This window comes from Phodopus roborovskii, unplaced genomic scaffold (assembly GCF_943737965.1).
Source record: "Phodopus roborovskii unplaced genomic scaffold, PHOROB, whole genome shotgun sequence".
NCBI lineage: Eukaryota > Metazoa > Chordata > Mammalia > Rodentia > Cricetidae > Phodopus > Phodopus roborovskii.
In genome coordinates, this window is record NW_026126540.1 from 17,299,042 (window position 1) to 17,443,220 (window position 144,179).

The window sequence follows — 144,179 nt, forward strand, 5'->3', positions numbered from 1 at the left end:
AATTTAAACATAAGGCATACTGCCACCTCACACCTAAGAAATAATGAGAGAGACGCACATTAATAAATGTTGGAGTGGTTTGAGGAAACTGGGATTCTCATATAGAGCTTGTGCAATGTAAGGAGTTTCTGGCTATGTGGGAGCTCTCTGTACATCCCTTGGAATATTCTATAGCGTTAACTTGTTTTTAAGGATTTATACTCTAGACATATATTCATGAGAGATAAAAGTTAGCTTCACACAAAGCTTAACTATGAATATTTGGGGCAAGATACTTCACAATAACTAAGCGTAGAAAAAAATAACAATTAACTGATAACTAAGTGAGTCAAATTCAGTATATTAATAAAACAAATATTATTTAAAAAGTCAAATGATGACACACAGATAATCCTGACAGCCTTATGTCAGGTAAAAGGATTCATTGACATTGTATGACTTGGTACATAACATCCACCATGAGCAAATACAAGGTACAAACAGTACATTAGAGAGACATGGGGCTGAAAGAATGAGGAGTTGGGAAAGTGATTGGTAATCAGTGTATAATTTCTGTTGGGTGGTAAAAATTTCCTGACATGTCTTGAGATCACAGTTATGCAACTCTGTGAATATAGTAACCATTGAATTGCATACCTCAAGTGGATGGCTTGTGTGGTGTGCTACTTACATCTCAATAAGGCCACTGAAATAAAATATGTGAATTCAACAACTCTAAAAATATGTTTTAAATGTAGACGAGGAGAGGACTGGTAAGTTAAAAAATATATCAGAAGGAATATATTTAGTAAGACACGGACATTGGAGCTACTGAAAAGAATGGTTAGTGTTAAAGCTCTACAGTCCCTGTGTCTGTGGAATTCAAATGCCAAAGTATAGAAACAAGAGGCCAGAAGCGATGTGTACAAAGTGATAGGAAGAATCTTCCCACACAGCCAGCCAACAGTTACATCAGTGTTACACATTTGACTAAAACTCAGACATGGGGAGTAAAACACTACAAGCAAATGAAAACAATGTCAAGAACATCCAAAGAGAAATGATATAACTTCAGGATGTTCATGGCACATGGAAACTCAACACAGGATGAAGGCAGCACATTAAATCATTCAAGAGACATCTCTCACTTTGTGGGGTTGTGAGAACTGGATAGGCATATGGGAAAAGGTTAAACTAATTCATTTTCATACTTCTCTCTAGGATGAGCTATGTAAATCAATATAACAAAACACCACAAGAAAATCTAAGTGTATGTTTTTCCTTTTGAGACAGCTTCCCTACACTTCCCAGGCTGTTAACAAACTCACAATCCTCTGGCTCAGGTCATTGAGACATTCAGAGTTAAGACTGTATGTCACATGAAAGGAAAAGTTATAACTGTGATCTTAAATAACTAATAGCTACATTTTATTGAATGCTCATTATATACCAACTATTGTCACACAGTAATGCTGGATTTCTGTTTCTTTAGTGATAAGGATGGGACCCAAGGCCCTGTTCATGGTCATTGATATACACACTTGGCTCACATACAGACAACTTATTCTACAATGGCCAATTCCATTATTAACTACATACTCCAGAAATATCTACCAAGTTATAAACTCAGAAATGAACAATAAAACTCATAGGAGTGTGCACAGCTGAAGTTTAGACTTTTTCTACTCCAGGATGAATATATGGAACTTATATAGAGTACAGTACCAGCCATTGTCTCCAATATACCCAGTTATTCCATCTCTAGGTGTTTATTCCAGAGAAATCCTTGGTATGCATATAAATGACAAGTATGATGATACTGCATTATGTTATCAGAACTAAAACCTCTATTTCATCCAGCTATCCTCTAAAAAGAAAAGTGATAAAATTGTATGGTATAGTCATAATGCAGCACTTTAATTTAACTGAATGAGCCAGAACTACTTCACAGTCATAAATTTATTTAACATACTGCAGGATATCATATACTACACAATATAATAGGTATAAGGTTTAAACTGTGCAAAACAATGACATATAAATTTTTCTAATTAGGCCCACATGTAGTGTATATTACATATACATGCACAGGCAATGCCTGGAAAGAACAGATGAATTCTAAGAGTTCTGACTTTTGGGAAGAGAGGACTGTGGGGCTTTCAAATGTGATTGTAATAAGTCACAATTCGACCAATAGGCCCAAAGAGACAAAATGCTGCCCTCAGAGAGGTGGATGCTGGAGGAACTTAAAGCCTTATGGTTATGGATGCTACAGAAAAGGATCAGCTCTACAAAGCTTGGCTGCCTCCAAGTTCACATTCATACTTCCTATTTAGGAGAAAGATTTCCTAAGAATGAACCTTCCTTATATAGACTGTGGTAATGGACATTGGAGATGGACATGGACATCATTCAAAAACTATGGAAAACACTCAGAAAGAGTGCTTCCATCAGCAGCTTCGGCTGCGGATGTTTTTCTCCACTTTCTTATTATAAAGAATACCAGGAAAACAGCAGTCCCATGGCTATGCATAACTAGAGGTGAACCACAGAACTGGAGCACAGCTAGCCTCTTAAAATATTCATTTCTATTCAAGCAAGGAGCTCTTGTTTCTGTGATGGATGTGATGTGGCATTTTCTGATTGGCTGGTGACCTAAAGAAAGTCTACAGGGACTGATCATATCCGTCACAGTCCAACTTCATATTAAGTGTAGTTGTGCTTGTGGCCTTAATTGCTGTCTTGGAAGCTATGCCTTTGATTTCCCCATTCCATCACATTTTTACCAGTCTACTTAAAAATAAAGAAGAGGGGAGGTATCACCAGGGTGACACAAATGTGGGAGCTTCATGTGATATGAGAAGTGATAGATTGTTCATTCTGTTACTTGGCTGCCATATTCCTTCCATGACAGTCAGAGCAGAGCCTCCTGTGTACCAGTGGATTTGTTCTTCTGGCTAAAGGCTGCCTCTTGTGGATTCACAAACATGACAGTTTAAGTGTCTAGATCCTTGACATATCTTTCTGATTTTAGATTGCCATCCCAGCATAATTAGGGCTGACCTTTTTTTATATATACATGCTCTGAAGATTGTAAGCTGACTGAAAAAATTAGGTTACGTGGTAAAAAAAAATAATAAAATAAACTGAGAATGTATGGTATGTGTTAGATATGGTAGCTCTTGTCCAACAATAGGTAGAATAATGAATTCATAATTTATTTCATACATATATTTGTCATTTCTCATACAATTGAAGAACTGAAGATATTTGTGAAAGGTCTTTCTAAAAGATTAATGATGTAAAATCACTTCATTTATTTCTACAATTCTGTGATCTTTTGAGGTATTAGGATTTTCTTTTTAATTTTTTATTAAATTTTATAAATTTTATTGATTTCAGTTCCCTCTCCCTCCCTCCTTCCCTCTCTTCCTCTCTCCCTCTTTCCCTTCCTCCCATCCCATCCCCTCCCCCACTCCACAGGGATGGTGATGCCTTCCAAGAGGGATCAACAAAATCTGTCAAGTCATTTGGAGTGGGGACTAGGCCCTCCCATCTGCCTCTAGGTTAAGGGAGTGTCCCTCCATGGGGAATGTGCTCCCCAAGTCCTTTTGTGCACCAGGGATACATCCTGGTTCCACTGTCAGAGGTCCCTTAGACTGCGCAGACCTTCTAACTGAGACCCATGTTCAGGGGGTCTGAGTCAGTCTAATCTGGTTTCTCAGCTATCAGTCTGGGGAGGCCTTAGCTCCTCCTTGTTCAGGTCAGCTGTCTCTGTGAGTTTCTGTAGCCTGATCTTGACCCCCATTTTCTTATCATTCCTCCCTCTCTGCATCTAAAACCTATCTACCATCATAGAGCCCTTATCTAGTAGCTGATGGAAACAGACACCCACAGCTAAACACTGAGGGCTGACTCTGTATCTCAGAGGTAAAGTGTGTAGATGGCAGTGCTATGTCTACTGGTCTACTGGCAGCTATTAGAAAGTACAATGTGATGTTCCCAGAAGTTATGAAAGGTAAACCCAGGACTAGTGTCATATTTGTGTTGCTCTCTGTCCCTTTCTTTTAAAGCCAGAAAGATTCTTAGCAGGAACTGTTTCTTCAGAACACAGTTCCTTTATGGAGAGGTGAGTGAACAGAAAAATGATGATACTCCCTATGGCCAGCAAGCCCAGTGTTTTTCATGATAAAATAATAAGTACCAGGCAGTAATCAGTGTTTGGCAAGCAGTAGGTTCCCAGTGTACCCACAAAGATTCCAAAAGTGTAATCATGTCCTGATGACTATGTTGCAATGCCCAAGGAACAGCTCACCATCCATATCATATCCACAGTACAGAATGGCATCCTATATGCAGAGGTAGCTCATTCTACTTGCTAACAAGGCCTTGCAGTGCCTCTGGGCTCCAAGGACCAACAAATTCTATTTCTATCACTAAGTTTGTCTAGGAACACAATAAATATTCCTACATATAGCTAGCTATGAACAGTAGTGATAATATTGATGGACCTGGGGACTGACAGTAATTCATGGAATGGGCATGGCTTTGCAAAAGGCAGACAGAAACAACTTCTCAGAATTGCTGCTTTGATTCAAGGTGGTCACATTTCTTTTCATGGTTTTATGAATAAAACAAGACCATGTTAAGTAGCCTTTTCTCTCTATACCTATATATGGTGTCATCTCCAGATGGTGTGAGATAGTGTCCTGTAGATGGGCTTTCAATTACCCTCAACTTCTTCTAGCCTTGTGGAATCATTTCTGTAAATCTAGAATGCACCGCAGGCTGCAAGATTCAGGACTACCACAATGAGCCAAATATTTCACCTGTAAGTTGGCAGCCATGCTTCCTCATCCAAAATTGTAGTGGCTAGTTGAGGATAGCTTTTCAGCCAGACATGTAATCATAAGCTTATAATACTGTCACTGGGAAGGCAGTGATAGGAGTGTCACAAGTTCAAGGCCAGCCTTGTCTATATATTGTGGTCCAGTCCAGCCAGGGATCCATGGATTTTGTCTATAAAATTCTTCTCAAAAGAAAGATTGTTCAATGTAAAGGGACTGGCTAATATAAGAGGGGCCAAACTGGTCTACAGAGTAAGTTCCAGGACAGCTAGGTCTACACCAGAGATATCCTGTCTCAAAATGTTCCATCCCATCCCATCCCCAAAAAAAGTGTGGTTACTAGATGGTCCATAATGGTGTCTGTGGACAATTTTAAGTCCTATGCCTTTGAAATGGGATCTGTGTAAATGTCAGTGTGCCCCACTGTTCAACCATGGCTAACAATCATGTCTTTTTGCTTTGGTTTATTTGTGTTGGAATTTGGATGAAATAATCTAAAGAGTAAAAGGCAATGAAGCCTTTAACCTTCCCTGATAGGTGTGTGGGGGTGGGTGGGGAATGGCTCAGTGGTCAAAAGTACATAGCTGCTCTTGCAGAGGACCTGCCTTTGAGTCCCAGTACACATCTGACAAGGTAAAATCATCTGTAACTCCAACTTCTGGTCTCAACAAGCACAACATGAGCACACACATGTAAGCAAACACACACATTCATAAAATGAAATAAATAAATCATGAATACTTCCCAGATTACCTTTCCTGACAGGAGAGTAAAACCAATGGCATAGACCACAGAATTGTGTTGTTTCTTCAGCCAAATACACAGGAGATCCCAACATACCCCTTGTACAAAGTTTTATGGAAAACATAATACCAATTCCCACTTTAAGATAATTAATAATCTAGCCTCTGTCATTGTTTACCCCAGTTCAGAAAACACAAGTCCACTCTGACCAGAAGAATGTCAGACAAGCTAGATTTTTACATGGTGATTTTTGCATGTCAACTTGACTTAGTTAAGGAATTCTCAAATGACTCATAAAATATTATTTTTTCTTGATATTTCAGTGGACACAGAGCCTGTAAATGAAAGAGAAACCTGAGTGGTTTTGGCTTTGTTTCAAGTAGTTAAGCTCCCTGAAGTGTGGTGGACTGAGTGGAGCAGATCTGCCCTCAATGTGCTCAGGCATCCACCAGGCTTCGGCCCAGATGGAACCAAACAGAAAGGCTGTTGAAGTCAGCAGGTATCCTCCTTCTGTCCTTGGATCTCAGAGATCTGGGTCCTGTTGGATCTTTAGAAGCAGAAGCCTTTCTCTTTGGACTTTTGAATATTCAGAATCCAACTAAGAGCTTCAGCACCAATCATCTACTTCTGATCCTGTAGACCAGCTTTTCTGTTCCTCCTATGTTCACTCAGCTTCTTTGAGCTGTTTGATCTCCACATTCAGGTGATCGTTTTCTGCAGCAAACCCTTGACATGTATCTCTCTGAATATCCCATCAGTCTCTCTGGAAAATCCCAAACCCTCAATTTCAGCCCCATGGTTGAAACTCATTTCTAAGTTCTCAGTTCAAGTGCAGAAGTCTGCAAAACATCTTCTGTTGTAAAATACCCTGCTGGCCATTAAATTATAGGTGCTACATAATTCCACATCAAATTGACTTGTTCTTTAAGCAGATCCAACAGTCCTTTTTACAAAATGTACATCAGTTTATGAGAAGATCCTCACCCCCACACAACGAGCTTACTAGTCTATCAGCTTACCAACTAAGCTCTCTTTTCCCATGTGCAATTTACTCATTTTTTGTTGTGTTTAAGGAGAAATACACAAGCTTTAATTACTTCCAACTTCACAACTTTGAAGATGAGACAATGAGTTTGTTTTTTATCAACTAAATGGGGTACTGCTTTGTGGCTGTAGTCTAAGAAGGTTATTAATTTGTATGGTCATTGTGCTGGCTAGTTTTATGTCAACTTAACACATGCTATAGTCATCTTGGAGGAGGGAATCTTGACTGAGATAATGTCTATAACACTGAGATGTAGGAGAGTCTTAGAGCATTTCCTTAATTAGTGATTGATGATGGAGGGCCCAGGCATTGTGGATGGTTTCTCTTCTGGGCTGGTATTCCTGAGTGTTATAAGAAAGCAGGCTAGCAAATCCATGGAAAATAAGCCAGTAAGCAGCACTCTTCCATGGCTTCTGCATCAACTCCTGTCTCCAGGTGATGGGAGATATCATTCTCTTATTGGTTAATAAATAAACCACTGTTGCCAATAGGAAAGCAAGATAAGTGGGACTAGGAGACAAGGAGGATTTGAGGAAGTAGTAGGGAGGAGTCAACATGTAGAGACTTGAGAGAATAGAGGTCTGGGCCCTTTCTCCAGTAAGATGAGACCACGTGGAAATACTTAGATTAATATAAATGGGTTAATATTTAAGACAGAGCTAGCCAATAATTAATGCTAGTAACAGACCAACAGAATTATGTCTAATACAGCATCTCTGTGTGCTAACTGGGGCTGGTGTGGCTGTGGGTCGAGACCAGCAGGAAACCTGCTCTTAACAAAATGGCGCTCACAATGTGGCTAATAAGAACTTTTCACTTAAAACTTGACAAAAGCTTAAGAAATGGTTTTAGAAACAAAAAAAAAAAAAAAAAAAAAACCACACACACAAGCAAGGCTTCTTGGTAGTAGCATTTTTCTTGGTTGGATTCTGTTTTGCTAGAGACAAGTAGAGATTTGCATGGCTCATTTAAGGGAGGCTTTCTGACTCAGCATAGCAGCAAAACATCACAAGGCTTTTAAAGAGCTCTGCCAACAACTTAATGTTGTCTACAAGAGGTAGCAATGGCAGTGACCACATCTCCAAGTTGGCAACATGGTGCTGGATGGCAGCGTAGACCAAGGCAGTGAGCACAGCTCTCAATTCTGGCAGTAAAAGTACCTGCTGCCATCTTGGATAGACTGCCACTAATACAGCTATGGCTTTCATTTTAGCAATGTTGTTTACCAGATAAAAGACTTGTTGCCACAAAAAGATGATTTACAGTACAGACATATTCAGATTAAGGAAAGCCTCTAAAGGTTTACGGTGTGTTTTAAAATATACGAGAGGAAAAAAAAACAGGATACAATGGTTAAAAAAGAATAAAAAAGACAGAGAGTAGTAGCTGTGTGTGGTGGCACACGCCTTTAATTCCAGCACTTGTGAGACAAAGGCAAGCAGATCTCTGTGATTTCAAAGCAGAAGTGGTATACAGAGTTAATTCCAGGACAGATAAAATTTACACAGAAAAACCCTGTCTCAAAAAATGAAAAATAAAATATAAGAAATAGAGTAATAAAAAAAAAAGCCATGTAAAGATGGGAAGCACAAAAAGAGTGTGGATACTATATGCTGTTTTGTTGTTTTTAAATAATTTGACTGCTGAGGAAATAACAATTAGTGTTAAAAAATGCTGCTGGATCAATCCAATTTATATATTTTAAAAATACTTTGACTCCAAAATTTCAGTCTATGGACAGGTTACTGGGGAAAAGGATCTCTATTTTTGTTTCCACAGAAAATAAAAAGCTATGGATTCCTTCCAGACTAACGTGGTTTGATCAAGCAAGACCCCCTGAAACAGCATCCCAGATGATCCACCATTCCAAACAACTGGGACAAGACAGCCTTGCAGACCACTATAGCTAAGATTTCTGCATTTTCTTAGAATCCCCATGACAGCGCCCCCTACCAGCAGGAAGCAGTTTGGAAAGAACGGCGCCCAAATTCCCAAATATTGTCTATAAATGTTTGTTTTTATTTAAATGGGGTGATAAATGGTTAATGACCACAACAAATCTTTTTAAAGGTAAAAAGGAGATAACAGTATAGATATGAATACTTTGCTTTGAAATGGATTTTCATTTATTGATACATTTCAGGTCCATTTTGTGAATAATACATTGCTCCTCTTGTTTAGGTATTGTGTTTCTATAGCTCATTTAGAAATGTAATGTATAATATAGTACAGATTACAGATAGTTACCTATGATAGTCAAAACTTAGAGTTAAGTTAGGTTTTCAAAATATACAGAGATTTATTTGAGATGGATAAATATTCTTCAAACCCTTCAAAGACCTACAGAATATGGCATTTAAAATGATTTAGGGTTTTTCTTGACAGTGAGACATAACTGCTCCTGGCAACACCACCTTCGTCAGAAATGAACATCAAAGAACCTCGTTATGGAGTTTGCTTTCAATATGCAAAGACTAGCCATTTGGGCAAGATACTGCTCTTGTCTGGATTGTATGACTTTATGCTGTATAAACTGGACATGCAGGACCCACAGGAAAGTGAGTGCTGATGCAAGTTGGACATTGCTATGGGGTTCCTGCTTCATGGAAGAGTCTGCCAGACATTCTGCAGGACACAGAGAAAATTGACTGACAAACTGCCAATACAGGTGGGCAGTTTAAAGTTTCTTGCTTTGCTGAGGAGTCTGCCAGACACACTATGGACTATGGGCTAAAGATGGAAGATTACAGAAGAAATTTGGATGCCTGCTCAGGCAGTGAGTTGTCTCTGTCATTTCTAGAGTTTACATACTATCCTTCTGTAGTCTTTAATGTACTTGAAGACAGACAGTTAAGGTTATAGTTTTCTTTAATTAGGATTAAAGATAAGTTACATATAGTACATTAGACTCACGAAGATGGGATATATGATGAAATATTTTCTTTAAATCTTACTAAATGTTCATGGACTAAATATTGTTAACTGTGATTCTTATTTGATAAGTGTTTTGTTATATATTTTACTATGTTAAAATTAAAACCCTTCTTTATATTTTAGACAGAAAAGAGCAGATGATGGGAGATGTCATTCTATAAATATGTTTCTCTTATTGGTAAATGAATAAAGCACTGTTGGCCAATAGTATAGGTGGGACTAGGAGACAAGGAGGATTTGAGGAAGTAGCAGGGAGGAGTCAACATATAGAGACTTGAGAGAAAAGAGGTTCAGGCCCTCTCTCTAGTAAGATGAGACCATGTGGAAATACTTAGATTAATATAAATGGGTTAATATTTAAGACAGAGCTAGCTAATAATGTTAGTAACAAAACAACAGAATGATGTCTAATCCAGCATCTCTCTGATTTATTTGGGGCAGGCTCGGCTGTGGGACAAGGCCGGCAGGGAAAACATACTCATAACATCCAGGTTCTTGCCCTATTTGAGTTCCTATTCTGACTTACTTTAATGATGAACAATGATGGAGAAATGTAAGCCAAATAAACCTTTTCCTAAAAAGGCTGCTCTTGGTCTTGTTTTTCATCACCACAATGGTACCCTAATTAAGACAGTTGAAGATCTAGAAGGTGATGATTCTGGATTATTATGCCCCTATAGAACTTTCTAAAAGTTAAAATGTTTTATATCAGGTTCAGGAGATATGACTCAGTTTGAAAAACACTTGCTGTACAAGCATAAGGAGCTGACTTTGAATTGCAACCACCTAAGAAAAGCTGGGCACTATGATATTTATCTATAACCTTGGTACTTGGAGTGGGCTGGGATGGGGCAGGCAAATCCCTGAAACTCACTGACCAGCTCAACTAGATGAATTAATGGTTTAGTGAGATACACTGTCTCAGAAAATAAGGTGGAAAGTAACTAAGGACAACATCTGATGTCAACCTCCAACCTCTAGACACAGTCACATACCCACATTAATGTGTATACACAACATATAAACACATGAAGAGACAATTATTTATCTACAATAGTCACTCATTGTTGATATTATGCACTGGAAACATAGCTAGTATAATGGAGAAACTACTTTTAAAATTGTATTGGGAAATTATTTTCCCTGGAAATAAATGATCATTAAAATGTTAAATAGCAATCATATAATAATAGTTCTCATTTTCATTATGAAATGACAAGTTAATTCAATTTTACTTGAGTTCCCATTTTCTTCATAGAACACACTATTTCATAATTTAAAAATCATTACAAAGATGATGATTCCAGCATACAGACTGTTTTTGCAGATGAAAGGCTTCATAATAAAAGAGCACAGTGCTGGACCCAAAATTACTTAGGAACCACAATTTTGGCTTCATTTCTGACCTGTCCAGAGTCCCAAGTGCCTTTATAATAAGATTGTGGCATTAATAATGCCTGCTTTGTAAGTTATTCGTCCATATACTACAATCCTTAGAATAGAGCCTTTCACAGTATAAATGCTTTCACAAATGTTAGCTCTTACCCTCTTTAAAGAGACATTTGACATTGAATTCAGAAGTACAGATAGCTGTAATTCTGTACAAATGAGACAACTTACACATCTGATTTCTTTCCTTCAAAGCACTCAGGTCACTTTAGAAGCTGATGATTTTTTTGTGGGGGGAGGGGGGTCTAAGGAAATGTGATGGTTATTAATGTCAAGTGTCCTTTTATCCAAAGGGTCTCTGTGGAGATTGTTAGTTATACTCAAGAGCCTGCCAATAGAATTTCCCCACATCTGGTTTAATTCAACCACTTCACCAAAAGCCTGCATAGAGGAAGCAAACACAGCCCATCACTCTCTTTTCCTTTAGACTGAGAATGCCCTGACTTAGCCTTAGTCACTTTCCAGAACAAGCTATAACGTGAAGAGACAGAAGGGAAATTTTCGTGGAGCTTCGAGCTCCTTAAGAAATATTGCAAAAAATACTCAGTATTTGAAATATATTTCATCCACATATGATGGGTAAATGTTAGCAAAATATAATGTTGTAAATATAATGTGTCATAGTGAAGTCCATTATTATGTATGTTTACAAATTTTAAAGCTGATTTTACCATGATTTGAGCCTCAGCAGTACTTTTCTATATTGTTCAAAATGCTCTCAAATAACAACTCTTAACATTATCCCATATATTATAAAGTAACAGAATTTGGAAATATGATTTTTTAAATAACTTTATTTCATTTTAGTTTTGTGCTCTGAGTTTATCCACCACAAAAACTATTACTGTGGAGAACTTCTCTTTTCCCTGGAGAATAAACAGAATGCCTTGGAGGTTGACATAGGCAAATACTACTAAAAGCAGAAATGCACTCACCCCCCACACACACACTTCTTCCCAGCCAGGGAGCCCCTAGAGGAAGCCTTGATGGCAAGGGGCATCGAGAAGCTCATGCCCTGTACCCGTCTCACTCTGCTCCCTTTGTCCACTTTTTGTCTAGACAAAGGCTCCTCATACCACAGCTGGTGATGGGTCATGCAGCAATTTCTATGATTCTTTCCAAGGCTGACATACTATGATTTTACTATTTTCAAAAGAACTCTTCATTGAATGCTCTGTATCAGCTAATATGGGAATCCTTTTTATTTGTTCTTGAAATGCATTTTGTTCTTGCAGTTAAATCTATATATTATATGATGGAGTCCAGCCTCTCTAACCTTTTAATTTCCTGGGTCATCTCTCCCAAATCTCCAGCCCTCTCTTAGAAAGTGGCGCAAAGTGTCCAAGAGCAATGTTTTGATTGTGTGTGGAGGCTATCATATCCATAAAATGGATATGATAGACAATACTGTAATACCAACAATGGACACTTATACAGTTGGGTCACTGTAAAAAATTCTCTACATTGTCTATTTGTTTAAGTATAATATGTGTAAGCTGGAAACAATTGAAATTGAATGATGCCTTTATAAACCTCCAAATGTGGGCCAAAGGATGCTTTGGAAATGCCCAGTCTCCTTGCATTGACTTCAGACAAGTACAGTAACCACTCAAGTCCTAGCCCCTGCTTCTCTGTAGCCTAGGAGTCTGGCAGCATCCATGTCTTGTTGGTTGTATTAATTTTCTGTGATTGGGTTCTCATCTAGCTTCTCCTGAGTTAAACCTCATGTTATACCAAGGTTTCAGTAACTCTGTGTCCAGGTGTGCTTCTAAGTTCTTTGGTGAGTGTGAGATCTCTGTCTATTCACCATAATTTTATACCTTTATTACAACTGAATTCACTTTCTAGTAGTTTGAATAATTACACTGTTGTCTTTCTATAATACCTCCATCAGTGAGGTCCTGGTCCAGAGCTGTTTCACATCTGTACCTCTGTGACTAGAAAATGAAGTTGTAATAGCTGCTGTTAGATGTCTGATCATGAGCTAGGATCCAGGGCATAATACCAAATAAAGGTGCTGAGGATTAGCTTAGAGGCAGACCCTGTGCATAGCATGCCAGAGGGCCTTGATTCAATTCACAGTGCCAGTAAAAACAGCAGTGATAGTACTGAAAACAAGAAGCTGTGTGTTAAAATCAAGGTTTCCTGTCTGTAGCCTTAGGGTCATCAGGGTCATCAAAAGACCCTGATGAACTATATACATACTGGGCATTTTAACCTAGGGTCTGTTCTAGTTTTTGAAATTTTTATGTATGTTCATCTGTCTATTTAGTCTATTTCTTGAGAGTATAGCACATACTGCTTAACAACCACAATTCAGTGACAACATCTGAGGTTGGATCATTTTTTTACTTCTTTGGAGATAATTCCCTTGCTGAAGGAGGACTATCATTTCTCTCTTTTAATATGTCACTCTGTAAAGAAAATACTCATCAAGTAGACTTAGATTACACAATTAAAATGTTGTAAGTCATTTGATATATTATTCCCAGATGGGAGATGTGGAAGAGAGCATTTGCCCACGAATCAGCTCCTAAAACTTCACAATAGAGAGGATAAAAGAGTAGTGGTGTGCCAGTTCTCTGAATGCACTTATGTAGCTCAACTGTTTGCACAGCATGTATGCATATCAATTATTTTTATATAATCCTAAGAAGGACTGGTAAATGAATTATAGTGCCTTGCTTTAGAGCCAATAGGGCCTGACAGGAAAGGTGAAGTGAGTTATTTCATGGAGGAACAGGTTAGTTAGTGACAATCATATCCAGGGACAAATGGGAGTGGGATGTGTGCGTGCATGTGTGTGTGAGAGAAAGCATCTTCCAAGTCCTTTATCGCGGTTAAATAAGGATCAGGATAAACAAATAGGCCGAATAGATGTTTATTCAGGGAGAAATAACTTACAACCTAGACAGATGAACACCAGGAAATTCAACCCGATCCTCTCCTGTCCGAGTCATGCCAGCAAGAGAGCTTTTCCCGGCTCTCCCTCCGACTTCTTTCCACAGGTCACTTCCGCCCATGGCTCCACCCCCCCAATGTGTGGTCAGTGCCACAGAAGGACTATCTCACTACAATTCCCCTTTTAGTTTAAAGAAAAGATTTAGGCTTAATACAAAACTATATACAAAACAGTGACTAACAAGTGTGCTCTAAGAAAAGGAAAATCAAGAACAAAATGACCTACATATCTAGTCCTAGGGTGAAGGCATAATGGAGTTTACAACAGAGTTGTCCTAAGCTGGAAAACGTAAGTCTAGTACCTAATATATCTAACTAGGAAGAGAGAATAATAGTTGTGATAGTTTAATCTTCAGCCTCATCAAGACCTGAGAAGGAAAATAACGATGCTAGAGTAGACAGAAAGTGCTGATGGGCAACTTCCAAAAGGTGCAGCAAAGACAGAAACAGCAAGCCACCTGAACAGTCACCCTAGGTCTCACAGCAATGTTAGTACACCCAGTTTTGGCTAAGGCCAAGAGAATTTGACAGACCACAACAACAGCAGGGAGGTAGAATGGCTGTCTTACCCTGACTTGGCAAGGTCAAGCAGTCTTGTATATTTGTCTCCTGCAAGCACATAGGACTGCATGTCCAAATCAGTGGTCAAGGTGGGGGCAATTCTTTGCCCAACAGGCCATTAGCTGAGGCGAGAATGAACTCCAGAAGGAGCAACACCAGTGTCCAACATATTTTTGGGAAAGTGCACAGTGCTGTCAGGAGCAACAGTGTCTCATGTCAATGGAGTACTAACATTAAAACATTTAAATGCCATGTTCTGCATGTCTATGAAGTGATTGAAGATTAATCATCTATATCTGACTAATCTCATAGGTACAGGAAATATGAGTGAAGATAATCTGTAATACTCAGGAACTTAGCTAAAAGACTAATTAAAACTTCCCTGAGTAAAGCAGGAACAAATACTTAAACAATATAACTATTTACATATACATACATGTAAATCCCTAAAATAGAGGTAGAGTATAAGTGTCAAGACAAGAGGTAGAACTCTAAAGGGCAGCAAGATAAATATCCCAAATTGTATCAATATACAAAATGTCTTGAATAAAAGAAAAGTATACATACATAGAATATGGTAAAAAATAATGTGCATAAAACATTGTAAGTGGAAGGATTTAACACAATATATCAAAATATAAACTTAATTTTACATAGCTTACCACATATAAGAATGTAATAATGTAAGCTGTAAAATACTATCTCATTCTTACTCAAATTCACAAGAAAATAGGCTAAATCTACTTATATCCCATCTAAACCATACCTTTCCCAACCATTCCCTATTCCTGTCTAAAAGATAAACCTTCCATACCCAACCCTAAATAACTAAAACCAATCCAAAGACGATGACTATTATCCCAAAATTCCAAGGGTAGGGAAAGGGGGTGTCGTTATCTTAAGGTTACTTCCTGCTGAAATGGGATGATGATTGCTCCAATGGATCCTGTAGGAAGAAAATTTTTAGCAACCAAATTTCTCAACAGAGCTGGCTGTGACATATGTAGCTAGTCACTGTGTAGCAGAAAATTCTTGACTGTAGTTGTATTTGAAACTCTGGCCAGGGTGTAATAAAAAGGTGCACCATTACAGCTAGCTAGTCATGAGTTGTCTAGAGCAAAACAGTCTCAAACCGGTTTTAGGGTGATGTTTGTAGTTCAGATGCATCAGGTTGAGTCAAGTGGAAATGATGATGTGGGGCCCCATCTTCTTTCCGGAGAGTTCAAAAACTGCTGTTAGGAATTGTTATTATTCCTTGTGGAAAAGTTACACATCAACATTAAAGTAAAATTTTAAAGTTTTAAGGTATGCATTATGGAAAGACAACAATAAGCATTAAAAGTATGTGAGAAAATTTGGATTTCAGAGAGAAAATTTCATATAAGAAATGAGTCCCCAGATTTTGTTTTCTTCTGCCTTACACCAATTGACTTCTTGATTTAAGGCAGAAACCATGAATTTAATCTTAACAACATGCTTGAATTTAGAGAAGGAAAGCCAAATCCAACTCCAAAGCCAGCATTGGTTTACACAAATTGGGACTTCAGGAATACTAGATAGTAGAGAGAAATAGATTTCTGTATAGAAATAGTTTACTACAATTAAATGGGTTTTTTTCTTTCTTTCTTTCTTTTTTTTTTTTTTTTTTTTTTTACCATATATCAGATTCTGCTTCAAAGTGATTGTTTCTGAAGAGCTGTCTTCTCTTCTGTAGGCACCTACATGTTCAGTGTTTTTTTGGCTGTTTGATGATAGGTTTTCTCTGTTTTCCTGTAAGAACAAGAACAGAACACTTCCCCTACCTTTGAGAGGCTTCCACATACCTCATGGGACCTATTATTTTGGACGATTTGTCATTTCTCTTCATTAAGATGTTTCTCTTGTTCAACTCGGATCTTGATTAACTTAGATGGTATCCATAGTTTTTCTTCTCCTATAGATACAAATGCAAAACCCCTGCCCCAACGTAACACATATACTGCTTTCCATTCTGAGGTCAGTACATCCTTGAAGTACACTGGCTGATTTAGTTCAGAAGTTTTTTCTATTGTCCAGTGTCTTTCTGCAGCTGTTTTTCCTTTTTCATCAGCATTAAGAAAGTTTAATGTTAATAAAGCATTATGTAATCTGTGTTTGGGTGTCTTGGTCCCTCCTGCCTGTTTATGGAGCATTTCTTTTAAAGTATGATTGGATTTCTCAACCACTGCTTGTCCTGTAGGATTGTGTGGTATACCAGTTATGTGCTTTATGTTATAATACTCAAAAAACTGTTTCAATTTGCTGGAGACATATGCTGGAGCATTGCCAGTTTTTATTTGTGCAGGTATGCCCATAATGGCCATTACCTCTAATAGGTGTGTGATAACAGAATCAGCCTTTTCAGAGCTCAGAGCAGTAGCCCATTGAAACCCTGAAAATGTATCTATAGTGTGATGTACATATTTTAATTTTCCAAATTCTGCAAAATGAAACGCATCCATTTGCCATATTTCATTCCTATTTATACCTTTAGGGTTACGGCCTGGTGGTAAAGGAGTTTGGTTATAGAATGAGCAAGTAGGACATTTCCTTACTATTTCCTTGGCTTATTCCCAAGTGATAGAAAAATCCTTTTTTAAACCTTTGCTGTTCACGTGGTGTTTCTTATGAAACTCTGAGGCTTCTAGCACACTTCCTATCAATAAATGATCAATTTCATCAATGCCTTGTGCTAGAGGACCTGGAAGACCCGTTTGGGATCTGATGTGTGTTATATATATAGGATGAGTCCTCCTTCTGATAGTATCTTGTAACTGTATAAACAATGAAGTTAATTCTGTATCGTCAGGAATAAATTCTGCAGTCTCAATGTGTAAAATGACTCTCTCTGGGTATTGAGAGTCAGTAACTATATTGACGGGTTCTTTAAAATCCATAAGTACCATGAGAATGGCATACAATTCTGCTTTTTATACAGAATTGTAAGGGCTTTGAATCACTTTGCTAATTTTTCCTGATTTATATCCTGCCTTACCTGATTTGTTTGCATCAGTGTAGAATGTATGAACTCCAGAAATAGGTGTTTTTCTTACAATGCGTGGAAGGATCCAAATCGTTTTCTTTTTGAATTTGATTCTCTCAGTTTTGGGATAGTTGTTGCTAATCGTTCCCAAAAAGTTACTGCAAGCTCTCTGACAATATTCGTTATCTTTCCATAAGGAAGAAATTTCCTCATTAGTTAAAGGTACTATAATTTCTGCTGGGTCCCTTCCTATTAGCTGATGAAGTCTTAATTTACCTTTTATAATCAAGTCAGAGATCTTTTCTATATATGTTCTTAGTTTTTTATTCTGTTTATGTGGTAGGACTATCCATTCTAATATGATATCTTCTCTCTGCATCAAAATCCCTGAAGGATATTCTCTAGATGGTAATATAACCAGAATACAGTCTAGGTTTAGATCCACACGGTCCACATGTGCCTCTAGTATCCTCTTTTCTACCGATTCTAATTCCTTCTCAGCTTCAGCTGATAGTATTTGTGGACTATTCAAGTCCTTATCTCCTTGTAGGGCCATTTTCAGGTTTTTCAAATCATGCCCTTCTACTCCAATAATGGTCTGCAGTTGACAAATCTCAACCTCCCTCTCTGTCCTTCTGGTCCTATACATTCAATCCATCTCGTGCTTTGTTTTACCTGAGACAGGGTTCCAATCCCTAAGAATTGAACATTTACCTCATGCAGGGGCCATCTTCGAGGCCAAGATTTATTAGATATGATAGTTACATCCGCACCTGTGTCCAGGAGACCGTCAAACAGTCTATTATTAATCTTAACTATCAATCTAGGCCTATGAGTATTTATAGCGGTTTGTCAAAATATAAGTTTTTTATTTCCTTCTGTCATGTTTGATTCAACTTCCATCACTAGTTTTTCATCCAGAGCAGTATGAGTTTTTATAATAGGCACAGAATTTTCTAATTGTCCTGTGGGAGATTGTCTTCTACTGTGACTGGGAATGTTCGGACCACCTGTGACGTGGGGGCCTTCGAGAGGCCCCCAAGGAGTTTCCCGATGGGAAAGGGTTTCCTTGCTTGTCTCTGGTCGATCTACACTCATTTGTCCAGTGTCTGCCTTTGCCACACCTTCTACATAACCCAGGAGGCTGAGGCCTTCTGTTTGATTCATTCCTGGGAGTGTTATTTCTAGGGAAGCTTTGCCTACAATTTCTTTTTAGATGTCATATCTTACCACAATTATAACATCTGACATGTTTATATCTCTTCAAACTTTTGGAGATGGCTTCTCCTACCCAAGCTTCGAAGTTACCATAGTAAGGAACTCTGTTATCTTGATGTCTTCTCTGACCTTTAGATATGGCTTATCCTACCCATGCTTCAGTCTTATTGTCATTATACTCAATGTTGCCTGTATATAGGACCCATTCATCCAAGGGTGCTGATCGCATTTTTAAAGGCCAAAGCAGCTGTTTGCATTGAGGATTCGCATTCTCATAAGCTAAATATTCTATGAGTATTCGCCTAGCATCTATGTCTGCTACCTCTAATTGTACTGCCCTAGATAATCTTTCTAGAAAGACACTAAAGCATTCTCTAGGTCCTTGCCTTATCTTGGTATAGGGTTCTATCCTTTCTCCTAATTCATGAACCTTATCCCAAGCATTCAAAGCTGCTGAACTGCATAGAGACAAGACATGTTCATCATAGACAGCTTGGGTTTCTGGGTCAGCATAGAGACCCTCACCAAGAATTTTATCTTGGGGAGCTTTATAACCTTTCTTTAAGCCCTGAAATTCAAGAGCTTTTGCTTCCTCTTTCCATAAAGCCCTCCATTCTAATTGAGAAGAGATTTCAAGGACAGCTGATATTAATTGATATCAATCCTTAGGAGTTACCTTTTTTATTCCTTGCCCATGATTCTACTAATTGCTTCATATAAGGTGAGTGCATGCCATAAGAGACTACCGCTTCCTTTATACCTTTTAAATCTTTCATACATATTGGTTCCCACTGATATGCAACGATACCTTTTGTTTTGTTTTGTTTTGTTTTGTTTTTTGTCTTTTGTTTTTGTTTTGTTTTGTTTTGTTTTTTTTTTTTTTTTTTGCTGGTTTTTTCATTAACAGATACAGGGAAAGCTCCCCTGACCCTAAATGGTGTGGAAAATTTTAAGTCTTTTTCATGCCCTGTTACCTATAGTTCTTCTTCTAATGTATCAGACTGAAGATCTTCTAAAGCCTGAAATCTATTCACCATTGTTTCTTTGAGTGTCTGAACTTCTTGAATCAAATAACTTTCTAGAGACTTCATTGCATCAGTCAGTTTCTTACTTTCTCCAACTGCAAATGATTCCATGTTTTTAATCTTCTCATCCTTAGATATTATCTGAATGGCATGTAAACTGCCTTCCAGAAACAATGTTCTATCTGCTAGCTTGCCATTATCCTCAGACATGGAAGAGATTCTATCATCTAGTCTTTCTATCTGATGTTCCAGTTTTTTAAACTTATTAGTAGCTTCCCCTGACCAGGAACGAGCTGTTTCTGCTAGTGTGTTAATGCATTGCATTGTTTCTGTTCTGGTTATTGAAGTATCTGACATGAAACAAATTCTACCTGTCAGCTCGCCAATGCCATCTTCAATATTCTGAACCTTTCTTTCTATACTTTCTATGCTTTGAATTCTATCATTTTCAATGTTTCGAATCCTTGTCTCTATGCTTTGAATTCTATCATTTTCAATATTTCAAATCCTTGTTACTAAGTCTCCTATGGTTTGTACATGTTCCTTATTGTTTGCTGTAATCTCAAACCATTTCTTTAAGAATATCATGTTAATGATGAAACCCATTGCTATTACAAAATAAAAGTACATATTGGTCCAGTCATAAGTTTCTTCTGCTAAAATCCATTGTATATATGAAGTAAAATAATTCCTAAAGTTCTGCATTGTAAAATTATCTGCCATAGTTATGGAACAATTGATCTCAGATTTTATATCAGCTTAAATTGCAAAGAATGTTACAATTACCTTAGGTGTAATTATGCTGTCCTGGAACTTTGATGCTTTTAGTTGTATATCTCAGCTTGTGGTAGTTACGCCTGGAGGTGTGCCACCAAATAGTGCCTAGCCGCCTAGGCCCGTCTGATCCCGGTTCTGCCTAGAATTGTACCATCAAATATTGTCCAGCAGCAGACTATCCTTCTGATTTGGGTCCCTGTAGAATAGCTCTTAACAAACTATGGCAAGCGAAATTTTGTTAAAAGGAGACTTCTAGAATTGCTGGAACACAAGACTAAGGGCAGGAAAAGGCGCAAGCAGGGCGGGTGCCGAGCGGCTCTGCGTGAATGCAAAGTGCATTGCGGAAATGGGCAAAAAATGAGAAGCGGTGAGTGCCTTCTCAGGTCCGCTTTGGCGGCAAAGATCTCCTTTGCGGTAAGGAAGAGGCAAATGTCCCAAAGCTGTGGTGAGTCCACCTGGTTAAACTCTGCCCGTTGGGGAAGGTGGGGGAGGGGAGCGGTGTCTGCCACCTGGGTGAAACCCAGGTCCCGTGAAAATTCTAATCCCGCTTCTGACACCAGATATCGCGGTTAAATAAGGATCAGGATAAACAAATAGGCTGAATAGATGTTTATTCAGGGAGAAATAACTTACAACCTAGACAGATGAACACTAGAAAATTCAACCCGATCCTCTCCTGTCCGAGTCATGCCAGCAAGAGAGCTTTTCCCGGCTCTCCCTCCGACTTCCTTCCACAGGTCACTCCTGCCCATAGTTCCACCTTCCAATGGGCGTGGTCAGTGCCACAGAAGGACTATCTCACTACAGTCCTTTCTTTGAACACTTCTCATTCTTTCCAATGTACATCCCATAACTGGGTCAGAGAGTCGCTTAATTCCTGACCCCATCACACAGACAGCCATCTGAGAAGGTGGCTAGACTCTGGGAAGGGTTCCACAAAGACTTAGACCCTATACTTGATATAACTAACATCAGTATTGAGTTCCTGGAGGAGTCAGGTACTTAGACCTCATATATCTTCCTATGGAACAAAACTCAGAAAAATACCTCTCTGCCTAGGCTGCATAGAGAAGACTCAATAAGGCCTGGTGGGGTGGCCCTAAGTGGATTACTTTCTCAGGGCTTGACACTGACATCAGCATATTGACCCATGAGGTATGGAATCTCTGTAAACTTACTTCACATAGTCTGTTTGTCTCTGGAGGGCACAGGGAGGATCAGGTGGGGTGGGGGGAAGCACATGGAAATTGATCTGGGTATGACCGTAGGATACAGCATCCAGAAAAGAAAAGTTTTGGGTTTTTCATCAGGAGTGACAAAATTAAAGAAAGATCAGTTGAATAATTAATTATGGATATAATAAAAAGAAGTTGACAAATGGTTTCTCTGCTGATTTGTCACTTGAGTTCAAAAACTCAGGAGTAAACAATAAACAAATTGCTTACTAAAAAAGGTATATCTTTTTTATTTTTAAATGGCATATCTCGGTGAAACAGCACTAGCTGTCCTGGAACTTGCTTTGTAGACCAGGCTGGCCTTGGATTCACAAAGATCTGCTTACTTCTGCCTCCTGAAGGCTGGGATTGAAGCCATATGCTACCATACCCAAGTGACTGGGTGTATCTTAGTGTGTGATGAAATGGTGTCATTTTCCACAACGCCTGATGAATGCCTGCACCTCTTCACACTGCTTTCTTCATCTTTGCTTTTTGTTATTTATCAAAATAGAAAGTAGACAACAAACACAGAACTCTGGGTAATTAATGAGAGTAGAAAGAGGAGCTATAGGCTGGTCTTGGTTGGTGTCCTTCTGTCCCTAGACCTACTTGCCAGTAACAACCGGGCACCACAAAATGATGTTTTGGTTAATAAAGGTCTCTATAATGGAAGCTCCCATAAGACAGTAATATAGCTGAAAAAGCACTGTAGCCTAGTGGTGATATAGTCACACTAGCCCTATAGCAGCTCACTACTCTCATGTTTGTGGAAGGCTGGTGTGAACAATCTATTACCATGCCATTCATATAAAGGTCACATAGAAGCTCATTAATTATATATAGTACATACTTGATAATGGTAGTAAACAACCAAATTCAATAATGTATTATTTATACTATACTTTTAATTACCATTTTAGGGTGTGTGTGTGTGTGTGTGTGTGTGTGTGTGTGTGTATACATGAATGTGCATGGGCTGATGTTTGAGGACAAAGGAAACAAAATCTCATTAATAGGTACATTCTAGAGTATTTACCAAATCTTTCATATCAACTGTGCATATGTCCTTGGTTCCTTTTAAAAGTTAGTAAAAGCCCTAAACATGTGTAGTAAATTGTATGTCTGTTAAACTTGCAACAGCCACATGGGGTGATCAGCTTAGACTATCTAGGCTTGTGGAAGTGTATTCTGTGATGTCCTGACAATGACAGGATCACAGAATGGTACATTTTTCATAAGTTGTCCCCAACATGAAGTGACATATGACAGCATTTCCTTTGCTTGCTTCCCAGGACCAAGTCAGAGACAGAATCCCATGTGGTTCTGAATCCCATGCAGTCCTGAATCTCATGTGGAAAGCAGCTGGGGGGTCCCTGACATCCTATGCGGAGAAATAAACCACAAATCAACAGCAGGAGATTTGCATTCAAGGAAAAAGATTCTTAGAATAGTTCCCAGTTCCATTGTGGAACCAAGTGCGTCAAAACCAGATGATTTCGTTCGTGCTGGTCTCTGAAGAAAAGAGAAGGAAAAAACACATGGATCAGCACATTCTGAGGACTTTACCAAACCCTCTTTATCAGCCACACATATGTCCATGGATCCCTTTAAAGGGTCTGGTACTCAATCCAAAACACAACAAAGGCAACATCAACACAGGCCAGCTTCCATACGACAATGTGCATTACAATTACAATGCTACAACTGTCATTGTAATCTAAGGAGTTTCTTAGACACCAGGAGAATATGGGGAAAAGCAAGTTGTTAGCTTTAGCAGAACTCAGGTGAATAGTATCTGGTTGTGTGAGAGCCTGGAGTGATTGTTTTTCTCCCCTCTGTTCTGAGCAATATAGATGCTATGTTAGACATACAATCCTCATAGCATCTAGCAAAACCTTTGAAGGATAGTTTTTATAGACATCTTAACTCTCATGGTAGACCTTCCAAAACCCACAAAAACCCAATGGCAAATGGCTATAGAAAGAATTGACCCTCAAGTGGCCAAAGACTTAAGAGTCACAAAAAACAAACAACAACACAAAAAAAAAAACAAAACAAACAAAAAAAAAAAAAACACTATAGGTCAATTGCTGCAAAGCTGGGTCCATGTCAGTGCCACCGAATGCAATACTGGATTCCTCTATACTTCTCTCTGCAGGGTGGATTAACACAAAAGTTCCCTGGGATAAAGCTGTTCTTTAATGGAAGGGCTACCTGAATCTGACAATAACATGCCACTTAAGGACAGTGACACAGAGGCTGAGGTATTTTAAAATATTTTAAAATGGCAGTGTGGGATTATATTTTTTTAATAGTCTCTTTTAGAGGAGTGTTTATATTTATGGATTTACCTATTTTAGTTGACAGAAACTATAAATTTATTGTGTGTATACTTTGAAATATGTGTGTGTATGAAAGTACTGACCAAGCTCAGCAGTGTGTTCTTTATCCCACACACATACTTTCTTATAGTGGAAATCCTTAAAAATCTACTTGTACCAGTGTTTAATAGGCTATGTCACTGTTAACTATATTTACCAGGGTGGTATACAGTAGGTCTCTTGAACTTATTCCTCATGATTAACTGAAATTTTCTATTCAACATCTCCCTGAAGATCCACACACCCTCAAGTCCCAGATATGCCTCATTGTAGTCTCTGTATCCATGTGTTTAACTTTTTAAAGTTCTACATGTAACCATGTAACAGTTAACATAATGTTCTTCGAGCTTACCTATGTTATCATAAATTATGAATTTCCTTTAATCTTAAAGGCTGAATAATGTCATTGGAAAAATGCCAATTCATAAAAACAGACATGTTGATCAATATAATCAAGCTAAAGACCCACACATTAATCTACACCTGAAATTTTGTAAAGTATCCATAAATACACACTGAAAAAAGAGAGTATTTTCAATAAATGGTGTTAGACCTGTGGGTCATGACCCCCCTGGGGAGTCTCATATCAAATATTCCATATAACAAATATTTATATTTAAAGTTATAACAGTAGTAAAATTACAGTTATGAAGAAGAAAAGAAAGAAAATTATGGTTGGTGGTCACCATAACATGAGGAATTGTATTAAAGTGTCACAGTATTAGGAAGGTTGAGAACCACTGTGCTAGTCAAATTGTATGAAAATAGGTCCATACCTATCACGTTGAACAAAAATTAACTCCAGATGGATCAATTTCCTCAATACTAGGCCAAGTGCACCTATTCAGGTAGAAGAGAAACTAGGGAATAGTCTTCAACTCATTGGCACAGAAAACGACACCCTTAACCAAAACTGTAGCATAGACTAATAAATGGGACCTCATAAAAGTGAAAAGTTTCTGTATGATAAACCAAATGACAACTCATGCAGGTGAGGATGTAGAGTAATGCAGAACATGCCACCATTGTTGGTAGAAGTGTAAACTTGTTCGGCCTCTATAGAAATCAGTGTAGCAGTTCCTCAGGAAGCCGGGAATAGATCTATCTCAACCTAAAAATGCTCATCTTGAGTGAGGTAACCGAGACTCAAAAAGACTAGTATGCATTTGCTTATTTGTAGCTGTTAGCTAATTAAGTCTTTGACATGCAGGCTATAATCCATATAACCACAGAGGTTATGTACAGAGTAAGAGACTGGGAGATGGACCAGATTATCCTAGGAAATAGCCACTTGCCATTGGGTTTATGTGGGTTTTGGAAGGGCTAACATGAGAGTTAAATAGTTATGTATGTATGGGAGGGAATGTAATGGGAGCATTAAATGGGGGAGGGGAAAAGAAAATAAGGTGAGTGGGATATCATGAGAAACTGCCAAAACAAAACACCATTTGAAGGATGTGTGGAAAACTAATAGAATAGAAGCTTCCTAAAATATATGCACATATAAAGGTGATCTAAGTCATCAATTAACAGGGGAAGCAGAGCCCTGACTGGATATCTCTTATCACCAAATAATTGTTGGTTAAAGGGGCCTCAATGGGAATCTAGACACCCCATTCTATTGCCGAGGCTACTAGAAGGGAAGGGCCTCATGTTGAAGATAACACCTAGATAACACATTGAACATGGAGAAGCTGAGCTTATGCCTACCTAGAGTCTTCATTCATATTGACTAGTGTTCCTGGAACTAGAAAGTATCTGCAAACTATGAAAGGAGAAAGGTAAATACTAACCCAGCTACAAATCCTTTGTTCTACAATGATGACTGACCTACGTGCAGATGCACTAGTACAACAGTGACACAAAGCTTACAAAATTAGCCAATCAATGTCTGAGTTCATTTAAGTCCCATTTCATGAGATGAAACCCAAACCTGCTATTGCTCCTTGGCCAAAAATCTAAGACTACATAGGACAGGGATCTAGGGGTAAACCAAATACTATTGTCCTGCGAGAGAACGTGGCAATAAAATGACCTCTAAGGATATGACATTTTGCCTTACTCATAGATCAGTGTATTGCTCAGCCATCATCACAATCTTTCTGCTGAAGAAACAAATACAGAGACCCAAGGCTGGACAATGTGCAGACAATGCAAGACCTTGGAACATTCAGTCCTAAATAGGCTGTCACTATCAAATCTCTCCTGTCAGAGCTCAAGGAATTTACAATCTTAAGAAAGAATCTTATAATCTTTCTGCCTCAGGCCTCAGAAAAGAAGGCAAAAAAGATCATAAGAGCCAGGGGGGATGGAAAATAACAAGGAGACCAGACCCTTATAACTAACTACAGCAGGACAAATGTGCATATAAACTCACAGAGACTGACAGCATGCACATAGCTAACAGGTCTAGGCCAGATGGTGACCCAGTGCTGAGGAGGGAAGTGGATCCAGACAACATCCATAACCCAGTGATTATCTCCAAATGATAAATGTTAGCAAATGGAAACTTACTTTTCTCCAATGAGTCTCACAGTGTATACAAATCACTCTTAAGACCAAGCCCAATGCCTAACAGTAGATTGGCCAACACAAATGAATGCAATGCTGTTTTGGAGGTTCTTTGTCTTGTAGTAGCTTATAAGGGCTTTTTAGTTTTTTTTAATCCTCAATCCCTTTGCATATAAATTGTAATTTTTGTTCCTATGCAATATATGCATGCACATGAATATGTATGTTTCTGTGTCATATATGTTTTTGAGTTTTTCTTCTCTTTGTTTTTTGTCCTATTCTGATTTGTTTTTATTTTATCTCTTATTATCATCATCATCATCATCATCATTATTTATTGCTATTAGATAACTGTTTTTATCCTAATGAGAGAGATTAAAAAAAAAGGTCTGGATATGGTGGGTAGGGAAGTGGGCGGGATCTGGGAGGAGATGGGGAGGGGAAACCGTAATCAGAATGTATTGTATTAAAAATATCTATTTTCCATAAAATAAATTGAATAAAAAGAAAAATGTCAGTTAATATCACAATGAGATGTTATCTCATAGTTGCCAGAATGACTGTAAATGAAAGGTTAAAAGGCAAAGCCAGAGGGGATGTGGAGAAAATGGGAGTTTTTCAATTGTTGTTGGGAATGTAAATTAATACGGCATTCTGGAAAACCACATGCATATTCCTAGAAAAGTCAAGATACAGCATTGTCATATATTTCACAAAGGAGTTGGAAAGATGCATTGAGATCATAGCGTACCTAAAATTAAATACCATTCAGCCTTAAACTGACTAGCTTCTTAGCTAGTTGCTGGCTGGGTTTGGAGTAGGACTCACATTTGTTTTCCCATGTGGTAGCTTTATGAAAATGAAGGGCAAATGATCCTACTATAGTTGTAGATTTCATACACAAAATGTTTTGGTAATGTGTGGACCAGAGTAGTAATGTGTGTAACTTAATGAATTTTATACTGCAAATTGATTAAAAGTGTAAACTTTGTTAAGTATATCTTGTAACAACTTTAAAAATCTCTGCATGTAGAAAGGAATCGCCTCAGACAGAACAGAGTGAAGTTTTGGAGATGAAAGCTGGAGAAACAGAGGGCTCTTCTTCAAGAGTTGCAAATAACAAGAGTGTTCACCCTGAAGCCATCAGAACAGAGAGTGTTTACACTGGTAATGACCAGAAGTCACTTCAGTATAAAAGATACTTCATCTTTCTTTACTCTATCACAATGGCTTTGGCTAGTAAAAACAGTGTCAGATACAGGGCCATCTGTAAGGAATATGGTTTTTCCTCCAGCAGCTGGTCTGGTCCCGCCACCGCGCCAGCTCCAAATAATAGACAGAGACTCTGTATTTGATATAATGCTGTTGGCCCGGTTACTTGTTTCTTATCTGCTTGCTCTGTCTTAATTATTAGCCCATTTCTATGTATTTCCATGTGATCTTACCAGGGAGAGGTGGCTGGCGGTTATGCCTTCTCCAGACTCTCCATCTTGGCTCCACCTTACTACTTCTTCTTTCCCCTCCTTGTCTCCTAGTCCCTCCTATCTTCCTTTCCTATTGGCCAACAGTGCTTTATTCATTAACCAGTATGAGAAACATATTTACAGAATGACATCTCCCATCAGCTATCCTTGGAGAAGAAATGCTCATATTTTCTGTTAAAAAATAGATTTCAAAAATAAATATGAGGTGATTCCCTCTGCACATCTATCACTATGACAACCTCACACCCCCACTTGTCTATAATTTATTCCTATTCTGTTCATAAGATACTAACAAATGTTAAAACAATATTATATTCCCCACAAATAAAACACTGCTTGAATATATTGAATTATAATTTCTGTATATGATGGCCTTAAATGTGGTCAATAGGTTTTTTTTAATCTCTCTGACTGGTTTTAGCATTATATCACTATATTATTAAATGTTTCCAACTTTTTTCCTCTATGTCATGAAGAGTTGATATAGCTCTGTAGCTGTTTATGCCTTTAGTACTTATAACATTTACCCATTTAACAATGTAGGCCTATAATTTTCTTTACATAAAGCTTAGAAACAATGGATTCAACTCCTTTAATTATATATTGATAAATATGTTGGTTTATTGAAACACTTCATTACTTTATCTCTTTCAAGAAATGTTTAATTTGGCCAAGTTTTTGGAATGAATGTATTGATAAAAATTTCTTGCTATCTTTTTCAGTGTCTGTAGGATATGTAGTGATCCCTTTCTCCAGTGAGGATAGAAACTCAGTACTGTTGAGATTTTGAATCAAATAATTCTTTGTTTTAGAAGATGTTCTCTGCATTGTAGTATATTTAATATCATCCTTAGTCTATAATCACTTTATGTCTATAAGAACATAGGCAGACATTGCCAAATATTCTCTGGAGGGGATGACTCCAGCTTTGTTTAAGAATGGTGTACATAAAATATTTTAAATTTCTTTTATTTATTTCTATATTTATCTGATTTTTACATATCTATTCTTTGTGATTTTATGTATCCTCTCCTTTTATATAGCCAAAGTTTAGTTTTCCTACCTCCATTTACTTAGGATCTTTCTTTTACTAATGGAGTACTCATTATTACATATTTCACTTTTGATACTACATGTTATATATTTTGCATGTTCTGTTTTCATTCATCATATTCAAACTATTTTATAATTTTCATTTTAACTGACTTTTTGACCCATATGTTATTTGAAAGCAAGTTCCATAGTTTCTAAATATTTATCAAATGTAGTCTTGGTAATCGCTTCTGATATAAACTTATACTGGTATACTTCTGATGTTTTAAAATTTTTGAGATTATTAATACCATTTGTGAGGGATAAAATACCAATAGCAATAGTCTGTAATGTTTTAGGAGTCTCATCAATAGCCCTAACCATAGAAAAAGTGTATCTCATGCCTGATGTTGCTGTTTTGTTAGATGTTTTTTGGCTCTGGGAAGAAACATTGTCAGCACAGATGGGAAAACTTTATTTACTCTGTATATGTATATTTTTGCACCAACATGTATGTATTTAAGGCATATAACTAATAGTACGATTCCTTATGATGTTTTAGACATCTTGTATTTATCTCCCTTTCTATTACTTAATTATCTATGCCTTTATATTTTAAGTGAGTTTCTTGTACACAGCATATAGTTGGGCTCTAGAAGTTTGTTTTGTTTGAAAGAAAATCTAGACATTTGGGCTTTGCAATTGTTGTTTTGATTGGCATTGATTCATGCAATAAATCTATACTTACTGTTATGTTGCTCAGTATGAATATATTTATTTATTTTACTCTTTGCTGGGATGTTTGTCTTCTAAGCCATGGATGTGTAGCTCAGGGCCCAGGCATATGTTTTATTAGAATTTGTGTGTGGGGAATTCTCCTTTATGGATTTCAGAGACAGTGATTTCCTCTTAAATTTTAATCTCCTATCTTCCTGTAAGTTTGACTATAAATTTGGCTTTTAGTTTTGTTTAAATTTAGTTACTGTAACACTTTAATTTTCTGTGGACAATTGCATGTTGCTGGGGCATTCTTTATTAACTGAACAATAAGGAAACAAATTTATCTCATCTTAGATAATTGAGTAAAAAGAAAACATTATAGTGATTAAACGGATAAATAAATGTATAGGTATGTATGAAAACATTCCAGAACTCTAGGTGAGTAACAACCCACTAAGGTCAGGAGGTAAAACAACAGAATGGAAACTGGGTCCTAATGCTTGGACTCTCTTACCCTAGCCGACTAACAGAAGTGATAGTCTGGTGGCTCCACTATGTACCAGGTATGGCTGAGAAGATACAGAAAGAGATCACGGTTCTAACATTGAACACAATGGAGATCAAGATCATTTCTCCCTTTGAGCTCAAGTACTCAGTCTGTATTGACAACTCCATCAGGGTATAGCTGCCCACCTTCGAGCAGATAAACATCAGCAAGCAGGAATATGGCTAATCAGGCCCCTTGTCTATCACAAAGGTTTCTAGAGCAGTGGTTTTTAACCTCCCTAATGCTGTGACCCTTTAATATACTTCCTCATGTTGTGGTGACCCGCAACCATAAAATTGTTTTCATTGATAACTGCAATTTAGCTACTGTAGTAAACTGTAATACAAATATGTGTGTTTTCTGATGGTCTAAGGTGACCCCTGTGTAAGGATTATTTGTCTTACAAAGGAGTCACTACCCACATGTTGAGAACCACTGTGCTAGGTAGACTAAATAGGTTCTAGGCATGTGTTGTCTGAGTTGAACTTCTTATTCTTTGAGGCAGTAAGACTGTGGATTTTCTAGATCAGATTTAGCTATTATCTAGCAAAAACTAGAGTCCATTTTCAGGTTTAAAAAAGGGAACAAAAAAGGAAAGAGAAAAACCTTGTGACATTTCTTCTAAATATAAGCTATAATTCACTTTCACCCTGAGTTTGTCCACTCCCAAGTGCATGCTCAGAATTTTCTGTTTCTTCCCTTTATTTGTTCATACCTTGCTTCTCTTTTTCTTCCATGACCAGACAACACTACATAGATCAAGTTGGCCTGAAACTCACAATCTTCTGGTTTCAACTCCTTGAACTGTTAGAAGTATAGTCATAATCCATAATACCTAACTTCTTTACTTGTTATTTGAAAGACATTTGCTAAAATAGAAGATTCTCTTTATTTACCCTCACCATTCGTTAGAATTCCATTTCTCTGACTTGGATTCTTAAATAGTAGCATAAAGTACTTTGCACGCATCCATCATTAATAAGCTTTTTTTGTTTACTCTTCAGGGTGAATAAGGTCTTTAGAAACCTGTTTCAGCTGACTTATGTCATGTGACTTAGTATTGTGATCAAATACAAATACTCTGTTTCAGTGTCTCTTCTCACACACCTTCTAATCTATGACATTCTTATAAAACTCTCTTACCAGTTTATTTTAGACAAGAGCTTCATTATTTGTTTCACCACCTCATTGGGATACTCTTGCTATGTCATTATCCAAATTAGAAAATAGCTCATATGGAAATTTGTCAAAGCTATTTGGTTTCATACTTCAGTTTGAGGCCCATTTGATTTGTGTGATTTATTTGACAACTAACATTTATTGTGAATACAGTAGATGCCAGAAAGAGTTCTCAGTGTATGACCTTATGTAGTTCTCCAATAATCCTATAAGTCATCTTTATTCCTGTTTACTAATTTGTTTAGGAACATCATGAGTATCAACCACCATTTTTCCAATGCTCTTAGCTTTATTTTTTCCAACTTGTAAAAACCATGCAGTGTCTTGCTCAGTAAGTCTTCAAAATGTAATATTAATGAATCTATTCCATAACCTGGCTCAGTAAGAATAAAACAAGTTCTCTTTTGGAAGCGGCATTTTAAAAGGGTAGAGGCATGGAAGATTGTCACCCAGAAAGATAGAAACATTGAAACTGCATATAAAGATAGAATAGTGTGTTGTGGTACAATAAACAATACATTATTACTCAGAGATTCTTGAGGTCTGTATTGTTTGAACAAAGTAGGCAAGTTTCATTTTTTTCTCAAGTGTTTCTTGCTCAGTTAAAGTTTCTCCATATACCTCACCTCTCTCTTTCTTTTTCCATTTTGAATTCTGTTTTTCTTGTTTCTATCATTCAGTTTGAAGTAACCCCTTGGGTTTCATTTGCTCTTAAAATATCTTTTTAACGAACAGCTTGCTTTATTCGTTCCTTCTGCTATTGTCTTTTTATAAAATGACTTTATTTTTCCATTCTTCTCTTTCCATTTGCTTAGCCAGTACTTATTTGCCCTCATTGATTCTGTTTTTAATTACAAACTTCCTCTCATGGTGCTCTTTTCTCTGTTTGCTTTCATGGTTTCCTTCTGTCTCTTCCTAAGTTATTTCTTTCTTTCTGTAATTGACTGGCAGCTGATTTAATGGCTCAGGATTTTTGATTTCTCCCGCAGGGCTTCCCCCTTTCCTCCTTCCTGAAGCTCTTTTCCCAGTTCAAATTGGCATCATGCTAATTCAAAAGCACAAGATGCCACTGACTTTTTGTGACATCATTTCCTGCTTTTATAAGCTCGTGAAATCATCAGTTTGACTTTTAGACTACAACTCCCTTTTACTTAAGATTAAAAAATGACGACCATAGCCAGAAATTGCCTGCATAAATCACAGCAATTGATTACCTGGAACAAAAATATGTCAGACTGTTAGAATTGTTGTAGTGAGAGGTTTTTACTGATGTAAGCCAGTCAACTGTGTGTTCACAGGTGCCAGAAAAAAATGGCCCTGCCATTTATTGGTGTGAGATATGAGCAAGTAAATCATTAAAAACAAACAAAAATATTTTCTAGGGTCTCACTGCCTTCCTTTGAAGACAACTTTTTCAGATTTACTTGGTTTATAGTTTCCTGGAGATTTTGAAATCATTTAGACAGATATAGTTAACAATTATAAGCAAAAAGAACTGTAGGCCAATTATACCAAATATATAGTTAATTTACTTGGGCATGTAAGTAACACTCGTCAATCCCTATGTCAGTCAGCTTCCCATAACAGTGACAAAAACATCTGAGAAACATGGTTTATAAGAATGAAAGGCTTATTTTGACTCATGGTTATAGAGATTCTAGTGTGTGCTGTTGTCCTTGTTACTACTGACTCATGGCAGCATATTTATTATGGAAGGAGAGAGAAGCAAAAAAGGCTGCTTGTGTAGTGTAGTCAGGAAAAGACAGAAGGCGGCTGTGGATTCATTATCCCTTGGAGGCATGTCCAAGTCACATGACTCCCACCATGAAGCTTCTTAAAGGTGCCACCATATCCCTAAGTACCAGGGGCAGTGACCAAGTGTTTCACACATAAACCATTAAGGGAGATTTCAGGCAAAAACTGCTGCATGGACCTAATTACAACAGCATCAAACCCAATCCTTTGCTCTGTGTCTGCTAACCAGTAAGCATTCTTAATGTTCATTTCCATGCTGCTATGCCTACTCCTCTTTTTCATCCCATTCATGGTTTCTATTTTCTCTCCTTCTATGATTCTGGATTATTTCACAGGTTTCATTAGGATGATGGTAGATGAGTGAGGAAAAAGTGGTCACCATTTGCATACATTCACATGAAGTTCACCATGCCTGAAGCTCATCTTATGATCCAGTGTCACAGAGAGTCATTGTCTTTAAAGGATTCATAAGCTCTTGGCACAAGAAAAAGACAGATTAATTAATATGATGATGATGGTAGGTGTTACCTGGTGAAACTAAGAAACCCACACAGAAAGGAAGCTGAGAAATAGGGCCTGTTTTCACTTCTGTGGCCTTGTACTAACAGTGGCAGAAATGATTCTCCTTGTGTTTTGGAGAACTTAGGAGTCAAACTGCTTCACATTGCTTTTGTGTAAAGAGAAAAATCTGGATGTCCTCCAACAGCCTCTTTTCCTATCTGAACCTCTAGCAGATCTTTCAACATGCTTTTAGGGTGTTCACTCTTTGGTCAGCGTTCTTATTAATTGAAACCTTGAAATTTCATAAAAATATTTAGAGTCTATTTTCCATTTGCTTGTGCAGCTATTCTGTTATTGCCACAGGTGCAGTAGGTATATTACTGTCACACAGCACAGCACAACACATGTCCCCCACTTGCAAAACCATGAACTAATAACTGTAGTTGTAGTCATTTTCCCTGTTGACCTTTGATAGGGTGCATGTGAGAACAAAGGAAAGTTGAATGTGGCTAGCCATGGAGAAACAAACAGCACCATAGATACTCTGTCTGGTTACTGAATCCCCTGAAAAATGGAATAGTTCTATTGTTCTGATTGACAGCAAGGACCAGATGGATGGCAGAGAGTCTGAGGTCTGTGGTCAAAATTCTTGGTCCAACCTAAGCTGATGAAAACTGCCATTGGAATATGTAGTTCTAAAGCTATCTGGAAAAACAAATCTGATGTGAGAGTAAATCTGATCCTGTTTTGCTGCCATCCATCACTTTTCAGACTTGATCCCAGAATGCAAAGATGCCAGATGATATTCATCACCTAAAGGGAAACACTAAATGTTTCTAATGGTTAATAACAATTTATCTTGAGAAATCTTCTTTCCCTGACCCAAAATACCCCCAGAAAATGGCTAAGTGAATTGTGATTTCCATAGCCAATCATTATCCTGGTAATGCTGTTTCAAAAAGTTCCACAAATGAAGAAAAATCTATTGCTATTGCAAGTAAACTGAGCTTTAAAAATGAAGACATTTTATTCATATAAATTAAAGAAGAATGGCAGTGGGCTGCTTTTAATTCACATTGTCCATGAAATCGTAGGATTGCGTTCGTCTTCGATTTTTCACGCTTATTGTCCCTATTTTAAAATGGTCAGTTTCAATTGCTTATTATTGGCTCAAGTTGTCCAGTTTGTGACCAAATATTAAACTGAAGTTAACGGAAAGAAATGCCATTATTAATCATGTGGTTTGAAATGTCATCTGGAAGAGCCAGCTGTCTTTAAAGAATATCTAGCATACTACCCCCCCAGAAGGGGCTTCTTTTGATTATTAACAATGTTGTACTTAGCATTTAAGATTATGAGAAAAACAAAGATTGAAAGAAAACAGAAGTTGCTTAAATTATGGCATATATATATATATATATATATATATATATATATATATATAATTTTCAGATTAAACTTGACAGTCAGATGAAGATAACTAACTGATTACCACATTCAGTAAGGGACTTTGGAACCTGATGTTGATTACTTCTGAAATTTCTCCTCAACTCCACACATTTGAAATGTGTGGGAAAGTGTGTGGGCAGTATCTTTTTAACCAGCAAACACCCCAGGTTAAACTGAGTTCTTAGGTCAAACCTCAGCTGTGCAAGGAGCACAATTGAAAAGTATTCTGTTCTGAAAGCCTAAGTACAGGAGACGCTGCAGGAAATTCTGTCTATCAGCAGTGACTTTTATGTCGCCCAAATCAGAATTATGTAGATACACTTTCTGACCGTCCGTTGGATTATTCATGTCAGTATCATTATTGACAGTTCCTTATGGCTGACTTCTAGCAGAATTTATTCATGATTGTCTCTTGTAAAACAAATACCACAGCCACAAGACTCTATCAGTGAGAATTTAGTTTACAGAAAATTTCCTAAAGAAAACCAATTTACTTTTCAAACAACATACATAATATTGTTGAATGTACACATAAGGAAACATAAATAAGAATGCCAGTACTTAGGAGACTTGTGCAAAGAGCTCCACCAGCATTTACATTAAGGACACTTGCCAGTCCCCAAAAGGAAAGACAACCAAAAAGAATGTCCACCCTTTCAGTCTTGTTTTCAAAATATTTAAATGGTTCTGTAAGTCAGATATTTTATTCTTAACATCCCAAGACATTTTCAACAAGGAAATGATTTTAAATTTTCTATTGAATAGAAGTCATAGGAGTGGTGTTTAAATTATGTAAAATTCTGGATTAGTAGAAGGCAAATTAAAGAGGAATTATAGTAAAATAGAAACAGACTGTACAACTTAGTTTTAGAGGTGCTTCCAAACTTCAGCTGCAAGACAGGATCTGCAACAAGTTCTCATTACTGAGTAACTGTGTGGGCACTGGCTGTCTGCTGGGTCTGGAAGGGTTCAAACAGCTAAGCAGCTGGGAGGCCATTTCTCACAGTATACAGTATTTAAATGCCTGAGCAGTTGTGCTGGTTTTTTTTTTTTTTTTTTTTTTTTTTTTTTTTTTTTTTTTGTCAACTTGGCACAAACTAGTGTCTTCCTGGAAGTGGGAACCTAGCTAGATTGAGGAAATGCCTCCCTCAGACTGGCCTGTAGGCAAGTATTTGAACACATTTTATTGACTAATGATTGATATGGGAAGGTCTAGTTCGCTGAACAGGTGGGCCTGGATCATGTGCAAAGGCAGGCTGAGTGAGTGAGTGATTGAAAGCAAGCCAGTAAGCAATGTTCTTCTATGGTCTCTGCTTAAGTTCCTGCCTTGAATTCCTGCCCCAAATTCCCTCACTGATGAAAGGTGACTTGGGTGTGTAAGTGCAATAAATCCTTTCCTCCCAGGTTGCTTTTGGTTGTGGTGTTTATCATATTAACACAATTTCAAGAAAACTAGGATATCAGTAATTTTCCACAATTCAGCTGAAGAAATAGGTGAATATCAACCACAAGGTAAAAGTGAGCAGCTGAGTTTCAATGTAGAAGAATGAGAAGCTTGGTCACTCCACACATAATCATGTGTATGAGACCCTGTATGAGATAAATGCTTAGTGTATCCTTGGTGCTTTTGAACCTAACTACATCCAGGAGTATCACAGATGTCCAAAAAGGAGGCCATTCTTCAAGAGTCAGTAGATTCAGAGAAGGGACCCATGTGATCCCTGTTCATCATCTCTTTGGTTCTTTGGACCCTTCCCATACAAACAACAGAAACTCCTATCATACATATATTTCAGAGGAAAATACACTCTTGAGAGATAGGGCAAGACTCATGAAAAGAGAAATGAAATAATCTGATTAGTAGTAATAAAACTCTCAGGCCAGTATAGTCGAGATACAGCAAAACAAACAAGCAAACAGACAAACAAACAAACACCTGGGTTTGGTAAGAATCTTCTGAAGCATCTACCCAGAAAACGTGCTCCCAAAAGATAGCAGAAACCTAGATTTTCTGTTCACTCTGCCAGAAAAGGTAGGAAACAAGGAGGACCATGGGAGATCATCAAAGTCTGTCGCAGCATTTGGGGCAGGGCCTAGGCCTTCCCCCGTGTATTTAGGCTGAGAGAATCCCTCCATGGGATAATGAGCCCCCAAAGTCCATTCAGGCACTAGGGATAAATACTGGTTCCACCAAAATAGGCCCCATAGACTGCCTAGGCTTCCTAACTGTCACCCACATTCAGGGGGCCTGCTTTGGTCCTATGCTGGTTCCCCAGCTGTCTGGCTGGGGTACATGAGCTCCCACTTGCTCAGGTCAGCTGTTTCTGTGGGTTTTCCCGGCATGATCTTGACCCCATAGAAGGGGAAAGGCACAAGAGCTCCTAAATAAATTGAGAGCATGGGGGGTGATGAGGGTGGTAGGAGAAAGAGGGGAGAAGAGGAAAGGGAGGAGAACATAAGGGATCAGGAAGATTGTGCAGGGGGATGAATACAGGAGAGCAGGGGCTTTTATGTCTTTTTCATCTTGTCTGATTTGGAGCAGTGAGCTCTTTTTAATCTTGCATACCTTTAGCATTTTTACACGGTAAGGGCCAGATATTATACAGAAGAGCCCCCAATTCAGGATGTCTGATATTTTTTAATGACTGGATTAGAACTGTCAGTTTGAATGAAGAAGCGACAACATGTGATATCAATGTCTTCTTTCTATAGTAACCTGCTGTTACTATAGATTCCCTGTGAATGACACTGGGTTTTAACAAGGACATTTTCTGGAACCTGCTGAAATGATTTTCGGACTGACTGGACCGGTTTACAATCTTACCATAATAATAATCATCCCACCTGATTTGATTTCAAGAGTAATTTATGTATGTTTTGGGTACGGTTTGTTGCCCAAGGATTCTTTTGCTGCACACTTGGCCTCAGTGTAGGATGTGGTAATGTGAAGGGATGGTTGAACTTTTGAGAAATGACCTCCCACAAGTGCTAGTCAGGTTACTGGGAGAGCTTCCCTCAAAAGGGATTAAGGTCATTCTCAGGGAAACTGAGCAGACTTTCTGAGAAGGGTGCTTAGAAAAGAGCAAGTTGGTCTGTTGCTGCTCTCTGCTTTCCCATCTTGCCATACAGTGTCTCTTTCACACATTGCCCACATGCCACCATCCAGCATTAGGGATGCAGTGGAAGGATTCTCACTAGAGTAGATTTGGTGTTCTTTGGACTATTGGCCTTCAAAGCCATGTAAACAAAGCTAGACACCATCATGTTAGAGAAGGGGCAAGCATATAGATTGTTGGAGCAGGCATATAGGTGTCCAGAAAACCCACTTATATATGACAAATGTATTTCAGACAGATGCAAAGGTAATTTAATGGATATAAGGTATTGTTTTCAATAAATTATCCTTGAAAAAGTAAATTGTCTTATATGAAATTTGTATCTCTGTATAATTTTCATGTATATATATGTATATATATAAGCATATATACATATGTCTAACATTATACATTTTAAATTCAATGCCAAAAGTAACTTTTAAAAAGTCAGAGACAGGTTTAAAAGGTGAAATATAAATTTTACTCTGTCATTCATATACTAATTTGAAAATAATGGAAATACTCAATATGATAAATACTATTGGATAGAACCACATAAACAAAGGTTGATTTTAATATTTTTAAATTACCATTTTAACTAAATTTTAATTATATCATTTCTTCCCCTTCTCTCTCCCATATCATTCCTTTATTCCCTCTCAAATTCATGTTCTGCTTTTCTTTAATTACACATACATACTTATGTAAGATACAAATGTATATCACACACACATAATATAAAAATGTTTGTTATTTATTATTTTTTCTTATTTTACATATCGATTCCAGTTCCCTCTTGCTCCCTCCCTCCCATATCCCCGAACTTGCCTCTCACCCTACTCCCCCCCCACTCCAGAGAGGGTGATGCCTTCCAGGAGGGATCATCAAAATCTGTCAAGTCATTTGGAGTAAGGTCTAGCCACAACCCCTGCCTCTAGGCGAAGGGAGTGTCCCTCCATGGGGAATGTGCTCCCAACGTCCTTTCGTGCACCAGGGATACATCCTGGTTCCACTGCAAGAGGTTCCTTAGACTGCCTAGGCCTTCTAACTGAGACCCATGTTCAGGGGGTCTGAGTTAGTACAATGCTGGTTTCCCAGCTATCAGTTTGGGGGTCCAGGAGCTCCCCCTTGTTCAGGTCAGCTGTCTTTGTGGGTTTCTGTAGCCTGGTCTTGACCCCTTTTCTTATCATTCCTCCCTTTCTGTAACTGGATTCCAGGAGTTCAGTTCAGTGTTTAGCTGTGCGTGTCTGCTTCTGTTTCCATCAGCTACTAGATGAGGGCTCTATGGTAGCATATATGTTAGTTATCAATCTCATTATCAGGGAAGGGCATTTAAGGTAGTCTTTCCACTGCTGCTCAGATTGTTAGTTGGGGCCATCCTTATATGTCTCTGTACATTTCTGTAGAGTCAGTTTTCTCTTCAAACCTATAATGGCTCCCTCAATCATGGTATCTCTCTTTTTTTTTTTCCTCTCGTCTATTCGTCCCCCAACTAAATCTTCCTGACCCACATGTTCTCCTCTCCTCCCCTTCTCATTCTCCTACCTCCCTCTCCACTCACTGCCCCCCCCCACTTCCAATATGCTCAGGAGTCTTGTTCCTTTCTCTTTTTGTGAGGGACCTAGTATGAATCTCTTAGGTTCCTCCTTGTATCCTAATTTCTCTGGCAGCGTGAATTATAGGCTGGTGATGCATTGTTCTATGTCTAAAATCCATATATGAGTGAATACATACCATGTTCCTCTTTTTGTGACTGTGTTACCTCACTCAGCATGGTTTCTTCAAGTTCCATCCATTTGCCTGCGAATTTCAAATTTCCATTGGTTCCCCCCACTGCTGAGTAGTATCCCATTGTGTAAATGTACCACATCTTCTTTATCCATTCTTCAGTTGAGGGGCATCTAGGTTGCTTCCAGGTTCTTGCTATTACAAATAATGCTGCTATGAACATAGTTGAACAGATGTCTTTGTTGGGTGGATGTGGATCATTTTCTTCACAATACATATCCACAAATCCAGCCCTACAGAATGTTCTAAAAGGAAAAATCCAACACAAGGAAGTTACCTACATTCACAAAGACATAGGCAATGGATAATCCAACTCTACCAGAACTCAAAAGAAAAAGAGGGGAAATATATACTCATAATACCATCGCCAACAACAAATCTAAAACAAACAAGTATCAACAATCAATTGTCCTTACTTTCCCTCAACATTGATGGTCTTAGCTCACCTATAAAAAGACAGAAGCTAACAAAAAGAATCCACCCTTTGCTACATACAAGAAACACATCTAAGCTTCAAATACAGACATTACCTCATTGTAAAGGGCTGGGAAAAGATCTTCCAATCAAATGGACCCAAGAAGCAAGAAGGTGTGGCTATCCTAATATCTAACAAGTTAGACTTCAAACCAAAATCAACCAGAAGAGATAAAGTAGGTGATTTCATATTCATCACAGGAGAAATCCATCAGCACAAAGTCTCAATTCTGAATATCTATGCCCCAAATACAAAGGCACCCACATTTGTAAAACAAACACTACTACGACTCAAAGCATCATATGCCCATTCCTTTTCATGGTGGGCTTCATAGAGTACCTCTCCTGAACCCCTACTTCCAAACTTCACTTCCCTGATTTAAATTATTTTCATGACCCCACATTTGCATGAATTGATCATTTCTGTGAGTGAACCTGGAATATTACCTGTGTCAAGGCTACTTAGGAAACAGAATGAATGTGTCTCCATATGATGGGTGAAAAAAATCACACATCCAAGTCTTTCTCCCCACCAGCAAACAATGTTTGTATGTTAGGAAGAAGGAACATCCTTGTGACAGATTCCCTGAGTCTAAAAGGTAAGTTTCCTTCATCTTCAGCTAGTGCCTAGGACAGTAAGTGAGGGAAGAGGTGGTTCGCTGTATAAAGAGCTTATAATGTGTGGCAGTTTGAATGAGAATGCCCTCCATAGGCCCATATATTTGAATGCTTAGTCCCCATCTAATGGAACTATTTGGGAAGGATTTTGAGGTGTGGCATTATTAGAGGAGATGTATAATCAAGGTTAGATTTTGAGGCTTCAAAGGCCCATGTCATTTCCAGTTAGCTCTTTCTGCTTCATGCTGTGGTCCAATATGGAAACTCTCAGCTATTGCTTGCCTAATGCCGTGATCCCTACCATGATATCATGGGCTCTAGCCTTTTGAAAATGTGAGTCCCAGATAAACTCTTCTTTCTACAAGCTGTCTTGGTTATGTGTCTTATCACAGCTGTAGAAAAGTAACTATGGCGCCATGCAAGTATGAGGGCCTAAGATTACCCCTTAGCACTGACATGTTATCCAGAAAGTAGCACACATCTAGAACCCCAGTTCTTGTTGGGAAAGACAGATGGATCTTATGGGCTTGCTGTTTAGCCAGTCAGTTTCAGTTTAACTCTAATCAATGAGTTCCAGGTTTAACAAGAGATCACATCTCAAAATTAAGGTGATGGGGGCTCTGCATAGTCCAAACTCCCTTATTTACCCAATATTCAGTATCTACAGGCAAAGGGCCCCTGGGTTCTGAAATCTCAGCCTAAACTTCTTCAACTGCACAGTTCCTTGTGGCCACAGGTAAGTTGTCACTGGAACCTGAGCTCTAGGACTACACCTTTTGTAGTTCCTTTACCTGCCAATGCTGACAGGTGAGAAGTCTCAGGACCATCATCCCCAGATCTACACTTCCATTCATACATCTCATCCAAGATGTAGTGAAAAAAACAAAACACACAGACATCCTAGACAACATGTCTTCTTCCAAAACTCAAACACCATAATAATGGACCCTAATAAGAAGGAACTTGAAGAAAGAAAATGATGGCATTTCTAGATGCATACAACATACCAAAATTAAACCAAGATGAAATAAATTCTTTAAATGCACTTATAACTAGCAATGAGAATAAAGTAGTAATAAAATATCTCCCAACTAGTAAAAGCCCAAGAGTAAATGACTTCTAAGCACAGCAAGGCAGCTGCATAAAAGAACTCTCAGCAGTGGGCAATCAGACTTGTTCAAGCACAAATTAGACCAGATCCCAGCATGGAAAGAGGAGTTGGGCATGCTATAATAGCAACCTGTGCCTGTTTATGCAATAGTGGGATGCCAGTTATGGGTAACTAAGTACTTTCTGATTATATTTGAGGCCTGCCCCACAGGAGGAGATTTCACACCTGGTGTTTTAATACTAATCAAAAGCCTGAGGAAGTCATAGACCACAGAGTGTAATCAGGCTTTGTTATTTTCCTAAATGGTCATGCTGCCAAATTGCCATCTAATTTTTATGTTTAAGCCTACATACCTGTATGTTTTAGATCTTAGTTGAAGGTGCTTATTTTCATATGGAACAATAGTCAGTAGAAGATATGTAACTGGTCATAGTACTGAGACTAGGAGATTAGGGTTCAGCCCCCAAAAGAGGTCATCTGTGTTAACTTCTTCACCACCAGGGGTTTGGGAATGTTGGGAGTAGCAGATAGGGAGGATATAAGATATGGAGGTTGGAGAATTGTAAAATGCTGTCTTCTGGGTATGGCATAGGCATGGCTGTGATGACCGTGAGCTCATAGCATCTGTGCTCACTGACATAAAACCTACACAACATCAACTTGACCAAAATTCTAGCCTAGACAGGTGAGATGCTTTCTAGGATCTTCCCCTTAATAAGAAGCTATTACAGGAAATAGCTGCTAGGGAAAGAGAATTATTCTTTTCTTTTTGTTTGTTTGTTTGATTGATTGAATGATTGGCCAATGGCAGATTCCCATACAGCAGAGTAGGCCTCTATAACCACACACGTTAACAGTACCATGGTACTAGACGTAAAGGCTTATCCAAAGAAAACAACAAAAACAAACCTATGATGGTGTGAAGAGGGCATTTTGTAAACAATAGGGCAGCTATGGAAAGGGAAACAGACATAGATATATTTTGTTGTACACATGCATAAAATTTTCAAAAATAAAGAAAAAATTAAAGTAAAATAAGGTAGAAAGTAATAGAGAACACTGATATTGACTTCTTGTCTTCACATACATATATGGACACCCCACACACAATACACCCACCCAAATACATATTCTCCACACACATACAAGAACCATAAAGTAAGAGATACATTTTTTTTCTATATTTAAGTCAAAGATTATAGAACAACAAGGAAATACTTCAGTGGACAGATTGAGTAGCAATCAATCTGAGTATGAAGGACATTTCTGTACAAACAGTAAATGCAGATAGATGCCAAATCCCAGTGTGTGTGGCAATGGGGGCTGGAAGAAATAAGCATGAGGAAAATTACACTGTGGATTGTTCTTACAGACCAAAGAAAACCTGGGGACAACTGGCTCTCCAAAACATTTTGGAATTTATTTTAACAGTATGATTGTACTCTCCTGAAAAGCAAAGCAATTCAGAAACAGATCTGACAAAGGTTTTACTTTGAACATTGAGTAATTAAGAGCCTCCTAGAGCCACAGAGCTTCCCAGGTGGTCTCTCAGGAAGAGATGAGCTGTTTTTTATAGGCAACTTCAAGGCAGCTGGAGGGCTTGGCCAGGGAGCCGAACACTCCTGATGGAAAATGTGAGCCTCAGTACAATGGCATGCAGCTGCTGAAACTGCTGTTCAAGGAAAGGAGAGAGATGAGTGGAGATACTTTTCTACAGCCCTGTCTGCCATCCATACAAGGCTAAGGACTGGAACCCCAAAGTGAAAAACAAACATCTTGATAAACCTGACAGCAGAGGCAATAGTAATGTAGCCACTTATATAAAATCACTTTTTTTTTGTACATTTTTTTCTCCAAAATAATTCTATGCTTTATTCCAAAAGAATTACACATGACTTGAGATTCCAGGGTATGATTTAGGATGGGAAGGCTGTCAACTGAAGCATAAAAGAGCACATTGTTACAATTATCTCCCTTTAGAATCCCTCTAGAGTTCTCCCATGAGGGGACAGAGTGCATATGCATGCTGGGCATCCATGGGAGACATTTGGTGGCTGAGTGGTACAAATATGCTCATTTTCAAAGGTAGTGGAGCACATTGACAGAGATGCCTCCCAGTCTATCACCTTATTTCTCACAATACTGTTGGTGTAGTAAACTACTTTTCAGACTGTAAGTAGTTCTTACCCAATTCCCTTTGGAGCCAGATCACATTGTATTTATGTTCTCAAAAGGTAATGTGGAGATAATGGTAAAAGTGACAGGGCTCCCACCTCATCTCCTGTGAAGAGATATTTAGTACAGACTTCGCTTTGCTCCCCCCTCCTTTTACTCTCTCCTTTCATTTCAGTACATGGAAAACCAGATGGGAATTAAGAATGCAAAATGTATTCAATCTTCTTTGCTAAGCTTGAGTAGAATTGGTTAAGTATTAAAGAATTTATCAACAAATGAAAATAGCACAGAACATGTGTTGTTTCTTAATTAAAATATCCAACAATATTAATAAACACCAAATGTGTAATAAGTCTAGATGGAGTCGGGCCCTAGAATAAATTCACAAGCCCACTTCAGTGTAAGGGCACAGGTAGAGTTCTTGTGTGTATACATGCACATGTTTCCTTCTTATGACCTCAGGCATGTGAGAGACCTATATTAGACAATGGCTATCACAGTGTTGTGTGTCTGCATGTGAAATGCCTGTCTTATCCTGGGATCGGAATGAAGTATAACAGCCATGTAATCTTGTTTCTTAAGAGACATCAACCTTTTTCATGGTTCTTTTTGGGACAGGAGTGGAATTAACAAGGATTGTACTGGTCTCAGAATCTTGGTGTTGTATACATGACACCATGGGAAGACAGAGTAAAGATGAAACTTCCTGAAATGTCATCAAACCAGGTAGTCAAAAATGAAAGCTGGAAGCTAGTCTTAAAGATGAGAGTAAAGGATGACATGTGAAAGATGTCTACTAGTTATAAATGGAGGGTCAGAAGGCAAGAAGGCAATGTGTCAAGAAAAACTAGTAAAATGTGACCCAAAAAGAATGTATGCCTGTCTAATTCTCCTACCCTTCTTAGAGCAGTGGTTCTCAACCATCCTAATTCTGTGGCTCTTTAGTATAATTCCTCATATTGTGGTGACCTCCCACCATAATATCACTTCATCACTACTTCATAACTGTAATTTGGCTACAGTTATGAATCATAATGTAAATATATGGCATGCAGGGTATCTGATATGCGATCCCTTTGAAAGGGTTGTTCAACCCCCAAAGGACTCACCACCCACAGGTTGAGAACTCTGTAGGACAATCCTTCCCTTCCTCCTCATCCTTCTTCCCCTTCACCTGCTTCTATTTCGTCATTTTTATCATCTCTTGCCACTGTCATTTCTTCTGCCTCTCCTATTGGCTATTTCTCTGGTACTACAATTTGGGCTTTTCTAACTCTCTTTACCTATTACCTATCTCTTTGGGAAAATGAACCTCCATCATCTAAACATGACAAAGTATGTCTTCTCTTTGGAAGGTAAGAGATACACATCTTACGTTGAAAGCACCATAAGGAACACAAATACCATTCTATCTTAGCAACTCAGCACACTGCATTGGACAACTTATGCCGCTTCATGATCATATGGCTGATGAGTCCTGGCTTTCTGCTGCTGCCCAGGATCAAAAATCAGCATGACACACCCATCGCCAGTCCTTTTAAAGGCCTAACCTCCATGCCAGACTTCTGGTAGATGTCCTGTTTACATCGTCAAGCCAAAAGATCATAACAAAACTTCTGTAAGTTAGATACTAAGTAGGCTAGAAACTTTTCCGAGTCATGTAAGTGGCTCAAAACATTTCTCTGAGTCCCTTGCTCAGCATGAGTGAATTTGAGTCAAGCTTTCTCAATTAAATGCTAAAGAGGACTGAAAAGAAAACTGGGTGCAGTTGGGGCCCTGTGACTTGGAGTCTGGGCTTAGTCTCTATGTTGATTGATGGGTACTTTGTGCATCATGAAGATGTGGGTCTGGAAAGCAGGTGCTTTCAGGACAGCCCACAATGGCATTCCTGATGTCCATTAGAGATTAGATAGTACTTTTTACACTTACCATGCACTTAGTTCTCACAGACACTGTGTGGTATCGGGGTACCCACTGGGCAGATGATATTATTCAAATGTGTTAGGTATTTGTCTAAGGTCCTATGCTTAAATAGTAGCCAAGGCTATATCAGAACATATGTTCAAGGGATAAAATTTTAGCATATGACATTTGATGTTACCCATCCTTAAGAGCAACTTTCTTTATCTACAGAAAAACACACTCAAATAAATCCAGTGGCCAGGAGACTTATTGGCTTAGGAATAAGTAGGCATTTCTATTGTATCTGAATTTTCTAAAACTTCATTCCAATCCATTAATTGAAACAATTTATTTAATTCAAGTTTCTTTTTAAGGTGTGTGTGTGTGTGTGTGTGTGTGTGTGTGTGTTGCCTGTAGAGGCCATAAGAGGATCCCCTTACCTGGAGATGAAATTACAGGTTTCTGTGAGCCACTCCATATGAGTGCTGAGAACCAAACTCAGGTCCTCTGCAAGAACAGTATATGCTCTTAACCACTGAGTCATCTTTCCACTCTCTCAACTTGATTTTCTTATGCTTTGTGTAAATTAAACTTATGTGAGTGGAAATATCATAAGAGACATATCATACTGACCTAGTAGTTTTCATAAGAGTCACTAAAGGAGTTAGAGGCTGGGCATGATGGTGCACATCTTTAATTCCAATGCTTAAGAGGGAGAGGCAGAAGGAGCTCTATGAGTTTGAGGCCAGTTGGTCTGCAATGGGAGCTCCTCGACAGCTAGGGCTGTTAAATAGAGAAAGCCTGTCTCAAGAAGAAAGGAAGGAAGGAAGGGAAAGTAAGGGAAAGGAAGGAAAGGGGAGGGAAGAGAAGGGAAGGGAAAAGAAAGGAAAGGAAAAGTTGTTAGAATGCAAATAACAAGAGTCCTCTCCCAGACATGCAGATGGTATGGTGTTAGGGGTCCAGGTAAGTCTGAGGTTAATGGCCCAAGGCCTACATGTTTCAAAAGTAGCCCTTACTCAAAGCCCTATAGATCTGTAACAAACATGTGTTCTTGAAATAGTCAAAAGTAGACATTTCTTTCCAGAAGTGCCTTCAGGTTTGTATTTTTGCCTGTTGTTGACCCTAATAGGATGCTGAGATTCTGTAGTTCCACTTAAAGCCTTCCCCCCACACCCCCATGGAGGCTGTAAGATGAAGTTTTCCACTTTCATATTCTGGTGATATGGTCTATATAGAGGACCAAAAGCATTCAGGATTCAGGGAAATATTTAGGTAGATTTCAGGGAGGACAGCCCAAATAACTAACAACAAAAGGAGGTACAAAAAACAAATAGTCCGATTACCTGGAACAAGGCTCACTCCAGGGTCTGCTAGCACTCACTGTCACCTGGGGAAACTTAAAATGATGACTCTTCTCCACTCCTAAAGATTTGTGATGGAATAGTCCGAGTGTCACCTAAGCAACAAAAATATTAAAAAACTTCCAGGTGATTCTAGTGTACAGTCAAAATTGAAAATGAGCAAGACAGATTTAAGTTCATATGATGAGGTGAAACTGTAGTTGTGAAAACTGAGTCTTCATTGAGCCCAAATGATGTGTGTGCCTACATTCCTCAGGACACAGGGGGCATGATCTCATCAAAAGATGTTTTAAAATGGACAGCATTTGCTTTTCATATTGTTTTCTAATGGCATTGATACAAAAACAGCCAATCCAGATACTAGTGAATTGATTACTGGCCCTCTATGGTTTGTTGTATACATCGAAGTCTGTGCTTTACTAAGATGTGAATTTGCAGGGGCCTTCTACCCTACAGCTGGAGCCATTAATGGCCTGTGGGCAGTTTGATTGCAGTGCAGCCAGCTGCCCTCTTTTGTCTTTGTGCTGAGGAATTGGCTTTGTGAATTTTCATGATTTCCATGTATGTAAAATTGCAGCCATAATGTTGCATTTCCATTAAATTAGTGGATTATGGCTGTGTGTTCTGGCAAGGTTTCCAGCCTGTGTCCCCACACTGTTGAAGTCTTGCTGTTTGACACTGACCTATAAAATGTGTTATAATGATCTAAAATAAGGCAAAGGAATGAAAACTAAAACCAGCCACAGAGGCATTTTGAAATGAGGTAAAATGTGGATTGGCTTTGGCAATTGTAGCCAAGTCAAATCCAGCATTCTGTCTCTCCTTCATTTTCTAAAGAAAGCATTTTCAAACAAAAGTATTAGTACTGATGTGAGAAAAGACCGGACTTGATAGCCCAAAGCAGAAGAAATCCCACAGAAAGAACTAGAAGCACACAAGCTTATACTTTTCTTTGTATCTTTGTAGCCTCATGTAGGCAGACACAGGCTATTTCCACCAATATGGTGCAATTATATAAAGATGTCTAGGGCATCGGTCTTTACCCATCATAATACAGTACCCAGTTGCTGGACAGCCATTGATTGTTAAAATGAATACCATAAAGATTCTCCCAAGATGCAGCAGGCCTACATACTATAAGTTCATCAATAATGTGAAACGTCATAAGCACCAAACATGACCTTGGGCCATCTGTGGAGAAGATTCCTGTTTAAAGTCCGAAAAAAAAAAAAAAAAACAAACCAAAGCAAAAAAAACAAACAAACAAACAAAAAATAAAAACAAAAAACCAAACAAACAAAAACCAACAAACCTCTGTAGACTTGCACATGCCTCAAAGTGTCCTCCTCTCAAGTGATAAGTTGTCTGAAACAGTGGTGAAGACCCAGCTTTAGAACCGGGTAAAGATGTGGTTGGGTTCCAGATATGTTTTACGCTAGTAGTGCTGAGGTGGCTACAAGAACCCATTTGTTAACTCAGAAGGGTGGAAATAATCATAGCCATTCCTTCATGGGGATAGTTCTGGTCTCCTATACTTGGAGAAGGGTCAAGGACCCCGTGATGCAGCAGTTGTCAGTCATTCTCACTGTGACATCATGAGAATCCTACCCAAATTTTTGTTTTCTTAGGTCTTAGCTTATTTCTTAAGCCTGTTTCACCAGGCTTTAATTCTGTAATCTACTTTAAATTTCTTTCTGTTAATGTAAATTTGTCTTGAATTATTTTCAACCAAGAACTCTGGACAACCACAGTGAGGGTAGATGAAATATTACATCCTGTAAATAAATAAGTTATTACACTCTCTTACTAACACTAGTCAGGGTTAGTGTTTCCCACAATTAGTGTTGCTTGAGCAGTAAGTATCAGACAATATGATTTTTTGCTCAGGTTTATATTTTACAACCTACCCACTGCCTAGCGCACTGTAGATGCTAAACAAATTTTTGTTGTTGTTGTTGAATGAATAAAGGAAAGCAATCATTAAAATTAAGAGTTCTGGAGATGATGTAATACCAGATAGAGTAAGCTGGCATAGAAGAGAGATGCATAGAAAATTTTCCAGGCTGCAGAAGTGGCAATGAAATATAAGCCTGTGGTTTATGTCCCCATGAAACATACAATCTACCAAAGAAGAGGAGAGTGACATCCAAGAAACAATTTGAGAACAATAAAAGCCAGAATTATATATAAATAAGGGGGAACTGGGAGAAAGTGATGAAAGAATGTAAGTACTGTGTATATTTGACATTCTTCTTTTGGTGTTTGTCTGTCAAATTATCCCTAACTTGCCAAGGATAAAGATGTGGGTAAGAAATAGTCCAGAACAGAATGTACACATTATCATAATATTGGTTTTGAGTGATGTCAGCTGAAGCACTCTCTACCCGGGATCTGTGTATTGATAGAGTCATAATATCATGTTTGTCCGAGAATAAATTAAGATTGAGTTCAGAAACTGTTATTGTGGTCTCACATTACAGAAGATGAGAAACAAGAAGCCATTGTGTTGGTGGCATTCCTGATAGCATTCAACCCCTGTGGGAGCCATCAGTTATAACCAAGGTCCCTCTTAGTGTTAGCTAGGCACTGTCTAGTTAGCGTAGTATTAGGAGGATAGATATAGGCTATTTGCAAAACATCAGGGTCACCAAAGGTCATGTTTTCCTGTTACCTCCTTGAAAAGACAGAAGGTGAATGAAAATCAAAACCAAAAGTATGAATATGATCTAGTCATGTAGAGATGCAGCCATTGGTACCTTGGGTAAAGAAATTGAGCATTCCTAAGAAAGCCCTGCTTGAAGGGAGTTGGGGGGGGCTGGAAAAGAAAGAACTTGACAATTCACTCCTCTCTAAGTTATTGTAGGAGCATTCTGATAAAGGTCAGAGGACATGAAAGGTGCTTTAAGGTAGCTTCTGGTGCAGAAAGTAATGGAGAATAGCATTGCACATTCATTTAGAGGAGGGAAGTTAACATTAATAGCATAGTACAGAACAGTGACTTTCATCCTAATATACCCTCAGCTTATTATGAAGTTTATTGATAACATGTATGTGGCAAGGACAGCTTTATGAAAATCAGATTATATACTCATGTGATGCATTCCAATTTTTAATTACTTGTGATCTGCCTGGGAAGGCGCTGGCTGCTCTGTGAGGCTCCTTATGGTCCTACAGAAACCAATTCCTAATAAAAAGCAATAAAAGAGAGTGATTGCTTTATCTCATACTTTTAGAGTTTTAACCCCATATCCAAATGGATGTGTGAAGTAGGGCCCTTACAAGCCAGAAAGTAAAAGACAGAAACAGAGGTGGGGCCCAGGCTCCATGGTCAGCTTCAAGGGGATGCTCCTCAACAGGATTAGGCTTCCCTCAGTCCTTCATTGCCCTCACTCCCCCCTTTTACACGGACCCTTATTTACCCTTCTGAAAAGAGAGGGATCTATTTCTGCCCATATCATTGGTTGAAATATAGAAACTCCTGAAATGACAAGATTTCAACTTGAAACTCTCACACCTGTGAGTTCTCGTCCATCAAAACTGATGATACTGGAGGGATGGCTCAGTGGTTAATCTCATGGACTCTTTTTCCAGAGGTCCCAGATTCAGTCCCCAGCACCCATATGGTCACAACCAGCTGCCACCCCAGTTCCAGGGGTTTGATACCTTCTTCTGATCACTGTAGGAAGCCTGTTGTGCACAGGCATACATGTATAAAAAACACCCACACACGAAATAAAAATGAATATATTAAAATTTTAAATCATGTATTTTATTTATTGTGAATGTGTGCTGGCAGGTTTGAAACAGTTACTCAAGTTAGGAAAAAAAAAATGAAATCACCCTACCCTTAGAAGCAATGAATTTCTGCACATTGTAACTACTTAGGGAGACCCAATGCTTTCTCAGATGGGAAACTACACCCCAGACTAGTTAAATTAGAGCCTTTAATTGTAGAATTTAGATATCAGCAGTTTTTAAATCTCCCTACACAGTTCAAATATGCAGCCAGAGTTAAGAAGTTTGAAGTTTGAATCAGAGACTTAGGAAACCAGAGATCATTGGTTATAGATAATAAGTTTTTTTTTTTAATTTTAGAGAATGTGCACATTTTATATAAGAAAATTGTTATAAGGCCATCGAGGGACTAATCACATCACATCAGGATTCTACAGAAGAGGTTAAAAATTTGGGGGGAAGCAGTTGATGAAACAAAAGAACCAATGTAAATTTTCCAACATTTAAAACTTTTTAAAAAGCACATGACTGTGTTTATTCAATCACTCCTATGTTGAGAATAGCTCTCAACATGGATCTGAGGTGACGACTAGAAATGCTAAAGAAAATATGAAGAGAAATTCTCTTGGAGATTATCAGAGATCTGCTAAAGCAACCAAGACTTCATGGGCCATGAACCAGAAAGAAGAAAGAAAACTGAGCTGACATTCTCTGAAATGAAGTTTCCCACAGGGCATTTGTGAATTCCAGGCTTGGACAAGGCTGACCTTGAGTAAAGAAATGAAGGAGAGGCAGTGAAGCCAGCAGGGCTTTAGGCAATCTTATGGGCTAGAAAGACATACATTATAGTCGTGGATGCCAAGTCATCTGGGACTACAGGGACCAAGATCTTGGAGATAGGAAATCCAAATAAATAAGCCCAGCATTTAGTGGTTTTCCACTCAGAGGAATTTACCAAATATTAATATTCTCAGACAAGGGCTTTGCAACCAACTAACTTTCTAAAAGCAGAGCAATATTTCTAGAAGTCTCTGAGGGCTACCAGACAGATTCAGAAATCTTAAAGAAGGGGTCCTGGGAAGTATCCCAGGCTCAATATAACACTGCTAAAACTGTTCAGTATGGAATGAAGTCAACCAAACCTCTCAGAACTGAACATCAGACTGGCATGGCTAATACTGATGAAATTAGTGTGACCTATTCACTGTGTTGCCCATCAAACGTGGAAAGCCCCAGTCATGGGCAGTATACAATTATCTAGAAACTGTAGTTCTCCAGCCTGCCATTTGTTTAAAAATGTGAGGGAAAGGAACACTTATACATGGATGGTAGAGATTTTAAATAGGTCCAAACACTACAGAATTCACATGGAAATTCATGAACAAAAAGAACAACCGAGAACACATTCAACATATGACCCAGCTACACCACTTAAAGGACTATGTACACATGATTAGAGGCTGTATCTACCTGGAGGACTCTTACGTCAACACACTGCAGAAATACTCATACTTCCACATTTGTTATAGCACTGTTCATAGCAGCAAAGTTATGATTTTTCAGGAGCAAGGTGAGCATCGACAGGTAAAAGGTGAAGGAAATGTGGTGTATATAAACGTTGGAGATTTACTCATCTATCAAAAAGGGTAAAATTACATTATCTTCAGGAAAATGGGGGCAACGGGAGATCACCATATTAAGCTAAATAAGACTTGGGCAACTAAAATCCATATTTTCTCTCATTTTGGAGCTTTAGATTTTATATAAACATATGAAATAATTTATAAATATGTTTCAAAAACTGAAAGGAACTGTCTGTGGGGACAAAGAGAACTAACAGGAGGAGGGGGGCAAGGAAGGGAAAATGAATAGACAAATAGATATACAACCAAGATATACCACATACTCATAAGAAAGCACCTTCATGGAACCTATTAAATGTGCACAGTAAGTATATGTTGATAAAAATACAAGGCATTCAGACAAAATAACAAAACCTAGAATTAGAGTAAAGGATAACAATCTAGAATCTGATAGAAGATATAAGTAAGTGATGCACAGAGATTGTTAACAGGGTAATGCTATTCTGTATGACACCAAATGGGCATTATACCTTTATTAAACCCACAGAATGGATAACACCAAGCTCAATTTTAAGTTAAACTATTACCTTTGGGTGAAAATGACAAATGGATGTAAAAATGTGCATACTGTTGACAGTAAGGAGGCTGCCATAATTCATAACAATAAAGGCTAATCCAATAATGAAAATGTAATAATCCTGCACCTGAGTATAACTAAGGGCAAAGGTTCAAAATACAAGAAACAAAGCTTCAAAGAAAGAAAAGTAAAAGGCTTTAAGAGCAATTTCTCACAACTGATGAGTCAGCTAACCACAAATTAGTATGGATATATATGATTTGAGCAAAATAATTAATTTAACACACACACATTTAGAATAATACACACAGATGCACACACACATACAGAGAAAGAGAGAGAGAGAGAGAGAGAGAATGGCAAAATATATATTCTTTTTAAATATAAATGGGTTGTTTACCATGTTGACTATACTTGCCTCTAAACTAAGCCTCAACACATTTAAAAGGATTAAAATAATTCCCAATTATAGGCTCTGCAATTAAGCTAGAATCAATGATATAAAGTAGAACTGTGGGTCCATTTCAGTGGAAGAGCACTCACGTAGTATGTGCGTAAGTCCCTCCACTTGATCCCAGCTCTGCAAACATGTTAAAATAACACAAAGTCAGTGTCTAATTACTAAGACTTTTGTAAATTAAGATCACATTTCTAAACTGAAGAAGTTGTAATGAGATGGGAAAAACATTTTATTTGAATGATAACAAAAATATGGTCTTACCCATTGAACCTAGGGAGAAAAGAAATGTTAACATTACATAAAAGAAGTGGTATGCTGCATTTAACGCAGTGCCGAGAGATACTTATAAACACACATTTTAAGAGAACTAAAAGCAAGTAGATCCCATGGAAATTAGAAGGAAAAAAAACACCGCAGAACCACTAATAGTGGGGGGACTGCAGAATCAATCAAAGAGAGCTGAGAGTCAAACTGGTGAACCTAACAAGAAAAATTGGGGTCACGCATTATCATTATCAGGAGACCACATGGGACGACATTTCTACCACGTTTTTTAGAGACTAAAAGATGAAAAAGGGTTTCCAATCCTTAATTCCATGGTAAGAACCTGGAAACCACCACTTTTATCCCCAGAATAAGAAATAAGTTGATTAAAGTCTTAGATCCACCAGAAAGCTGAGATCGCAGACTTTCTGTGAAGTCCGCAGCCACATGCGTACAGAGATCCAAGTAACTGATGATCTAAGTTTATCTTCTCCAAAAGCAGACGGAGCCAATGCTTGCAGGGGGACTTAAATTAAAAGTTAGGTGGTGGCTGTGAGCCGGGTACAGATCAGCTTGGGAAGGGAAAATCTCTGAAGGACCCCCCCCCCCCGCACAATTTTTTTTTTTTACTTCCACAAACTATACCAGGTTCTCAAGAACAAACAAATTTCATGTTTCAGACAAAGAGAGAGAAAACTGAATTGTTTTAAAATATATTACTAAGAGAGTCATTGCTGGTTCAAGGTCATAATATTAACAGTGTATCTTTGAATACTTTAGTACATGGATCAAATCAGTGGCAGCCCCACTGTAACAAAAAGAAAGACTGATACAAGGTATCCAGGAGGCACCCCAGAATGACTGGAGAATGCACTTAGATGAGCTATAAGGTTACAGTGTATGCTCTAGCACAACCCATACCAAGTTTTGAATGTTCTATAATTACTATTAGCAAGAGATGATGGAAACTGGAATAAACTAAAGAAAGAAAAAGCAACACAATGAACTGAAACTGGATACAATAGAGTGGATACTAAACTCACCATCAGGAATAACTTTACATTTTTAGGGGGCTTTGCTCAGCTGAAACACTCTTTGCTGAGCATGTGTAAACTCTGGGTTTGGTTCCCAGGGCTTTATAAACTGACTGCAATGGCACACACAAGCAAATGTAGCACCGGGGAAATGGAGGCACAAAGATCAGATCAAGGTTGTTCCTAGCTACATAACAAGTATGAGACAAACTTAAGAGGGACCGAGATCTCATTTCCAAATAATAATAACCTTGAATTTTCAGTGATCTCAGTATAAATTGTAGAAGGAAGAGATTGTAAAATTGGATCTTCAAATTATTGGTTTTTAAACTCAGCTTGGAATATCTACAGGAATTTCACCCTAAATATAAAAAAAGACAGGTTAGAGTAATCTACGATGCTGAAAATGGGTATGATGTAGTATTAATAATGAAAAAGCTGGAGTAGATAGAAAAATGTCAGACAAAGACAATAAGGAAAATGACCAGAGGGAGAAAATTACATAAGGCTGAAGAGGGAAATCCTCCAAGATATCATTGAAGACTTTAATGTGTGTGCGCAGAACAGAGCTGTAAAGGGGCTCAAGCAAAATCTGGACTCTAAGGAGAAGCTGACAAACCAACCCTCATGCTGAAGAACCACCCTGCCTCCATCTTAGACTTAAAATTTGTCTTAAAGGAAAGACAATCTAGGTTCATTTTTGTTTATGATTAAACCTGTTTCTCCAGGATTGGGCTATGCCCCACCTGTAATCTTAACTAAAAATTGTTCTGCACTGCCTGTTGCAGGAATGGCAATCGTGTCTTCGTTTTAAAAACTTATTAACCATCTTGCAACCCTGCCTTTGTTTCAAAGGCTTGTTATATCTACTTTGTTCTTGCTACCTGTCTTTGGCTACACTTTGCAATCATGACTTTGTTTCTGGAGGGCCTTAGGACTGGTTTATAGTGCTTACGCTCTGCTCCTATAATACCACTTATTTTGCATAGCAAATCCCCATTTGGAAACATGTCCATCTGTATGTTGTAAGTATCTTTCTCTTATTGGTTGATGAATAAAGCTGTTTTGTCCAATGGATAGGCAGGGTGTAGCTAGGCAGGAGTATAGGTGGGGTAAGAAGACTTGGAAAATGCTGGGGAGAGGAATGAAGAGAGTTTCCAGAGAGACACCATGTAGCTGCCCAAAGAGTAACATGACAGAGCATTATGGGTAAGCCACGGCCGTGTGACAATACATAGTTTAATAAAATGGGTTAATAATTAAATGTTAGCCAATAAGAAGCCCAAGCCCCCAGCCAAATAGTTTATACTTAAGCCTCTGTGTGTTCATTTGGGACTAAACAGCTGTGGGACTAGGTGGGACAGAAACTTACATCCATAGGAAACCCCTACCACTGACCTTTAAAAACCTGTATTCCTCACAACCAATGCTAACCTCTCAAACCCTACCTTAGGGGGAGGTAGGCCATGTGGAGAATAAAAAGCGCTTGTTGTAATTAATTTGCCCATATTGATATGGGTCTGTGGTCTTACTCCTCCCAAGTTTGGGATAAACAATGCCAGCCCCTTTGAGTAATGCTATCAGGACCCAGTTGTGTTTAACAGTACCATCAGTCAAACTTATTGGACACTTACAGTATCCTTCATCCAACATGAGCAGAACACACATTCTTCCACGGGCTCACACAGGAAGTTCACCAGCAGAGACCACATTCTGGGCTGTAAAGCACACCTCAGCAAACAGAAAGGAAAAAGAAAAAACATAAGGCAGAGGATGAAAAGTACTATCTCAGACCATAAGAGAATTAAATTAGATGTCTGGAAACCTCAAGCAGACTAAACAGCACTTCTGAATAACACACAGGCTGAAGAAGTTTAGAAAGCATATTTCAACTATTTTGTATTAAAAAGAAATAGAAAAAAGTCAAAATCTGTGGATGTATCCAATGTTTGGGGAAGAGGGGACTAAACTATTAAATGCATGTGCTAGAAAAGATCTAGGGTCAATTCTTTAAACTTTCACCTTACAAGAGGAAAGAGGGTGTAAGCACACTATAACCATGAGATTATAACAAATTGTTAGCAAGGAGACCAGAATATCTAACTATTATTACTAAAAATGTTTAGAATTATCATAAAGCCAGAAAAGTCTGTGGATTGTGGCAACCGAGAGAAACGTCAAGAGATATAGCAACTAAATGCAATTCCATACTCCAGACAAGATATCAGGACAGAAATAAGATGTTAAGTAAAACAAAGGACTCTAACATGGTTAATAACGTATCAGTGTTTTTTCCTTGGTTGTAAGAAGACCATGGGTTAGAAATGTAGCTGGGTTGATGGTATACCATGCTGGCTAACAGGCAAAATGTAGCACCCCAGGTTTGACCCCAACATTTAATGAGCCCTTTGTGATGGCACACCTGTAATCCTAATATTTAGGAAGTTGAGTTGAGGATGGGGAATGAAAATTCAAAGTCAAATACAGGACTGTCTACCTGTCTGATATATATATATATATATATGTGTGTGTGTGTGTGTGTGTGTGTGTGTGTGTGTGTGTGTATGTATATTTTCCTCCATTACCTTTTCATTGTTATGACTCATCTTTTCATTGTTATGACCTGGCTGTAAGAAATGGCTTATTTTGGCTTTCAGTTCTAGGTGGGGTCAATCTATCATGGCAGAGATGTTGTAGTGGTGGGAATTTGAAGCAGCTAGTCACACTGCATCCATAGTCAGGAAGTAGAGACACATGAATACTGCTGTCCAGTTCATCTTCTCCTCTTTATTCAAAATAGGACCATACTCCATGCAATAGCACTGTCCCAGACTTAGGGCAAATTTCTCCACCTAGGTGAGCCCAGTCTAGAAACTCCTGCACAGACATACTCTGAAGTTGTTGTCAAAGTGACTCTATGTCCCATTGGGTTGGCCTTCAAGATCACCCACACTAAAGTATAATGCTAATAACAGGAAAAAGTAATGTGTGGTAAATCTGTAAATCTGAAACTGTGTTAATGCATAAAATCTATTAGTAAAGATACTAAGAGAACATGGTTAATAATTTTATTCAAAGATAGTTGAAAGTTTAAGTGAATTTACAAATGCCCAAGAAAAACCCTAAGTTATCAAAATTGGCATTAGAAAATATCTGAGTATTCTTACATAAATTAAGGAGGTCAATATGTATTTAAGAATCTTTTGGCATAGATGCTGTCAACTCCTCCTTGTTTTACACATAAATCTCCAAAACACATAGAAATTACATAAATCTTTTGGGGGAATTTAGGAAGAATTTTATTATAGGTTCACAGGCACAAGTTTAAGAAGCAGCAGACCTCCTGTTTATGGAAACCAAGCTCCTAGAAATGGATTACCAGTGAGTGTTGTTATCTATGGATCCATAAGGCTTTTCTGGATGAGGCATGGAGGATATTCTGGTCAGTCCAGTAGTCTTACCCATGAGGCACTCATATGACTCTGTCCTAAGCATTGGGATAATTCTAGTCACAGCCCCATGGTCAGCTTCCAGGTAACTGAATGAAAAGAGAAGCTGAACAAATGGAATTACAACAAGAAATCAGACCAAGAGGGAACACCCCTAACACTCTGGAATTTGTGGCCTTTTGTGAGGACATAACCAAGGGAATTTCTAGTTGTGACCAAGGACAAGAAACAAAGTCCCATCTCTAAACTATCTGGCCAGGTTTCACCACCATGCTACACATACAATTACCTTTGCATGTATTGAAGACATTACAGGTGTGTGGCAGAATGAGTTTTTCATTAAAACTTTTTAAAGTTTACTCTTCTTTAATACAATGCATCCTGACCACAGCTTCCCCTCTCTCCACTCCTCCAAGTTGCCCCCCCCCACACCTCCTTCACCCCCCAGACCAATCCACATCCATCTTTTACCAGAGAAAAGCTGGCTTCCCACGGACAGCAACCAGGCACAACAAGATAAAATAAGAACAGGTACAACTCTTACAATAAGGCTGGGTGAGGCAACCAAGTAGGAGGAAAAGGGTTTTAAGAGCAGATAAAAAAACAAGTCAGAGATACCCCATTCCCACTCTCAGGAGCCTCCCCAAAACACCAAGCCAAAAACACAACATATATGCAGATGATCTAGCACAGGCCCATGCAGGCTTTGCTACTCCTGTTTCAGTCTCTGGGAGCCCCCTTGAGCCCTGCTTAGTTGATTCTGCAGGATGTTTTCTCCTGATGTTTTGACTCCCTCTGGCTACCACAATTCTTCCATGGGGTTCCCTGAGCTCCAAGAGGAAGGATACAATGGAAACCTCCAACCTGGGCTCTCTCTCTCTCTGTCTCTGTCTCTGTCTCTCTCTGTGTCTCTGTCTCTGTCTCTCTCTCTCTCTCTCTCTGCCTAATGTTTGGCTGTGGGTTCCTGCATCCACTCCTACCAGCTGCTGGAAGCAACCTCTTGAATGGCAACTGGATGAGGCACCAATCTATGAATATTACAGAGTATTATTAGGAATAATTTCTTTGATTTCTTTGTTTATTTGTTTGTTTGGGCAGTTGTGTTGATTCTACCCTAGGTCTTTGGGCAATTTAGCCTTTGGTTCCTGGTCATCCAGCCAGTGTCTGGCCTGGCTACCCCATCCTGGCTCCCCTGGCATGGGCCTCACATTGCACCAGTTGTTGGTTGGCTACTCCCACAAGTTCTGTGCCACCATTGTCCTAGCACATCTGTAAGCAATATAGATTATAGGTCAAACATTTTGTGGCTGGGTTGGTGTCCCAGTACCATCACTGGAAGTCTTGCCTGGTTAAGGAAGATGGCCAGTTCAGGCTCCATGTCCTCCATTACTAGGAGTTCTTGTTATGGTCACCCTCTTAGATTCCTAGGAATTTCTACCGCACTGAGTTTCCACATCAGCTCCCCAGTACCCTCCAATTCCAGCCGTCTCTCTGTACTCTCTCCCTCCATCCCTTCCCCTACCACCTGATCCCTCCTTTTCCCATCCCCACTTGCCCCCCAGTCCACCCACAAAACTGATTCTGTTTCCCCTTCCCAGGGAGACCCATGCTCCCCCCGCCCAGGGCTCTCCTTGTTACTTAGACTCTTTAGGTCTGTGTAATGTAGTATGGCTACCCTTTACTTTAGAGCTAATGTCAACTTATAAGTGAGTACATACCATGCTTGTCTTTCTGGGTCTGAATTATCTCACTCGGTGATTTTTTTCTAGTTCAATCCATTTGCCTGCAAATTTCATGATGCCATTTTTTTAACAGCTGAGTAATACTCCATTATGTAAATGTACCACATTCTCTTTATCAATTCTTTGTTTGAGGGACATCTAGGTTGTTTTCATTTTCTGGCTATTATGAGTAAAGCCATTAAGAACATAGTTGAGCAAGTGTCCTTGTGCTAGGATGGAGCAGAATTGACATAAAAAACTTTTTCAGAATAAAGATAAATTATTTATTTAAGATATTAATAATTTCAAAATATGAAAAAATTCATAAAAGGAAAAATTATAAGTCAGTCTGTTAAGAAAATAAAATTTAAATACCCATGAAAGTATATGAAACTATCATACACTTCTGTACACACAATGGCAATGTAATGGACCAGGAAGAAATTACATAACCATCCATCTCAGTGACTACAAAAATTTAAGAGGACACAATGCTAACTTACTATACCAAAACTTTGAGCAAGCAAGAGATATGGAGTCAGTTTACTACTCTGGTAAAGAGTGCACATGGAAAGAAATTACAGCTGCTATAATAGTTACTTGTCCTATATAGAACTCCATCTTGATGAGCCTGGGATGAGTCAAAAATTACTATCTCTTTCATTCATATTATTATTATATTTGAGATCTTATCTATTTCAACAAAGAAAAAAGAGTCTCAGCAAGTAGAAAGAAAGAAGTGGATCTGTTATTAAAATATGTCTAAGTTTGTATTCCAATAACCTGTTCCCAATCCAAAAACATTTAAGAATTTTTACAATGTAGCTGCATATAAAACTATTATTTAAATTTATTTTCCTACATTTTGACAATAAAATTTAGATACTATTTACAACTCTCAAGGATATGCTTCCATGATTTCTTCTACTCTGAACACCTGAAGATATTATAGAGGACAATTGAACAAGGGCAATGATGAACAGCTAGTTCTGGTAGGCTGGAAGATATAATATGAAGATATTACAATGCACAGCATGCATCCCAGTGTCTATAAGTCTGTAATGCAATCAAATCACCACCAAAGAGGCATATGCACTTGTCCGTGTGTGTGTGTGTGTGTGTGTGTGTGTGTGTGTGTGTGTGTGTGTGTGAGTGAGTGAGTTAATAAGCACAGTCTAAATTTCATATCGAAACAAAAGGACAGGTGTAATCAAAGACATACTGAAAACAAATGATAAATATGACAAGTTTACACTAAAAGAACCATGTTATAAATCTTCAGTGATTGAAATGCTATTGTATTCACACAATAATCAAATAGGACACTGTCCAAAACTGTACCCACACATATGAGGTCATATAGTTGACAGGAAAGCTAGACATGAAACTTTATGAAAATAAAGATCAACATACTCAACATTGCTGGGCCATTCTGATATGGTATAGAAAAGGTAAATTGTATCTTTAGCTCATATACCATATAAACTTGAACATGGTATCACAGGAGTAATTGTGGACTAAACATGAATGCTAAAACAATCAAGCTTCAGAAGAAAACTTGTGGGAATATTTCACAGTGTTTGATGGCCAAAATATCTTATCTAGGATAGAAAATGGACTACGCATAAAAATAAATGACTGCAGGTAGGTGTACTTCAAAACTGAGAATTTTATATTAGATGTTACTACTTGAAGAGTCAAATGAAAATGAATGAATGAGAAAGGTATATTTGAAATATGTATATTAGACAGACTTCTGAAAAGAATATAAAGAAAGGAACACCTGCATATCAATAAGAAAAACCAAAAACAGATGGTAAAATAAGATGTTTGAAAAATTATAGGAAAAATATCAAAATACCTAAAAACAGTTTTTGAGGTTCACAAACTTTATACTAGCTAGGACAGGCAAAGTGGAAAGGTCAGAGACTGCCATGGTGTGTCATGACTGAAATTCTAATGTGCTACTAATAGTAATATAATTTGGCTTAAAATACTTAGCATCAACTAATAAAGCTAGTATGCATGTGACTGTTTATGATCCAATAATTTTATTGCTGGATACACTAAGCACAAATGTTCACATTTCATCAAAAGGCATATACAAAACATATATTAGGACCACTCACAGTAGCCAAAAGAATTAAAATGTCCACTAAGAATGTAATTACACACAGTGTAGTTTATTTCCATTATGGAGAAAGAATGAAATATGTTCTTCCCAACAGACAATGTCACATACATAAGCTAAGCAAAGGAAACGAGTTTCATGTCAACCTACTTGGGAGAAGTTCATCTGGCAAATGGACACAACCAGTCAAGAACAGAAAATCAGACTGTGGGGTGTGCATGACTAAGTATGACATCTATTCTGCACCCTGAGATTAGTATAATCAGTCAATGTGCAGGAAATGAGACTATGGGGTGTATAGTACTAAACAGGACATCTGTCCACGCCGTCCTTTGAAGGCTCTGGGATTAGTTCAGAAGAGGTGGGTGAAAATGCTGTTAAGTGCCAGGGGTTGGAGAAGACTACTGCACTACTGCAAACCAGTGTTTTCCAGGAATAACAGGACTGTTTCACACACAAACTCGCTGTGGTGTTGATGAGATCAAAGCAGCCCAAACTGCAGCATGGATAGAAGAGGGCCTGATGAAGCTCCACCTACTCGCTGTTGGCAACTGATGGCTGCTTGGAGAGGCAAAGTTATTTTTCCTCTAGGCTGGGGGCCCTCATAGCTTGACCATGCTACAGTAGATAGCTCCACACCTGTGCACATGCTGGCAACACTCAGTGGGCTCCACGGATTAAAAATGTGGAGGAAAAAGGAAGAGAGCATCAAATCAGGAGGGGAAAGTGAGAGTAATTGGGAAGAGCAGGAGGGGAAGGAGCTAAGACTGGATTTGACCAGAACACCTTATATCCATGTATGAAATTCTCAAGCAATAAACAAAAGTTATTTTTAAACTATAAAAAGAAAGCTGCTAAAAAAAATTGCTTACTGCAAAGTTGCATGATGTAAGGTTTACAAGACCGATCCCTTGCAATGACTCTACAGTGGCAGTTTTCTTTGGGACTAGGGCAAATTTCTGAAAAACTGGATTGGAGATACAGACTGTTTGATCCGTGATCTGTAACAATCACTGTGATCCAGCTACATTTTGCATATATTTTAAAATATTATATTTTACTGAAAGTTGGCTTTTAAAGGTAGTATTTTAATGACATTAGTAGCACTAAAAGAATGATGAGGTAACTTCTATTTTGTTTTTTAACTTTATTTCTCTATTTTGCCATGGACAGATCCTGATCCCACTGGTAGTGTCTCCACAATCAAAGCTACACAACTGTCACTCATGTGCAGAGAACCTAGGTTGATCCCATGCAGGCTCCATAGCTGTTGGTCCTGAGTGGAGCTTAGGTCAGCTTTCTCTGTGGGTTTCTCTGTCATGACCTTGACAGCCTCTGCCCCCCCTTACATAATCACCCCCTGTTTCTGTTCAACAGGACTTCTGGAGCTCAACCTAGTGCTCCAGTGCTTGGCTGTGGATTTCTGCATCTGCTTCCATCAGTTACTAGATGATGACTTTCTGATGACAATTAGGGTAGTCACCAATGTGATTGAAGGAGATGACCAGTTGAGGATACCCTCTTCACTGTTGCTAGGAGGAGTCTTAGCTGATATCATCTTGTGGATTCCTGGCACCAAATTTCTCTGTAACCTCATAATGACCCCCCCAATATCAAGGCATCTCTTTGATTACTCCCCCACGCTGCCCCCAACCCACCCAACCCAATCCCTCATGTTCCCATCTCCCACACCCCCAACCTTGCCCGCTAGGTTATCTAGGAGAATTCTTCTCTTTTCTCTTCCCAGGGAAATCAATGTATCCCTCTTTTGGCACTCATTGTCATCTAGCCTCCCTGGGGCTGCTTATCCTTTACACCTAATATGCACTACTTAAGATGAGTGCATACTGTATTTGTCTTTTGGGGTCAGTCGGCATGATTTTTTCCTGGTTCCATCCATTTGCTTTCAAATTTCATGATGTCATTTTTTTTTTTTTACAGCTGAGTAGTACTCCATTGTGTAAACGTGGTAACTTCTATTTTAAGTGGTATTTATAATACACTAAAAAACAATCTATTCCATCCAGTTATGTGTTAGTGTAATGTTTCAGTTATTAATGAAAATTAGCACAGAGTCATTCAACATTTTACTTCAAGAATATTGCAAGTGGTGACTGTGTTGGTTTACAGTTTGAAATCTCCCTCACTGTGAGCAGACATCCAATAAACAAGGTTATAGCCACATGTATGCAGGGCAGCAGAGGAAGCAGTGACCTGCGTAGAGGCTAAGTCGAGAAGGGAAGGAGGGGACTGTGTTTGCCTCAGAAAACAAGTCTCCAATTAGTCAGATCATTATTCATTGGTGAAAAAAGTAGGTAACACAAGGGCTGATGGAGTGTTTTCTACCTCACTCAATGGCTGAGTTTCACATCAGAATGGCTCTGGATTCTCCAACTCCCACCATATGTAGCAGTGGTCCTGTGTGTGTGGAAGCCTTCGCTGGGGTCAGTGAACTTGAATATGCTATCAACAGAAAAGGATGCATTGGTAATAACAGGTGGGAGTCAACCTTAGCTTCAGTTATTTCTTGCTTTCTCAAGAGTATTCCCTGTTGGTCAGACAAGGCATTGTCTTTCATAGCAGCTTGAGACATAGTTCTTGCTCTCATTTTTCTGTTTCCAGTACTTTGTAAGTCGCCCTGTATTCCACTCTCCCTCTGCTTGGCATGCTGAGACACTTGCCCCGTGTGTGATATAACTGTAGTAGTCACATTTCATGTCACTGGGACAAAATACCTAAAGGAATGAAGGATTTACATTGGCTTATATCCTAAGAGGATGCATTCTATCACAACGGAGGAGGTAGGACCTAGTTCAAGGTGGCAAGAGCCTGTTTTGCCAGGCCTCCTCACATGTTGGTGAACTAAAGAGAGAAAGAGAGAGAGATAACTTGTTGGAAAGCAGATGGACTATAACCCATATAACCCATAAAGCCTGCCCCTCTGTAATCTACTACCACCACGAAGGCCCTTCCAAAAAGTTCTATGCCTTTCCAAAAGAGGGTCACTAGTATGTTGTGACATTTAATATTAAAAGCATATTACTGACATAATACAAAGCAATGTGACATCCACTTTAATAGATGTGTGGATGTATTAGTTTCAACCTCAAAATCTTCTTATCTGCTTCTTAATTCCTTCATCTCTCAGTTTGAACTCATCTTTCTGTTGCTTCAACCTTCATTGGCTGTGTCCCCTTCTAATGCTTCTAGTGAATTCTTCCCTCTTGCTGAACTACAGACCAAGTTTTAGTCTTCCTCCTAATTTCTATCTGGTCTCCGTTTCCTCCCTTGAACCACTCATACTTAACACTGTCATTTTCTTCATAGGCCGTTTCTTCCCCAGAACTGCAGTTTCTCTGGTTCCATGGGACTTCACCTGGTCCGTCCCCTGTCTTACTCACTCTGTCTTCATTGCTTCCTCCTCACCTGGCTCACTCAGTGCAAGGCTGACAGTGCCTGACTTTTCACCCCTCTCATTCTGCCCACATCCCGTTCATCCCTGTGACGTTAGACTTCCATACGTGAACTCTGCATCTGTGTTGTTGGTCGGACTTGGGAGGGTGCTCTTGGGTAATATCTGTTCTGTAGAATGATAAAAAGATAGCGTTTGTGTGCTTATATATTTTAAGTGTTAAGTTACCCAAATTCAGGGGCTATGCATACTTCTCACATTTTAGAAGTGACAGTGGTGGTGGTGGCTTTAATGTTGTTTCTCTCTTCCTCCTTTGAGTCCCACAAAACATCTGAAAGGCCAGCTCCCTGGCTCTGCACCAAAGATGTGGTCCCCCTGTAGTGAGTGGCAACACATGGGAAGCCAATGCTTCCCTGTGGCATATGAGTCAGCAGCCACGAGTTTGCATTTTGCAAATAGTTTTGGCAGCTGGGGGAATTATCCTGAGGTAGTTGAGGCTGTTATCTCTAAGTGGAGAGAAAGAGTAATCTGAGGGTGAGGTCAGGCAGCATGGAGTTTGTGGAGGGCTAGCAATTAGGCTAAACAACAGCAGCCTGGGAAAGGTTAGAAACAAGCATTCTGCTGAAGCTGAATGTGAGGTAGAGCCAGAAAATTCCTGGGAAACCACATAAGCCAAGCTTCGCATTTCACAGATAAGGGGCCCAGAGAGTCTTTTATGAAGTCCAAAGTTACATGACTAAGTCAACGGCAGAGTCACAGTAACACTCCACTGCTCCAGTTCTGAGGACAAGGGCAGGCTCTCCAGTTATCTGTAGTCCCCAGATGTTTGTCAGTGTTTGCTCAGGGCCAGCATGGTAGTCTTCTCTGCTGGGCCTCTTGACAACAATGAGTCCTTACCAGCACTGCCAACCAAAGATTTGGCAACACATACTGAAGACACCAACAATGGCAGCAATTTTCCAGGAGCTCGTTGCCTAGCTTCTATGTAGACTTCAGCTTCAGCCAGAAGTCTTGGCATTCTAAGTGAGGGGGACACTCATGTTTACAGCATCTCCTCAACTTCATAGTCTCATAGCCATTTCTCTCATTTCTCCACAGAAGTCCACTCTCAAGGCATGATTCAGATGTTGCCACTGCCAGAAGGTGTTCTATCTCATCTCAACAGGACAATGACAATGAAATGCTATGTGATGGGTAGATAAAGAAAAGCAGAAACTGTTTATCACAGTTCTAGAATTTGGGCAAAGACTTTAGGCACCAACACAATGTCTGTTGAGGGCAGTTTTCTGGTTCATAAATGATATCTGCTAGCTGTATTCTCATGTGACAGAAAAAAGTATAAATCTCTCTGGGCCTTGCCTTTGGTTTTTTCTTTCTTTGTATCCCTTTCTTGAGATAATTTTGCTATGTGGGGTAGGCTAACTTTGAACTCAAGATCCTCCTGCTTCAGGCTCCTGAATTCTGAAATATAGGTCCATGGTATTGCACTTGCTTAGTTTTTGTGTATAAAGGCACTAACACCATTTACAACAATTGCACTAACACCATTAACAACAATGGTGTTTTCATGCTAATTACCGCCCAACCCATCTCCTAATCCCATAGACACATGAAGGTACTTTCCCTCAGTAAGATTTCATTGTGCACAAAGGTTCTCTTATTAGTCATCTTCTCGACTCTAAGTGTGATGTTCCAGGACTTCCCAGACCCACCTATCTCCCAAACTTCTCTTTTTTTCCATTTGATCCTCGAGGTTGAACCGCATAGTCATTTCAGCCTTGTTCCTGCCAGCACCTTTGAGTTCCCTACCCTGTGATCCCTGCATACTGTGCCTGACTCATTACACCCTGACCATGATGCTGGGCTCAGCTGAAGAAAATACAGAGCTGTCTACAAAAAGATCCAGTTCAGATTCTGTATCCTCCATTAGGAAGGGTCCTCACTAGGATCACCCTCATAGGTTCCGTGGATTCTAGAAAGATTCTGCTGCACTAGGTTTCCACTCTGTTCCCCAAGTGTCCCCAATTCTAGCTCTATTTCCCTGTATTCTCCCCTTCCATCCTTTCTGTCAAATTGTTGGCCCAAGGGGTCCTTTGGAGACCACTAAACATCCCAGGCTGATGCCAAGACAGAGAGACACTCTCTGAAAACAACGTCCACATGGCTCACTGAATGTAGAGAGGCACAGCTTGTGACTGCATGGAACCTTCAACCCTTGGATGCAGAAAGGTACTCTGCAGGGTACTGAAAGAGAAACCTGAGCATAAAACCTTTAAAGATGTGCTGGGACATTGGTGGCAAAGAACTTGTAGGAGTGGCCAACCAACATCTGGTTAAGCATGAGGTCCATACCATGAGAGGGAGCCCATGAATGACAGTGCCAGAGTCAGGAACCAGAGACCAGGTAGCTCAGAGACCTAGGGTAGAACCAAACAAGATTGGCAAAATATAAAATTTTTAAAAAAATCAATGAAATTATCCTTTGATATCAATTATGATATTATGCAATTAATGATCTTCTGCTATACTCACTGACCAGTGCCTTATCCCGTTGTCATCAGAGAGGCTCAGATGGGAGAGAGTGCAGAGACTCACAGCCAGACATTTTCTGGAGAGAGGCTAAATTGGAGACCTCTATTAGGTGGCTCCCCTCTGAACTCTTGGAACCCTGATAGTAGGAGTCAAAGGGGATGGAGGACATCAGGAGAACATGGCCCAAATCGGCTCACAGAGACTGAAGCAGCAAGCATGGGACCTGCATTGGTTTGCAGCAGGTCCTCTGTGTATATGTATGGCTGTTAGCTTGGTGTTTTTGTGAGACCCCTAACAATAGAAGCAGTGTGCCTATGACTCTTTGGCCTGCTCTTAGGTCTCTTCTCCTCCTGCTGAGTTGCCTTCCCCAGCCTTGATATGAGGGCTTTTGCCTTGTGTCTTCTTTTGTTGTATTTTGTTGTTGTTGTTTCTTGGAGGCTTAATTTTTTTCTAAAGGGAAATGGGAGAGGTGTATCTGGGGAGAAAGGAGTTAGAAAAGAGCTAGGAGGAGTGGAAGGAGGGGAAACTGTATTGTATGAGAGAAGAATCTATTTTCAATTAAAAAGAAAAGAAAATACTGAATTGTCATACTTGGTTGCTGGCACAGAATTATAATTTCTGCTCTCATATGGGTCCTTGGTACAGCCATACAATCTTTCATTCTCAATTTTCTCCCTGTTTACCACATGTCAGCAAATCAGGAGTTTGAAATTGCCTCCTTCATTTTACTCCTGGGGTGCTATATAAAATGAAGGTCCAGTGTTGTAAGCACAATTCTAACCTCCCATGGCCAGATGATCATATCCTGGCCCACTCTTTCCCTCTTGGACCCATGGGGAGGTTTAGATATATGTCAATAAATCTCTCCTGAGCTTTACACATGAAATGAATGTAAACAGTAAGTAATCATTTCAAAAATAGTCACTGCACAAAGAGAAGGCAGGCCTTTTCCTGTCCCTTTTTACATTGATCTAGTAAAGAAATGTCTAGAACTCACTTTCTCTGAGTTTTCCACATATTCATATGTATACAGACACAAACACACACATTTCATAAAGATTCATGGTTTTATTTAGTAACAGATAACCTTAAAAGAATTCAGGGAAAGTCTAATGTTGGTGGATGTGCTTTTATGGCTTATTAGGTAGTTTGGGCTTGTTCTACCAGTAAGGAGAAGTCGATTCTCAGCAGTTAACAGTACATAGTTAAATACTGACATCATTTAAAGTGAGACTTTTCCAAAATCCCAATCTTTTTATTTCCCAAATTTCTAAATCAGCAAGTCAGCTTTGGGCCACTTCATAAAGTAGTTTTGATACCCCTGAGTTCCAAGCATGCATCCCGGAATTTAACTAAGCAGCAAATGTACCAATGATATTTCCCCCATAAACACCATCTCCACTGGGAGAAATTACTTAGTCATCCAGAGATCAGAACATCAGACACTTTGATGGCCTAGATTTGGTAGAAAACATATTCTCTGTTTCATACAGGAAAGCCAAGAGGTATGAAAGGATGGAATTCTCCTAGGAAATCTCGGTTTCTGTCCTTCCCACATAAACACAACTGTTCGTTTTAGTGTTTACTGATATCCTCAAGGTCGTCATTAACAACCCAGGCACGAGGAGAAGAACCAGTGTGTTCCGTGTTTTTGCTAAATCCCAGCATTTCACTACAGCAACTGAAACTCCAGTGTGATAGCGACTATGCTGCTCTGTGCCTCATATGTATTGGAGGGAGACACTCCGACTGCAAATGCCCTTTGTAGCCACTGCATCCTGGCATTGAGACCCTTACTTCATGAAGAAGGACCGAGCAGAAAGAATAGGGATCTTGGGGTTTGACCACAACTTATTCCTAACCTCCTTGTTTCATTTGGCGTAAGCCATGGAGTTCACAGCTTTACTTTCTTGAGTTTGTTTGGAGCTAGTAGGTGACAGTTTCTGAGCCAGAGAGGCACATATGAATGACACTTAATTTTTTCAAAATTATTTTGCCTTATGTCAGAAATAACCTCATATAACTCATTACTTCTCTTTATTGAATCTAAAATAAAGTTGCATGTCGTCGGATAGTTCATGAAGTCATGCACACATGCTCCTAATATGGAAAGCAGTAACATAGGGCTTAGGGAACTTAAACATCCAGTTGCTTGCTGGGCTCTCTTTATCCAACTGAGAACAAAGAGGAAAAGTTAGGATTTAAATTTTTCTACTGTTTTCAAGTATAGCATTTGGGGAGAGGAAGATGGGGTGGGAGGTGTGAAAGTAATTGGAAATAACCATAAGCTGAATATCTTCGGGGAAGTCCAACCAAGTTTAGGAGGATTTATGAATATGTAGTAAGCAGAGTGATTCATGGATTCCAGGAATGAGTGGGAACCTTGCCTTTGGTACTTGCTATCAACATTTCTACAATGTGACATTGGCCCAGAGACCCTGTACAGATCCCAGCATAATAAACACATCAAATTAAATGGAGCTCCAGAGGGTATGGAACAGCACCAGGAAGTTCTCTTTATTAGTGTGTTCAGGGGGAAAGTCCCATTCTGATTACATTGTTTCCTTGCAGATAAAGGTGGGAACCTCATTGAATAAAAACAAGCTAAAGACATCTCAGGCTTTTGGCAGCCATGTTCATTTCCCTATACATTTGGTCCAGTTAGGATTTGACATCATCTAGATTGCCCACTCCTGGGTTAAAGATGCAGTCCCCTCCCCATTTTCTCATGCTGACTCTCTCCTCACTCTGACATTTTCTTGGCCTCAGTTGAAACTTTGACACATAAATCCCACTTGTTAAATGATACTGTAAAACAAGCATCCAAGTGTCAGCACATGGTCCTCTAGTCTGGAGACTCAAGAATACACCCAGGGACACCTCTGTGGCACTGTGGCAGCTTTCATCTGCCTCCAGCCATCTGCAAGTAATTTGAAACTAGTTTCCAATGCAACTAGCTCGGTTCTTTAGCCTGGTAATGTAGCAGCCAAAATAAACAGCTAGAGTCATCAGAAAGACTTTATTTCTAATGAATAGATAAAACTGTGGGTTTTTAAGACCTGCCTCAAACCAATATGACAGGATCCCTCATGTTGTCTGAAACCTCCTTTTACTTGCAAACCTCATCACGAAGCTCTAGAAGCTTTAGCCCATTAATATACAGGCAAAAACTGTAGCAAACATTATATAAATGAGTCTTACATTTAATTCAAATAATGCAAAATTATACAGACATTGTAATGTGATCATTACAACTTCCAATTTTGCAATGTATTGTGATTGGATATGATTATAGTTTTTGTCTGTTCTCTGTTGCTATCATAAAACGTCTGAAACCAGTAAATGTATGAAGAAGAAGGTTGTATTTGTCTGGAGGCTGAAAAGTCTCAGAACACAGTGCCAACAAGTGTTCGACATCTGCTCAGGTCCTCTTGCTTTATCTACCCCATGGAGAGAATCACCCAATAACGGTAGCAGTGGCTCAGGTCTTGTCTTTTTATAGTGCTATTCTTGTTATCATGGGAGCCATCCATATGCTCATGCCCTTTCTAATCCTAAGTATCTTCCAATTTACTCTCTTTGCTCCCAAATACTCTTAGCATATGAACTGGAGATTAAGTTCCTAAGACAAAAACTTCTGAGATGCCTATTCAGATTCTCCCATACTTTCTTCCCCTCTTCTCCAGGTCTAGTTTTCACACTCACCTGCAGTTCATGCATTCTTATCTGAGTATCCTACCATTCAGACCCAGAGGTTAGCTGTGTTCCCTGCATCACATGTCCCCTTGTCTCTGTCTACACCCATGTCACACTCATCCTTATGAACTCATCTTCCAGGACCTTGCTCTCAGCTGTGTGGGGGAGTCACTCTGGTAATTAATTTGCTAAATACTGTTATGTATACAACCATATAAACATGCCACTAATGAGTTTCCCCCAAACTTGGAGGTAGCTGTCTAAAAGTCAGGTATCCTCTTTAGGAGATGAGGTACTGCTCCCTCCCCATCCCCCATCTTTGAATGCTAGTGCTTGCTTTTCTTCCTGGAAAATGGTTACAGTCTGGAGAACTCTCCAGGGGGAAGCTTTTGTTCTACAGCTGGCATGGAGGGCTATTTAAAGACATCGGCTGCCTTCTCTGTTAATATTTTTCACAAGCTCCTTCCAAGATGTTTGGATAATACAGTCATCCTGCAGACAGATCTGCAGCCCTAAGCATGCAAAATTTTGTAGCCATCTCACAGCAGTATGATGCACAAAATGGATACAACTTCTGTACATGTTTTCCAACAGCACCCATGTCCCACACCTCCCACAAGGCCATTTCCTGGTGAGTAGGATTCTAGCCTCCCAACATTAGCAGTCTCTCATTGCTCTACAGAAATTTCACAGTGCTTGCTTGATTTGTTCAGTGACCATACTTTCAGTCCCATTTCAATCCACTGAGCAGCTCCCAGACCACTATCTATCTGACTGTAAAAGCCCAGAGGACCAGCATGTGTTATGAGCTCATTGCCCCTATGATAAGCACACTTCCTTTGAAAATACAAAGTACATACTTCCAGGTAGAGTTCTCCCTGTGTATAGGTTAACTTTGCACAATTTTCTCTTCAGTCTGAGTGAGCTCTTCCAGCATAGAACATTTTATATTCTCAGATATATAGCATACCTCCTGCCCCATGGCCTTTATACATGATACTCTCTCAATTCTTTTTGTTCAACAAGGAGACCCTGAATATCCATAAACCTGATAACAAGTATGTTGGTGCATGCCTGTAACCTCATCAGCCTAGAGGATGAGGTAAGAAGATCATGAATTCAAGGTCATCCTGGTCTATATAGTAATGTCTCAAAGGCATTGCCACTACCACAGTATTAAAATAGTTATCATACAAGAGGGACACAACTCTCTCACTTTTCTGGTTAGTTAAGTGTGTACATTTAAACACATACTAGTGAGGAGGCTGGGAAGATGTACCATGGTGCCCCTGGTGCTCATAGCACTGGTTCCCATGGGGATTGCTAAAAAGCTGAGCTATCTGGGCTCTAGGATAGACAAGAGAATCTGTGTGTTCACCAGATCCCCAAATGCTGCTGACAGTAATAATCCAAGACTTACACTCCGAGTAAACCTGCAAGGGTTGTACAAGTAGATTTTCCTAGGCTCATCTCTCACCAATTACACAGGAATCCCTGGGGGTGAGCCTGGCACCATTAGGCTAGGTTTCCTGGTGATTTGTTAAGAGCCAGTGTTAAACGCGGCTAATGTAGGAATTGTAGTATTAAGTCAGCTTCCCTTCTCGTGGAATGCCCTCTACTTTGGCTTGTTAATGTCTCACCTATGCTAAGCTCAGTTGTGATGTCTTCCCTAATTAATTTTCCCTGACAATACACATAAAATTAAAGTCTACATTCACTATTCACCTACAACAAATGAGAATCCATGTTCATTTAAGTCTTATTAGCAATTTTTTTTGAAAATAGGGCCAATATCCAGAACTTTTAGTCAGTTTTTCAATTTTTTAGTACATTAACAAAATAACACCAAAGAAAAGTAATGGTCCACTTCTATATAGCATCATGTATTCACTCACATTGTATTAATATGGCTGCTCTAAATGAAAGAAGCCTGACTTGGAGGGGACAGAAAACAAATTAGCAGTGTCTAGGCAATCAGAGGAGGAACTGAACAGAAGGAAGAACAAAAAAAAACCTCAGTGAGGTGTTAGGTGAGCTCAATAGCATTATTACAGAGTGACTATATAGTATAGTCTATAATATATAGTATAGTATAGACTATAGTATTCAATTCTCATGGAACTTTGCAATGCGGTTTCACCATGTGTGAATTATGCCTAAGAAAAACCCACATAAAAATATTCTCATAACTGAAATGGAAAACCAGTTGAGATAGCATCTACAATCCTTCTAATTATAGGGAATAATTTCTAAGAATAAAAAGAAATGAAATTTCATAATACAATTCCCAAATGAAATAGCAATTATATATGGAAAAACAAAAGACCCAGGAGAACCAAAACAACCCTATACAATAAAGGAACTTCAGAAGGCATCACCATTCCTGACTTTAAGCTCTACTACAGAGCTATAGTCCTGAAAACAGCCTGGTATTGGCACAAAAACAGACAAATAGACCACATACCTACAAACACCTGATTTTTGACAAAATAGCTAAAAGTATACAATGGGGAGAGGAAAGCATCTTCAACAAATGGTGCTGGCACAATTGGATGAGGGTGTGTAGAAGACTGCATAGAGACCCCATATCTATCATCATGCACAAAACTCAAGTCCAAATGATCAAAGACTGCAACATAAATCCAGCCACACTCTTAGAAGAGAAAGTTGGAGGTACCCTTGAACAAATTGGTATAGGAGACTGCTTCCTGAACATAAATCCAGTAGCACAGTCACTGAGATCAACAATTAATAAATTGGACCCCCTCAAACTGAGAAGCTTCTGTAAGGCAAAGGACACAGTTGACAAGACCAAATGGCAGCCCACAGACTGGGAAAAGATTTTCACCAATCTTACATCTGACAGAGGGCTGAACTCCAAAATATACAAAGAACTCAAGAAACTAGTTAACAAAATACCAAATAACCCTATTAAAAAATAGGGTACAGAATTGAAGAAAGAATTCTCAATAGAGGAAATCAAAAAGGCTGAAAGACACTTAAGAAAGTACTCAACATCCTTACCTATCAGGGAAACAACTTTGAAATACCATCTTACTCCTGTCAGAATGGCTAAAATTAGAAACACCAATGACAACTTATGCTGGAGAAGATGTAGAGAAAGGGGAACACTACTTCACTGCTGGTGGGAGTGCAAACTTGTACAGCCATTTTGGAGAGCATTATGGCGGTTCCTCAGGAAAATGGGAATTAGTTTACAGGACCCGGCAACCCCCTCTTAGGCATATAGCCAAATGATCCACATCAATGCAACAAAGGCATGTGCTCAACTATGTTCACAGCAGCATTATTTGTAATAGCAAGAAGCTAGAAGCAACCTAGATGTCCCTCAAGTGATGAATGGATAGAGAAGATGTGGCACAGCTACACAATGGAATACTACTCTGCAGAAAAACAATGAAATCTTGAAATTCGCAGGCAAGTGGATGGAACTTGAAGAAACCATCCTGAATGAGGTAACCTAGTCATAAAAAGAGGAACATGGTATGTACTCGCTCATATATATGGATATTAGACCTAGAGCAATATATTCACACCAGCCTATAATTCACACCAGCAGAGGAACTAGGATACAAGGTGGATTCTAAGAGATTCATATAAAGTCCCTCACAGAAGAGGAAAGGGATAGGAAAGCATGTGGGATTAGGAAGATTGAGTCAGGGGAGGAATAAGAGAGAGAGAGAGAGAGGGAGAGAGAGACCATAAACCATAAAAGAGGGAGACATTGTAGATTTCAAGAGAAAACTGAACCTAAAGAAATGTCCAGAGACCTACAAGACTGACTCCAACTAACAATTTGAGCAACGTGGAAAGGCTACCATAAATGCCCTTCCCTGATAATGAGATCGATGATTAACTTATCCACCATCATGGAACTGTCTCAGACCTCCTGAACATGTGTCTCAGCTAGAAGGCCTGAGCAGTCTAAGGGTCCTCATGCAGTGGAACCAGGATGTATTCCTGGTGCCCAAAAGACTTTGTGGGCACATCCCCCATGGAGGGATACTCCCTTAACCTAGAAACAGGAGGGGGGGCCTAGTTTCTACTCCAAATAACTTGACAGATTTAGTTGACCCCTCCTGGAGGGCATCCATCACCTTACATGTGGAGTAGGGGGGGATGGGAGGAGAGGGTTGTTAGGGTGAATGTGAGGGTAGGTGAGAGGCAAAGTGGGAGGGATGGAGGGAGGGAGGGAGGCATGGAGGGGGGGAAGATTAGGGAACTGGGATCAATACGTAAAATAAAAATAAAATAATATAAAATTGAAAAAAAGAAGAAAGCACAAAAAAGAAAAGAAAAGAAATACCAATTTTCTTATAGATACTAAACAATGAAATTTAAGATTTGGACAAAAAATATCATTAGTAAAATTTTAAAAACCTGTAATATTAGCTTTAAATGCAAATATAATTTAGTCCCATTATTCACATACATTTTATCCTTTCCTACTTAAAACAACTATGAATAATGATATCCTAATAGGAATAAGTAGAATTAACCTTAAATATTTGTTTCTAAACAACATTCTATAATAATGACATGTCTGTTACATTTTCTAGATAAAGTGACCCATAAAATAAGCTCTTAATACAATATCAATAAAAGTGGGATGTGGGGTCTACATGAAAAAGAACTCAGAAGCTGCTAAACCAAACCCAGTGTTTAAGACATTGTCCTTGATTGAATTCTATATCAGAAGCAAGCAAAAGAGAAAGCTAGGATGCCACTTGAAAAGACATAAAGATCATTAATTTGGGAATGTTGTCATCTCATATTTAAGAGATTTGGGTTATGATACTGATACATGGAGGTGAAATGCCAATGTCTGAAATGTATGTAAAATGGCTCATCTAAAGCACACAAATAAATAAATAATAGGATTTGCTAATATATGAATAAACCCATCAAGCTAAACATGGGGCATATTATATTCAATGCTGTGCTGGTCTTCATTTTTTATGTAAAATTAAACACTTTCAAATCAGTGATTAAGAGGAGCAAACAATTGCCTAGCCTAGTTAGTGTGGAACAAGATCTACCCAATGCACATGGCCTGGTTGGTTTGGAGCAAGGCTTACCCAACACACATGACCTGGTTGACAGGAATGGAGCAAGGCCTACCCATTGCACATGGCCTGGTTGACTGGCATGGAGCAAGGCCTAACCAACACACATGACCTGGTTGGTGTGTAGCAAGGCTTACCCAATACACATGACCTGGTTGACAGGAATGGAGCAAGGCCTACTCAACACACAATAGCCCCACAAGGAACAACACACTTTACCAGAGTTTGAAGTAAGTAGTTAACTTCTTGAGCTGCTGAGCTAGGGTGGGGTAGCTCAGAAGTTGTTATAACACCCAAGGCATGGAGTTCCATTGTCATAGGTTTAAGGACAGACTACATTTTTTTTTTTAATTGAGAATCTGGAAGACTCATGAAGCCCTGAAATATTTCAGTTTCGACAAAATCAGCAAGCCAGAATGTTATTAAAATTAATTCTAGCTAAACCACTGGCAACAATGGGTGGTTTCCCCTCAAATTCCTCAGACCCAATGGAAAAGCCCAGGCTTTCTTGGAAACCTGCAGAAAGGTTTCACAGGGATTGCTTTGGAGAGTCACAGTCATACCACTAACCAACTAAACAATTAGCATCCAGTTGCCATCACACATGCTTACTGAGAATCACAAATAATCAAGTTTAAATGTAAGGGACATAACTCATATTGTTATTCATTGATCATCATTTGGGAAAGCATGGATGTCTTTCACCATCAAGATGTTTTATGGCAAGATAAATGTTCTTCAAAGAATCCTATTAGGTCAAGCAGACTAGTCTGCCCATGCTTGAAAGGAGGACTGAGGAAAGAAATAGACAAAAACAGAAGATAGAGTTGGGAGGGCATCCAGGGAATACTGCCCAAGTTTATTATTCAAAGTTCTTATATGTTACAAACAAAAAGGGAAAAGGCAAAAAGACCTCCTTACCAGTGATACAAGGAAAAAACAGATGTAATTATCTCTTCAATACCCCAAATTGAAGGGGTATCTCTTCAATACCCCTGAACTAAGTATTCTGTTGTTTAAGCAGTGAATCCAGTGACCACACCTTAGTTCAAACATCTTCCAGTAGCCACACCTTGGACCAGCATCCCTGTCATTTAATCTTGGAAGAGCAAGAGTGGGTTTAAACTCTCTGACCTTAAGTCAAGATGGAATGGAGTCAGTTCTGTGGGCACCCACAGAATACAATGGGGAAAGAGGCCATGCAGGATAGAGAGATGGCAGAAGGAACTCCCATTAAACAATAGCACTCTACAAGCCCTGGAGATATCCAGTGACCATATCCCAATCAACGTGTTTTTTTAATTTTGAGAGTATCCTTTCTATATTCATTTTTAATGAAATTTAAACTAGGCTTTCCTTTTTTTCCTTCTTTCCTTTCTTTCTTTTTTTCTGTCTTTTTTTTTTCTTTTTAACCAGCTGCCAAAGATCTGCCCCTCTTCTGTGAATGGCCACAGGCATTTTAATGTTCACTATAAATAAATGGGATTTAGGCTGATTATTCTCTCTTCTAAATGGTCATCCTGGAGAAGTTTGCATTAAGGGTAAAGAAAATGTTCTAGGTGATATAAAGGTTGCACACACTATAAATGTCTTCAGCACCCACTCCACTGTATATCGCGATGTGGTATAAGCAAGAAAGTTGTATATCTCTAATCACAGCATCAAAATAATAGCTAAAGGAGAGAAGTATTAGAGTTATCCAATGTAAATGGTCTACTGTGCTACAGCAAAGCCAAGGTGAGTAACAATCTTTGACCTCATTGTACATTGCCTCTGATTTTAGACCTTAAGTATAGTGACATACCCTCTGCTCTTTCCTACATGGAATACTGGGCAGAGGCTTGTCAAGATCCTGGGAAATTCAGGATCAATATAGGAAGAGGTTGGCTTCTGCTATTCCATGGCTTGGAATGTGGCTTTAATTGACTAATGACACTCATTCTTCAAGGTGGCCACTGACTGAGGGGCCTTGTCCTAATGTGTGGTTTTTGGAAAGGATGATCAAGCCCAGTGTCATCCTGGCTGTATCATTCAGAAATACGAGCAACCTTCAAGTGTGAACAGATTTCCAGATTTGGTAAGTAACTTTTGCTTTCTAACATACAATATGGAAAAGGAGAACAGAAACTTTGGAAATAAAAACTTACAGCTGAATTGAAATCTTACCTTTACAGGGAGAGGCTTTCATATTGACAAAATAAGCACAAGTATTAAGTGTTTAGGATGTCTGTTAGGAATGTAAGCCAACATATCTGCTAGGTTTTAATTTTAAGCTCATTTAGAAAATGGAAAACAAAAACTCCTACCACACCATTACTTACAGCTGTCATTGGCAAAGCTGCTAGCTGCCTTCTGAGGTTTCAAGCATGACGTGGGGCTAGCTTTCCTTCAAAATGTATTCCCCCACCCTCCAGATTTTATGAAGCTTTCTAAGTGGAATTGCATGCAGTCCTGTGAAGGTCAAACTTAATTATTTTTATTTTGATTTTTTTTAATCCTAACTTAGTAATTTTCCAGAAATGAAGAGCTGTGATAAGAACCTTATGTTATAAAATGTACCCTCACCATAGCTGTATGACCCAGGGTTTGGGACTCTAACTGAATCCTTTGTCTCTGTTGACCCCACACAAGAGCCTAAGTTCCAGTGATTTTGTTGATGACAATAATAGAGAAATGTAAGAACTGATATTTGCATAATGTTCTATGAAAGAAAGGTCTACTGTTGTGTCTAGCTCATGGTGTGTAGGATGCAGCTATCAGAGTTGCTATGAATGCAACTCATGGTGCAGAAATACCAGATGAGGTCAACAAGCTCAAAGAGAGGAATACTGGGTTTGACCAAATAGACTAAGAGACAGAGGAGAACTGTGTGCCAGGAAGACTGGGCCATCAATGTGACACAAAATAGCTTGGTCTAGTGGAGGGCTAAGCTTGCTATGAACCAGATTAAGAAGGGACTTGCATCCCATGCTGAGGAGTTGGGCCTCTATTTAATAAGCACTGCAGATGGAATAGGGCCAGTATTAAAGTTTAGTCCTCAGCCCAGTTCAGTATTGTGGTGTGCGAGAGCCTGTTAGGGGTGGGGCCTAGTGGAAGGAAGTCAGGCCATAGGAAGCATGCTGTTGAAGAGAATATCCAGACATCTACCAACTCCTCCTTTTTCTTCTTAGCCTCCATGAGGTTAGTGAGCACTTAACCTCCCTACACTTTCTCCCCACCATGGTGGTCCCCTCACCAGAAGTCCCAGAGTGATGAAGTCAACTGACTGGGGACTGAAAACTCTGACTCCATGAGCTAACATAGACATTAAAGAATGTCTTTTTAAACTATTTATCTTGGGTAGTTTGTTACATTAATAGAACACTGACATAATATGGCAGTATTTCTACAAAAAAAAATAATAATGGCCCTTGGGTGTAGGTTCCTCTGTGGTACCTGTTATAAATGAGGATGCCTGAATGCACCTAGAACTCATGAGTTTCACTATAGGTCTGGAGAATTAGAACCAGCTCCCATGTGATTCTTTCCATAGACAAGGTTGTACTACAGAGAACCAAGGGGGCTTCCTCTAACGCATTTAGAACACAGATCTTTGTCTTATTGGAGGGATTTCCCACAGTCATGTTGTTTGAGAAAACCAAGAAGCTTCACTTCCAGAAGAAAATTATGTGTCCAGAAATGGGAATTTCCCCTAAGAAAAGAAATTATCCTAAGACGCATGTTGGCTGGATGAGTTAAGCTAAGAGGGAAAAAATCTTGAAGCAAATACATGGTTGTGCACCCACAAATTGTGTTTCCTCATTGTTCCTGAACATTCTGACACATCCAAGGGGAAAAGGATAAACATTTTCTGAGAAATAACGATTTGTTAGTTTCCCCCTGTTATACAAAACAGAACCCTAGCTTCAATTAACTTTAAGATTTCTAAAACTCTACCTGGTGATAGATCACAAAGTGTGGCTGGTTGTGAAGAGAGGTTGTATTTGAGTTCCAAAACTTATGTCACTTAAAAAAAAACACCCAAACCTTCTTCTTTAGCATATATTATGCTAAAATATTATAGATTGCCCAGCCCAAGCTCCCATACTTAAGATTCTTATAATTTTACAATTTTCTTCCCCATGAACCTGAGAGTTTAATAAGAAGAATGAAGAGATTATTTTGATGAAAACCAGGTATATCACAGGATTGCATTTTATTATTCCCTTTTGTAATATGGGACATACCTTTTTAAAAACTGTCCAACAACATAGGAAAATTCTTATAATACCATAAACATGAGAAGCACATATGTGTATGTATGTATACACATATATGATCATTTGAAGGCAAGTTAACCCAGATAATTGATTACCATGTATTTATTAGGGGAGTAGTCACACAATGACAGTAAACAACCACTGTTATCTCACAGCTCCTGAAGATGCAATCTCTACCCTTCTGAATTCTCCAACCACAACCCAAGAGAGCAAGCCAGCCCCTCCTCTTTTTTATAAGGGGTCACTTCTGCACACTGGAAGCCATGCCCCTAAATTTGAGCCACCACTGCAAGTTCACTAGCAAAACAAGATGCTGCTACAATCATTCACTTATTAGAAGCAGAACCTTGCCTATATTAAAATTTAGCTGAATACAAACTAGTGCTTAAGTTTGTTTTCTTTATTAATGATATTCTTTTTGTGTTTTAGTTTTCACAATCCTCTGGAATTTTCATATTAAAATAGAGTTGCTTTGGGCCCCAAATGTATGTTCTGATGAGGAGGCCATGGCATGCAAGGAAAAAGGAGAAGTTGGCACTGAACAGAGAACAGCTTTATGTGGGAGGCAAATAAAACTTCTGCAACTGTTGCAACCAGGCTGAGTTCCACTCTAGGTCCCAGTTGTGGGAAGCAGTGTTCTGTTTGTTTGTCTGCTTGTTTGCTTGCTTTGTATCACATTGTCCCTTCTGTTTTATGAGGGTCCTTTCACTCCATTTTGAGGATGGAGGGTGATTCTGCTGCACCTTGCGGTGCATGTAAACAACACTATCCAGCACCACACAAGAGGCACAGGCTGACAATAATTCATTTCTAAAAGCAAAGGTATGAAACCTGCCCACTTACCAAAGTAAAGTAGGACTGCACGAGAAATATATCAAGAAAATCAGGCACACACTAGACTGAATAGAAACCTTATGTGAACCCTAAAAAGAGGAGGGTACCAAATGCTGGGTAATGATGGCCCTCACTGACCTTTCATCTGACTTCCTGGTGGTTGTCAAGGGACTAGCAAGCAGAGAACTGCTGACTTTCCAGGTGTCCTCAGCTGTTTGTCTTACTGCTGAAACTGCCTCCATTGAACATTTTACTCTACAGCCCCTATAGCTCCACACCTCACCTGAGCAGCTCAATTTGACAGTGAGCAAACTTGTTCTAAAACAGTTTGCTGTTCAACTCTAGCAGAGCTTTCACTTTATGCCTTCACTCAGTCCTCTTTGGACTCCTTAACTTGGCCATGGTCTCTTTAACCTCTGAACCATTTACACACACACACACACACACACACACACACACACACACACACACACACACGATATATATTACTACCCAATGTGCAATGTGTAAGAGTTAACAGTAGTTAAGATTGGGATAAAAGAACTTGTTTTGCCAATGATTAACTATCAAGAGGAACTGAAACTACTCAGAAAACTGCAGCCAATGACAGTAAGGTGGCTTGTGAATTTTTTAGTCAATAAATTCTGTTGTTATGAGAAAATACAAATGTATCCATTTGCTTCCTGCTTTTATCCCCACCCCTATGAGTGAGATAGATCTGGTTCTTCTAGTCAACGAGGAGATCCTAGAGTCAGGCACCACATGTAACTGGGCCTGGGCCATTGGATGGAAGGGCATTTTAGATATGTGACAGTCTCTAATCCTTCAGACACTAACATGGTTAACAAGTCTAGCAGCCAGGATTCCCCGGGCTCTGGATTCTGCTGTGGAGGGCTACCATCTTCCCTTAAGCTCCAACAGAATAACGAGAAAAGGTCCATTCCGTGGAAGAAAGGCATGAGCTAACATAGCCAACAGGTGTTGCCATCTAAGCAGAGAGCTCCATGCTCTAAATATCCTGCTTCCTGGTGTTTTACTGTCATAACTTCATTCCTTAGGGTCTGAATACTTACAACAGTCCCCTATTAAAATGAAAGTGCCAAGAGCCTTGTCAGCAAACACCTTACTTATTAGCTCACATCTAGCTGACTGCTGGTGCAGCCTGTTGGGAAATCAGTTCCCAGGGAGGTGGAGAAATGATTATAGCGCAGGTTGAGGGCAGCTGAGGATCTCTATGATGACTAGGCTCAGAATGTCATAGAGTTTCCAAACCTCAAGCTGCTGTAGAAGCAGGGGTGAGGACCCTTATTAGCCAGTGGACACCGGGATTAGTTGGTAGAGAGCTCAAAGTAGGGGCTCAGTTTCTCAGCCTGGTAGTCGGCATGAAGTTCTGAGCAGGGCTTAGAGTGGATGCATCCACTCATCGGCCTCAGCACCAAGCCATTCAAACCATGTCACGTTCTAGTCTAGACCTGTGGTTGGGTGTCACTCTGGACTTCTCTCTGCTTCCTATTCCTTATGTTCCCAGGTGAGATACACACAGTCATGTGAGGCATGGACAGTTTATTACAGAATAAAGTGAAACCTTCTCAGAGGGTGAAAGGGAATGATGGTTGCCTGTTGAAAGTACTTAGGATGGTTTCTTGAGGGACATCTTCCTGCCTAGCTGATTGGAAGACATTTGGGTTTAGTTTTCAGAGAAAGGACAGAGTATGTCCTTCTACTTACTAGAAAGCTCCCAGATGGATAGAAATCTTACACAGTTCATATACTTTTCTGTAATGACCTTTTAAGCAGTTCATAACTCCATATCCATACTCAGGAATGGAGATGTAACAGATCCCATTTCTCCTGAACAGTAACCAGAGACCTGCCATTTTGGATCTTCACTTTACTAGCTGGCCATTTTGAGAGAGGGGTATACCTCAGTTGCTTCCAAGACTTCTCATATCTAACTAGCAACCTGATAGGCCTATTGCACATAGTTCTGGGATTAGAAAACTGATTAAGATTTTTTTCATTGTAGTTCTTCTTTTAAATTAATATAGGTTCTGAGTTTTTGAGCCCCAACAATGAATCTCATTATTAAAATAAAAAGTAAGGAGATTGAAGCTGGGAAAACAACTCAGTTAGTGAAGTTACCTGCCCAATGAGTACAGGACCTGGATTCAATTCCAGAACTCATGAAGAAAAGTTGGGTATGATGCCATGTGTTTGTAATCCCAGGGCAGAAGATAAGCAAATAGGTGAATCCCTAGGATTTGCTGGTCAGTCGTTCTAGTTTACCTCTTAAGTGTAGTATCTCAAAAGATAAGATGGACAAGATGGACCATCCTTCTAAAGAAGAGGGACACCTGAGATTAATCCCTGGTACCTACCTACCTACCTACACACACACACACACACACACACACACACACACACACACACACACACAACACCACCACCAGCAGCAGCAGCAGCAACAGCAACAGTAACAACAACAGCAACATTATTGTCTATCATTTAAGCCACATGTAATTACCCCTTCCTTTTCTCTCCAATAGACAACCTGCAGGTTTGGGCTGAACCTGCAGGAACAAAGCCTCTAATCCAGCTGCCCCAGAGGCTGCAGAGAGAGGACAGCAGGTCCAAGATGTGCCGGGGCTACAAGATGAGTTCAGGGCCAGCCCAGGGAACTTAAGAAGACCTTGTCTCAAGTTTAAAGAGTGAGCTAGGGATATAGCTTCACATGTGGGAGGTCCTGGGCTTAATCCCTGAGAGTTATCAGAAAAAGAAAATGTCCTTTGGGGCTAGAGGTGTATATTTGTGGCCAAGAATGAGGCCCTGGTTAGGCCCCAGCACCACAAAAGTAAAAATAAATGAATCAAAACCTCTACTTCTTGAAGATTTCAAAAACGGTTTCCTTAAATTCTTGCTGCTGATCTATGCCTTTCTGGAATGCCACAGACACAGAAAGATGCTGAATCTCCTATTTGTATGTATAATCTCCATCACCATGGAAGAGATAAATGGCACTCTGAATTGAACAAGATTGCCTGAACAGATTTCAAATATTTGGGGTTCAAAAAAAAAAAAACGTTCTGCCAAAACATTTGCTTTCTTCTCCATTTTTCTTAAACCTGTTTATTCCAAGGAGCATTAAACCCATGTGTTTTTAATGCATTTACACTCAGTTCACTAAAGCACCACTTCACCATCAGTTCTTGAGACAGAAGATGTGTTGTGGTCAACCAAGACAGTGCTATCTAGAGAGGCCCATGCTCAGACCCTTCCTACAGTCTAGAAAGAAAGGACATCCACAACCTAGCACAATAAACCCATAACTTGCCAGCCAGTTAGAAGTCTGGGAAGTTCTTGACATTTTAGTACTCTGGTCAGAACTGTTGATGTAGGAAGTTTGGTGTAGAGCAGTCCCAGTGTGTCTGTATGGTACATTCATCAATATTTTTTTCCATACATGAAACATGCACTTAGGTGCTGACACTGTTCAATAGCACGGACAGTTCATTCAGGGCCACAAGAGCACTGAAAGCAGAAGCAAAGCCTGGCAGCTCTGCTTTCATTTCCTCTCTTCCTTCTTGGCATTGGCTGAAGACACCGAGAGATAAGACCTTGCCCTTCATCTTTCCTCTTGAAACACTCAAAGCACGTGTGCTCTTCCCTCAAAACAGAGCACGTCCCATATGAGGACAATTGTCTATGAAAGAAAGTGTTCACTGTAGATGTGAGCATCTTGGTCAAACTAGATTAATCCCCTCAAGGAAAAGGATTTCTTCATGAAACCTTACAGAACCAGAGGAGAATCACCCAGAACATACTTTCACCAGGACTGCTGAGTGGCACACACCTTTTGTCCTCTGTCCCAATTCTTCAACCTTAGCCAAATGTTAGTGCCATTATTGTAATGACAAGCTTGAACTCACCAGGCCCTTCATTTGTTCCTCTTCTGAGTGAATAACAAATGGTTTGTCCAGGTGGCTATAGTCCATCCAGACTTTCATCTGACAAATTCTGGTGGCATGCCCTGAAGCTGCAGTCCTGGGAAACAGACTGTACCCTACTTTGCTAACTAGGAGCTGAAGAGCCCAGCTGTGAAGAACAGGTTCAAATAAGATAGACAGGAGCTCTGGACAATTGACAGTCTCTACTTCACATCAAATTTTATAAGTGACACCCTTTTCTCTGGCTCTGAATAAAACTTGTCAATATGGTGGGTGGCATCCTTTGAACTCTTACAGGTTCATGTGGCTGTCCAATTTACAAATCATCTTGCTCAGTTAAGCTGCTAAGCTTCAGTGTAAAGTCCTTTCACTGAATAGTATTGACCTATTTTTGACCCCATCTCTGTCTTTGCAAATCTTGATAATGCTGAAAATATAAGTTCAAATGGTTTTACTAACTATCAATACCAAGAGTGAGGTGGCCACTAGATAATAATGTCTTTCTGTCTCTAGTTTTGCAAGGTACGTACTGGAGAAAGATGTGTGGACCAAATCTTTAGAAAAGTTAATATAGACCTGGTGAATAAAATGTCTTAGTAAGCAGCAAAGAATACTCATGACCCACTGTTGTTTTTTTTTTTTTGAGTTTTACTTTTTGTTCTTTTGGTTCTTTGAGGGGCCCACCCCCAGCTCCCAAATAAATCACATGGAGTCTTATTCTTATTTGTGGCCTTGGCTTGGCTTGTTTCTTGCCTACTTTTCTTAACTCATATTAGCCTGTCTCCCTTTTTGCTCTTGGTTTTTCTCTTGCTCTGTTTCTGTATATCTTTCTTTCCTTCTTATTCCATGTCTGGCTGGGTGTGTGGCCTCTGGAGTCCTCCCCTCCTTCTCCTCTCACTCCCCGAACTTTTATCCTTTTTATTCTCTCTGTCTCCAGTCTTGCCTATCCTTTCTTTTGCCTTGGTATTGACCATTCAGTTCTTCATTAGACCAATCAGGTGTTTTAGACAAGCAAAGTAACACAGCTTCACAGAGTTAAACAAATGCAACATAAAAGAATACAACATATCTTTGCATTATTAAAATAACTGTTCCACAACATAAGCAAATGTAACCCATCTTAAAATAATATTCCACAAGAACCCACCACTTACCAGTTTCATTATGGATCTTTTTACCCACTTTATATGACTAATTCTAGAAGGGTTGGAACGCAGAGCAATTGTAAGAAGCATGTTAGGTATTAGTAGACTAGCTTGGGGCACACTTTCCAAAACATCTTTCTCTCTGTTTGTTTCCTATAGTTTTCCACTATATTGGGTTTATATTGAGTTAAACTCCAAATCAACATCATCTCATTTAATTCTCACTGAAATCTTAGAATACTCCTGTTCATCTCTATGCCAGTCTGTAGAAAGGTAGTGTTTCTAAAGCACAACAGATGCACAGGTGGAACATACAAGGGCACCAGGAACTACTCTACCTCAGCATTAAGGAAGGATTGAGATAATTTGGTCCACCTTCATTCAATATTATCAGGCAAAACAATGTGTTCCAATTTCTCTAAGCATGAGTCACAGATGGAACACAATAACCAGATATGGTCTAGCTAGCACTGATGGCTGGTCTGTCCTCTCTTTCAAGCCCTCTATGACAAAGCCCTGATTTTACTATTTTCCAAACTCACTCATTATGTGGTTACCCTATTGTGCTGTTGCATCATGTTGAGCTTTCAGTTGACAAACACACTTACCTCATTTACTTGCTTGCCCATTTCTTAAACCTCCACTGCACCCAGAGTGGCCTCTCCACCATTCTTCTGTCTCCTCAGCCACCTGATGAAATGCAGTTCTTATTTCCATAGTATCTGGTTACCATTTTTTTCTCATGTGGGAACAGGAGATATTTTCCCCTCCATTCTGTTGTTGTGCTATGTGGCATTGTCAAAGGTCATGCCAGAGTTTTGCATGCTCAACTTGGGTAACTTTTTCCATTTTTGATATGAGTCTTGTTCCAAAAGAGCCCTCCTTGAAGAATGCTGCCTTTTAAAGCTTCTCTCTCCCTTTCCCTTTCTCTCTCCCCCCCTTTCTCCCTCTCTCTTTCTCTCTCTCTCTCTCCCTCTCTCTCACGCATACACACACACACACACACACACACACACACACACACACACACTTTAAGTTTCCTGGTTTAAAAAAATGTGCCAATATAGAAACCAACATTATTCAGTTAGAACATTTGGCTGTTACCTAACCTTTTCCAAATGTTTCTGATTTGATATCCAAAATCCCAGGTATGTCTGGTGTGTAGCATTTATTTATTGACAGAATTATTCAGAGATAACCTGGCCACCCTTTCTGCAGTTTCTATAATTTCCAGATCTGACTCTTCCTGGTCATTCAAAATTACAAACAAGAAGCAATTCTCTTTCTCTGTTTTTTCCCGTAGTATTCCCCAATACCTCTAAGCTGGAGTTTCCAACTGGCCCCATCTTGTGGAGCCTTTGTTTAAGAACTGGAACTCACCACTGCTGTGAGTTCAAGTGTACAGTAGCTGTGTCATGGACAGAGGGCAGCATTTCACAGCACGTGTCCCTCTTCTCCACTTCTTATATCCTTTCTATCTTCTCTTCTTCTATGTTCCTGAGCTTTGAGGGCAGGGTTAATGCAGAAGTTTTATCCATGCTAATCACTCAGTCACCTGTTCTCAGCACTTTGAACAGCACTACATTTCTGTGCAACTATTAATCATGCAATAAGAAACTTCTCTGATTGAAAAGTACATACCTATGAATACAAATTAACATAGCTATTTAGAAGGCAGTTTGACAACATTGCACTTAGAAAAGCACATCAATATAGGTTCTCCCTAAGGTCTAGGACATCTCTAGCCATAGGTATAATGCCCTTTAGGTGGGTGCTGGGTCTCTTTATCAAAGCAATGAATTATAAGGTAATCTGGAGAGTGGATAGTGACTTAAATGTTTGTAATTACCATTCCTGAGTTATTATTATGCAACTTCTTCAATGAAACATATGCAATGGGTCATCTTCTTTACAGGAATCCAGACCCCAAATGTACTACAAATACTGTAGAACTATCTTTGCCCTTCCTACATTAGATTGGCGAAGTCCCACAATTGGTTAGGCCTAATTAATGCTTTAGACAACAAATAAAGAGGACATCCTTTATTCAGGAACACCATGCATCAGATACCCAAACCAGGTGGTTAATGGATCTAGCCTTATCCTCTTTACTCTTTTAGTCTAGTTTAAGAATTGTTTGCCATCTATAGGACAGATGGCATTTATCTTACTATCAACCAACAAAGAAAATAAAAACAGGAAGAAAAATTAAAACATTGTCTGGTGTTGAGCTTAGAGTTCCAAACTTAAAACCTTAACCATGTGTTGATCATTAATAGAAAATGACTTAGCCATTTGCCATCTGGTAGTTTTTGGATCTGGTTGCCATTGCTCTGAATAACCTCTCTCATTTGCAGGGTATTAGGACATGGGCAAGACATGGAAAGTCCTAGCTTTTCCATCTGCTTCCTTTTGTCAAGATCTTATTTTGAGCTATCTTATTCAAAGATATGTACAGCTGTCACTATCATAGAAATTTCACATATTTTTATCACCCAAAAGGAAATCTTGGGCTTATTAGCACCAATAGTCACATCCAGTTTCCTCTTGATTTCCCAATTACATCGTCCTACTCAACCATAAGTGGACTTCCTCTAGATGTAGATTTTTATATTGTAGATAATTCTTACTAATGGAATTGAGCAACATGTGAGTATTCAATATTCATCCAATCACACATTTGCTGGTGTTTCCATCCTTTTCATTTCAGGGTAATACAGCACTGAAAGGACATACCACAGTTTGTTTATCTCCCAATCCGCTGAGAGCAGTCTTCAACTTCACAGCATTATTGCAAAAGCTGCTATAAATGACTCATGTACACAGCTGTAAGGAGATGGATGCTTTGTTTCTCTTTGTCATATACTTAGTAGTACAATCAGTAGGTCATGTGATAACTCCTTCTAACAGTGTGAGTAACTGACAAATGATTTCCAAATAACATGTTATATTCCTATCACCAAACTTAAAATGAGTTTAATATCTATGCATCCTGATAATGTTTGCTACTGTCTTTTCTATCTCACTCATTCTAAAGGGTGTAAAGTTATGTATAAACAACTCTTTCCTGTTCATATAGTCACTGATTATGTTAAACATTTTTCTGTGTTTATTGTCCATATATTACCTTAACATCTTCTATGGAGTAAAGAATTCACATACACAACATTGATGCAAAAAGTCACAGATTGAAATTTTTTAAATTATTTATGTAATGTTTATTTCTATTTATCATTTTTGAGATACACTCAAAAGCAACAATTGAGGAAAAAACTCAGGTCCCAGTAACTGTTGTTTTCCTTTGAATAATTGAGAATTCCCCTATGTAAGCTCAGACCTCTTAATACTATGGCGTTGATTACCATCACATTGTTTCAATGTATAGGCTCACACCAGACCACATGACATGGATTTAAGCCCATATCCATTGCTATTAAGTTAGGCAGAAGGAGAGTCTGTGTTTCTTTTAGACCTAGATGAGCTGTCTGAGAGATCCCTTATGGTCATAAATACTAAAGGAAGGAGAAGGATGTTCTTGCCCTTTTGCTTCATTAAAAGAACAAAGTGCACACTAAACTTTTAACAGAATAGAGAAAGCAAACAAGCTTTCTTTCCTTTAAACACAGCACTAAGTGCTAGAGGAATATCCTCCTTGTTCTAGGACCATAAATCCAGTTATCCAGCAGCTCTGTCCTACAGCTGCACTGGATCTGCTTGTTCCCAGCTACTTCTATCCTTCAGTCACCTGTGGAGGGAGTCTCAGGACTGACTCCACTGGGGTCCAACTAAACCTCTTTGTCTAATTTACTCTTTCTTCCACATGATAGAACATTTCCTTTGGGGTTTCTGGGGTGGAACTGCAGATCTCTTTTAAAGAAGTCTCCAAGGGAGGCTGAAAGGCAAATCCATGAGCTGCATTTGGGGACACTGTCCTCTAACCATCTTGTACCATCTTCAGTGTTGAAGGATCTTTAGAACTGAAAGTCAAGTTTGCTTTGCAAATTAGGATAAAAATGTTATGATGTGGAATTGGGGTGGGGGATGGGTGGGGGAGGGTGGTTAGAGTGCATGTGAGAGGGCAGAGAGGGTAAAAGGGAGGGAAGGAGGGAAGAAGGGAGGGAGAGAAGGAGGGAGGGAGGGAGAGAGGGAAAAGGGAGTGAGGGAGGGAGGGAGAGGGAACTGGTATCGACATGTAAAATAATAAATTAAATTTTAAAAAAAATGCTTTGACTCCAAAATTTAAGTTGAAGGACAAGTTACTGGGGAAAAGTATTTCTATTTTTGTTTCCACAGAAAATGAAAAGATGTGGATTCCTTCCAGACTAATGTGGTTTGATCAAGCCAGACCGCCTGAAAAAGAGTACGAGGTGATCCTACATTCAAAACAGCTGGACAAAGCAGACTTACAGACTACAGCCAGGATTTCTGAATCTTCTTCGAATCCTCCATGACAGTGCCCCTTACCAGCAGGAAGTAGTTTGGAAAGAACGATGCCCAAATTCCCAAATATTGTCTATAAATGTTTGTTTTCATTTAAATGGACTTGGTTATATAAAATAAATTAAAAAATAAATAAAAAAGTTATGATGTGAGAGGAGCTTCCTCCTTGCCACATTTCCCCTTTATGGGCTGGCAGTCTAGAGCATCTACCAGCTCTCATCCTAGCCATCTCCTGCCATGGTGCAGAACACCAGAAGTCTGCAGTGCTTGTTTCATGTGACCTAGGATTGGAGGAAGGGGCTCTCTTCCTGCTCTATCATGGGAATAGCTCAGCCAGTCTCTCTCAGTCTGATGGGCAGCTACTCTTCTATTCCAGGACCTCCCCCTAACTTATCCACTTCGAGTGTGTCCAGTAAGTCAGCCTGGGCTCTGTCCACACACCTCTAAAGTCCACACACCTCCATAGCTCCATCCTTATTGTCTTCCTCTAGTTGTACTATTTTCAAAAGTTTTCTTTCTTCAACTTACTACAGTTTGAATATATTCTCCAAAGGTCATCTGTCTGAAACAAATTCTCCAATGCAATGCCATTGGAAGCAGAACCTTTAAGGTGAGAGTAGGTCCCAAGTAGAGAGCAGAACAAGTTATTGTTATTATCATGGGATAGGTTAATGACACTTAGGTGCTGCAAAGAAATCTCTGGGTAAAAATGCTTCCTGTACAATCATGTGAACCTGAATTCCCAAAACACACATAAAGCCCACACCTGTAGACAGGCATCTATAAACATGGAGCTCCTGCAGAAGATGGGAGGTAAAGGCAGGTAAAGACCAAGAAGCTCTTGGGCAGCTAGCCTGAGATTCACAGAGGAAACACAAAAGGGGACCCTTGCCTCAAACAAGATGGAAAACGAAGACTTACAGCTACAGGTGTGGTCTGATCTTTACATTCACACAATGACACTCTTACATTAACACTAGAACACACACACACACACACACACACACACTACATAAAAATTTAAAAAATAGATTCCTGCACTTTCTTGTTTGCTTGTTCTTGCTTACCCATTTTGCTCTTCCATCATGAAGGAACCCTACTAGGTGCTTTCATCTTGTTCTCCACATGCTCATGTCCAGAACTGTGAGAAATACTTGTCCTTTTTAAATTAAACCACCTTTGGTGGTCTGGCATTGCAACACTTTCTCCAAGGATGAATTTTAACATAATTTTGGCCATTGACAACCTTGCCAAAAAAAGACCTGGTGTTAAAGTTGAACATTGTTGCGAATGCTGATTTGCATATCCAACCCTATGAGATAGAACAATGAACAACTCAGGTAAATCCTGGCTGTAACAATTCCACTCTAGAAAGAGGAGAAGCCATAAAAGTAAATATACACACACTGTATGGACTTACAGGCAAATAAGATCAGGGAATGGCCAGGGAGGCAAGTTTTATGTTAATTCCCATACTAAGGAAGAGTCTGGCTGAGAAATAAGTTCATAAAGAGATTTGGCTAAAGAGAGAAACTAAATAGTTTGAAAGAAGGAAACATAAACAGTGTTAAGCAAGTGCAAAGGCCCTAAGATTGACCTTTCTGAAAAACAAGTTTGGGTGAGGAGACCCAGAGCAAATGTGTAGAAATGGACAGGGCCAGGCAGGGTATGGGCTCTGGCTTTTACCTCCTCTACATGTTGCAAAGACTTTGAGTTTGGTGATCTGTGTGTCATCTGTTCTCTGACTTCCATGTGAATAACTAAGATTCTGACACTAAGGGAGGGAGGAAGAAAGAAGACAAAGACAAGACTGCCAAAGCCAGTGATTGCTTGCTTGGTTAAGGGTAACCATAGTGAAGGCCCAAGATACAGAAGAATTGGTGATAAACTATGAATGCTGGCCTTCTAGGACTTGCTGATGACTAGATACAAGGAAGAATGATGCCAGAGATGGTCTGATGACCTCTGAGTGGTGGGGACATTTTAAGTAAGTTTTGCTGAGGAACCCAGAATCAAGTCATTTCCTTCAGCTGAGTTTATGATCTCACCACCCAAGCCAAAGCATACTGTTGAGATTAACTTTAAATAGGACCTCCACCCCGATATAAAGAGAAGGCATGCAGAAAGGAAGCTGGGCAGATGGGGTGCACTTACTAAAAGGTTTCACATTAGTAAGCCTCCTAAAGTCGGCCAGTCCTCAAAGATAGCTCAGTGTTTTCTTCCCTGAGCCCATGAGCAAAGGGTACTCATGGCACAGAGAGCCAAGTATCTGTGATAGAGAAGCCAGGACTAAGATGGCCATAACATTGAAATCAAGTAGCTCTCTGCTATACCTACTCAGGAGAGATGGCCTTAAGCCTCCAAGTCACAGGAGGGACTATTGGGCACAGGATTAGCCCTACCAGAGACACAGCCCACATGACAGTGTCCTGTGACCATTTAAATACTTACGAAGAGCCATATAAAACCTCAGAAAGAAAAGCATGGACAAATGTAAGTCTTATCAGAGACCAACTTTTTGCAGTTGCAGAGCAACATATTTGCCAAAGAGATTTCCTTCACTTGCTGAAAGATTTCTTCTAGAAATGTATTTTTTTCTCTGATATTTTCCTGACAGGTTACCTCTTCCCTGATATGCTTTTAGGTCTTAACCATCACTGAGGATTTTCTTTCTATTATTATTATTATTATTATTATTATTATTATTATTATTATTATTTTATATTAGACCAGTTGCTTGACTGTCTTCTAATAAAAGTCTACCAAACTTTTTCATTGCTTGAATTATCCTGACCCTCCTAAAGATCCCTTCCAACTCTTCTCCCTCCTCAGCCACCACGTAGTCAACCTCAGGCTAGTCATGGTCAGATGTAAGGTGGGCTATTTTAATAGGGGTTGGTATCATTAATGTGTGATGTGGCTGCCATATCCACTGACCAGGCCACTTAGCAGTACTCATTTCTCATAGTCCTGGTAACTTGGTAGTTCAAGACTCAGGTGTTAGATTTTGTTATCTAGTGAAGACCTGCTTCAATATTTATATTAAAATATCCCTGGTGTCCTCAAATGGCAGAAAAGGTAAACGGTCTCTTTGGAGTATCTTCCTATAGTAATGTTCATCTCACTCACGAGGGTCCTACCCTCATGGCCTGCTTATGGTGGTTTGAATAGGAATGACCCCACAGATTCATGTGTTTGAATGCTTAGCCCATATGGAGCAATACAATTAGGAGGTGTGATCTTGTTGGAATATATGTGGTCTTGTTTGCCAAAGAGAGTCACTGTGGAGGCAGACTTTGATGTGTCATATATGCTCAAGCCATACCCAGTGTCCCAGACCACTTCCTACCACTGCCTGTAAGTCAAGATGTAGGACGCTTGACTAATGCTCCAACACCATGTCTGTCTGCATGCTGCCATGTCCCACCATGAACTAAACCTCTGAAACTGTAAGCCACCTCATTAAATGTTTTCCTTTATAACCATGATCATAGTGTCTCTTCACAGCAATAGAAAACCTCACTAAGACACTGATCATATAATCTCCTCATCTCATCCCACTAGGGATACAAGGAAGAAAAGAGAGAAAGAAGGGAGGGAAACAGGGGGGCAGGGAGAAGTAAAAAGAAAGAAGGGGGAGATGGAGCCAACTCTACACACAGTCCACATTTATATGTTGCAGAAAAAAAGGAAATATGGTATAAATTGTTCCTAATATCAGAGGGGGAAATTTCTATGAGAAATAGAAGAACATACCTTTCACATAAATATATGAAAGAATTTTCTGATTTTAATTGTCTAAAAATGAAATCATTTTTAATGAATAAATTTCATATCTTATTACCCAAGTAATTGTCAAACTAAAGTAGCACCTCAGAAGGTCAGCTCAGCCTGGCAAAGAGCAAGAGGGATCAAGAGAGGAGTCCTGGAGGCCAATGTCACAGCAGACAATAAGCTCACTTGTAGAGGAGGTTAGGCACTACAGACAAACCGAGCAGTGATAAGGGACATGAAGTTGCTCAAGATACTGGGACTCATTAGCAAAAATAGGAAGGCTAGAGCACCCTGGTTGCATTATTAATATTGAGATGACCATAATACTTGTGTAGACTAGAAAAATGAGTTTAAAATGAGTTTACTGTGGTTCAAAAGTGTCACCTAAAGGCTCAAGTGTTAACACTTCTAGCCTCAGAGAATTTGTAACCAGCCTGTGGAAGTGTTCAAACCCTCAAGAGTTGGGCCCAGTGGAAGAAAAGTGCCTTCCTCTCTATCTTTGCTTCTTTGATTCTGTGAGGTGAACTTGCCTCTTCCAGAATTCACACCCACCATGATGCACTGTGCTACCACAGGTCCAAAGCATCAGAGTCAAGTGACTGATAAACCTTCCTTCCCCATTGCTTGCCTTTGCCATTTGTCACAGTAATGAAAGCTAAGGTAGAGTTCTCTTGGATTATAACACCCTGATGATAATCACATGCAGCAGAAAGACCTAAGTTCTTCAGCCACATTCACTCAAATTCACTTCCTCAAACTTGACTAGGTTGCATTAAATTAGGTAATTGCCATGGCACTTTTTAAACTAGGCTTTAGTATCCATTACTACAGGCTGAGGAATAGTGAAGTCCAAGTGAGGAAGAGGGACGAGGCAGAAACTGTGGTCTGGATTTCCTGAAGACTGTCAAGAAATAGATTTGAATTTAGCATTAAAACTACCTTTGGGGACTATCAGGTAAAAGCAATTGCCATGTGCACCTTGTGACTTGAGTTCAAATGCAAGAACCCACATGAAAGGAGGAAGCTGACTCCTGAAATTCTGACCTCTACATTCCCATGCTCATGCTCACACAAGCACATCACACACACACACATACACACACACACACATACACACACACACACACACACACACACACACAAACACCAACATCACACATACAATCACACATGCACATTGCACACACATACATACATGCACACATTCATTAACATTTCATGTCAGCATCACAAATATACACTCACTCATGCACATTACACATGCACCACACATATACACTTACACATGCTTATTATGCACACACACACCAGCTTACATTCACATATCAACATCACACAAATGCACACACATTCAGACTTGTACTCCCCACACACACATTCACATATACACATCACCTCCTGATCTTGAAATTTGCAGATTTATTCTCGACTGACTAACTAGCAAGCTGTGACGATCTGACTATCTCTGCCTCCTCACGTCAGGCTTATAGGAACAGGCCCCTGTGCCCAATTTTTACTGAGAATCTGAATTCAGGTCTTCATACTTGTACATCTCCTTATCACAGTCTTTTCACTCTGGATAGAACACCAACTGTGTGACATGTGACAAGCACAAGACTAATGAAGCCAAGGGACAAACTGCCTCATAGCTCAGGTTGAATCAGAGACTCACTTAAAAGATACTGTAATACTTCCTGTATGCTCCATGGCAAAGGGCACTTACAGTATTTAACTAAATACTTACAGTATTTAACTAAATACATGCACAATGTTTGAAGTGAGAATAGTGGTGAAGATGAATAGTATTCATGTAACATTTTAGAAATCATAAGTCACTATTATAGAGCTGTGATAATATTTGTTATCACAGCCCTATGAAGTCATTACTGTTAATTTTCTAACCATAGGCCAGAGACGCAAGAAGAGAATAGAAAGCTAATCCCAAAGACAGGGCCCCTTTCTAGCCAAGGAAGATTCTATAGAAGTATGCCTGGCCTTGGGCTGGTGCTGAGAAGTGATGTGATTCCAAATTAGCCCAGGCGTAATGGCTACACTGCCAGGCATTGTGCAAGAGATGCCCAAGCCTTCTATTTAAAGGTTGTTATGATTCTGTTACGTTATTATTCTGTTTTGATTGAAAAACCAACTGGATTTCTCATTTGTAACCATCATAAACAATGCTGTAGTCTCTTGAGCAGTTTCAAGTGTAAACATCACAAGCTTTTCCTGCTTTTGAGGGTACCATTGCTATTTCAAGCATAGAAAGATTCATTTCATATGTGCACTAGCTGAGAACCAATAGTCTTTACATGTTAAATGATCGAGTGGTTACCTGTGAGCATTTTTAGATTTTCCTTTTTATTATCATTTATAATTTCAAAAATACTTAGAACAAGAGAAAGGGGACTTACAGGCTAAATTATGGAGTGTACACACAATGAAATATAGCTACTGACTTGTAGGAGGCATGGAGGTCCTTGTGCTCACAAACAGTAGGGGAACCTGGAATGTTAGCACATAAGGTCATTACCTGTTACCTTTTCAGGGCTGGAAGTGGATATGCATTGTAGGCTGGAGACCTTTACACTATCCATGTGGCAAGAGGTCTCCCAGCCCCATGCTATAAGCTTGTGTTTCTGTCAATGCATAGAAGGTTTAACATATACTTTATAAAGAATTTCTATATAGTCACATTCGATCTTTATTTAGCTTACTTTATCGAAGACATTTATGTATGATTTATTGCATACACAGGACTGAGTTAATTACCACCAGAAAAGTTTTCATTAAATTGTGCTGTGCTTAAGTATGCATAAAATAAACCACTCAGGGTCAGACTACCAGAGTTTTGAATCAACACTGGCTACTTAGTAGTGTTGAATGGAACTACTCTTGCCTCCTGTGGATTGTTACTCTATCAGCCATGGAGGTCACAGAAGCCCCTTACTGCCTTGAAAGCATATTGTGATGATTATAAGATAGTTATATAGAAGGTATTTATTGGCATGGAAATATATTAATGATAAAAACATAAATAATATGTGCTATCAGCAATGTAAATAAAACTATATGTGATATGTATGTCTGTCAAACCATTTTCTGATGCTATAAACATCATACCTGAGATTGTAGCTTTCAGAAAAAAAAATATGCTGTGGGATAATCCTGTTGTACATTGTGAAACTTAGTCACTTAGATCACTTTAATAAAGTGCTAAGTGCCCAATAGCCGGGCAGGTAGAGGCTAGGCAGGGCTTGCAGGCAAAAAGACAGCATGGGGAAGAAGGAGGCAGAGTCACCAGCCATATGCAGAGAAAGCAGGAGATGAACACACCATGTTGAAAAAAGGTGCCACCACTTGGTAGAGTGTAGATAAGAAATATGGGTTAATTTAAAATGTATGAGCTAGTTAGTAACAAGCCTAAGGTATCAACTGAGCATTTATAATTAATAATAACTCTCTATCTGGTTATTTGGGAAGCTGGCAGTCCTTACTAAAATAAAAATTAAAAAAAAAAAAAAACCTGCCTACAGAGCCTACAGAAATGTATTTCTTAAAGTTCTGGAAGTGGAAAATGACCTGGCATCTAGCAATGCCCTCTATCTATGTCATTACATGAAGAAAGAAAAATGACAAAAAAGAACCAATCTCTTCAATCAAAAGGCACCTAACCCCCTTCTTAAGAGAGTCTCCCTTATGGCCTAGTTACCTTAGGAAGTCCCCTTTCCACTTACTGTTCACACACTGGTGTTACCTGACTTCTGATGAGGAGGCATCAAAACTCTAGCAGTATGCCTGCCAGACAAAGGTCTAACAAGCTATATAATCAGAATCTATTGCCTGATAGTTAAATTATGGAAATTTTTTCCTATTTGTCTGTTTGTGAGTTTCTTGAGTTTTCTATATTGAAGACATCTTAATCTTGAAACATGAGGTGGGACAGTTTCTTTAAAATACAAAACCAACAATCTTGGGTCAAACAAAATTTAGGTCCATTTGCAAAGATCACAGCTGTGGCCCAGACAAGCAGTCTGGCCCACAGTGAGTCAGTGTTGACACCGGAGCCAAGGCCCAGACCTCCCCATGGTCCTCTCCAGTGCAGCTGAGCCACTGGATGTCCCCTCTCCCAGATAATTTCTCTATAGAATCTCGGGAGCTTTCTACCACCAAATAACACTTACATACAAATTAAAGCTTTCATGGAACAAATGTATCCTTTTAACTTTACATCATTAATCCTCATTAAGATGAACTGCACATGAAAAAATGGAAGACTAAGACATTTCAACATCCCATGGCTGTAAATTGATGCAGTATTTGTGCTTGGGTGAGGAAAAGGTGGGAACTTGAATTATCCACAGAGCTGTTTCTTCTCATGGGCATTGAATCAACCACACTCTAGCGTTAAGCTCGGTGTAAAACACCATGGCTTTTACAAGGCCATAAACTTAAGGAGTGCAAAGAAATACTTTCAATTTTTCTGAAGTTTCCATTTTTAATAATTCTTTTTAAAGCCCCTTATAATAGCAACACCATCCTGTGAACCCATAACTTAAACAGCCAGCTTCAGTGAAATAAAATGGATTTCCTTATCCTGCATAACTTAGAACATAGATTGCAAAGACAGACTCTATTTAGAAATCATTATGAATGGGCCTTAACTCTGAGAAAGAAAATCTGTGGTGTGGCTTTAAATTTTTTTTCAGGGCTGGGGGAGTTCAAGAATTGTCACACTAAATTTCATGTTCCAATCTGTCACATTTTCCCTGCTGATGAGAACAAGGGCTTCCATTCTGGCTGTTCTGCCTCTATTAAGACTTTATGGTGCTCATCATTCAAGTGATAAAAAGTTACAATGTCTCTTTAAAAGAAACATTTTGGAGATGCTCTATTAAATACTTAATATATATCAAATCTCTCCTTGCCTCCATAAAAAGCTTGTAAGCCTCCCAGGAATGGCAATTTCATTCTAGAATATTCTACAGATTGTTTTCAAGGCTGAATAAAAACATTTCACTTTTCCTTCACCTCCTTTTCATTCTTTTTTCAAAGCTCTGCAGAATTTAACAGTAGCCACAAATTTCCATCCTCTAAAGTGTGGAAGGGATAGATCCAAGTGATGGTACTGAGAGCCAGGCAGCACACCCAGGCTAGTAGGAACCCCAGTCCTATGGACAGTGAAAGTTGAACATCTCAAAGCAAAAACCACCTGCCTTTCCCATTGTCCAGACTGGTTCCACAAGGACTTGGAGAAACCCAGCTTTGGGTGTGAATGTGATTCAATGCCATCTGTGGAAGCAATTAGACAATGCACCCCAGCCTTAAATGCTCTCCCTGACACAAAAACAGCTCCGCCAGTGAGCTTCTTAGGAATTAGAGCAGATGGGTATTTGTCTGCCAAGAAGGATGACTTAAGGGGAGCTTTAAAGCTTTCCCAAGCTAGAAATATATTCCAAGCTACAGGAACTTAGGTAAGATTGGAATCTAAGTGCCTACCATATGGCTCTTTCAGAAGTTAAATGTAGTTAATGGGAGAGACTATCCCACTCTGGAAGGATGATGCTTCATAATAAATGCCAAGAGAATGTTTAAACATGAAGAATTATTGAGAAGAAATTTAAACTCATGCAAAAATCTCACCACCCAGAGAGAAAGGAAAGGTACTTCTACATCTTTTTATTTTCCTTTTGCTTGCATTGTTCTGTAAACATCCATTCATCAACATATCTCTTTGATTTGATTAAACACCTCCTTTACATTTCAGGAATAAGTCATAGATACAGAACTAAAGCCCAGTGCTTCCCTTTTGCTTTACCCAAGAACCCCCTTTCTCTGAGTCAGTGCAGCTCAATCTGGAGGCAGGCCTTGACTAGAGTCATCATTCAGTTCATGATACTGTTGATTTGGCCACTAACATGGGATTACATCTGAATACTGTCCTATTTTCTTTCAGATCCATGGACTACATCAAGCCATTGGTGCTCGCATATGCCTGAGAGCTTAGATCCCCATGTAAGCAGCAGACTCGACTTGGGCACATATCTGTGCTTTTAGGTGTTCCTTGGGTATCTGTGTTTTTAGACCTTACTCACAGGCTTATTCATTCTTCCTTGCTCCAAGGTCACAGATTCTGACACATTCTGGACAGATTCAGATTCCATTCATGAATCCCTGGGATATGCTTTGAGTCTCATTTGCTTAATAATATATTAATCCTATTATATTTAGATTAATTCTATTTATTTAGATGTCTTACTGGATATTAAAACTTCCACTTCTATCTTCCATAATACTATAATAATTATAATGAGCACCATTATTCCTATGTCTTTAAGTATATCTTGCATTTCTTTCTAACAACCATGTCTGAACATCTTCTGTTCTTAGGAGACAAAGTTCTTAGGAGAACTATCTAGAGAACAGTATGTAGAAAAGTTCCACCCCTGTTATGAGAAATTTGCTGCCAGCATGGTCTCATAGCTGCATCAGCCCCAAATAACACACAGAGACACTGTATTAGACATAAAGCTGTTGGCCAGTTACTAGGGTTTCTTATTAACTAGCTCTGTCTTAAATATTAAACCATTTCTGTAAGTCTAAGTGTTTCTACATGGTCTTATCTTACCAGAGAGAGGGTTCAGACCTCTTCTCTTAAGTCCCTACATCTTGAATCTCCTCCACTACATCTCTCAGAATATTCTTCGTCTCCTAGTCCCACCTAGCTTGCTTTCCTATTGGCCAACAGAGCTTTATTCATTAAGTTATAAGAAAAACATATTTACAGAATGACATCTCCCATCACACCCCATCCAACCTCTTATCAGCATTCAATGCTAGCAGAAAAAACAAGCTTTGTTAATTGGATACTTTAAAATGATAACTTACTATTTAGTTTGTTTTGTGTATATGTCCTTATTCAGTGAAGTGTTCATTTCTGAGGAAAGTGTTCTTTCCTGAACTGAATATGCTCTATTCACTTGGGGGTAGTCTAATTTTCTCCAGTACCCAATCAACTTCTGGAAATACTTTAACACTAAGTGTCCTAGAGAGGCTGTGGTACCAGTTCTGTAGCATTCTCTATTAGCTAAGCTTACTTAGCTCAATGCTTTGAATTCTAACAAATTATTTTTGAAATTCTTAGCTAGGGATTCTAGATTTTATTTCTTCTTTCCTCTTTTCTTTAAAAAAACTCAAAAACTCATTATGTTTGTTCTTTTTTTCTTTTCTTTCTTTCTTTCTTTTTTTTTTTTTAATAAGACAAAGGGCTGGAATTACTGGTCACCAAATATTGTAAGATATTGTAAGCTCCATCAATTCATACAGGCAGCAAAGCCCTAGTCCCTACTTCACAGGACCTGTCAGATCTACATGACCCCAACTGGATGGCATTCCCCTACATATGGAATTGGGGTGGGGGGATGGGAGGGGAGGGTGTTTAGAGTGCATGTGAGAGGGCAGAGAGGGTGAAAGGGAGGGAAGTAGGGAGGGAGGGCTGGCGGGAGGGAGGGAGAGGGAACTGGGATCGACATGTAAAATAATAAATTAAATTAAAAAAAATGCTTTGACTCCAAAATTTAAGTTGAAGGACAAGTTACTGGGGAAAAGTATTTCTATTTTTGTTTCCACAGAAAATGAAAAGATGTGGATTCCTTCCAGACTAATGTGGTTTGATCACGCCAGACCACCTGAAACAGAGTACAAGCTGATCCTACATTCAAAACAGCTGGACAAAACAGCCCTACAGACTACAGCCAGGATATCTGAATCTTCTTCGAATCCCCCAAGACAGCGCCCCTTACCAGCAGGAAGTAGTTTGGAAAGAACGACGCCCAAATTCCCAAATATTGTGTATAAATGTTTGTTTTCATTTAATTGGACTTTGTTATATAAAATTAAAAGAAAAAAAAAAAAAAAAAAAAAAAAGAAACCTGAATTCCTTCTAAATTTTGTAACAAGGGGTTTCATTCATATATGTGCAATATTTTGGCCTTTACATATAAGCCTTTCATCAAAGAACCATCTATCACCCTTTCCAGATAAAGGTCTTTTCTAATGGTCAGTGTTTTAACACATGCTGTGTATGTGCACAATTTACCAAGGAGTAATGTGAAAGTGTGCCTAGCTCTCTAACATAACAGAAGGTCTAGGACCTATATTTTCTAATACCATTCCCTCAACTCAGCCTATATGTACAGCTATATGTAAGTTCTTCTGTCCCAAGGAAACAATACACTTTGATTCCATAAGTGTGTATCAGAATTTCTAGATTTTAAATTGGATATAGGACACACCTTTCATCCAAACATTCAAGAGACTGTGGTAGGAAGATCATTATTAGTTCAAAGTCTACTACAGTAGAGTCAATGTCATCCAGGACTACCTACTTGTTTAGATTTTGTCATAGTGCTAATTAATACCCTAAAACTAAAACAATAATAAAAATAATTATAAAAAAAAAGAAATTCAGCCTCTTAAAATTTCAAGATTTTGCTATTTTTACCAAGTTCTGTGACAGAGAAAGCAAAGCTCTGCTCAGAACCATTAGAATAATTCCAGTCTACCTGTGAATATGGGGATTCCATTCTTCTTGTCAATGCTTGTTTGTTAGTTTAGATTTGGAAATCTCCCTATGGTTCTTGTTCTAAAGGCTTTGTCCTCTGCTGTGTGCTATCTGAATGTGATAGAAACTACAAAGAGTAGAGGCTATGTTCCTAAAGGTGTAACCTAGGGACATAGTAGAAGAGTTTAAGTCAAAGGCAGAATGTCATTGAAGGAAACTGCGTTACATTAATTTTTTTTCTTTCATCCCCAGACAGTGAGAAGACAGCCTCCATTGTGTGCTTACACATTATACTGTCTTAGCACAGGCCAAAAGCAGTAGGGCTGACTGACATGCACTGAAACCATCAAAGCTGTGGACAAACTAGGCCTTTCTTATTCTGAATTAGTTACATTTCTATTCCTGTGAGCAGAAGCAACTTGGAGGATGAAGAGATTACTTTGGCTTACTGTTTTAGAAGGATAAGATGCCATCATGTCTGGGAGGCATGGCATCATGCAGGCACGTTGACTGGAACAGTTGATAGCCTGCATCTTAAACTGCAAATAGGAAACAGAAAGGCAACTTTAAATGGCATGAGCCTTTAAACTCTCAAAGCTTTCCTCCAGCAAGGCCACACTTCTAAAATTTCCCAAACAGTGACACCAACTGGGAACCAAGTATTCAAATTCTTGAGATTATGGATGACTTTTCTTATTCAAACCACTACATTTCACTCCTTGTCCCCCATGTGCTTGTGGCCACATCATAATGAAAAACGCATTTAGACCAACTTTAAAAGACCCCATAGTCTTTCACAGTCACACTCTGTTTATACATCCAAAATCCAGAGTTGAGACTCAAGGAAATCTCTTAATTGTATCTTTCTATCAAGTCAAAGAGCAAATCACATACTTCCGATATACAATGACACAGAGTATGCATTGACATTCCAAAAGGAAGGAAGGGGAACATATGAAGAAATACTGGATCAAAGCAAGACCAAAACTCAGCAAGGCAGACTCGAAATCCTGTAGTTCCACGTGTGATATCAAAAGGCTTGCTTGGCTCTGCCTCACCAGCTTTTGTGCCTGCAACACACGTATCTCTTTGGGGCTGAGCCCACACCCTGTGTGCCTCTCTTCCTGGCAGATTTCTCATAGTTCTGGTGTAGAGGGAGACCTTTCTCCATCTAGTCTGGGTCCTACTGGTCCAGGTTTCTCTCTGCCCACCGGGTCCCATGGCCTCTTAATGAAATACCCACTCTGAGACTTAATATCATTTACAATTGTTTAGCCAATGGCTTAGGCTTCCTACTGGCTAGCTGTTTCTTAATTATTAACACATTTCTATTCAACTGTATATTTCTACATGTCCTTGGCTCACCAAGGTGTCTTGGTGTCTTGACTCCCTGGCTGCTACATGGTGTCTGCCCTTTGTCTTTCTTTTCACTGTCTCTTTGGAATTCCTGCCTACCTAAATTCTGCCTGTGGATTGGTTGAAACATCTTTATTCATCAACCAATAAGAGAAACAGATAGTCACAGAATTCAGAGGACATCCCCCATCATCTTCCCTCTTCTATCTAAATAAAAAGGAAGGTTTTAACTTTAACATAGTAAATTTATGCACCACAAAACAGTTATCAAGGAAGAATTGTGGTTACAATAGTTAACCCATTTACATCTGGCAAAATATAAAGAAAATATTCTATCATCTATCCTATTTTTGTGAGTCTAAAGTTTTAGCTCTAATTTATCTTTTATTATAACTAAGAAAAACAACTATAACTATCTTCTTCAACTCCATCAAAGACCCCAGAAGGATATAATATAAACTCTAGAATTAATAGAGATATCTCAGTGCCTGGACAGTCACCTGAAGTTTCTCTGTAATGTTGGGGCATCCAGGCCCACAATGTCTGGCAGACTTTTCTGTGAAGTAGGAACCTTGAAGGACCATCCTGTTCATTGGCAAGTTCAGCAGTCACTTTTCTTTGTAAACTGTCCATTCTGAACAGAATGTTGTCAAGCAGTCCAGGCAAGAGCAGTTTCTTGTCCAAGTGGCTATCCCTGCCATATTGAAGGCAAAGTTTCTCTGATGCCCATCTTCCTCTCTGACACAATTGGTTATGCCAACTGCATATGTGTCTCATTGACATAAGAAGCCCTAAGTTAACAAACATTTTAAATGTCATTCTGCGGGTCTTTGAAAGGTTTTGAATAATACCTATCCATCTGAAATATATCTCTTTATATCCAAAAAAACCTAACTTACATGACTATGTTTGAGTATTACAGATAACTTTCTATTAATCTGTATTTTAATTATACATTTTAAATTGAGTTGTATAAACACAACACCTAAACAAGAGTAGAAACATATATATAACAAAATTGACCTTAAATTTGTATCAATAAACCAAAATATGTACCAGTACAAAATATTCTTTTCTATCAACCCTGTTTAAATGAAAGCAAACATTTACAAAGAACTTTTGAGAATTTGGGCACAGTTCTCCCTGAATTGTTTCCTGCCGTTTGGGGGTGCCGTCAGTCCCATGGGGATCGTGAGAAAACCCAGAACCATGGCCAAATCTTATCTTGGTTGTAGCAGTCTGTGAAGCTGCATTGTCTCAGCTGTTTTGGATGTTGGATCACTTGGGCCATTGTTTCTGGGGGTCTTGTTTGATCAAACCATAGCCTAAAAGGAACCCACAGGTTCTCATCCTCTGTGGAAACAAAAGCAGAATCTCTTTTCCAAAGAAACATATTCTTAAACTCAAATTTTGAAGTTATGATATCTTTAAAATAAATGTTAGTTTAGCTTAGCAGCACCCAGAATCAAATTCAAAGCCAAAAATTCAAAGAAAACTCAATAATATACATAATCCTGACTGAATCTCTGTGTATTTGTTTTTACATTTACATGGCTTATATTACTCTATTACGTTTTCAAGGCATCCAGAACCCTTTGGGGTCTCCAAAGCGACCCAAGCTTCATTTCTGCATCTTAATGCAGAGACATCTCAGAGTCTCTTCCTCTCTCAGAGCCTTCGTGCAGGGACTCCCTTGCCACATATTGCCTGACATCAATGGCTCTCTGAAATCAAAGAGACACTACATGAACAACGTGGCCAAGACCCACTGCCAGCTTGGAACAGACCCTGCTCCTCTTGAATCACAAATTTGCAATAGTGTCCATTTGTTATCCCTACCTAGGAGCAGAAAATCCTTTGAGCTTTCTCCTTTCACCAACTGGAAGATTAACTAGGCATGGTCTTGCCCTAAAGACATTCTTCCCCTTGTTCCAAAGCAGATCCCATCCCCCCTCATCTCCTTACCTCTTTCAGTACCATCCCTGGCTGCAGCATTACATTTTTTGGTGCTCTTTTTCTCTTCAGACTGTGTATTTTATATTTATTTTTGCTCCACTTGATTATTTTTTTTCATTGTAGATCTAAATCAGCATGATTACTAATAACTATGTGATGGAGTCAATATTATACTATCTTGAAATCTCTACCAAAGAAATTGCCCATTACTTTTATGTTTTAACCTCGGGCAATTATTAGGAGCTAGGCAGAAGGCAGCCAAACCTTTGATCAAAATATCACAAGAAGGGTCTCTAGCCACATTGCTCATATTGTTCTCCTTTGAAACATTTTGTGAGCCTCCAAAGTCCACACAGTTGTCAGCACTGTTTTACACACTCCTACCAGGGTGGCCCATTAATCCCTATTTATAGTTTGTAACTGCTTTTTTTAGTCCAAAGTCCCAAAGTCGTTCATATTCCTCTCAAAGCCATCATGGTCAACAGGAAATAGCCAGCTCCTGGGTACCAATTTCTGTATTAGTAAGGTTTCTGTTTTTGTGATAAAACACCATTACCAAAGCAGCTAATAGAAGGAGGAGTTTAAAGTTTACAGGTCCAGAGAGATAGAGTTCATCATTATCACAGTGGAGAAGAATGGGAGTCACATAACTTATAGAATGAATTTCTCTTTCTTTCTTTCTGTCTTCCTTCTTTCTTTTCTTCTTCTCTCTCCATATATGTGTATGTATGTATATATGTATATATTGGAATGACTTACAGGCTGCAGGCCAACAATAACTAGCTGTGAATGGAAATTCCAAGAATCTAGAGTTGCCCAATACCACTAGTCTAGGTGTCTCCATTGGTCTTCTGTGTGTACTGGAATCCCAAAGAAGTGTGATCCAAATGGCAATGAAATGCTGAGAAGGTGAAGGCAAGCAGGTGAAGAACGAACAATCTCTTCCTTCTTCCATTGTCCTTAGATAGACTTCCAGCAGAAGGTGAGGCCTAGATTAAAGGTGTGTCTTTCAGCTTCTAGGTCTGGAACACAGGTGTGACCTCCATTTCTGGATTATAGTTCATTCAAGATATTGTTGATAACCAAGAAACAGGTATCACAGACAGCTAACTGGAAGTGGCATGAGTCTTTAAAACTCAAAGCCCATTCCCAATGATGTGCTTCCTCTAGCAAGATCACACATCCCAAAAGTGTTACCAACAGGAACCAAGTGTTCAAATTCCAAATACTATGAGGGATGTCTTATCCAAACCACCACATCTCTTCACATAGATTATCATGAATATAATACAAAGCTAACACACATGATAGATGATAGATAGATAGATAGATGGATAGATAGATAGATAGATAGATAGATAGATAGATAGATAGATAGGGTCTTCCAGGGTCTTGCTTAGTGTAAACCATTAAGAATATAACAATTTGTAATATCTTTAGAAAAATTGACAGAAACTAGTTAAAAAGAAAAATAGATTATCTTAGAAATCTTGGTTTAGAATAAATGCAACTTCTATCCCCTGAAGAATTTTTCTCTTGTATTACCAGGTCCAAATGGAAAAAGTCTGTACTCCAAATTAAAACAAAACAAAACAAAACAAAAAACAACTTGTACTACTATTATAAGCATGTTCCAGTACTGAATCTATATTCTATTTTGTACCCATGTTTTTCATGTCTTAAGGGTTAGGGATACATACACTGAAAGATGACAATTTTTAAAAAATAAGATCCATCACTTGAATTTTTCATTTTTAGTTCAGTTAGGTTTTCCATATATAAATGTCACACTCCTTTCAAGTGTTGTTTTACCATTTATTGACACCAACTCTTCTTCTATCACATATAATGTGTATAAACATTACATTATAAGCAATTCAATTCCAAGAATTCCCTTGTCAAAGGTACTTACTTAAACCAACAAACCAACCATCGGGATAAAGAGTTAGAAGAGGCCACTCTTAGAAGCAAAGTCCCCAGCACTATAAATCACATGGAAACAGATCACAGGAGCCTGTCAAATATCCCAAATTACATTTATGTGGTTAGCAATGTAATTCTTTCCATCTCCGCAAAAACTTCACCATACTCCTGTTGACTATATAGTTTGAGTGCAGTTTCTCCTCTAGCCACACACTACCATTAAAATGTAACACATGTCTGTAGCAAGTGTTCATTCAGAGGACGGTTCTAGGAATGTTTTCATGCATCCCCTTGGGCTTAAAAGGATGGATAGGGGAAGCCTTTGCAGTTAAAGCTGTCTTACTACTTTCTGGTTTTGTGTAAGGAATCTTGCTATCCTACACTTCTGTTCTTGAGAAGTGAGCTAACCTCAGTTAATCCATTCTCACTGACAGGTAAAGCAGGGGATTTGGCATTTGATGTGTACCCATTCTTCCATGGAACTGACACTGACGGACATGTGCAGGTGTTAAAGTCCACAAATGTGTTTTTAACTAGATACAGGATTTCAAATGCTACTTAAGCTTTCAGTTGCCCATTCCAACATCTCCAAAGAAGGGAGCTGTTTGAATAAGAACTCCCTTCTGGAAGCTATAAGTACGTTCTTAGAAGGAAGAAAAGAAGCAAATACTTAGAAAACCTCCTTAAGTCTCCCTCCCGCTCTTGAGCATTTTGTGTCTGACTCACTGCAATGAAGAGGAGGGCCTCATGGTTGGGAAGTGAGGGATGAACCATTTCAGCTTTGTTGTTCGTCTGGGGAGGTTGTGGCAATTTGTATGGAAACTGTCTACCATAATTTCAGGCAGTTGGACACTTGGTTCCAAGTTTATGGTGCTGTTTGGGGAGGTTTGGATGGTGCAGTCTTGCCAGAGTAGGCAAATCACTGAGAGGGGGTTTTGAGATAAAATGTCTCTCTCCATTTCTGGTTCCTTCTGTCTTTTTTGTTCTTTCAGGAAGGAATATGAGCTCCCAAAGCCTGATCCTGCTGCTGCCATGCCTTCTACTTGCCACCATGCTTTCTGGCCATGGTGGGCTGTTATCCCTCTGAAACCATAAGCTCTACTAAACTTTTGCTTCCATAAATTACCAAAGTAGTGGTGTTTTATCATATCAACAGGAAATTAACTAGTACGAGGTCCATCCAGTTCATTTGTGAATTAGCATTCTGAATGATCTACAAGCATTGCTAGTTTGTTATTGTGAATGGGCATTGTAAGAAAAGGAAAACTCTGGCCTGTGAAATGGCTAAGCAGGTAAGGGAAATTGCTACCAAGCCTGATGACCCAAGTTCAGTCCACAGAACTCACATGGTGGAAGGAAAGAAGCAACTTCCTCTGACTCCCACATGCACACTGAGCCATACATACGAGTGCATACACATATACACTCATGCACACGACCACAGCCACAGAGGCACTATATAAATGCTAAACAAAAAAAAAAAAAAGAAAAGAAAAAAGAAAAAAAAAAAGAAAAGAAAAGAAGAAAGAAAGGAAGGAAGGAAAGAAGATTTTTAAAAGGAAAAAAAATGAAAAGCAAAACTCCCACTTACTGACACAACGCATGTATTGAAAAGCAGATCTGCTTTATACATGGTCTGTTTCTTCCATGTATACAGTGCAGTCTCACAGGACGACCATATACAACTAATTTGAATCACACAGAAGCTCCTTTGTTTGTACAATGATTGCATTATAGAAAGTATTCTCAAATTTGATTGTTTATAAGAGGAAAGGAAGGTGATTTTATAAAAGCAGCTGTTATCCCCAGGTTTTGGCAACAGGCAGCGTCATGGTCCTAATGATGTCCATACCTCTCTTTATATGCATGAAAATGTGTACATTGCAAGTTTATAGGAGGAAAACATTCGTACCATAAGTCAAGGGATGATCTATGGGTGAGTTTCTCAAGCTGCTGCAACAAATTACCATAGAGTGGGCAGCTTAAACAGCAGGCATTAAATCTATCCAGTCCTGAAGTTTGAAAGTGGAAAGTTAAGGTGTTGGCAGACTGGTCCCTTTGGGGAGCTTCTGAGAAAGAATCTATTTCTCGTTTCTTTCTTGGCTTCTGGGGATTTCCAGCAAACATCAGAGTTGCTTGAACAGTCACATCCTTCAAGCTATTACTATTTTCATCTGGTGTCTACTCCTCTGCACGCCTATGCTTTTCTGAACCCGCCATCCTGTTTTCAAGGACACCAGCCACTGATTAGGTCCCATTTCAATCCAGGATGTTATCACTTTATGCTGTTTGTATCTACAAGGGCCATATTTCTAGCTGCTATCCCAGGATGTTAGGACCTCAATTTATCTTTTTGAGAGATATAATGGTAACCACCCATCCCCCAAAGAAGGTATTCTATTTAGAAAAAAAGGCTAAAATTGCTTATAAATGAATGAGAAAATTGTGAAAACCTTACTTTGTCTTGTCTCTGACAGAACATTAAAATATATACCCACCTAATCTCAGTAGCATGAATATTCTATTATCAAGTAAAAGAAAGCATTTACATGTATAACGATTATTTATAGGGTACATATGAACCCCTGTGCCTCTCACTATGCAATCTTTTTATACTATACAGGTGCATGCATGAGAGAATAATGAAGTTTTACCTCTCCAACTAGTCACTACACATGTGTAAAAGTTGAGCATATCTCAAGCATATTCTGCTCTCCTTGAGTACAATGGGCAAATCAGTATCTGGCATTAAAGGAGATCATTAATGAGAGTCAGAGTTCAAGTTTATTGAAAGATAAGTAGGTCATCATTTGGTATATATGCCATTTAATTCCTTCATTGTTTCCTGAATTACACATCATGGATATTTTTGGTAAAAGTTAATTAATATTTTTATAAGTGATAGAGTGCTTCACAGGCAGCCCAGGCTTGCCTTAAAGGTGTGTTTTCATTCCTCAGCCTGTTGAGTTATGGAATTACAGGCATGAGCTCCTGCACTCAAATCTCAGTAAGACTAGTTCTTCATCCTGTGCATATGCCTAGATGATATTTCTTAGGCAGATAGATGTAGTCATACCCTGATTGCTTATTGGCACATAAGCAGAAGAGGTGTGCTCCATTTTTAAGGCTTGGTTTATACAAGCATGCCATGTGTGATACCTGCTCCCTCCTCTGGATCTATTCACACACACACACATTGCATTCTTGTTTTGAAGATGACAACACTACAAGAAAGAAGGTAGAAGGGAGGGAAGAAAGGAAAGAAAGAACAAAGGGAAGAAAGGACGGGAGGGAGGGAGAGGGAGGAAGGGAGGAATGAAGGAAGGAAGTCTGGATTTCTTCTTGGAAATTATGAGCAGCCATTCTGCTTTTGATTATGTTTAAGCTATTTTATAATGAGTTTTGGAGTTACAGTACCTAGCAAGAGTCTAGTTTAAGCATCCTTGTTACAAATGGACACTGCCGCTTGGATGTTTCATGATGCAGGAATGGCTGACTGAATGCTTCCAGACAGGTGTGCTCTCCCTTCCTGTGAACACCCTGAGGTCTACATGCTCAGTAACTCCTTAAAATGACACCCATCAAACTGATGAACTGTGTGTTACATTACAATGCCACAGGCATTTCTCTTTTGTTTACATTTTAGTCATCTCACTAACTAGTAAATTCAAAGAACTCTGTTTTTCCCACTATAGCTCCTAATTTATAATTCAGGACTATTTAAACATAGACATATGTTTATTTGTCTGTGGGTGGATTGCCTCTTTAAATGAAGGTAAGGGCAACTTTTAGCAGTGAAATGATTTTTCATGGACTTAATGATTTTCAAAACTGATGTCTCTGGGCATGGTGTCAGACATTTTTAATCCCAGCACTTGCAAGGCAGAAGCAGGCAGATCTCTGGGGATGAAGCTACCCCGGTTTACATAATGAGTTCCAGACCAGACAGGGCTGTACAGTGAGACCCTGTCTCAAAAATAAGCAACAACCACAAAATACAGGTTTCAAGGACATGAATGAATAAAGAACTGTAAGGCATCTGTCCATTAGTAAACATCTAAAACTATAAACATTAAGACTATAAATACTATTAAAATAGCACTGGCCTCTTCATTTAAAGAGATAAAAGGAATTTGATTAAATTCTTTCATGCATTCTTATATAAGGCAGGATGTGTATTTGTGTGTGTATGCATGTGGGGGTAGACTCATTATATAGCCCAGATTGTATTCAAATTCACCATTGTTTGCCTCTGTCTCCCAAAAGATGGGATTGAAGATATGCAGCACCAAACCTTGTCATAGGCAGGATAGTTTAGACACAAACTCATTTTAATCTGAGTCTTCCAATATAATATGCTTGCTAATGTACTTATCTGCCAAAGGAGTTAAAATTGCATTAAAGGAAAAGAAACACACTGTTCTTCAGATTCCATCATAGCAAACAGGTTCAGAATCAGAGTCAGACCAACTGCAAATTATTTTCTATTCCTTGGTAAATTCATATATTGGTACAATGCTAGTAAAGACATAATTCCAGTGCAAGTCAGAATAGCCTCCAGTGAACTGACCAGTACGAGTATGAGACCAACATGTGTGTCCAGAAATGAATGGAGAAACAAAGGTGTGAGATGTGGTGTTGTCCCTGGTGGACATTAGCTTTCCTGCCCAGAGTTGCTCCATTTTTCTGGTATTATAATGTATCATTCTTGCCTGGTGAGCCAACAGAAGACCCAGACTAAAGCAATTAACCTATCTTCCTGACCTCAGACGTTGTGGAAGGAGGCCAAGATGACAAACAATGACCAGGTGTCCCAAATGAAGATTTTTCTATATTTTTTCCTGTAATAATAGATGGGACAGAACATCTTTGCTTTGAGTGTTGCAAACCAGTTGGGTTAATTGAAAGAGGACTTGCCCACCATGTGAAGAAAGACCCTATAGACCAGTGGTTCTCAATCTTCCTAAGGCTGTGACCCTTTAATATAGTTCCTCACATTGTGGGTGATCCTGAACCATACAATCATTTTCATCATTACTTCATAATTAAAAGTTTCCCAATGTTATGAATCATAATGCAAATATATGATATGCAGGATATCTGAAATTTTGTGAAAGGGACCTTTGACCCCAAAACAGGATGCAACCTTTAGGTGGAGAACCATGAATATAGATAGTCCCAAGGAAAGAGATCAGATTAAAAAAAAAAAAAGTCAAACAGAAATGAAACCAGCTCACCTCTGCAGCACTCAAGAGCCACGCTGAGTTACTCCTGAGGCTGTGCTATCATTTGTCCTCAGCTTGGCTTTGTGAAACTATAAAACACATCATGGGAAAGCTAGCATGCATTCTATTCTTGTCTCTCAGAACTAAAGGACAGCTCCTGAATCAACCGTCCCCAAATCTGATGCTTTCTTCCTAATCTAGCAAGAAAAGTTCTCATTGATCCTGTCAATTTGATATTCTTCTGCCCTCAGTAATCTCACTCTCGTTATTAGTTTGGCTCCTTTATTTTTATTCTATTCATACTTAATAAATATTCCGCAAAATTGATAATACTATATATCTGCATCATGAAAATATCGAGAATGCTTGTGCATAATCTACCAAAGCTTTTGTACTTTCTATTTGTGTCACACCTTCAGTGCCTCAATGCATTACTACTCCAAATGACATCTTTTGTTCCTTGGGTTGGCACATAAAACAGTGTTTTAAAGTCTAACATTCTCACTTCCTAGAAACCTTTAAGAACTGAGAGCTAAGAAAAACAATACAACAAGAGTACTCAAAACAGCATCTTCCAGGAGTCAAGGTTGTTGGAGGCCAGTACATGATGAATGCTTGCTGAATTTATAATTAGAAAATCTCATAGACTTATTGGATTAGAAGTCAAAAACAGATTCCCCAAATCTCAAAGGTGTAAAACCCAATTTTCTTATTGGCTTTTCTAGCCACTGTGAGCAGATAACTGACAATAACAAGAAGATTTATCTTTATGGTTGCTCATGGTTTAGAAATAAGGTCAATCAATCATGGTTTGGAAGCAATGGTTGCAGCAGCATCTCTTGGCAAGGGTAGATGCATAGAACAATATGCAGAGAGAGAAAAGTGCTGACACTCATCTGGCTTCCTCGTTTTCCTTTTCTTATTGAGCCATAAATACCAGTCAATGGTATAATGATTCCCACATTTAGGAAGGGTCATCCTCCTCAGTTCTCTCTGGAAATCTCAAAAAAAAAAAAAATTCAAAGGCATGTCTCATCAATGCCCTAGAAGTTTCTCAATCCAACAAGGCTGAACATGAAGATTAACCATCATGTCATTAGTCTGTTTGCAGCTAATGTTAATCATACCAATCAGTAAGTCATACTCACTGAGAAATGTACCATGGGAATCAGTCTTGGGAACATAGTCATCTCCTGCTTATTTTTAAAGGTTACTTTTATTCTAGCCCATTCTGAATCTTTGTTTCGTCTATTTCATGAGATACTAAAATGGAGTAACTATCGTTATTTTATTTTACTTTGGTTTTTCAAGACAAGGTTTCTCTGTGTAGCTTTGGAGCCTGTCCTGTAGTGGAGTGGTCCTGTAGACCACTCTGGACTTGAACTCACATAGTCCTACAGGGTGAATTCCAGGACAGCCAGGATTACAAGAGAAACTCTGTCTCAAAAAAAAAAAAAAAAAAACCTGAAAAAAAGAACAAAAGAAAAAAGAAAACACAATTCTCTGATGTACTTGAAATATAAGGAGCCTGGAGAGATAGTTCAACAATTAAGAGTGCTTTCTGCTCTTTCCAAGGGGCACACTTTGGCTCTCAGCATCCATGTAGAGTGGCTCAAAACTGTCTATAACTACAGCTCCAGGAGATCTAACACCCTCTTCTGGCATCCTCTGCCATTGGCACACAAGTAGTATATGTATACTACTTGTATATGTATATACATACATACACACACACAAAAGTAAAAAAAAAAAATCTTAACAAATACATACACACATCCCCAATAATCCAAAATACTCTATTATTTGCAAAATCATCCTTTGTCATTCACAAGGACTGAGTCTTAGCAACCAACAGGCTTATACTCTGAGACTGGAAACACATGCTAGGACTAGTATTGTGCAATTTCTAGGAACCAGAACTGCTGGTGTACTGTGAGAAATGCCTTGACTAGTCCATACCATGACTGTAAACCACTGGAGAGCAAGTGAGTATGGTAGCAGAATGTTCTCCACACTCAGCCCACAATTATAGGTGTGGCTTCAATTCACTTAATATAAAGTAACCTTAAACAGGTCCCTTTCTGCATGGTCTGGAAACACATAGCTCACACAAAACATACTAAATCCATCAGCGCAAATAGGCCTCTTGTTTCAAGTGGCTGCTAGTGTATAGGGAAGACATACTCAGCTGCTGCCTGGATATTGAGAAAGCTGTCCCTGGAGACTGGAAGTGAATTTATGCAGATTCAAAATGGTCCAATTAAAATATATTGACTCAATGACTTCAAGGATGATATAATGCACCTGAAAAAAGGGAACCACAAAGGACTTTGTGAGCTTTGAACAATTATTTAGGACAGGCTTTCCTGGGGCTCTAGGCAGAGCTCTAAGAAGACTGCATTTTGAGGCATCTGTGTGCCTTTTTCAGGCCAAAGTTTATGTGAATGTTTTATCCAACCTCTTGCTAAAGAGAATGATGATAGGCAATGCCAGCCATTCAATATACTGACCATCTCATATATGGCAGGTAGCCTTTTCTGCACAGAATTATCAATGTGTCTCAAAAATACTCTAACAGTTATCAAACAAGGTAGATAGTTCAAAATGGCATCTAGATAGGGCCTGGATATTAGTGAACCTCATTTTAGTGAGTATGCCAAACCCAGACCCTTTATGTCTAGGTTTGTTGGGCAAGTCCATCCTCAATATATGCATGTAATGGTGGATGTGAATAAAGCATTATAATGACTTTTATGCCCCCTATGCAAGGCATTTGCAAGGTGCAAAATTCCATGGAAGTTACTGGTTGCAGTTTTCATAGGATTATGGAGAAGATATACATACTAGGTGATGAGCTTAACTGGCATGGGATGAACAAGCTTTTCCCTTTTCTAAAGCTGCTGCTAATTGTAGAATTGGAAGCTGTACAATGAATCTAATCACATATTAAAATTAATTGTAAAGTCTTCTTTTTTAAAAAGTAGTTGTGAGTTGCCTTACAGAAAAGCCAATGAACAAAAATATTAGTACAACCTAAATACCAATTAGGAAACATGTAAGAGTAAATCCCTTCAGATGACTTTACTGTTTCATGAGTATAATATACACAGTGCTTAATTTCAGACATGGATGGCTTTCTGGTTGGATGAGACAATTGGTTGCTTTTCTCCCTCAGCAACTCACAAGCTTGAGACTTGGTCCTCTGGAAGGAGGATTTCAGGTAATTTCCAGCTGGAGTCCTCTAGTCTAAGTTATGAGGTGTGTGGTGTCTTCAGAAATAGGGTCTTACCTTCAAGTTTCAGGGATAACCAAGGTCAGTGTCAAAGGCCTGTCTCATTTGGGAATGCTTCATGGATGTCCCTGACCAAATACTGAAAGGGATGTTTTCCATGTTGGGCACTTGGGTTTTTGTTAAATCATCTATGGTATTTAGGAGTAGCATTATCACCCCAAGTGGCATAATTTCATGTAAATTGCTTGTAAATATATGTAAATATCTGCAAATATATGTGTGTTTTTAGGTAAATATAAAATAATATTTCAATCATCATTAGTGTTCTTTGTCCCTGTTCCTTCAATCTCTATCAGTATTGGCCTCCTTCACTACTCCTCAGGCCAAGTGTGGTCTCCCCACCTTACCCATTTTCCTCTTTGTGTTACCTGCCTCCTGTCGTATCCCTCTCTAGATCACACACACACACACACACACACACACACACACGCACCATACACACTCACACATACACTCACTCATGCACACATTCTCACACACACACTCATACACACTCTCACACACATGCACACATACTCACACATACACACACACACACACACACACACAGAGAGAGAGAGAGAGAGAGAGAGAGAGAGAGAGAGAGAGAGAGAGAGAGAGTCATTATAGTTCCTTTTACTTTCCTGGTTCCTGAGGTTATTGGTTATTGTACTCATATCTAAAGATCCGGAGCTGGCAAGAAGTGCAAAGAACATGCAGTGTTTTTTTTCCCTAGTCCTTTTTTCATCCATTAACCTGCTAATCTCATGAATTTCTTTCCAGATAAATAAAACACTATAGTGTATATGTGACACATTTCATGACCCGTTCATCAGTTGAAGGACATTTAGGTTGTTTCCATTTCCTAGCTACTGTGAACAGAATGACAGTAAAGATGGTTGAGTAACAATCTGTGGAGTAGGATGCTGAGTTCTTTGGGCATATGCCATGGAATGGCATAGCAAAATGTCCATGAATGCTGTAAAAAGTTTAACAAAATTCAGTGTATTCTCATTTGTGATTATGATTCTTGGTAAGCTAAACACAAAGGAAAACTACTTAACCCTAGAGAGTTTCATTTAAAAAATTGTGTCACCCAGTACAGTTAAAGCTGTTGATCCAATTTATTACCCACATATCTTTTAAACTGTGTTTATTCAGTTCTGTACCTGGGAGAATGAAATACATTGAGCCAAGGAAAAGAAGTAAAGCTACATGAACTAGAAATGAATAACTATTCATTTCTTCTCTGCTATTCCAAGTTTCCTTCACTCTTCCAACCTCTCCAATATGTACTCTTATTTCTCCTAAACAATCAAGTCCCCACTCCCTCTGCTCTGTCAAAGACACCCTCAACTCTAATTGTCACAAGGACAGAGAAAAGCTGTTAATTTGATGCTGCTTGAAGCTGGACAAGGAAGCATATCCAAGGCTTTTCGGTTGTGCTGATGGATGCATTTTCAGAATTGAGTACAACCTAAGTCATAAAAGATATCCTAAATTTTTGCCTAGTGCTTCACTTTTCTCTGGGGTCTAAACTGCCCTGGTACTCTCAATGTGAAAATGAGCTTACTAGCATCCCTCATCACATCCACAAATGACTTTCTCTGATGACACAGTACCATCCTTATAGCATCACTTGTTTTTTCTGGACTTGAGGTTATGAGACAAACCCTGGAGAACCTTGATCCCATGTCTTATAATTTTCTCCTGCCAGGTAGACAGAAGCTAGTGTCTTCAACCACAATTATCTCCACATATCATACTCTACAAAATGTGGCTATTAACTCACCTGGGAATCATGCCCTTTGGAATTTATTCCAAGGAAATATATATCCAAGATATATAATGTCTTTCCTCATGTTATTTATAATAGTGAAGTTTCACATAATGTAAACTTTTTATCAGGATGGAATTGATAAATAAACTGAAGATCATTAATCTTTTGATATTCTACAAGCATTTAAAAGTATTCATATTCTGGGAGAATATTTGGACTGCATGAGAATGTTTTTGATGGGTTAGTAGGAGGGAAAAAAACAAGCTACAAAGACTTGACATAATTACTGTTACTTTGATGATAGGAGGAAAATACCGAAATTATTTGCCACAAAGATTTTAATTTGCTTATATCAGAATGATGTGATTACAAGGTATATGTATTTCATTTTTGTGGGTTTTTTTAATATGCTCTGAGTAAGAAAGACAAAATTGTCTTGACAGCTGTCAGCTGGAAACTGAACCAGTTTAACTGAACCAAATTGTTTTCCTGATGAACACAAACAATTTCACGCTGCACTGACCGAGTGTGACCTTCATCTGTGACCATGATGAAGCAAGACAAACACAGACCACTGAATAAACATGTCTGATTCAAGACAAAAATAAAAATATGGTGGAAACCACAACTGCCAGACTGGAGTGACTTTGGCTTCTTCGTCAATTATAGCAATAGCCCATTATTTTCTTCTACCTCTTATACAAAAATAATTAAGTCATCTAACCACTTCCTAGGCCTTCCAGCCCATACATGCTGTGTAAAATAAAATATTGGGACACAAGCTAGTCCTATAAATATGTCCCATACCCTCTTTCTCCTCAGCTTCTCAGAAGGCCTTTGTCATATCTATATTATCAGATAAGTTTTATTACAGATTTGTCTCTGGTGACCTTATCCAAAGATGGCTTTTGATAACTTGAGTGTATGGAGCATATATTCTTCTTGTGGTCAGAGAGAGAAATACTTGATGTAAGTTTTATTTATCCTTAGTATGTCAAATGATATTCAACTTCTGGATAAAGAGATAGACTCAACAACCACTGGGATCTTGCATTTCCAGTGAGCCAATTCCTCAGCAGCCACAGGGCCTTAGCTACACAGATGCCACTTGCTCTGGGTACCATCTAGACTTTTTCAGGCCCATGTAGCAAAGCTTCTGTGTGGCAATACTAATGATTTTTGGAGCTGATAATGTTTTTATTTGGGGCTTCCCTTAGTTGTTATAGCATGTTTCTTGGCAAGTCTTGATTCTATCATTTGATATGCATAGACTGTGTGAAGACAACAACAATAAAGATGTCTGTAGCTATTTTCTCCTGGAAGGTATAAAGGGGTAATTTTTCTATTGAAGACCACTGATATGGAGAGCAATGAATGGAAAAAGGGAAGATCTTAAGCCACAGAGCCTTAGTCCTATCTTCATTTCTTTGAGTCATAGATTCATGAGCAGAGATAGCCATTGCTGTCTTTCCTATCTTACAACCAATAATAACTTACCAAATATCCAAGGAATATTAGCTACATACAGCATTGTAATACATAGCTATAAGTGAAAAGGCACCAAAATCATAATAGTGATTATTTAGACATTAAATTACAAAGAGGAGTTAATATGGGTAATTTAAAAGAGTCAAATAGCTGGGAATGGCTGCAGGGGAATTGCAAGATCAAGATCAGACTGCTCCAGGTAAGAAGGCCCTGGGTCAATCAAATAAAATGGCATAGCAAAATGTAAAATAACTATTTAATTAAAGAAAGTCTTTAAATTTAGATTTTTTCAACTATAGTTTAGTAAGGAAAATCCATTTTCAACTAAGAAACAAGAAAATCAAATTGTCTTACAAGCAATTGTTTATAAAGTTTCCTGAGTTTCCACTTCCATCTTAGTGAGTAGAACTGCAAACTATTCATGACATTGCTCTGAGGGTTCTGCTTCATTGAACTGGATATGAGGGAATAATATAAGCAAAGAGAAATTGAAACACAATATATTAATGTATGCTTATATGATGGGAACAATCTTTAACTGGAGCTTCTGAATGAATGATGAACATTTAAATTTGGTTCAAAAAATAATAATTTGAATAGCTTTTAAGTAATAAGAGCACATGTCCAACATTTATAGATGTACAGATGACTTCTAATTTGTGTCCTGAGCTCCCTGAGAACATGTTTAAATGGTATTTTAACCAAATTGAGGATTTTCTCATAATGTTTTCTTTCTAAACACAATGCCTTTTATTTTGCCTTTCTGTTTTCTGAAACATGGAAATCAGCTGTTTTCACTTATAAATATCATGATGAAATGGTATTACAAAAACCTTTTAAACCAGCTCTCCAACAACCAAATGGAATACTTGCCCTCCTGTGCAAAGGATCAGATGCTTCTTATCTCACTTACTAAGATGTAAAAATGGGTCTGAGCTGGGGTTATAAGTAAGACTTAAAGAACTAAGATGCCAAGATTGAAATCTTTCTCCTACATGATTATTGGAAGCAGCAATTACTACAGGAAAACGATTCAAAGACTTGACTTGGCCAGTACTTCAGGGGTCACCTGGACCTAGCATGTCACTGAATTCCACTTGCAAAAATAAAAAGCTTTGGGAATGGGTAGATGGCTTCACAGCCATGTCATGTAGCCTCTGCCAGGGCCCCAGGCAACACTGCTTGGATCTTACAAGAGCTCTATCTATCACTCACTTTAGCTGCCCCCACATTCTGTATCTAATAAATGCCCTTCCTAAAATAGGAGGCCAAATTTTTCCCTATTTTTGGAACTGAAGCCAGGTCCTCTCCAAGAGCAATAAAATCTGTTAACCACTGAACCTTCTCCCCTGCCCCTCAAACTTCTCTAAGAAAACAAGTCTTCCTGATCAAAATAGTTGACAGTAAGTGGTTCCTATCTTCTTTCAGCAGGTTGCTCTTGGCACTTTTACTCTTGAGTCCATAAATTTGGAATTCTTTTCAGAGCAGACACACACCTTTCTATGCCCTTCTATTCCCAGTCAAAGCTAACATGGGGTAAGGGGAAGCACCAATAGCTTTGAATCCCTGGGCTACCCCTTCTCAAGTCAAGTTTTTTACATTAAGACAGAATTTGTACCAGTAAGTAGCCAAATGGTGAGGGCATATCATTGTATTGTGTGGCTACACTGGGCAGAAGGGATTTAAGGAAAATCTGAAAAGTGGATCTCTGCTCTTGAGGATGACTGAATACTGAAGAAGGGAAATTAGAAAAAAAAGGGGGGGGAGAAGCAGAGGTGTGTATATTTAGAGATGCTTTCAGTGTCATTCAACAACATGGAAACTTACATCAGACCTTGGAAATACTTTAGCACTCTATGTGGGTCAGGCCAAAGCATCCAACTACTGAGTTTAAGATCTGGAGACCATCTGCAAGATGTGATTTTAACTGATTACTATAACATGGATTTCACTACATGGGTAAGCCATCCAACTATATGCAAATTAGGGTATCCTAGAGAATTTTTTTTAGAGACCTAGGCTTGTTCCCAGATTTAATTAGCCCAGCTCTAAGGCATCTATGTGCATTAGGAGTATGTCAGGTGATTCTCATATTAATCAAAGACTGAGACTCTTTGGATTAGACTCTGGCTCTGCTTGGTGTCTGCTGAGTCAGAAGTTCTGGGAGAAAGTAAGTTCTTGGTAATGTCTATTGTCTGTACTCTCAGATCTCTGCTGCCAGCAAATAATTCCCAGGTTTTTTTAGGTTCTCACTAGAACCCCATGCAGTGGGCAGTGAAGATGTTTCCTCTCTTACGCAGTTGATGAGTCTGAAGCTCAGAGAAGCCAGTTGTTCATCCAAGTTCACCTGGCTAGAAACTATGCTCTCCACCCTCAGAGTTTGGTACCCAAATGCTGCTTAACATATGCAACCATCAACTGTAGCCTGTGATAAGACATTGACCAAAACAAACTTGTGGAGGATAGTGTTTATTGGGCTTACACTTCTACATCACATTCCATTATTTAGAGGAGGCAGGTCAGGAAATCAATCAGGTTGAAAAACTTGGAGACAGGAGCTGAAGCAAAGACTATGGAGGGATGATGATTAGTGATTTGCTACTCATGACTCTTACAGCTTTCATTTTCATACAATACAGAACCACCTGCACAGGGGTGGCACTACCCAGTGAAGGCTGGGATTCCTCATATCAATCATTAATCAAATGTCCCACAGATTTGCCAACATCCAGTCAGATGGAAGCATTTTCTCAATCGATGTTCCGTCTCCCCAGATGATGCTAGCTTGTAATGAGTCAACGCAAAACTAACCAGCCCTCATTCCATTTTTCTCTCTACCTTACATAGAATACTATTTATGTCACTGTTGTTTATATGGTCTCTGATTCTGTAAATGCCTTCACTGCCAACAAGGACCACTACATTGTTTATATTCTCACCACTGTTACAAGATATGCAACAGAAGCAACTTCAGGTAGAGTATTTGTCTATCAAAGCAAGGAAGGCATGGCAGAGTTCATAGTAGCATGAGCTCATAGCTAGAATTCCTCATATCTCTATAGACTGGGGAGAAGGGTGTTCTGGTGGGAATTGTATTAAGGATATAACCCTCAGGACTCACTGGTGACCCACGTTCTCCAGCCTAGACCCTCTCCTAAGGTTTCTACAAACTCCCAAATTACCACAAGATGGAGACCAGGTTTTCACATGAGTCTATGGTGGGTATTTATAGTCAAACCATCAAGTTATTCTCTAGGTTCTGGGAAGGAAGTAAAGAATAACAAATAGCCATCTCTAGTGTAGAGACTGATAGTAAATTCAAGCAATGCAGTGAAAATAGTTTGGACTTCTCTCTCTAAGTTTGGAGGCTAGAAAGTTCTGTTGGGAGAAGATCATTCGGTGCTTCTTGAGGACCTTGAGGACAATCCTAGAAAACTTGACTACTGTGGGACAGTAGGCACAGTGTGTGACCAATAGTCATGGTATAGCTCTTACTTTGCATACACAATTGTAGACATAGCTGTGGGGCAACAGAGAACAGTTCCTACATTTTAATTCATCTGATTTACTAGCTATCTATAGCACAGGGTATTTTGATGTGTTGATCGTTGCTTCATTCCCAGATCCTAGAGGAGCTCTCAGGAAACAGCTTCTGGATGAGTACATATTCAAAATACGGAATCTTCTTTCTTGTCAAGGTAGCAAGCTATAGCTAAACCTCCAAGTTCTTCAAGGTGACTGGCCTCTCATATCTCATAAACTACATAGTGGCCAATCTGGCTTAACTCCAAGTCCTATATTTTGATGTGTCCAACTTATTTTCTTCTGCAGTTGAACTAGGTATTAAGTTTTATGATGAATACAGAACCACATGGAACAGCATCTTGTTTTACTCCATGAAAGAGAACCAATAAGACTTTTCCCTTTAAAGGTTGCAAAACAAACAAACAAATCACCACCCTTTCTTACTATATAATTACACCAGGATCCCTTTTTCCCCTAACATTAATGGAGTGGGTCCTTGAAACCACCTTCTACCAAATGACCTAAGACAGGAGATCCATTCATCACAGCTTGGTAGCACTATGAGGAGAGTAAACGAGCCTCTGGCCTGGGAGGGCTGATGCATTCCAAAAGTGTGGTTCTGTTTTATGAAGAGGCAGAGCTGCTACTACTTAGGAAAGTGGTTTATTTTCTCTAGAGGTTAAATTGAAATGTTTTCTGGCATTTCACTTAATGATAATGAAAATGGCAAAATAAGTGTGCATTAGACTATTTTATTTGAGACAAGATCAAAGATTTCACTGACGTACTGGGCACACCATGGGCTTACCAATAGAAACAGTGAATGACTAAATAAGTATCTTAAACAAATCAGTACTTGGGATCTGAGTTCCAGGAATAAACTTTCCAGTCCTTCGAACTCTACTGTGCACCATTAAGGGTAGATATGGCCAAACTAAAGAAGATATCTAACATGAATCATCCACCCTCAACTTTGAACACGTCCTCAAATATCTTATTTTATTTCATGAGCAACAAAACATCCTCAGAGCACCTAGAGAGTGGCATTTCTGAGGAGAGTGTTTGATAAAGATAGATTATTTCATAATAGATTTTCCAAGCTACCTGGGTGTATTTCCTTACCACAAATATGACTCAAAATCTATCCAATCCTCCTGAGCCAGCCCACATGACTATTCTTGTCTGCACTCTGCACTTTTTTGGCTGATAGTATCTCACTGGTTTTTCAAATTGCCCCCATTTGGGTAGATATGACTACATTTCATAAGTGCTTATCCACCCTGTCTTGGTTGATGCATCACTCTGGGTGTGCCTCTATGGACTAGGACTCTTCTCTATAACTGTCTATAATGGAATCTCTAGATCATCTGCATGCAGTAGGAACACAGTAACTATAGTTCCTGTGCTAGGGTGGCTCTCTTTGTTGGGATTGTTCTTTAATATCACTTGAATCTGCTTCTCTCAGGAGAGGTTCTGGATGCATGCTATTTTTCCAACATTGTATGATATTCATTGATGATGATTAAGTAGGGGCAGTGAACACAAAATCCCACCCAACCAAGAATCTATTGACAATTGATAGTTCTTGAGAGAGAGAAAATTAATTTTCTACAAGGGAGTGACACTAGGTATATCAACAACATTCCAGGGCAGACCTCACACTCAGAAATAGTTGGCCAATACAAATTGGTCTCTATAACTTTGTGGAATTTTAAGAGAGAGAAAAATAAACATGAACTTAGATGGTTAGGGAGGTGAGGAAGGATCCAGAGGAACTGAGAAAAGAGAAAGAATATGTTCAACATGTAGTGTATAAAATTCTCAAAGAACAAATAAAAACATTTTTAAAAAGCAGGAGGACAATAAATAAGAAAGACCCACATGAGCAGAACCTATGGAGATGGCATCCCTATGTGCCATACTTCCTGGCTCTGCTGCTCATAAAAAGTTTCACATAGGGCTTGACAAACCAGTGCTATGCATATTTTAATCTCTGCCTTCTGGAAATGAAAAAAAAAACCTGAAAGACAAGAGCTTAACACAGGCAGCAATTAGAAGTCACAGTCAGATGTAGGGTTTAAAGGATCCTTTTAAAGAGATGTCAGGGGTGCTGCAGGGAATGAGGGAGAACCTTGGAATCAGCAACAGAGAAAGTTGTTGAGAACATTAAACCCAAAAAGAAGGAAAAGACAGGACTGGTTACAAGAAAAGTTATGCCTGTATAGGAGCATCCCAGAAGGAAGCTACCCCCCATAAGCATGCCACCCTGCCCCATCCTTTCTATGTTCCATCAGGCATTAATCTCCAATCTCTTCCAATGACCTAATTTGAGCCTTTGTTCTTTCTATCAGGAAGCTCTACCCTCTATACCTGGTATCATAGGAAGAAGCTCAGGACCTGGCTTTGTGTTTTGTCTTATAAAGCAGAATCTTCGGCATTGGTGAAGTGATGCTGGAAGATATTTCTCTACTTATGAGAGTGCTGGTGTTGCTCCCTGGTATGATGAGGCAGTTGGAGAATGGAGGGAGTAAAAAAGACTACCCTTCTCTACTCTGTCCTTGTAGCCTATCAGGACTGTGTTCCATTTCCTCAAACCTCCCAACAGTAACTGCAGATCTTCCTCCCAAGAAAACCCCAAATTGACTGTTGTACAGAAGTAACACATTTCCTGTGAAATCACTTGAAAAACAGCCATCCAACCAATCCCATTAATAGTTAAGACCAAGACAGTAACTGGATACTGGTTATATGAATGATATAGGATGCAGCACCAATCCTAAATTGCTATTTTCAATCCCTGAGCTTCCCTCCTTTCCTTGGATAAGAGATGGATTCTATACAGCCTGCTAAAAGCAGCTAAACAATCAGAACCTTTTTTTTCCCCTTTTCTTTTTCTTTTGGATAGTTGTTTGATGTTTGCTTTAAGATGAAGCCTTGCTATACAACCCAGACAGTCTCAAACTTCCAATTCTTCTCTACCTCACAAATAGTGAGTATCTGACACCATACCTGTCTAAGAAAAGTAGCTATTTCTTTTGTTTTTAAGAGAATGTATAACAAACACTGGAGTATTTCACTAATTATTTTCGCCTGCACATCTGTAAATATATAAGGGTTAGTTTATGTCTCACCATCAAAATTCACATGCTGACAACTGTTATAATGTGCCTTTGTGGCAGGATCACTCTAGATGTCGTTACTGAAGATGAGGTCATGTGTAGTTGGGTAGGTTCTGATCGATCTGACTGATATTTTTTTACAGCCAGTGAAGCTGGGACACAACCCAGAATGTCCTAGTGAGACGGCAGAGACCAGTTGAAGTATTTACCAACCATAGAGGATTAATGACTGTGAGAAAATTTCAGAAAGCAGGGGAGAGGCACAAAGTCTTCAAAGGAACCAACGTTCCCCAGAACTGAGAGACAAAATATGTCTGTCTATGCCCCCAGGATTGCAGTTCTCTGTAATAGAAGCAACAGCAAATGACTGTAGTTTGACACCTGGTGCTTCATGTGGATCTGAAGAGCCCTGGCCATCACACCTTGTCTGAGTCTCCCACAGGAATAACCTCCTTTTCATCAGAAAGGTGGGCTTCCCTCAGGCTGATTTTTCAGAAAACCATACAGAGGAAATTTCTAGACTTCAATAGCCCCTCTGTAGAAAGAGAAGGATCTATGATGGTAGACAGCTGCAGATGATTTTAAACACTCTTCTGGAAAAAAAAGATAAGATGTGGATACTCAGTTGGCTTTAAAAATGATACAGGTGTTTGTTTTTACTTGTAACTTTTTTTTAGCATTTATTGGGGAAAGGAGTGGTGTGTATACCAAGATCCATATGTGGAAATCAGAGGTCAGCTTGGAGTTGGTTCTCTCCTTCTACTATGTCAATCCCTGGAGTCAAACTTTAAACCATCAAGCTTGGCTACAAGTATCATTTTCTCCTGGGCCATCTCACTGGACTCCAAAAATCATAGTGTTACTTAAAATCTTAGCTGCTGTTGTTCGTTTACAGAATCCTTTGATTTAAACCACATCTATAAGTCAGACTACCATGCAACTCTTATGGCCCAAATGGTTTCCTGGGAGTTTGCTTAGTAAAAGGATTCTGTAACCACGACTTTTACCTGTTTTCTTCTTTTACAGCATCTCCACTTTAAGTCAATTATTCTGGATAGTTAACAACCATAAATATTAATGACCCTTGTCAAATAATGCCCATAAAACTTACTGCATTTCTAAATGTTTACATAAATGACAATGCCTAACAAGAAGGAGGAATATGGTAGGAGGCCAGAATATACAGAAAATAATAGTAGTGGTAGTAGTGGGTAGTAGTAGTAGTAATGTAGTAAAATAAACAAACAAGAAACAAAGGGCAAGGAAATCCCAGAGCAAATTCAGAGAGGAACTTAAAAAAAGAAGCTGGGTTAAAAGCAAGCAATCAAAACCAAGAAGACAAGATGTGTTGTAAGATAGCCTAGCCTAGATGCTTCTGAATTCAAGTCAAATGTTACTTCCACCTCCCAAGAAGCTCTCCTACTAAATAGATCAGCACAACTACATTTGGATAGACCATCAAGGGATCCACAAAAAGCACACAAATAACAAAACCTTCTACTACTTCATAGACAATATTGTAAAGCCCCACCTTCTCTGCTGAATTCTACATTTTATTCCTCAGAACCCTAAACATCCAGAATTCTACCAAAATGGTTACATGGTTGTCATGGAAAACACATTTAAAATAAATTATTCTAGGTTATATTTGAAGAGATCATCCTTCAAGCCTCTTTGCCCAACTCTTCAGAACAGAGCTGCTGCCTGGCATGCAGTATGGGGCCAGATGAAACCAGTGAGGGCATTGGCAGGTGATCAGTCAAACTTGTTCAGAATATTTCAAATAACTGCCGGAATATTACTTTATAAGCTTCTGCAGTTTGGGCTTAATAGATGTTTAATATTTTAAACACATTTAAAGTCCACATGCTTTTAGTTTTTACACAGAGCCACAGAGGCTCAAAGTCTCTCTCTCTCTTCTCCTCTCCCTCTCCCTCTCTCCCTCCCCTCCCCTCCCCCTCTCTCCCTGTGTGTGTGCGCGCACACACATGCCCTGTCCTGGTATTACAGTGAGAAGTTGTTGGATATGATTTCAGCTCCTACTGAAGAGAAATACCCATTGCCTGTCACCTAGGCAGGCCTTACTAGGTGCCCCAGGAGGTGGCCTGCTGTCCAACTATGGAAGGCTATAAGTAATGGGCTAATATACAAGTTCTGACCCAAACACAAGAGGCTTGATATACTACTTTACTACCTTTGTAGGCAAAAAAAAAAGACCATCTGTGCTCTTCTTAAATTCTGAACTCTATTACTAGACATACAACAATAACATTGTTAACTAACAGTTATTGTGCAGCTTTATCTAATATTATCTAGTGTCTATCTAAATGTGAATGTATGATAAGCTTTTAAATACTTTACCTACAAGAAGAGATGGGAAAATTAGATGTCAATATAATTGACTTTCTATTATCAGAAATACACAAATACACCACCCAGAAGTCACTTTGAGTTTTGTGTCACAGATCAATTAAAGATGTTTTTGTTTGAGTTTTGTGTGTGTGTGTGTGTGTGTGTGTGTGTGTGTGTGTGTGTGTGTGTATGTATGTCTTTAAGCTACTGAGCCCAATTACTGTTGCCCTTGTGAATATAGGTATGGGATCATCCACTAAGGGCATGAAAAGCCTACCAGTACCACCCCTTGGAACAAAAATGACTTTTCCTTCCCAAGAAGCTATCAATTGCAAATAGATCCTCATTTGGGATAGGGGTGAGACCTCAGTAGCTTCTCTCCCATCTGTGCTGGAAATTTTAACTGTCTTGATCTTATGCAAGCAATCTTGACTGCTGTGAGTGTATGTACAGAATATCCATGACATGTCCAGAAGACATCATGACACTATTGTTTTATAGGCTTCAGTATGTAGCACAAGCTTACCTTGAGCATTTAATCTACTGTGCCTTACTTGTTTGTTAGTAGTTTAAGTTTGGAATTTAGGTAATGAGGTATGTTAGAGATTTAGTAATTAGTAATTGTTTTTCCTTTGACTTTCACCATAGCTCAATTTTAGCTCTTCAATGTTTCTTTTAATACTCCCTCCCCTGAAGGGATATGATGAATGTTCAGGAACCCCTAAGAAATATGCAAAGCCATGGGACAGTGAAGATCTACTGCCCACACTATCCCTGCACCACCACTAAATCCCAGCGCCTCAAGACCTATGCAGTTCTTAATACCACCTGGGGGAATCTTACATGTTTAGGAGTAGAAATGGTTCCTGGGAATTTGTTGCAATCAGAACTTAGAGACATTTTGGAGGCAAGATGTCCTCTTTCTGGAGATTTGGGTTAAGAGAACAGCAAATAGGACACAATTCTCCCCCATCTGTTGTCTGCAGATTGGTTGCCACACAAACTGTCTCTCACATTACCAGTCATCACAAGTTCTAAATTACCCACCCTATGAGAGTTTTGTGGCAAACTGGCTTTGTAGCATCTTCATGGCCACTCCCATTTCTAGCCTTCATCTCCCCTTTTGTCTTTCTATGGCACTGACCACATCTTCTTTATTCTTCCATGCATTCTTCTTCCTCTTGCCCACAATTGTGGCTTTCCATTTATATCTCCACCCTGGTCCTCTGTCCCCAACTTCTCCACCCAGGTGTGAATTCCACAAAGCCTGATTCTTGATCATCCCCAAATTTTTGGCACTTGTGCTCAGGGCTGGACAAGGAAGTAGCCTATCTGGGTCTTTCTTCTTTTTAATGAACACTTAAATAAATTCTTATCATAAATGATATTCCCTCAGCTTTTCATCATCTATGTGTACATTATACAATTTATTCTCCTGGAGCAAACAGAAGCATTAGATTAGCTGTAATAAAGTATTGCAGGCAGAGAACAAAGGGTTTGTGGGGTGATGGCAGGAAAAGGAAGTAGCTCTCCAGTCATGTCACTGAATTTCATGTTCCTGGGGAAAACACATAGATATTTAGCTAGAAGGGTTTGAAATAAAAATACTAGACTAAACGTTGATTTACCAACAAATATTTATATTCTGTCTTAAGTATTTGAAGTTCCATGAATTTTCTGAATATCAATTATACTTACACAAACTGAACTAAAGTGCCCAAATGAAACAGAAATAAGTATTCTGGGACTCTGCAGTGTCATCAGATTTCTACAATGGTGACATATGAGACATTTTGATAAATATGGATTATCTAGATAGAATATTTTAATCCTTTCTTGTCTTTGAAATGTTATATTAATCTGGAAAACAACAAAAAATTGATGTTTGATGCTGATAAATCCTACATATTTTTTGAAAATTAAGAAAATGCCAAATATTCTACAGAAAAACAAATAACTTAATAACTAAGCTAAACAGATAGAGTCAAACAAATTATTAATAAATAAGGAAATAATCTCCAAAGCAGAAGTGATGAAAACTGAAAGTGAGCAGAAATCCACCATTGGCAAAAATAACAAGTAAAATGTAAAAGAAAACTATAGGAATTTAGAATATAATGAATTGAACATATCCGTTTCTCTCAAAATTAATGTACTCTTCCGTATAACTTAAAAGGGCTTTGGATGAAACCATCCTCCGATGTGCTGTACATCCTCTTAGGCAGTACAAATTCTGTGGATAAACACATGATTTCTACAAGCTGTGGGCACTACATCCTTTCTAGCCACTGAACAGTGATTGTCCTATCTCCCAGTGTCAAAAGGTCTGAACTGGGAGCCACCACTCTGGAAGAATACCTTTATTTTGCAGATTGAGTCCTCTAGCTAAATGTCATAGGTACTCTCACACACTAATGATGGGAAGGGCCTCCCAACCCCCACTTCCTCCACCACTTAACTGGCTACTGTGAATTCATTGTCATTATCATCATCCCCACATTTGTCCTATTCAAAGCCCTCAGCTTTGTGAGATGGGCATCTTTGCACCAGCAGCATCTTAACCAGATATCTAAACAGAAGACCTGTTGGAAGAATAAGCGAATCCTCCTCAAAGACAGCCTCTGGCTTTCTCCAATCTCTCTTCTAAGAATGTATTTATACTCTGAGGCCCTGGTCCACATTCTGCCAGTTTGATCAAATAATTTAAACTAACAAACTGATTTATGTTGAACACCTGGGTGTCTTTTCCCTTGGATGATTTAATCTGTTTTCTTTTGCTGGAATAAATCATAACCATTAGTAGAATATTTTTCTTAATCCTGTTGAGTTCTTCTAGTAGATCATTAAGCTTAAGGGTGGTTTGGGGGACCAATATCCACAGTTCCCTACTTGTTATTTTAAGAAACTTAGTGGTGTTAAACAAACATGGTGATGTTAAACAATACAAACTTATTCTTTTGCAGTTCTCAAAATGCATGAGAAATCAAAAAAGAGACTAGAAGAAACTCCATTCCCTCTGAGGGTTTCAAGGGAAACGGTATGCTACTGCCTCTTTAAGCTTCCATATGATATCTGTATTCCCTTGACTCATGGCTATTCAAATGGAGCAGTAGAGACACCTTCTCTGATACTCCATGCATTAGCTTATAACTTCCTTCTGACCCTTCTGCTTTACCCCTCTTTCATATGGACCCCAGTCACCACTTTGGACCCACCCAGATAACCCAACTCAGAAGTCCTTGGCTTTTAATTTCCTCCTTACCTCCTGTGTAATCTTTTCACAGTTTCTAGGAAACAGTACATAGACTTACCTAAATAGCAGGAAGGGGCTTTATTCAGCCTGTTAGTGCACCAATAGCTTCACCACCACCCCCAAGGCAAGAATCGCAGTGGCTATCTTTTCATCTACCTCCTGGATGACTTTAGAACATACCTCACTGCTACCCCATAATCTCACTCAGATATGTCTTTGGCTCGCATGGATAGCCTTCATACTTCCACCTCCAATGTCTACCCTTGGGACAGGGGAAAAAAGAGCAAGTAGAAAAAAGAGTCTAAGAACACTGTAACTGGTATCTTCTTAGAGAACACTGGCTCCCACTTACTCTCACTTTAAATGTGTTTAGAAGCAGCAGCGTTTAAAGCTGTTATCCCCAACTTTGATGACCACTGCCAACAAGATCACTTGTAGAGGCATTCTTCACCACACCCTCATCCATAAAATAATATAATAACATTTTCATAAGGTTTGTGGTTCTTTGGCTTAAAGAAAAAAAAATTGATTTTAGAAAGAAAGCAAAATGCCTTTTTCTTTCCATCTCCTGGAATGATTACTTCACTATCACCCTCCTCTACATCCTTAGCTGTCCATTTCCACAAACACTGCAAAGCCTCAATTAAGCAGAAAAATCTAAACCTAGACATCATTACCATCATATACTATCCTCACTTGTGTCAGATACTCCCAAACTATGATTATTTCTCTTGAAAAAAAAATCTTCTTCTTCAAAGCCCTCTTGGATATATATGTATCCTTCCAATAAACTAAAAACAATTCTAAAATGTCCAACTCTAGGGTAGCTGGTGAGAGCACAGGATACCTTAAGGCCAAGGTCAGCAAGTACTGGCCAATTCAATGTATTGGGAATGAGGATAGGTTTGTGTGAAGATAAAAAGAACCAATACTTTGGAGGGCTGTGGGCCTAATTAATCACTGCCTGGGCACATTGGAAAAGGCCAAAATACACAATCTCCTAATTGCCCTCATTTGTCTGGTTATTTATCTGCATTGCAGCAAAAGAAATGTGGGAGTCATGGTTCTGCCATCCAAAGCCCTTGAGGACAATCAGTCTTTGGGGAAAGGGCTGATGAAGTTTTGAGCCTTTCGGGGTTATTTCCCTGTAACCCACTCAGAGCACAATTGATTGAATGTTTTGGGTCATTTAAATTGTACAGCTGGGTCACCAGATGCTTAATCCTGGAGAAAAGAAAAGTTGGCCCCAAATGCATGTGGCTCACAGCCAAGTTTTGAACTGCTGAAGGTATAGCCATGATCTGATGTCCAAGTTAAAACATGCAAACAAAATTGGTATATGCTTCTTTGATTTGTTCTGCTTTTCTATAGGAGGTAAGCAAGTCTTGCCACAGCATCCTATTTTTCTTTTGTGAGTGACCTTCCGTCCACTGAATTTCTGTGATGGGGCACCACTTCCCAATTACCAGGCCATCCCCTTGGATAATTTGGCCCTACTTTAAAACCTTACGAAATTGTGCTTGTCAGTATATAAGCCTTTTCACAGGGAAAAGCTCTGTGAATTGAAAGACTTGCCTTCAGGATTTTCAAAAGGATGGCAAATTTAGCCAAATTGGGCAAAGTGAATCAAGTTTCCCAAATTTAAGAATGTTTATGTAAATCTTTAAAACATATGTTGCCACAGCTGTGTTTAGCATAAAATTATGATGAAAATAATTCTAATGAAAATGATGGCGTATTTATATAATGCCTGCCATACACAAGCGCCAAACCTGCTACACCACCGATCTCATTAGCCTGACTAAACCCCTTCGAGCTGCAACATAAATATTAGCTCCCATTTGCAGATGAGGAAAGCGGGATGTGGACAAGTCCTTTCATAGCTAAGGTTGCAACCAGCCTGACTCTCCCACCTGTGTAGTAAATTGTACTCTGAGCAGACTCTGCAAGAGGTTCCTGTCTTGCACACTCCCAGCTGGGACTTCCCTGCCCTGAGGATGGAAGAAGGAAGAACCGAAGAGCATCTACTTCTGGCCATCACTCAATTGTCCCTCAAAGAACCAAATGTATATACATGGGCAGATTCCACCTTCTCAAAGTGTGCAAGAGAACATGAGAGTTTAGAGGATGCCAAAGGCTTTGTAGTTTTGTTTTGTTGACGTGAAATTAAAGGTATAAGAAAGGGCTAATTCTGGGTCCCACACAGACAAGACAATCATATCTGCATCCTCTCTGGTTCTTCTCACCATCATCTTTGTCTCAGGCTTGTTCTGCTGTTGTAATAGGCTAAATGAATGATAAAGCCTTGTGTTATTGGAGGTAATGCCTATAACAAGATACACATTATGGCATGAGAAAAAGAGACAGAAATAGAGATCGATATATTTGCATTGGTCCAACTCTTTGTTCCAGGGTATGAGAACCAAGGGATTCCATTGGGTGCTCCCATTCATGCCTATTACAGCATCTGGCAATGGTCTTTTTGTGTGTCAAATACAGAGGGGCCAGACAAGGGACAAGGTGAAAAGTCAGGAGATAACCCTGTACACTAATCTATTAAAGGCCCAACACCTTAATGATCATTTCAATGATAATCAGGCCTAAGGTGAGCTTTAGAGTGGACACTCAATCCGTGAAGCCATGGGAATAACTGGACATTCTTTTTTGTAAAATGGGAAAGGATGAAAAGAACTTTTGCAAAATGACTTTCTGAACTCTGCTCCTTCAGTTTAGCCTGCTGGGTACTGTCCTTCCCTAAAGCTGGATTCTCTGTGTTTAGCCAAACATTCACATATATAGCAGATCAGTTCCTATGCGTTCCCATGGGCTTCTGCCAATGAATTATCAGTTTCTGTATGTCTCATCCTCCACTTCACACTCCTTCAAGGTCCCCATGCACTCATTTCCTTGGACTGTGAGATTCAAATGCCGGATGTAAGAGCCCGCAGAGCTCCTGAACACTGGAGACTTACCAAAGTATGGCTGTGGCTCCACTTACAACCATACATTTTTAGTTACAGCTTTAAAGTAAAAAAGAAGTTTTGCTTAATCTCTGCCAGTCGGTGTTGATGTTAAGTGTGTTCTTTCCAAATTCAATACAAAAATCGCCTTCCTTCCATTCAGGAGAAAAAAAAAATCAGGCAGTTATTTTTTGACAAAATTTAAGTCTGCCCAGAAAAAAAGGTATTCTCTAGAAATAGAGAAGCAAAATAGATCCTTGCAAAGGTCTGATAGTCTTTATCTGTATTTGAATTCTCAGAATCCCACATATATTTAATTTTAGTGAAAACAAATTGACCTATTTGGGAAGTACAGGTCTGACTGCCAGACAGCTTTTCTCAATGAGTGGGATGGAAACTGTAAGAGGGAGGGATCTGGGCTCTTCTGCAGACAGATGAGACCCCAACTGTTCCTCCTTGGCTATTTGTAGCCAAGGAGGCTAAGAAATACCCCTCATTTCTCCTAGATATTAGTTTTATCTTATGGAAGATGTCCTCACCACCTCCTTTGTAGAGACATCTCCTAAACATGTAAATGTTAGCAAAATCAGTGTGTGTGTGTGTGTGTGTGTGTGTGTGTGTGTGCATGTGCGCGTGTGTGCACACGCACAAATATCTTGGCCAGATATACCTAGACATCAGGAACAGTTTTCTCTTATAAGCAGGATAATGAACAATTTCCATCTTTGTCCTTTTCCAGATTTACCATCCTTTGTAGTAAGGGGTTTGAACTTCTTTCCTTAATGCAGGGGATTGAACCTCTGCCATCACACATGCTAAACAAATGCCTTACCACTTAGTTCCATCCCTTGTTTCTTCACTATGAGAACAGGTACTCATTGACTTGCCGAAGTTAGCCTGGAACTTACTCTGTAGCTGAGACAGGCCTTGAACTTAGGACTCTTCTGCATTAATAAACCTCTTGAGCAGCAACATTCCAAGCCTTTGCCAGCAAGCCCAGATGGTGTACATTTTTTAAGTTAATGTAAAACAAAACAAAACAACAACAAAAAATACACTGTATAGATCTACTTTGTGGAAAACAAGATCAAGTTATAAATATTTAGTATCCTGGGGAAAATAACAAGTAGTAACAGCTAGCCAATTGTCTTTAATTGTATAAAGTAAGGCCCAGATAGAATTCTCCTTAAGGTTTTAGTTGAACTGTGGCTGGGGCCCACTTCCTGATAAACTGTGTCACCTCTATCAGATTAGTATGTAAATTATGCCATATGACCTCAAGTCCCTTCCTGGCCTGCCTTCCTAAAGGTCTCAACTCCTTGATTACTTCTTATGGACCCAACAGTTAAACTTCTACCTTGAGATGAGTTCACTGATAAGTAGAGTCTTTCACGATGGTATTCCCCTAATAGTGGATACTCAGTAAAGAAGTATGATTTCATATGTTTGGAGGACCTTGCAGGCACTTCTGTCATCTGAGACACAAAAGTCCCAACAATGAGAGTCAGAGAAGCAGGAATGGGACTAGGCAGAGGCCAAGGAGGCACTCGATCTTAGGTATCAAGTTTAAGGGATGTCCCCAAACAATGACCAAAATATATTCTAAAGCACTACCTTTAAAAATTAAAGTTAGTGGGGGAAACTCCACTTAAAACCACTAAGTCCCTAAGTGAAAAGCTTTGTTATACTAGATGGCATACATATACTTCATCTTTGTTCCTACTCCTGGTAGAGGGCTCTTAGGCAGGGGCTCAGTTTTCTAATTGTAATAAACCATACTTAAGTTAGTGGGTCCCTAAATAGCTTCTGGACTGGGGGACTGGCAGCAGAGGAAACAATGATGTGACTATAATTTCATCTAGAAAAGAGGTAAGGGCCTATAGATTGAATTTAATCACCAGTGGCCAGTGATGTAATCAAGCATGCCCATATCATAAAATGCCCAGAAGAACACCTAAATGATGACATTCGGAGAGCTTCCGACTAGTGGACACAAAGAGGCACTGGGCTGCATAGGAGGACTCTGCAGGCAGCCATCCCACCCACTGCTAGCACTCATCTCTTCTATTTGGATCTTCCTCTGTGGCATCTTCTATGATAAACCAGGAACGATCTGTAAAGGGCACTCTTAAGTTCCAGGGGTCAATCTGGTGTGATGAAGGAACCTGAAGAGGCAGGCTAAGGACCCCTGGATTGTTTGTTAGTTATCTGCTAGGAGGAAGTGTGAGTGGTGATAGCCGTCCTTTTGTACCTAGCACCTGAAATGAAAGACTCAAACTTGCCTTCCTGGGGTCCCTACTAACTCCAGCAGCTGGTGTCAGAGTGAAATTACACAGTCACTCAGTTGATTATGGAGGATTATTGAGGCAAAACTACATGGATTATGTTTCAGATGAAAAAACACATTGGATGCCAGAAGTAACTAATAAAAACACCCTTGGGCAGAAACAACAACACCGCTGACACTGGGTCATGAAAAATCAGTGGGACAGAGGATGGTGGCACCAACCCTAGACATGATCTTAATCTGAACTTTACTCATTTACTGTAATGCAGGATGCTCATTTTTATTTTCAAAAATATTGTATTAAAATTTCCCTTAATTGTCAAGTTTCTCGGTTGAATAAAGGAAAGAACAGTCTTAAGGTGACCAGAAAAGTCAGTAACTGAAGCAAAGTTTTGGTACTGGGTTTCTAATCTAAAAGAACAGCCATAGGGAATGAACTGGTCTGCACTTGAGCAAATCCCTCTTCCAGATTTCTGGGCTTTCCCTGTCTGCAGGCTGCCCCTACCTTTGAAGAATTAGAACAAAGAGTGCAAATCTAAACCAACAAAACTGATGAAATTGGAAGGACCTGAACCCAGGGAAGGTCAGGGCCGAGTTGATGACTAGGTCCTGGGCCCTGGAACCCTGTGCAGAGGCTCCAGGAAACAGCCACCTGGAAACAGATCAGAGATGGAGGCTGGAGCAGGATCCTGAGACAGTAAATCAGCTGGCACCAGGTTTCTGCAACCAGAGGCAGACATCAGCAGCTGATGGTTTGAGTGATGGTGGCCATGTTTTAATTGCTTGTTAGATCCAGCTTAGAGGAATAAATGATTCAGATTCTATCACAAACATACATGGTTTTAGCATCAACTTCTAGCCAGAAACAAATTTTAAGACACTTTTGTTTTTGTTTTTCAAGCAGCTTCATGTAAGATCTTCAATTTCTATATAACCTCAAAATCTCTTGGCAGCAATTTTTGGAAACTGTAGCTTTTGCTAACACCCAAAGCACTGCTCTTCGATGTGTTAGTTTAACTAAGCTGTATGAAGCCACTGTCTCAGGGCAGTTTGAAACAATGAATGACAGTAATATAATTGCAGAAGCCAAAATCTGAGGCTCAAAAAAATTCACATTTTTTTGCTAAAATCCAACTTTTCCCCAAGAAAAGAAATTTGAATTTTGTCACTTGAAAAAGATTTTTCATATTCTGTACTAAAGACAATGTCATTTGAAAAGGGTTCTGCAGTTTCCATCACAAACTGGGACAAGCAAATAGGCTCAGCAGGGTAAGGGTGCTTGCTGCCAAAATTAATGGCTTGTGTTCAATCCCAAGAACCCACAGAGTGGAGGAAAGAACTGACTCCTGGCCTACACACACACAGAGAGAGAGAGTAAAAAAAAAATTAAGAAATAACCAGGTGTTAGTGGCATGCCCCTTTACCCCTAACACTCAAGAGATTAAGGCAAGTGGATCTCTGTGAGTTTGAGAGTAGCTTGGTTTATAAAGTGAGTTCTAGACCAGCATAGGACTTCATAGTGAGAACTGTTCTCAAATTAAAAAACTAAAGATTACAATATCCTGGATGTAATGGCTATTAGCAGCAACTTCGCAGAATGACATATTTTTCTAAGCTATCCTTATGTGATTTCTTTTTTAGCCTCATAGTACTTCCAGGATAACTCTACAAGTTAAAAAAGCATTATATTATACATTATATTATAAATTGCCCCTTTTTAGTTTGGTTAATGCTTGTACACTTCATTTGATTTTGTTTTAGTTTGGGAGTAGACTGACATAAAAACAGATTCCACTGAAATCATTCACTTAGCTCAAAGTTTTGCATTCTCTCTCTCTCTCTCTCTCTCTCTCTCTCTCTCTCTCTCTCTCTCTCTCTCTCTCTCTCTCCATCCATCTATCCCTCTCCACTGTAAGGACAAAGAAAGGAGGACACTGAGACTTAACCTAAACAAGGCATGCCCACTGTTAGTAACTGAGCTAGATATGGGACCCAGCATCCTGCTGTGTCTCTCCATTAAATCACACAATGTCACAAGTGTCTAAAGACCAGATTTATGTACATGGCCAGTACTAAGAGAGACAGAACTGCCATGTGTATCAAAACCCCATCCTAGAATAGATAGTATGAGAACACTGACTTTTGTGATCCAATGAACAAAAGATCCCCTCTTGAACTCATGGCCATCTCTAAAAGAAGATGTTGAGAACAGTTCTCTACCATCATTGCTGTTCTGGATGACTTCTGGAACATCCTTCCCCACGTCCTCTCTGGATTAATGTGGCTTCTGTAGGTTATATATGTCCCTTAAATGTCTTTCATCTGAAAGACACCAAACATGGGAAACACAGCCATGAGTCTCCCTTCTAGTCTGTGGGAAGCTATCCCTCCCTTTGTCCTGCCAAGCACTGGCCTCCATCCTCATAAGATGGGAGATGATCTTGCTGCTTCCACATCAAAAGACCAGGAATGGAAAAGCAGTTTATTTCTTTCCCATGCATTATATATGGCAAGCTCAGCAGCATGAATCTGAGTAAGGTAAATAAATAAATAAATAAAAGATAACCACCATTTTGTTTGACTGGGAAGTGCTGTATTGAGTGAGGACTTCATTCCCAAGTAGTGGTGCTATTGAGACATGATCTAATCAGGAAAGCACTGATTTTACCAGTCTGTTCATCCATTTATGACTTCATAGTGAATGGGATGTTAGGAGGGGAATTCTGGCTGTAAGAAGTAGGCCATGGAGAGGTGCCTCTAGAGCAGAGGTCCTTAACCTGTGAGTCGCATATCAGATATCCTGCATTATGATTTACACTACATTACAGTTATGATTTATACTACATTACAATTATGACAATGGTTGGGGATTACCACAACATGAGGAACTGTATTAAAGAGTCATAGCATTAGGAAGGTTGAGAATTACTGCTCTAGAGGACATATCTTGACCTTGTCTTCTCTGTTCCTACCTGCAGTGAGGTGAGCTACTGTTGCTCAGTACATGCACCGCTCAGCACATATGGACCCAGAAATAACAGCCCAGTGACTGTAGATGAATCCAATGCAAAGATAAACCCTTCCTTCATTCAGCCATTTCCTCAGGATACTATGAAAAGTGACTAGCACACACTGTCTTAATCTGTTTTTCATCTCTATAAGTGAATATCATAGTCAAGGTGAGTTGAAGATGGAGGTTTATCTAGTTCACAATTCACAGTTCTGAAGATGGGGAAATCTATGAAAGCAGAACCACCCTATGCCCCTGAAGGTTTCTCACTACATCACATGATGAAGAGATGGAGAGAGCTGGGGTGTCCTCCACATCTTGTAAAGCCACTAATGGGAGTACAAGATTTTACCTGCATGATATAACCCAACCCTAATAAACTCCCATAAGCCTCACCTCTAAATACTACCGTATGAATTTGAGACTTAATTTCCACATCATAAGTACTGAATGGGGGCACAAACTGTAACACTACCCTAGTCTTCTGGTTTTTATATGTATCGTTTTCCCAATCTGAGAGGATCTCCCTATGTGTGGGTCACTGAAAGTTCCTTCACCCTCCTTCTCTCTAACCACACTTCCTCCAACTCCCCCTTCCCACTTCCGTGTTACCTGTCAGGAGACTTCTATAGATCTGACCTTTAGTGACCTTTGCTATGAATAACACCAAGGTTGAAAGTGATGCTGTCCTGACCAGCCACAGGGAATAAGAAGAACAGTGGGAAGGGTAAACACATCAACATCTGTTTAAGACATCCAGTTATGTCTGAATAAAATGTTTATAGGAAACAGATTTTTATGTACTAAGGGGACCTGAAAGTTTTAATCAAGATATATATATATATATATATATATATATATATATATATATCTTCATATTAGATAATATTTTAAAGGTACATATTCTAGTCAAAAAGTAGGCATAATAATCGGCATTTTTATAATTGCATTAAAATAAGGCTTTTTATATGTTCTCCTTTACTACAGCAGCAGGTATGCTAGATCTGCTACATCCTATTTTATGCCCATTTCTTCCAGTTTTTATAATAAATAGCCATTAACTTGATAGCTGAACACAACGCATATCTATTACTTTCCCTGATGAAGGTCAGAACTCAAAATGCCAAGGCATTGGCCGAACCGACTCTCTGGGACTCGGCCTTGGCAGGACTGTGTCTCTTTGCTTTCCATCCTCTGGCTTCGACACTCCTGATACCATTGTCATTGTCTCCCTGCTTCCATCTTCACCCTCCTTCATTGATGTCCTCATCTCCATCTTTCTTTCATGCGGACAATAGCATTGGACTCACCCTGATATTTCAGGATAACCTGATAATTTCTCATCTCAAGATCCTTAGCCACATCTGCAAGGGGTCCTTTTGTCATGAATGTAACACATCCACATATCCTAGAAATTAAGATGGAGACATGTCTGTGTTCTCTTCTTGGCTAAAATATCCCTTAACCTCTTTGACCTCTCTATCTCCTTGACCTCTCTTCTGCCACCATAGCTCCTGGCTCCCATAGAACATGCTGGACAGTACAGTTATTTTCCTTGCTATCCTATCAGGCAGCCCAACCCCAGTGTACAGTGCTATTCCTACACCAGCTGTGGCATTCACTCAATCACTCTCCTCCTGAAGGAGTATCTTCCTGATCACCTTGTTAGACTGCTCAGTTCCCTTCCCAATCTATATGTTTACTCTTTCCATCCTTAAATTATTGTTCCCACAATTACTATCATCATGTATTACACTCACTACATTTTACATTGTTTTGTTTTATTTTTTATAACTTTGAATTTTTGAGAACTTTATTTTATTTGTATACAATAAAACATGATCATATCTACTCCCAACCCCATTTTCCTTCCAACTTCCCCCAAGTGTCCTCTAACATGGGACATTCTCAACTTTATGTTTCTTTGAAGTTTTTCTGTTTGTTTGGTTAGTTGGTTTTTAATAACCCACTAAGTCCAGTTATTGTTGCCTGTTTGTGAATAGGTACGGAGTCAACCACTGGAAATGGAAAATTGGCCACACATTCAAAAGAAGAATGATGCTTCCTTCACTAGCAGCTATCAACTGTCAATAGCTCATCAGTGAGGGGTGGACTCTGGGCAGTACCTTCCACAGCTATGTTAAAATGTTGGTCAGTACCTTAGGGTCTTGTGTAGGTGGCCATAGCTGCTGGGTC